The 142,765-nt window shown below is 45.3% G+C and overlaps 8 protein-coding genes, 1 long non-coding RNA gene and 1 other non-coding gene across 18 annotated transcripts; 7 read left to right on the top strand and 3 right to left on the bottom strand.

Moving 5' to 3' along the window:
• Positions 1-7,574: 7,574 nt before the first annotated feature.
• LOC127336380 (secretory carrier-associated membrane protein 6) lies at positions 7,575-11,973 on the top strand. Its single transcript, XM_051363186.2, has 12 exons — positions 7,575-7,767; positions 7,904-8,014; positions 8,098-8,154; positions 8,242-8,275; positions 8,378-8,500; positions 8,780-8,842; positions 8,929-9,022; positions 10,004-10,049; positions 10,157-10,224; positions 10,781-10,829; positions 10,996-11,061; positions 11,628-11,973. Exons 1-12 carry the CDS (start codon positions 7,708-7,710, stop codon positions 11,658-11,660), a joined length of 804 nt encoding a protein of 267 aa, XP_051219146.1. The 5' UTR covers positions 7,575-7,707; the 3' UTR covers positions 11,661-11,973.
• A 19,994-nt stretch (positions 11,974-31,967) lies between these two features.
• On the bottom strand, positions 31,968-37,069 carry LOC127336382 (uncharacterized). Of its 2 annotated transcripts, none has more exons than XM_051363188.2 (11): positions 36,914-37,069; positions 36,464-36,597; positions 35,613-35,762; positions 35,378-35,521; positions 34,439-34,770; positions 34,206-34,316; positions 33,612-34,111; positions 33,224-33,392; positions 32,679-32,918; positions 32,468-32,599; positions 31,968-32,332 (listed from the first exon to the last, which is right to left on the bottom strand). In XM_051363188.2, exons 2-11 carry the CDS (start codon positions 36,591-36,593, stop codon positions 32,198-32,200), a joined length of 2,043 nt encoding a protein of 680 aa, XP_051219148.1. In that variant the 5' UTR covers positions 36,594-36,597; positions 36,914-37,069; the 3' UTR covers positions 31,968-32,197. The 2 variants fall into 2 exon arrangements, with proteins under 2 accessions (XP_051219148.1, XP_051219149.1); XM_051363189.2 differs by having other exon boundaries at positions 35,378-35,518.
• Positions 37,070-41,079: 4,010 nt separating this feature from the next.
• Positions 41,080-44,542, top strand: LOC127336383 (uncharacterized). 6 transcript variants are annotated; one of them, XR_007873271.2, is made up of 4 exons: positions 41,080-41,785; positions 41,941-43,260; positions 43,693-43,845; positions 44,196-44,542. It is a non-coding gene; the product is annotated as an uncharacterized lncRNA (long non-coding RNA). The 6 variants fall into 6 exon arrangements; XR_011752733.1 differs by having other exon boundaries at positions 41,907-43,260; XR_011752734.1 differs by having other exon boundaries at positions 41,080-42,084; positions 42,802-43,260.
• Positions 44,543-46,999: 2,457 nt separating this feature from the next.
• LOC127336389 (uncharacterized) lies at positions 47,000-47,717 on the top strand. The gene has a single exon (XM_051363199.2). The coding sequence runs from the start codon at positions 47,111-47,113 to the stop codon at positions 47,552-47,554; it is 444 nt and encodes a 147-aa protein (XP_051219159.1). The 5' UTR covers positions 47,000-47,110; the 3' UTR covers positions 47,555-47,717.
• A 5-nt stretch (positions 47,718-47,722) lies between these two features.
• On the bottom strand, positions 47,723-123,740 carry LOC127336385 (26S proteasome non-ATPase regulatory subunit 13 homolog B). Of its 3 annotated transcripts, none has more exons than XM_051363194.2 (6): positions 123,479-123,739; positions 49,701-50,147; positions 49,540-49,620; positions 48,459-48,655; positions 48,255-48,354; positions 47,723-48,158 (listed from the first exon to the last, which is right to left on the bottom strand). In XM_051363194.2, exons 1-6 carry the CDS (start codon positions 123,629-123,631, stop codon positions 47,973-47,975), a joined length of 1,164 nt encoding a protein of 387 aa, XP_051219154.1. In that variant the 5' UTR covers positions 123,632-123,739; the 3' UTR covers positions 47,723-47,972. The 3 variants fall into 3 exon arrangements, with proteins under 3 accessions (XP_051219154.1, XP_051219151.1, XP_051219152.1); XM_051363192.2 differs by lacking the exons at positions 47,723-48,158; positions 48,255-48,354; positions 48,459-48,655; positions 49,540-49,620; positions 49,701-50,147 and adding exons at positions 119,275-119,679; positions 119,776-119,875; positions 119,977-120,173; positions 120,928-121,008; positions 121,089-121,535 and having other exon boundaries at positions 123,479-123,707; XM_051363191.1 differs by having other exon boundaries at positions 47,723-48,354; positions 123,479-123,740.
• On the top strand, positions 51,346-61,920 carry LOC127336384 (autophagy-related protein 2). Its single transcript, XM_051363190.2, has 14 exons — positions 51,346-51,636; positions 52,432-53,438; positions 54,099-54,247; positions 54,446-54,699; positions 54,794-57,871; positions 57,955-58,067; positions 58,715-58,907; positions 59,127-59,240; positions 59,338-59,445; positions 59,675-59,807; positions 59,969-60,171; positions 60,412-60,608; positions 61,383-61,564; positions 61,645-61,920. The coding sequence occupies exons 1-13, from the start codon at positions 51,451-51,453 to the stop codon at positions 61,441-61,443; spliced, it is 5,796 nt and encodes a 1,931-aa protein (XP_051219150.1). The 5' UTR covers positions 51,346-51,450; the 3' UTR covers positions 61,444-61,564; positions 61,645-61,920.
• A 162-nt stretch (positions 123,741-123,902) lies between the features above and the next one.
• Positions 123,903-127,288, top strand: LOC127336387 (protein AE7). Its single transcript, XM_071826713.1, has 6 exons — positions 123,903-124,046; positions 125,582-125,750; positions 125,863-125,966; positions 126,061-126,160; positions 126,719-126,764; positions 126,860-127,288. Exons 2-6 carry the CDS (start codon positions 125,625-125,627, stop codon positions 126,958-126,960), a joined length of 477 nt encoding a protein of 158 aa, XP_071682814.1. The 5' UTR covers positions 123,903-124,046; positions 125,582-125,624; the 3' UTR covers positions 126,961-127,288.
• A 1,352-nt stretch (positions 127,289-128,640) lies between these two features.
• Positions 128,641-131,190, top strand: LOC127336390 (UV-B-induced protein At3g17800, chloroplastic). Its single transcript, XM_051363200.2, has 3 exons — positions 128,641-128,849; positions 129,719-129,996; positions 130,179-131,190. Exons 1-3 carry the CDS (start codon positions 128,751-128,753, stop codon positions 130,981-130,983), a joined length of 1,182 nt encoding a protein of 393 aa, XP_051219160.1. The 5' UTR covers positions 128,641-128,750; the 3' UTR covers positions 130,984-131,190.
• Positions 131,191-131,721: 531 nt separating this feature from the next.
• On the top strand, positions 131,722-131,881 carry LOC127337799 (U1 spliceosomal RNA). Its single transcript, XR_007874111.1, has one exon. It is a non-coding gene; the product is annotated as a U1 spliceosomal RNA (small nuclear RNA).
• Positions 131,882-132,550: 669 nt separating this feature from the next.
• LOC127336391 (oligopeptide transporter 4) lies at positions 132,551-135,664 on the bottom strand. The gene is made up of 7 exons (XM_051363201.2): positions 135,321-135,664; positions 134,998-135,255; positions 134,783-134,880; positions 134,134-134,697; positions 133,778-134,030; positions 133,516-133,698; positions 132,551-133,410 (listed from the first exon to the last, which is right to left on the bottom strand). Exons 1-7 carry the CDS (start codon positions 135,540-135,542, stop codon positions 132,793-132,795), a joined length of 2,196 nt encoding a protein of 731 aa, XP_051219161.1. The 5' UTR covers positions 135,543-135,664; the 3' UTR covers positions 132,551-132,792.
• Between the last annotated feature and the right edge of the window lie 7,101 nt (positions 135,665-142,765).

Raw genomic sequence — 142,765 nt, 5'->3', positions numbered from 1 at the left:
CTATGTTTGAATTTGGTTGAATAGTGTTGAATAATTTCGTTTTGCTGAATAGTTGTTTGGTTAATATGGTTTTATTGTGATACTACAATATTTGATATTTTTTTATAGCAAAGAGCAAATATGGCTGTATTGGGAGCGCCTATGTGGAGGAGACATCACCGTGGGTGGGCAGACAACTCCAAAAGAGTAGCCACATCTATCGGCGCCCTAAAAAATGGCATGTCCAGTGTTGACGTAGATGCATGTAGTTTAGGGGACGTCGGTGAAAATACTCCTACTCTACTTACCATGCAACTGACACCCAGGAAGTGTAGCCCTTGATCAAAATGTGGACGTGGGTACTTGGTGTCTAACTGAACCCTCCTACAGTATGCCATTGGTAATCGATCGACATCTGCCCTCTGTACTCCGGATGTGCACCGGCAACAGTCACCGGACCGCGACGCCGGCCGGCCGGCACACATGCACCGGCCGGCCGCCCGGATGCATGCATGCTAGCTGCGCCCACTTTAAATGCCGCGTGTTTAATTAACGCGCACGTAGGCGTAGGCGTGTACGGGGACCCGTGTGTGGAGGCAGCGAGTATCGTGTCGATTTGATTTGCTGCCTCGCAGCAGCGCTTTCTGTGCCGGCCGGCCTAGATGGGCGATTTGCACAAAAATAACCCTTTTGTCAAACTATAGCACAGACTGACCCTCCAGCGAAACTATTTCACGGATCTAACCCTTTTGTGTGGCGCCCTCCTCACGGGCGCCACACATGCCCATGTGGCGCCCCTGGCCCTGGCGCCACACACCCATCCGACGTGGCCCGTCGACGCTGAGCTGGTTACCCCGATCCGACGTGGCAGCAGGAGTGGCGCCGCTCTCGCCGGCGCCACACTTTGAAAGTGTGGCGCCCGTGGCAAGGGCGCCACACATTCACTTAAGTTTTGGCCGCGCGCGCCCGCCCAGCCCGACCATCTTCTTTCTCCTCTCTTCTTCCCGTGAAGAACAGAAGGTGGCCGGCGGTTCCTCTCTCTCCCCCCCTTTCCCCCCACAAAATCCACGACCAAATCACCAGATCTGTCCGTGGAGATCGTTCCCCATCCATTTGTCAAGGTAATCTCCTTCAAATCTTCTCCATTCATCCACTAATTTCATAGATCGGGCTAGATTTGGACATGAACCCTACACATGTTTTTTTTTCTTTTGTGCACTCTATATTGTATTGTTTGTGTTGGAGATGGTAGCCTCATGTATGCATGTGTTTGAACCATAGATTTGTAGAAATCTACATATGAAATTTCACATGTATGTGTATGAACTCTATGTATGTATGTGTATGTATGTGTATGAACCCACATGTATGCCTAGTATTTGTGATGGAGTAACTCATATTTGTTAGTGGAATGGATCGTAATATGGTTCAAAAATGTAAACATGTAGGATGGCCGGTCCCGGTGGACGGGGAAGGGGCCGCCGCGGTCCGGGGCGCCCCCCGGGCCGGGGAAGGGGCCGCCGCGGTGGAGCAGCAAGGGCCCCACGGTCACCGTCACCTGCATCCTCCTCGTCTTCGCATGAGGAACGCTGCTTCGAGTTCCTCCTCCGCATCGACAACGACCCACTCGGCATCAAGCGGCTACCGGACAAGTTCGCCGAGTTCGTCGACGGCCACGAGCCGGCGCACTTGCGCCTACGGGAGGCTAGCTGCAACTTCCGCCGCTGGTCCGTGGAGGTCCTGTTCGACGGGCAGGGCCAAGATGTACCTGCACACGGGGTGGGACAAGTTCGCCCGTGACCTCCACCTCGAGCCCGGCTGCCAGCTCACCTTCCTGTACGAGGGGGACGGCGAGATGATCGTCAAGGTGTTCGACGACACCGCCTGCCGTGTGCACTACCCCCACACCGGCGAATCCGGCTCCGACACCGATAGTTAGATCGTCGAGTGTTGTCAACTCTATGTTCGTTGCTTCGTGTTGTTTGAATGCTATCTTAAATTGTATGAAACTATGTGCTACGATGTTAGGTATGATGATGTTATGTCCATGATGTGTGTACAAAATGGCTGTTGATATGATGTGTGTATGACATAGCTTTTGACATGATGGCAGTTTTGTTGGAATATGGTAGGATTTTTCATGGTTTTAACACAAGTCAATGTGTGGCGCCCTTCCACCGGCGCCACACATGCTCTTGTGGCGCACAGGCATCGGCGCCACACATCCATGTCTAACTGCCCACAACATACTATAAGACAAATATTCTGGGACTTAGCCATTTTGGCGAGGCTCTTAGTGTGGCGCCGATGCCACGGGCGCCACACTAGCATGTGTGGCGCCAGTGGGAAGGGCGCCACCCAAAGAGCCTCGCCAAAACGGCTAAGGACTTATCGTCCGGAGCCCCTGGATGTTTTCGACCCAGTAGTTCATATAAGTTGGGATGTGTGGCGCCGACGCCACGGACGCCACGGGCGCCTGAAATTCCATGAACTCTTCAACCTTCATAGGGAACTCGCAATTCCTAGCTATTTCCTTCTCTGTTTCATCGGTGTAGTTCTGGAAGTAGACATTCAACTTCTCGAATGTGTATTGAATGATTGCCGTCACGGGCAATGCACGGACACCCTTCAACACATTGTTGAAGCACTCGGCCATGTTGCTTGTCATTTGGCCATATCTCCTCCCATCCTCATCATAAGCTCTTGCCCACTTTGAGTTAAATATGAGGTGTCTATGAAGAAACTCTTGACCACCCGCGTTGAGGTCTTTGTGCTTCAGCAAGCCGTTGTATAGGTTTGCGAAGCGGCGCTCAGAGTAAGCGAGGCAACAATCTTGAAGGAGGTCAGACAACTCTTTGCTCTTGCATGCCCGGTAGAAGTTTGCACAAAAATGCCTCATGCACCATCGGTGATGCAAGGGAGCATGCCCGGGAATTGCAACCTCCACCGCATTGAGAATTCCTTGATGACGATCGGAGATGACACACACTTCCTTTGAGGGTGGTATGACCCTCGTCCTCAATATATGGAAAAACCATTGCCAGTTATCATTGTTCTCAATCTCTACCAATGCAAAAGCCAATGGTACTAAACGGTTGCTCGCATCACTTGCTATTGCCACCAATAGTGTGCCCTTGTACTGACCGGTCAAGAAGGTACCATCCACGGCTATGACAGGCCTACAATGTTCGAATGCCCTCGTGCATTGCTCGAATGACCAAAATGCACGGTGAAATACCCTCACTCTTTTACCATCATGCAAAGTCATTTTGGTTGCGGAAGGCTCCACCACATGCACCATGCCCGGGTTAGTTGCGGCCATCGCTAACAACAACCTAGGGATACGGTTGTATGCTTCCTCCCAATCACCGTACAACATCTTGAATGCGGCTTGTTTGGCCTTCCATGCCTTCCCGTACTTGACGTCGTATGCAAAGGTGGATTTGACCGTATCTTGCACGGACCTAATGCTCATGATAGGAAGTGATGAGATCTCCGCCGAGAGCTTGTATGCAATGAACTCGGATGTGAGTTGACGGTGGTCCGGCTGTGCATCCTTGCCATCAAGCCTCGGGCCCCGGCACATGTGAGTGGCTACACAACTTGTTATGTGCCAAGAGGGCCCTCTGTTGAAAGGTCGTGCACGGACAACCCATGGGCACCTTTTATCCACACATTTTAGCGTGTACCGCTTCTTCAAGTCCGAGTGAACAACGATGTAAGGGCGATGATGCTTAATGGAGAACTCCTTCAACCATATCTTCAATTCCAAGAATGTATCAAACGTTAGCCCTTTAGAGATCATAGCCGTCCTACCATCCACATCTCTCTTGGATTGTGGCCTAGCTCCAAGAAGAAAACTTTTGCCACCATCAACCACGGCTCCATCCGCAAGACTAACATCACGGAACAATGGTACCCGGATATCCCGTCCGGTTACCTTCTTGAAGATCTCGGCTCTTTCGGCTTCCTTAGCCGTGAAGCCATCCTCGTCAACCTCCTCTTCGGGTCCATCATCATCCGAGTCCGACGCATAGCATCGGGAATAAGGAATGGAGTGGTCCATCTCCTCTTGCGTCCAATATTTATCCAAATCACCGATATTGTTGCAATTCATCTCGAAACCATCATCACCATCGTCATGCTCATCATACTCATTATCCAACGGAGGTTGTTGGGCAATGGGAGATTGGACAATGGGAGATTGGGTGGCCTCTTCTTGGCTCATGGGTGGAGGAGTCCTCTCTCGAACGGGGGAGGAGGGCCGGTTAAGGTCAAGCTCGATACGAGCCTCAACCGTCTTGGTTGCAAACAACTCCAAAGCCTTATCTTGTGACCCGGCCACCGTCTCCTTGTAAATGGACCAACGTTGCTCGGAGTTGATACGCATTATCTTCCAACGGGTGTGCATTCCAAACCCCACATTATGCCTTCCCTCTAGCTCAACACCATCATTTGGCTCATTCCAATTCAACTCAACCCTAACTTGTGCTACCACCTCCGCAAAGCTAGGGCTAAGGTCAAACACCAAGTCAACCTCTTCCGGGTCCGGCTCTATGTTTCCCTTCAAGAAAGCATCCTTCTCCACATGATGAACATGAACAATTCTTTCCATCCCCCTAGCATAATGGGAACACATACACACATGTGTTCATTAGTTACCATAATCAACATAATCTACCCATACAAACTAGCACACTACCATTTCTTCTACTTCAACAACCCTAACATCCAACCAAATCCATCTCCACCCTCAAATCAACCAAATCCACATCTAGGGTTTCACATATACATTGGAGCAAATACACAAAATCAATGGATGAAAAGAGGGGAAACGGAGGAGATTACCTCAAGCAACGAGTTGGGAACGATCTCCACGGACAGATCTGACGATTTGGTGGTGGATTTGGTGGGGAGGAGAGAGGGGGAGAGAGAAAACCGGGCGCCTCCCTGTGAGAGAAGAAGAAGAGAGGGAGAAAGAAAGAACTGGTCGGGCTGGGCGGGCGCGCGCGGCCAAAACTTAAGTGAATGTGTGGCGCCCTTGCCACGGGCGCCACACTGTCAAAGTGTGGCGCCGGCGAGAGCGGCGCCACTCCTCTGCCACGTCGGATCGGGGTCACCCATTTCAGCGTCGACGGGCCACGTCGGATGGATGTGTGGCGCCAGGGCCAGGGGCGCCACATGGGCATGTGTGGCGCCCGTGGGGGGGGCGCCACACAAAAGGGTTAGATCCGTGAAATAGTTTCGCCGGAGGGTCAGTCTGTGCTATAGTTTGACAAAAGGGTTATTTTTGTGCAAATCGCCGCCTAGATGCACGCACGCGTGCGCGTATCGAGAATTACGGGCGCCAGTGATTACTCATCGCTGAGTTTGAGAAGTTTGGTGGCGCTGGCGCTGGCGCATGCCCCCACGCTCGCTACCACACAGCAGGGCCTTGCTGGGGCTGAATTTGGTCTTGTTCATTTCAAGACAAACTTCTTTTTCCGGTTCTCCTTTCCCGGTTTAATACATCTCTGTTCCAACAATTTGCGGGATAATTAATACTACCAATATTGGAGAGCAGATTCGATGAGCAACAGTGCTCCTGTTTTTTTCAAAATATTAGCAAATTGTATTTATAAAATATTTATGAAATTTATTACATGAATGCATATACATGTCTTGAATCCTCCTGTGAAATTTCGGTAGAAACTGCGCTGTATTTCGCGTTACAGAAAAAACCAAATTTAGGGCTGTACGTATAGGTTTAAAAACTCATATTTTTGTCAAAAATCTTTCTTTTTCGCATGGCTCAAAATACTCCATATTTACCTGAAATTTCTACCGTACCTTAGAAATGGGTATATGCATGTGTGTATTTTATTTCAGATTTTTTTGAGTCCTAGAAATATGTTTTTGATTTTTTTTATAAATCAGGAGCACTGGTGCTCACGTGCCAAAGGCACTTTCCACCAATATTGTTCCCACTTCGAACATATTTTCTGAGTCTTCTAATGTAAAACACATGCTCCCGTCCCATCTTTTTTTAGCCATCGTCTCGAAGCTCGGCTTCAAGGGTTGCTACGTAGGTTGGGCCAAACATCAGCATTTTATGTGTACGTGGTCGCAACGCAGGGGTCACAATCAAACGATTTTACTCTTGTTACGGTGTGTTGATGTCTTCACAATCGACACTATAGTTGATATGGCCGACTGTCGCCCAATACATACAACTAGGCTTGACAATGGCGGTGACAAAGCCACAAAGGCAGTGTCTAGTATATGGTCATTGGTTCTTCCATTTCAATTTTCACGTGAACAATCTTCCTCTAGTCAATATGTCAATGTGTTATGTGTTTAACTAATACCTTAGATTCTGAACTATCCAGGGTTACCGGCTCATTCACTTTTCCGGATCCACTTGGTTTGTCCAACTTGTGGATGTAATTGTGATTTTCTCCATTTTTTCACCGGAGCCATGGAGAAACCTTGCAATGCAAAAAAAAGAAGGTAGATCAATGTATGACTACTTAGAAGGGGGTTGAACACAACTTCTTCTTTCACTAGAAATATTTGTTGTTCACGTTTTCTTGAGTAAATTTACTTATCATGATGCAAATTGTTTAGTTAACCAATATTTTCCAGTTAGAAATATAGTTTTTCCAACTTTACGAAATGTATGTAAAATCATCTAGCTATGTAACAAGACCAGACTGGTATACATAATTAGTGAACGTCGGGAGTATCTGAATTCTAGAGGTAATGGAGCAATGATATCAGTAGGTAACAGGCAAAGTTGTACAAAGAGTGTGTCGATATTAAAATGAGGTGTATGCCTACAAACCAATTGGAGTATGCACCACATAAAGTTTGGATCTAATGCTAGTTCTTTCTCCGGGTCTACAGGAAAACCGCGTTGATTTTGTTGAGTCGACCACTTTAGTGCCCCAAAGGAGTATCACGTGAGTAACTCACTAGCTTTGGATCCCCACCAAGAGGCAGAAAAGCATGTGTCTTCGCACTGACCATACACACAAAACCGATCAACAAGAACACATGGGTCGATCATGCTCTAACACTCCAAACCATAGACGCTACCACAACATGTCGTGTGTGTGTCAGTGTGCGGAACTCCTTAATCTCTCTGTCCACCTCCACTACCACAACAACGTAAACAACACAAAACACGCTTCTCCCACACTTAATTAAGATCCAAGATCGAGCTTAATTAATTTGGGGAGGCGCGAAGAGGCATGTGGAGCTCGCACATGGTTCGTTCAAAAGATGAAATTTTAAACTAGGCTGTGGACTTTTCCGGTTTAAGCAAGCCTTTGCTTCCGTTGAGAGGCAGTTAGATGGAGGAAATGGACGGTTCCGTTCGTCCCTGATTTCTGGTCCTCGGAGTGAGGCCCTACGCGTCACCTCGGAAACTTCCCCGGCCCATGATAGGCCCAGATAACGGGACGAATCAACTGGCGTTTATTGGCCCAATCTCTAACCAGATCAATACGGGCCTCTTAATGGGCTACAGCAGTAAAAAAGGGCCGTGGGCTGGTGCGCACTGAGACGACGACGCGTGTTGAGGTGGACCGAACCCACTTCCAGTCGCGTCGCCTTCCACCAGCGTCACGTCACACCACCAAGGCAACTGCTTGGACTGGAAGCGACCTCCCAAACCCCGCCGCTTTCCCCATCTCCTCCACCTCATCCCGGCGCGGCGAGGCCGAGCAACCCGGCGGCGCGCCCGGCATGCATCACGACCCCAACCCCTTCGACGAGGGCGGCGGCGCCGACGACAACCCCTTCTCCGTGAGAACCCCAACCCCCCTCTCCCCTCTACCCCTCCCTCGTTTCGTTCCAAAAACCCTTGCTATCCACGCGCGGCGCAGTGGTTCCGTAGATCTGGGCCTCCGCGTGAGGTTTCTGACGGCGCGGTTCGTTGCAGAATGGGGGAGGCCGAGGCGGGAAGCAGCAGCACGGGTTCCGCCCCACCGAGCCCGTCGGCTTCGGCAGCGGCGGCGGCGCCACCGTCGACGTGCCCCTCGACAGCATGGGCGTAAGTTGCTCCGTTCCCTAGTACCCCTCGTTTCGGTGCTCCGGCCGTGCGAATCTGATGGGTTTTTTTGGTGCCCGGCGCAGGACTCCAAGGCCAGGGAGCTCTCCTCGTGGGAGTCAGATCTCAAGCGGCGTGAGGGGGTGGGGTTTACGCTCCTCTTTCGCCATGTAAAGTAGCTATCGTAGTTGATTCGATTCTGTCTCACTGGGTTTGTTTTGCGGCTGCAGGATATCAAAAGGAGGGAGGAATCGCTGAAGAATGGTGAGCCACTCTTCAGTTTATGTTTGTCTGTGGTATTCATGTTATATAAGTCGTGTTAACAGCAGTGTGGTAATTTCTGTTTGCCTTGTTTTATTCATTCAGCTGGAGTGCCAATGGAGGACAAGAACTGGCCGCCGTTCTTCCCCATCATCCACCATGACATTGCCAATGAGATACCCGCCAACGTGCAGAAGTTGCAATACCTGGCGTTCGCAAGCTGGCTTGGTACGTACTGCTTGGCTGTTGGTACTCTGTTTTCTTCTGTCAGCATTGCAGTATGCGCCTTTGTTTGTGTTTAGAGGTAGAATTCGGCAATTGCAACATTACAGTAGGTTGTAAACATGTTCATTTCAAAGGAGGATTTCACATTCATGGTAGAATTGTGTTCTGTATGCCGGTTCAGTTGGATTGTCTCTATCAGTGATTGCAGCCTTGTAGGTTGTAAACATGTTCAGTTCAAAGGAGGATTGCATTCATGCTGGTGTCTGTTTTGTGTTAATGCAGGAATCGTGCTCTGTCTCTCCTGGAACTTCATCGCTGTCATCGTCTGCTGGATCAAGGAGGGAGGTGGGTTTCATGAGTATCTCTATCAATGGCTGTGTGTTCTGTACGTCGCTTCATGCTGATTCAGTTGGAGTATCTTACGCTTGCAGATTCAAAGCTGTTCTTCCTTGCTACAATCTATGCTCTGCTTGGAATTCCTCTTTCTTACTTGATGTGGTATAGACCCCTCTACCGCGCAATGAGGTATACTATTATTGCGTTACCCTTTTTAACACTTCCACCTATCAATGCAGAAAACACATCTGCGTGTGAATTTGCTACTCCCTCTGTCCCATAGGAAGTGGTGCCTTAGTTTCCGTGCCCGAACTCTGACCACTAATTTGATCTACAATATATCTGTTACATGTTATAAAAATCATACCATTGAAATGTTCATTCAAATATGAACTCAGTGGTATAATTTTTGTGACGTAAAATTTATATGTCATTGGTTAAATTTATAGTCAATTGGAAATCTCGAAAAACTTATGCGCCACCTAAATAGGGACAGAGCTAGTGTTTGTTATATTGCCTTCCTCCTGTACATTTCTTTTGTCTAAAATTTCTGCGCAGACCTGGGTTAGTTACTACACACGCACCATCAACCAAAACACTTAGGCCTTGTTTGGTACAAGTGTTTTAGTGGGGATTAGTGGGGATAATACTCTAGAGTATTGGGTGAATCTCTGCTGTCACCCAATCCCCACAAAACCCCATCCCCAATCCACTAGGTAGGGGTAGAGTATTGAAGATTGAAAAAATTACACTAAAATTTGGGGAGAAGTGGGGATTAAACTCTCTCATACTCTAGCACCAAACATGTATTGGGGATAAGTGGGGATTTGAAGTTTGGAGCGGATTATCCCCACTAAAACTCTAGTACCAAACAAGCCCTTAAAAGGACAATTTACTTGAGGGTAGAACTTCTGCATAATTTGCATTTGGAAACTTCTTATGTACAAAATGGATGATGCATATGATCAGCTACAGTGGTTGGCTGGTTGCAAAATATTCAGGGGGACCTGCACTAGTTACTACTTGTTTTGTCTATTTGATGTATCAGTGATCAGTTGTTGGGTATATTTCCATGCTTGTTGAAGTGAGTGCAGTTTCAGTTTAATTGAAACTGAAATGTGGATTGTGATGTGTGGAAGCATCTAATGCTTTGTTCACTTCTTTAAACAGGACTAACAGTGCATTCAGTTTTGGATGGTTTTTCCTGTGTTACCTGGTAAGATTGGCTTGCAAAGCTTATTATCTTATTCTTGGCATTTCAACTCATGTAACAACTATAACATATCACATGGGCCACATTTTTCTCCTTGCTGTTTGATGCAGATCCACATTGGTTTCTGCATAATTGCTGCCATTGCTCCGCCAATCGTATTTCAAGGAAAATCATTAACGTAAGTTTCCACTTCTTTTATACAATATGCAATATGCAATGAGCATCGTAAGTAGTGCGGAATTTCCATTGCACCAGTTTTACTGTTAATAACTAGTGGCCACCATGAACACTGGCAGAGCAGTTTTGTTGAAGCTAGCAGGACGTAAAAAACTTTAGTAAAAATTAATCTCATACAAATTACTAGCTATGGTTTCTCTATTTTGTGACTTCTCTTTCTGAGTATTGTCATGGCTGAAATTTTGAATTACTTGCTTTTTACAAGATCTGAAATAAATTGTTTGATTATGCTCTTCTAGCATGATCTAGTGCCAGTGTTCTGGACTGACTGACAGTTGAATATCTCAAGTGTCTGGTAGAATCCATTATAACTCTACATTTTATGCAACCAGTATGTATGTAGCTGACTAGTATCTAGAGTATTGACTATTGAGCAAATGTTTGTTGATTTTTTGTAACTTAAGACCTATACTTTAATCTCTTCATAAGTAACCACTATTGGAAGTACGAAATGTTCTGTCCAATTATAATGCTAAGCTTTCTCCTTTTCTCTTCAGGGGCATATTGGCTGCGATTGACACTTTCTCTGAGCATCTAATTATTGGGGTGAGAACAATGTTCACTAGTACCTTGTCCCCTTTACACCTCCTTCCTGTGAGAAAGCTGTGCCTGTTTTGTCTGCAATCTCTTGAACGTGTCAAGATCTTTGAAGTAACTTCATTTCGAAGTTTCAATTTATTGAGCCTTAAGTATTGAGTATTTGCTCTTGCAGATCTTTTACTTCGTGGGGTTTGCACTATTTTGCTTGGAGACGCTGTTGAGCATTGGAGTTCTTCAGGTCAGAAATAATTCTCAATTAACATCCTCCGACCCTATGTCAGTTGCCATTTTTTCGTGTCTTATGAATTTTGTTAGTATGACTGGTCGTATCTTAAGGCATGAAATGTAGGTCAGTGTTACATGTAATTGTTTCTTATATATTGCATAGCTATATGTTCTAAAGTAATCTACAACTCTTCTAGTTTTAGATCCTGTAAACTTCACCAAGATACACTTATACTTTTAGCTGTGTCTCTGCATAGTTGGGAAATAATTGCCACAAAATTGGCATGGAAACATTATTATACATGTTCAGTTTTGTTGCTGAACTTGCCAAACAAATGATGTTGCTACCTCTTTTTTTGGTCATCATTCTGCATGACCATGAAATAAAAATCATGAATGGCTCAATTGGTAAGTAATAAGTGAAGCTAAAATCAATGTATTTATTTCATAAGAAGCAATTCAATTGGGAACACCTGCCTTTTCACTTCTGGTCTATGTTATCATGATACTCGATCTGATGCATTTTTCAAGAATGTAGTACTAATATCATTTGCTATTCTTTGTTATTCATGGACACAGAAAGTATACATGTACTTCAGAGGGCGTAAGTGAAGCTAGTCATGTCAGAACTTTTTGAGAATTCTACAAGTAGTACCTGCAGCAATTCTACCAAGTGTTACAGAAGAATGCTTTTGAGCTTGAATGGAGTATGGGAGGTAGCACTGCTATATATAGGGTGTTCTGTGAGATGGGGTATTCTGATTCTTTATATGAGGCGCTCAGTGTGTCGATGGTAGTTTAGTTGCCGTTTGGCATGTCAGTTAGTAGTAGTTGTCAGTACTATTCTCTAAACGAAAATGAGCAGCTGTTCAGAAATCATATTTGTTCTCTTGAGAATGAAATGGCGACAGATCATATCCTTCCACTATTGTGCTTGAACGACTTAGGTGTATGCTGAATTGTCCAGTGATAGCGAGTCACTATGTGCCCGCGTTGGTTTCTGATGTTACGTTGGGCTGAAATATTTCCTGTTGAAAACCGTTGCTCTGGTTTCTTTGTAGTTGGAGTTAGGTCACGAGTATTACCTTTATTTTGGGTAGTTCATACCGACAAAGGGGGAGAAACAAACAATGGTCTGCACGGTTGAGAAGTTTAAACAGGTGAAAAAACAATGGTCGACAAGAAAGTCTTATGTGAGACACTGAATACTAAGCTGCTGCTCTTCATGAATCCCAGCGTTCCCTAGGATGAGAACTGTAGGCCCACTGCTTCTCTTTTTTCACTTTCATTTAGTGGGGGTAACTTCGCATGGATCCTCATCTTTCGGTGAAAGAAACTATGTGACCAGAAGAAAAAAGGTAACGATGTCCTGTAGCAATTTTTTCCTAAAAAAAACGATGTACGAAGAGAATGCCTACATTGTCACGGCGGATTTACAAAGTAACTCGACTCACCTGATGTTACACAAGTAACTTGACTCACCTGATGATCACGCGGTGAAGTTCTGCCATTCGGCTTAGCTACGCGTGGGCGTTCGGTCACCGAAAATTTAGTCTTTGTATTTTGATCTATTTTGAATTCGGTCCTCGAGAAATCAAGATCGAAAATTACTACCTCCATCCTAAGACTTAAGGCCTATTTTTTTTTCAAAAAATCAAACGAAGTAAAGTTTGATCAAACTTTTAGAAGAATTTTTGAACAAATATGATATTTTATAGGTACTAAATGAAAATATATTTCATTATCTATCTAATGATATTGATTTTGTATTTTTCATGTAAATGATTTTTAATAAAAACTTAGTCAAACTTAACATAGTTTGACTTTCTGAAAAAAAAAGGCCTTAAGCCTTGGGATGGAAGTAGTACTTGTCAATTTTTCTACCCGATAAATTCGTGTACCCGATAATTTGGGTTCGGTTTCGGTCATGACCGAACTCTGTGATAGTTGTTGTCAATACAAAACTTGGAGAGTATTCGGTAAAAATTCCGGAAACATTTCAGTAGTAACTTGAATATTTTTTCGATGCATGTATTCGTATCAATTTGGAAGAATAAACATTAACAGTGGCACAATATAGCAGTTTGATCAACATATTTGTGAAATTTCAACCAGCATCAAAAGAATATAGCCCTGCACGTCAATAGTCACAAGCTCATAGCCACAAACTAACAAATGGCAACATAAAGTATATTTTTCGACAACAAACGGTTAAGGCTGAACTGCCAAGAATTCGGCCTCTCAAACATAAAATTCGGTCAGTTCGTCTATTCGATTACCGCGAACAAGTGACTGAATTTTCTTGATTCAGCTGGAGTGCCAATGGAGGACAAGAACTGGCCACCATTCTTCCCAATCATCCACCAACGTGCAGAAGTTGCAATATCTGGCGGTCGCGAGCTGGCTTTGGTATGTACTGGTTGGCTGCTGGTACTTGTGTTTTGTTCTGTCAGAAGTGCAGTATGCACGTTTTAGTTACGTTTAGAGGTAGAATTCGGCAATTGCAGCCTTATAGGTTGTAAAAACATGTTCATTTCAAAGGAGGACTGCATTCATGATGGTTTCTGTTTTGTGTTAATGCAGGAATTGTGCTCTGTCTCTCCTGGAACTTCATCGCTGTCATCGTCTGCTGGATCAAGGAGGGAGGTGGGTTTCATGAGTACCTCTATCAATGATTGTGTGATCTGTATGTCGGTTCATGCTGATTCAGTTGGATTATCTCATGCTTGCAGATTCAAAGCTATTCTTCCTTGCTACAATCTATGCTCTGCGTGGAATTCCTCTTTCTTACTTGATGCGGTTTAGACCCCTATAACGCGCAATTATATATGGCGTTACCCTTTCAACACTTCCACCTATCAATGCAGAAAACACATCCTTGCAGCACCGCGGCAGCCAATTCTCCGTCGCGTGGGTGCAGCCCTGGCCCGAGCCGGGTGGTTGCCTCGGGGCGCCGATCTAGAGTAGGGTTGCCTCGGTGTTGCCTTCGGCGGTCTATGTGTCTCTCGTCAGTCAGAGAGAAAGGGGCAGATGGAATCGTTGAGCCGCCTCTCAATGGAGGAAGGGGCGAACAGGAGCGTTGAGGGCTGAATATAATATGAAGGGTGCGTAGAGCTATCCCGAAGGACCGACAGCTTCCAAACTCAGCGCGAAACGACCAGTGGCGAATCCAACAAATTATGGACGTCCGATATGACACATCAACGGTCTAAAGTGGTACTTCGTTGCCTGTCGGGATTCAAGACTGCAATGAAAATTCAAATTCAAAATTACTGCATTATAGTAGTAGAGATTACGCGTTTGTTACACAAGAAAGTTGGGTGGGATGGCGAAGAAAACCAAAAAATTATTTTATAAGGTTTTAAATTAACGAATTAGGACATGAAAGAGTAAATATTTGCCCGCGAGCGAAATCCTTAACGAATTAGAATACTTTACCGTTATTCAATATTCGATAAGTGTAAAAAAACCTAACTTTTTATTATTATCTATTAGTGTGTATCTATCTTTCTCATTTCATTCACGAGGGGGGAGAAGAGGGCACTAGTTTCCAAGAAAATTAAAACATGATTCAATACATTAGATCTTGCTGTTATCTCTATCGCTTATTGTTTCTGATGTTGTGACATGACTTAAAATAAACTAGAAAAGTGTGACTAAGATAAATCATTTGGTACAGTGAAAATGAACATATTATCTTCTTACCAAGAGAACATCTCTTAGCTAAGAGAAAACAAACTTTTTTTTTTCATTTTCTTTCCTCAATTTAATAATCATCTTATTAGTGGATAACCGTTTTGGGTCTCGGGCGTAGACAAACCCTATATCTAGACCGATGAATTGTTCCGAGATTCGAGCATGTGAAATAATCATATCTTACTATGTAAGTCAAATCTATTACACTTTTATGTTTTGATGGTGATTACTATATTCAACATCAAGTACAATCATCACTTTTGGTCAACTTATTACTGTACCTAATACAACTTGCAAGACACAACTGAACACTAAAAAGCCTGTAAATAATGGTGTCAACTATTCTATTTATACTCTTAACAATTTCTATAAATATGCTCACGTAATCATACACTAGTGATGCGTGTAGTTGACACGTCCGTTGGGAACCCCAAGAGGAAGGTGTGATGCGCACAGCGGCAAGTTTCCCTCAGTAAGAAACCAAGGTTTAATCGAACCAGTAGGAGTCAAGAAGCACGTTGAAGGTTGATAGCGGCGGGATGTAGTGCGGCGCAACACCAGAGATTCCGGCGCCAACGTGGAACCTGCACAACACAACCAAAGTACTTTGCCCCAACGAAACAGTGAGGTTGTCAATCTCACCGGCTTGCTGTAACAAAGGATTAACCGTATTGTGTGGAAGATGATTGTTTGCAAGAAAACAGTAAAACAAGTATTGCAGTAAATTGTATGCGATGTAAAGAATAGGACCGGGGTCCACAGTTCACTAGAGGTGTCTCTCCCATAAGATAAAAGCATGTTGGGTGAACAAATTACAGTCGGGCAATTGACAAATAGAGAGGGCATAACAATGCACATACATGACATGATAAATATAGTGAGATTTAATTGGGCATTACGACAAATTACATAGACCGCTATCCAGCATGCATCTATGCCTAAAAAGTCCACCTTCAGGTTATCATCCGAACCCCTTCCAGTATTAAGTTGCAAAACAACAGACAATTGCATTAAGTATGGTGCGTAATGTAATCAATAACTACATCCTTAGACATAGCATCAATGTTTTATCCCTAGTGGCAACAGCACATCCACAACCTTAGAACTTTCTGTCACTGACCCAGATTCAATGGAGGCATGAACCCACTATCGAGCATAAATACTCCCTCTTGGAGTTAAGAGCAAAAACTTGGCCAGAGCCTCTACTAATAACGGAGAGCATGCAAGATCATAAACAACACATAGGTAATAACTTGATAATTAACATGACATAGTATTCTCTATCCATCGGATCCCGATAAACACAACATATAGTATTACAGATAGATGATCTTGATCATGTTAGGCAGCTCACAAGATCCGACAATGAAGCACAATGAGGAGAAGACAACCATCTAGCTACTGCTATGGACCCATAGTCCAGGGGTGAACTACTCACTCATCACTCCGGAGGCGACCATGGCGGTGAAGAGTCCTCCGGGAGATGAATCCCCTCTCCGGCAGGGTGCCGGAGGAGATCTCCGTAATCCCCGAGATGGGATTGGCGGCGGCGGCGTCTCGGTAAGGTTTTCCGTATCGTGGCTCTCGATGCTGGGGGTTTCGCGACGGAGGCTATTTGTAGGCGGAAGGGCAGGTAAAGAGGCGGCACGAGGCCCACACCATAGGTCGGCGCGGCCGGGGCACGGGCCGCGCCGCCCTGTGTCTGGCCACCTCGTGGCACCACTTCGACTCTCCTTCGGTCTTCTGGAAGCTTCGTGGCAAAATAGGACCACAGGCGTTGATTTCGTCCAATTCCGAGAATATTTCTTTACTAGGATTTCTGAAACCAAAAACAGCAGAAAACAGCAACTGGCTCTTCGGCATCTTGTTAATAGGTTAGTTCCAGAAAATGCACGAATATGACATAAAGTGTGCATAAAACATGTAGATATCATCAATAATGTGGCATGGAACATAAGAAATTATCGATACGTCGGAGACGTATCAGCATCCCCAAGCTTAGTTCTGCTCGTCCCGAGCAGGTAAAACGATAACAAAGATAATTTCTGAAGTGACATGCCATCATAACCTTGATCATACTATTTGTAAACATATGTAATGAATGCAGCGATCAAAACAATGGTAATGACATGAGTAAACAAGTGAATCATAAAGCAAAGACTTTTCATGAATAGTACTTCAAGACAAGCATCAAATAGTCTTGCATAAGAGTTAACTCATAAAGCAATAAATCAAAGTAAAGGTATTGAAGCAACACAAAGGAAGATTAAGTTTTAGCGGTTGCTTTCAACTTGTAACATGTATATCTCATGGATAATTGTCAACATAGAGTAATATAACAAATGCAATATGCAAGTATGTAGGAATCAATGCACAGTTCACACAAGTGTTTGCTTCTTGAGGTGGAGAGAAATAGGTGAACTGACTCAACATAAAAGTAAAAAGAATGGTCCTTCAAAGAGGAAAGCATCGATTGCTATATTTGTGCTAGAGCTTTTATTTTGAAAACATGAAACAATTTTGTCAACGGTAGTAATAAAGCATATGAGTTATGTAAATTATATCTTACAAGTTGCAAGCCTCATGCATAGTATACTAATAGTGCCCGCACCTTGTCCTAATTAGCTTGGACTACCGGATCATCACCATACACATGTTTTAACCAAGTGTCACAATGGGGTACCTCCATGCCGCCTGTACAAAGGTCTAAGGAGAAAGCTCGCATTTTGGATTTCTCGCTTTTGATTATTCTCAACTTAGACATCCATACCGGGACAACATGGACAACAGATAATGGACTCCTCTTTAATGCATAAGCATGTGGCAACAATTAGTGTTCTCATATGAGATTGAGGATATATGTCCAAAACTGAAACTTCCACCATGAATCATGGCTTTAGTTAGCGGCCCAATGTTCTTCTCTAACAATATGTATGCTCCAACCATTAAGGTGGTAGATCTCTCTTACTTCAGACAAGACGGACATGCATAGCAACTCACATGATATTCAACAAAGAATAGTTGATGGCGTCCCCAGAAACATGGTTATCGCACAACAAGCAACTTAATAAGAGATAAAGTGCATAAGTACATATTCAATACCACAATAGTTTTTAAGCTATTTGTCCCATGAGCTATATATTGTAAAGGCGAATGATGGAAATTTAAAGGTAGCACTCAAGCAATTTACTTTGGAATGGCGGAGAAATACCATGTAGTAGGTAGGTATGGTGGACACAAATGGCATAGTGGTTGGCTCAAGGATTTTGGATGCATGAGAAGTATTCCCTCTCGATACAAGGTTTAGGATAGCAAGGTTATTTGAAACAAACACAAGGATGAACGGTGCAACAAAACTCACATAAAAGACATATTGTAAACATTATAAGAATCTACACCGTCTTCCTTATTGTTCAAAACTCAATACTAGAAATTATCTAGACTTTAGAGAGACCAAATATGCAAACCAAATTAGCAAGCTCTAGGTGTTTCTTCATTAATGGGTGCAAAGTATATGATGCAAGAGCTTAAACATGAGCACAACAATTGCCAAGTATCAAATTATTCAAGACATTTTAGAATTACTACATGTAGCATTTTCCAATTCCAACCATATAACAATTTAACGAAGAAGATTCAACCTTCGCCATGAATACTATGAGTAAAGCCTAAGGACATATTTGTCCATATGCAACAGCGGAGCGTGTCTCTCTCCCATACAGTGAATGCTAGGATCCATTTATTCAAACAAAAACAAAAAAAAAAACAAACCGACGCTCCAAGCAAAGCACATAAGATGTGACGGAATAAAAATATAGTTTCAGGGGAGGAACCTGATAATGTTGTCGATGAAGAAGGGGATGCCTTGGGCATCCCTAAGCTTAGACGCTTGAGTCTTCTTAGAATATGCAGGGGTGAACCACCGGGGCATCCCCAAGCTTAGAGCTTTCACTCTCCTTGATCATATTGCATCATACTCCTCTCTTGATCCTTGAAAACTTCCTCCACACCAAACTCGAAACAACTCATAGAGGGTTAGCGGACAATAAAAATTAACATGTTCAGAGGTGACACAATCATTCTTAACACTTCTGGACATTGCATAAAACTACTGGACATTAATGGATCAAAGAAATTCATCCAACATAGCAAAAGAGGCAATGCGAAATAAAAGGCAGAATCTGTCAAAACAGAACAGTCCGTAAAGATGGATTTTATTGAGGCACCAGACTTGCTCAAATGAAAATGCCCAAATTGAATGAAAGTTGCGTACATATCTGATGATCACTCACGTAAATTGGCATAATTTTCTGAGTTACCTACAGAGAATTAGGCCCAGATTCGTGACAGCAAAGAAATCTGTTTCTGCGCAGTAATCCAAATCTAGTATGAACCTTACTATCAACGACTTTACTTGGCACAACAAAACATAAAACTAAGATAAGGAGAGGTTGCTACAGTAGTAAACAACTTCCAAGACTCAAATATAAAACAAAAATACTGTAGTAAAAACATGGGTTGTCTCCCATAAGCGCTTTTCTTTAACGCCTTTCAGCTAGGCGCAGAAAGTGTGTATCAAGTATTATCAAGAGACGGTGAATCTTCAGCGGGGTTTGGAGTTTTCTCAACCATGCATAGTATATTGGATACATAAGTTTCAGCGGCTCCCTTTTCATTAGTCTTGGGCTTGCTACTCTCATCAAACAAATTTCCAGGAACAAGCCAAGCATAGTTATTTTCTAGCGCTTCATTCATTGCTAGGAGCTTACATGGTATTGGTGCTTTGATCTCCCCACCATCATTAATGTTATTAATGTACCTTACTCTCTCCATGTCCATCTTTTCAAGGATACTAGCAAAATTGGTATAAGAACCAATCATCTTATATTTACTAAAGACCTTTCTAGCTTCTCTTGCTATACCACCAAATTCTCTAAGAAGGGTTTCTAAAATAAAATCTTTCTTTTCCCCTTCTTCCATATCACCGAGTGTAAGAAACATGTGTTGGATTATAGGATTGAGATTAACAAATTTAGTTTCCAACATGCGAACTAAAGCAGCAGCAGCAATTTCATAATTAGGAGCAAGTTCTACCAAGTGTCTATCTTCAAAATCTTCAACGGTACTAACATGATTGAAAAATTCTTCTATATTGTTTCTCCCAACTATAGACCCACGTCCTACCGGCATGTCTTTTACGGTAAAATTAAAAGGAAACATGTTGAAATAAGTAAAGTAAATGCAAGTAACTAATTTTTTTGTGTTTTTGATATAGAGTGCAAGACAGTAAATAAAGTAAAGCTAGCAACTAATTTTTTTTTGTGTTTTGATATAATGCAGCAAACAAAGTAGTAAATAAAATAAAGCAAGACAAAAACAAAGTAAAGAGATTGGGAAGTGGAGACTCCCCTTGCAGCGTGTCTTGATCTCCCCGGCAACGGCGCCAGAAATTTGCTTGATGCGTGTAGTTGACACGTCCGTTGGGAACCCCAAGAGGAAGGTGTGATGCGCACAGCGGCAAGTTTCCCTCAGTAGGAAACCAAGGTTTAATCGAACCAGTAGGAGTCAAGAAGCACGTTGAAGGTTGATGGCGGCGGGATGTAGTGCGGCGCAACACCAGAGATTCCGGCGCCAACGTGGAACCTGCACAACACAACCAAAGTACTTTGCCCCAACGAAACAGTGAGGTTGTCAATCTCACCGGCTTGCTGTAACAAAGGATTAACCGTATTGTGTGGAAGATGATTGTTTGCAAGAAAACAGTAAAACAAGTATTGCAGTAAATTGTATGCGATGTAAAGAATAGGACCGGGGTCCACAGTTCACTAGAGGTGTCTCTCCCATAAGATAAAAGCATGTTGGGTGAACAAATTACAGTCGGGCAATTGACAAATAGAGAGGGCATAACAATGCACATACATGACATGATAAATATAGTGAGATTTAATTGGGCATTACGACAAAGTACATAGACCGCTATCCAGCATGCATCTATGCCTAAAAAGTCCACCTTCAGGTTATCATCCGAACCCCTTCCAGCATTAAGTTGCAAAACAACAGACAATTGCATTAAGTATGGTGCGTAATGTAATCAATAACTACATCCTTAGACATAGCATCAATGTTTTATCCCTAGTGGCAACAGCACATCCACAACCTTAGAACTTTCTGTCACTATCCCAGATTCAATGGAGGCATGAACCCACTATCGAGCATAAATACTCCCTCTTGGAGTTAAGAGCAAAAACTTGGCCAGAGCCTCTACTAATAACGGAGAGCATGCAAGATCATAAACAACACATAGGTAATAACTTGATAATTAACATGACATAGTATTCTCTATCCATCGGATCCCGACAAACACAACATATAGTATTACAGATAGATGATCTTGATCATGTTAGGCAGCTCACAAGATCCGATAATGAAGCACAATGAGGAGAAGACAACCATCTAGCTACTGCTATGGACCCACAGTCCAGGGGTGAACTACTCACTCATCACTCCGGAGGCGACCATGGCGGTGAAGAGTCCTCCGGGAGATGAATCCCCTCTCCGGCAGGGTGCCGGAGGAGATCTGCAGAATCCCCCGAGATGGGATTGGCGGCGGCGGCGTCTCAGTAAGGTTTTCCGTATCGTGGCTCTCGGTACTGGGGGTTTCGCGACGGAGGCTATTTGTAGGCGGAAGGGCAGGTAAAGAGGCGGCACGAGGGGCCCACACCATAGGTCGGCGTGGCCAGGGCCTGGGCCGCGCCGCCCTGGTGTCTGGCCACCTCGTGGCCCCACTTCGACTCTCCTTCGGTCTTCTGGAAGCTTCGTGGCAAAATAGGACCCTGGGCGTTGATTTCGTCCAATTCCGAGAATATTTCTTTACTAGGATTTCTGAAACCAAAAACAATGAAAACAAGAAGCGGCTCTTCGGCATCTTGTTAATAGGTTAGTTCCAAAAAATGCACGAATATGACATAAAATGTGCATAAAACATGTAGATATCATCAATAATGTGGCATGGAACATAAGAAATTATCGATACGTCGGAGACGTATCAACTAGATACCGTTTAAGATATTTGATATGTATAGTTTAGAGATCTCTACTATGATATTTAAGGGTATAAAAATACACACAAATTCATACGTAGACACGCACAATTCGTTTACATGACATAGTTTACATCTAGCAATATGCAATGGTATATATATTGTTGCTTAATATAACAAAGATCATTTATAGTACTTCCTCTGTTTACTAATATAAGACCTGTAATGTCCTAAATGAACTAGATACGAACTAAAATAAGTGAATCTACACACTAAAAAGCGTCTAGATACATGCATTTACTAAAAAGCTAAAAAAGTCTTACATTAGTAAAAAGGAGTATGTCCAGAAAAAAATAGTATCATCATTTCTATAGGGTTAACTATGCCAACTAAGTAAATAGAAAATTATACCGTTAAACCATAACATGGTAACATTAATATACAATTAAGTACATAAGTTGAGTATAAATAAATGTTTATTTTAGTTCAATGGTACAAATTTTCTTGGATTTATTGGATTATGGAGCAACTAGTAATTGCGGTTACAATGGCAACAAATGACAAAATCCAATAAGGCCTACCATAAAAACATCCAATAACGCAGTCACCAATGCAAAGTTACACAAGGTAGATGGCATGTATGCTTTGGGGAACTTCTCCTCATCGTGGTGGTACCAATTAGCGTCAGTTATATCTTCTCATTGTCAATATTTAGAAGGTTTGTCTAGTAAACCATATTAAGATTGTTATCACCAGAATTTGACCGGATCAGAGGTGGGCCGCGATTAAAGATGGGCTTGAAGGATATACATGGAAGAAATACATGAATCGGCCTTATATGCAAAGTTTGGGCTAGTTTGCCCGTGTATCTGTAATATAGTAGGATACGTGTCGGTTAGATAGAGTTTGGCTCGTGCCCGGTTGGGATTATTCCCACGTTAGAAAGTCTACGGACTATAAATATGTATCTAGGGTTTATGAAATAAACAACAATCACGTTCACCACAAACCAATCTAGGCGCATCGCCAACTCCCTTGTCTCGAGGGTTTCTTCCGGGTAAGCATCATCTTGCGATCTAGGCAGTACACGTTTATTCGCTGTTCATGCGTTGCTCGTGCTGAAGCCTTGTTGATGGCGAGCAACGTAGTTATCTTAGATGTGTTAGGGTTAGCATTGTTCATCGTATCATATGCTGTCGTCGTGCAACCCTTAGACGTCTAGCCGCCTTTACACCTATCTTAGGTGTAAGGGCGGCACCCCGCTTGATCATTATTTAGTAGATCCGATCCGTTATGATTGCTCCTTGTTCTTCAAGGATTAGTTTAATATCTGCATAGTTAGGCCTTACAAACGGGTTGAAGGATCCAGTGGCGCGTAGGGTGTAGTTTGCTAGCCCTAGACAGGATGTTCCGGGGATCAACTTCGTGTTGGTTTTTAGGCCTTGTCTAGGGTCGGTTTACGATCACCGTGCGTGGCCGCCAGGCTCAATCACGAGTAGGATGTTCCGATTATGTGGTGAAAACCCTAAATCGTAGTAGGTCGTTTTAGCTTTATATTGATCAAGCAGGACCACCATATATTCGTACACCTCGTACGGATCATGGGTGGATTCACAGGACAACCTGAGAGCCGATCGAGGCTCGTATTTAATGTTTACGTGTATGCCATGCAGGAAACTAAGCGAGGCACATCCATCACCTTCCTGACCAGGTATAGGTCAGGTGGCACGCCCTTGCACCAGCATCGGACATGCGTGCCGAGTCTTTGCGGGCCGTCGCTCGGAGGGACCGGGGGCCAGCCGCGATCTGGGAGCCTCCCGGCTCTCTTGTGTTGCCCGTCGCTGCTCGCCGGTGGGTTTCTGACCGCAACACATTCTGGCACGCCCGGTGGGACAGTCTTCGACATCAACCGCATCGCCATCTACATCTGAGATGGCGGAAGGCACCCCAGTCACGTACGAGGATCTGACCGAGGAGCTCAAGAAGAAGTATGACGAGGTCAAAGCAATCCTCGAAGCCGACCTCATCGGCTCTTTTCACAGAACCCGCTCACATGGCATCAGGTGGAAAGGGTTCTCACCTGAAGGCGCGCTCGATGGAGTGGACCTGTCCTCCCCGTCAGAAGAACGCACCAGGTCTCTGCGTCAGGAGATTAACTTCATGGTAGCTCATTCGCTGCACCGCCATTCTAAGAGCCAGGTGAACACTTTGGAGCGTGTCGCTCTTCGGGTGATCCAGGAAATCATGAGGCATCAGTACTCTCCGTCAGGACCAGCTCTAGGGACTTACCAGGGAGAGATGCCACTCCAGTCCCGTCCACCGCTGCCATTCGCGTTGGCAGCACCAGAAGTGCCGAATTCACCGGCATACGTCGTCTACAAGATCGGTGGTGACCCTAGTGACTACCAGTTCTTGCATGAGGCGCCTAAGGAGATCCCTCACGGATACACGTGCACATACGTGCCCGGCTGCGCATCGGGCACTCACAAACCAGACTGCAACAGCAGGGACTTCTGGAACAGCAGGAGGAACTTCGGGAACAGATCTTGAGAAGCAGACGTGGCTAGCTAAGTATGCCACTCCGACAAACCTCCAGAGCTCAGCTCCTGCAGTTGGCTCAGAGCTGGAAAAGCAAGCATGGCTGGCTAAGTATGCCACTTCGGCGAATCTTCAGAGTTCGATTCCTGCAGCCAGCACCGCGGATCAGATCAGTACAATCCTGAGAGACCAGTTCGGCATGGTGCCGAAAAGGAGGACAATCGGCTATTCCAAGCCGTACCCCAACGAGTACGAGTTGATCCCGCTACCACCCAAATATCGGCTCCCTGATTTCTCCAAGTTTAACGGATCAGATGGTTCCAGCTCCATCGAGCATGTGAGCCGATATTTGGCACAGCTGGGCACGATCTCAGCATCAGATGAGCTGCGTGTGAGGTTCTTCGCACAGTCCCTCACAGGATCGGCTTTCGGGTGGTACACATCGCTGCCACCAGACTCAATCCGGACTTGGAAGCAGTTGGAAGAAGCGATTCCACATGCGGTATCACTCGGAAGGCTTCCGAGGCTGGCATTGCCGATTTAGCACAAGTACGACAGAAGCGCGGAGAAACAGTGTCAGAATACGTCCAGCGCTTCAGGACCGTTAGGAACCGATGCTATTCGGCTCGTGTGACTGAAAAAAGAAGCAGTCGAGTTGGCGGTGGTGGGTCTCGCATCACCGATCAAGGACGTGGCCTCCCAAGCAGACTACCCTTCACTGGAGCACATGGTGCAGAAGCTGTCAGTATATGAACAGCGCCACCCGGATGTATACCGGGATAAATTCAAGCGTGCGGTGGTCCTGGTTGAGGCGGATGAAGACGAAGGCTGCGGGAGATCAAGAGGTAGCAGTGGCTGAATGGACTCGGGGGGCAAGCCCCGTGTCCTGCAAGTGGGTTAAGCCACAAGGTCCTCCAAGAGGGTTTGACTTCGACGTTACCAAAGCTGAGCAGATTTTCGACCTCTTACTTAAGGAGAAGCATCTAAAGGTACCCGAAGGCCACAAGATCCCCACGGCGCAGGAGCTGAACGGAAAGCCATACTGCAAGTGGCATAACACGTTCACCCATGCCACCAACGACTGCAGGGTGTGGCGGCAGCAGGTCCAAATGGCGATAGAACAAGGGCGTCTAATTTTTAGCCAGTACGCCATGAAAGTCGACACACACCCCTTCCCCGCCGTTAACATGGTGGAGTGCACTTACCCTGGAGGGTGCCAGCCAGGATTCTCGTTCAACATCAACATGGTAGGACCTGGACACCACTCTGGTAAGGACGGAGACGAGGGCAGCTGCTCTCATAGCAAGGACACAGAGGAAGCCGTTCCACGCGATCGGCTCCGTCACGATGGCAAGCGCTACATCACGAGAGGAGAAGTGAGGAATGTGAGATATCAGCGACCTCTCTCGATCTCCTCCTCAACAAGTATGTGAGTCAATATGACCAACGCCGACGACCCAACGACGATGATGAAAGAGATCGTCTGGCTAGGGACGCCAGGAGACATCGTCGGCATGATCGCGACGAGGAGAGATATGAGCGCCACGCCAAGGAAAAGTCAAGAGAGCAAGACGACGAGGATAGGCACTGGGACTGTCCCTTCTTCAGACACTGCTAGGATTCAGGAATGAGCCGATTGCCTACAATCGGCAACTGCCCAGAATGTAGACAGAAGAAGAAGGATGCAACTAACGTGTCCGTGTTCAAACGACTAGGGCCTCTCCCGCCTCGGAACAAGCACGCTGAGTCCTCTCGGGTGGAAGATCTCGAGGAATTGGAAGACGATGATGAAGAAGAAGAAGATAAGTACCACCGGCCAAGGTGGTGCCCTAATGGACTCAGCCGTTCCCAAAAGCGTAGGGTTCAGCGACTACGTGGTTTGGAGGAAGCCGAAAGGTTATACCTGCACACGTTGAGGAAGGCGCGGCCTGATCTGGCCGCTAAAATTCAGCGAACCCTGGACGAAGAAGGTCGGCCACAAAGGAAAGAGTGGCGCCCCAGACAAAAGAAAGCCGATGATGAAACATCGGCTGGCACAAACATGGTGTTCATCCTTCCGACGGAGTTTAGTACTCCAGGATTAGACGAAGCACCTGTGGCACAACTTGACTGCGGCCCACGGCCAGTTATCTTTGAGAAGCCACGAGAAAGAAGCTATAGACATCTGAAGGCCCTGTACTTGCGAGGTTATATCAATGGGCAGCCTGTCAACAAGATGCTGGTGGACACCGGAGCGGCAGTCAACATTATGCCATACTCCATGCTACGTCGGTTGGGACGCTCTAGCTCGGATCTGATCAAGACCAACGTGACACTGAGCGATTTCAACGGCCAAGCATCTGACGCACAAGGTGTTCTGAACGTGGATCTGACCGTAGGGAGGAAAACCATCCCTACGACGTTCTTTATTGTCGATAGCAAGAGCACCTATGCTGTCCTGCTAGGAAGAGATTGGATCCACGCCAACTGTTGCATTCCATCCACGATGCACCAATGTTTAATACAGTGGGATGGAGATGAAGTCGAGGTCGTCCATGCAGATGATTCGGTCGAGATTTCAACGGCTGGCATGAACGTTTGGGAGACAACAGGCCAAGAGCCACTCTCAGGCATCAATTTGGACGACTGCGAGCGCATCGACGTGACGAAGGACGGGGTTAGGCTGGTCTTATCCACCGGCCTGATCGTATAGCAAGAACAAACCTATGGACAAACGTGGCGAGGCTGATCCTTGGGATCGGCCCCAAAGATCTATGGAGGAACATTGCAAAACCTTCATTGAGCGATTCAATCAACATGGAGGCCGATTCCAGCAATCGGCCAAAATTATCCTCACCATACGTTCTGCCTGTGTTCAACGTCGATCTAATGGGCAGCGGTTTTACGTCGGCTGATGAGCTGAAAAAAGTCAACATTGGTCCTAACGGAGCCGACATTCAAATACAGTGCCTTGGCTAACTACATAGCCGATATCCGCAGTTACCTGGCAGATTCGGCTCGGGGGGGCACCTAATCAGATGAACATGTGCGTGCGATACATGTGCAGTGAAATATTGGGGGGCCGATAGAAAAATCGGCCAGTAAAAAAAAATTCTCATGGTATACAGCCGATGCACGGACATCGACCTTAGAGCTAAGAAACAAAGCCGATGCACAGCCATCGACTCTAGTACAATTACACAGGATCTACCCGCTGCGTGTTCAAGACGCGGATTTTCACCAAGTCGGTCTTCAGTTCAGCTTCGAGGCCTTCTGCTTCCTTGAGGGAGTGAACAATGAGAGCTTCCTCAGCTGCAATGAGCCGATTTTGGTGCCCGAACCTTCTCTTCGAGGACTTCCAACCCTTTGCGCCAGTTCAGCGATGCGTCGTAAGCGTCGGTTTGGCATGCAAGGCAGCCTTTTGCTCATTAAGCCGTTGGTGTTTCGTCTATAATATCGGCTTTCAACGGAAGAAAAGGTGATCGATGGGGGCAAGTTTGGCTGGCTCTGCATGGTGGCTGTCTCAGAATTACCTGAGTTCAAAGCCCTTTGTCTGATCTGTGCATCCTCACCGCTATTCTCGCCTTGACTGAGGCTCGGGGGGCAGCTGGCCTGGTAGATGCTCTGTTTTTAGAAGCCGATTGGGGTGTCATCGGCTGGTCCTGCGTCGCAACCTTCTTAAAAAAATGGTGAGTTCTTGCAGAAGAGGATCACTGGAGCTGGTGGGAGGAATTTAAGGGCTCTCTTGAAGGCAAGGGTCTTCCACATTATCCACCAGATCTCAAAGTCATCAGTCGAAGAGTTGAAGGATAGATTGTGAAGGACCGATGCGTTGCCATCGGCTCATTGAGCATTGGCTAAGTGAACAATCGGCAAAGTCAGTATGAGGGGAAATCGGCTAAATTAGCTTAAAGGAAATCGGCAGAATCAAATTGGGGGAAATTCTTCATTGATAAACAGGATTTCTTACATAAAGAGCTGATTGCTCTCAAAAGGAAGTACTAGGGGATACATTGCCCCATCTACTACTACTGATCCTATGCTAAGGGTCCTATCTACGGGCCGTCGCTGCCCTCATCGTCGCCGTCGTCGCCGCTGTCGGCGCTACTCCCGGCGGGCTCGTCGTCACTGCTGCAGCGGCGGCCGCCGGCAGGGCCTTGTTGTCCTCATCCTCCTCGTCGGCGTCGTCGTCGTCGGCTGTCGAAGTCGCTGAGGTTCCCCGGCCGGGCGGGCGCTTGGCCGGCGGTTCGTCGGAGTAGGTGTAGTCCTCCTCCTCCTCTTCCTCCTCTTCCTCCTCGGAGGAGGTGAAGTCATCCCAGGAGAAGCGATCGTCATCGCTCTCCTCCTCCGTTTCCCCGTCGGCAAGGAAGCGGAGGTCACTTTCCCCGTCGGTCGAGGACTTGTCGTCCTCAGACCGGACGGAGAAATCGTGACTGGACTCCTCCCCGGCTTCGATGGCGCGGCGGATGTTGGCCGCATGGGCCTCCTCCGGGTCCCACTCCGGCGTCGGCTCGCGGGAGGAGGAGGATTGGGTGGAAAGACCCGATGAGGCAGAGGAGGAAGAAGACATGGTGGCGCAGGAGGGCTTTTGGAGTGCTAATGCGAAGGGGATGAATAAGCAAACTGTTTGGAGCGGTTAAATAAAAGGGGATATAGTGGAGATTCAATGCCACATCAGTTTCCGAGGAAGTGGTGCCCAACAAAAAAAAAATTGCCAGGTCACGCGGAGAAGTGGAAGAGGCAAGGCATCATGATGAAGGATACTGCGACGGTTCTGCTCTGCCACGACATGACCCGACGAAGAAAAAGCAGAGTGATTTTGGAATTGTCATTTCCAAAACCAGGGGGGCATGTGTTATCACCAGAATTTGACCGGATCAGAGGTGGGCCGCGATTAAAGATGGGCTTGAAGGATATACATGGAAGAAATACATGAATCGGCCTTATATGCAAAGTTTGGGCTAGTTTGCCCGTGTATCTGTAATATAGTAGGATACGTGTCGGTTAGATAGAGTTTGGCTCGTGCCCGGTTGGGATTATTCCCACGTTAGAAAGTCTACGGACTATAAATATGTATCTAGGGTTTATGAAATAAACAACAATCACGTTCACCACAAACCAATCTAGGCGCATCGCCAACTCCCTTGTCTCGAGGGTTTCTTCCGGGTAAGCATCATCTTGCGATCTAGGCAGTACACGTTTATTCGCTGTTCATGCGTTGCTCGTGCTGAAGCCTTGTTGATGGCGAGCAACGTAGTTATCTTAGATGTGTTAGGGTTAGCATTGTTCATCGTATCATATGCTATCGTCGTGCAACCCTTAGACGTCTAGCCGCCTTTACACCTATCTTAGGTGTAAGGGCGGCACCCCGCTTGATCATTATTTAGTAGATCCGATCCGTTATGATTGCTCCTTGTTCTTCAAGGATTAGTTTAATATCTGCATAGTTAGGCCTTACAAACGGGTTGAAGGATCCAGTGGCGCGTAGGGTGTAGTTTGCTAGCCCTAGACAGGATGTTCCGGGGATCAACTTCGTGTTGGTTTTTAGGCCTTGTCTAGGGTCGGTTTACGATCACCGTGCGTGGCCGCCAGGCTCAATCACGAGTAGGATGTTCCGATTATGTGGTGAAAACCCTAAATCGTAGTAGGTCGTTTTAGCTTTATATTGATCAAGCAGGACCACCATATATTCGTACACCTCGTACGGATCATGGGTGGATTCACAGGACAACCTGAGAGCCGATCGAGGCTCGTATTTAATGTTTACGTGTATGCCATGCAGGAAACTAAGCGAGGCACATCCATCACCTTCCTGACCAGGTATAGGTCAGGTGGCACGCCCTTGCACCAGCATCGGACGTGCGTGCCGAGTCTTTGCGGGCCGTCGCTCGGAGGGACCAGGGCCAGCCGCAGTCCTGGGAGCCTCCCGGCTCTACTGTGTTGCCCGTCGCTGCTCGCCGGTGGGTTTCTGACCGCAACAAAGATATAATTCATTGTATAGTGACAATGTTAATCAATAGAATGATGAGATGGTCTTGACAGACATGTTGTGAAAATATTATTTCCGCTAAAGGTTTGTCGATATTTTAGCTAGAGGTTACCGGAGGTATACAAATTGAAGCCTTTTTGTAGTATAATACTCCCTCCATTCTTTGATATAAGTTGTATAGTTTTTGGCACGGAAATTAAGAAAACACATATGGAAAGAAAATTACACAAGGTTTTGGCAGGATTGATCATGGATAACTGACATGACAAAATGAAGGATTTTTTCAAAAAATAAGAGAACACAAGAAAATCCCAAAAACATATACACACAAGTTGTCCAACGGTATATACTTTATATTTTGGAGACTTTTCTCAAAAAAACTATACACCTTGTATCTAGAAACGGATGGAGTAATAATTTTTGGCAAGAGGCAAATAAACAACTATTAATTGTAGTTAATTTGCCTATTTAGTGAAATCAAATATATAAATTATTTTACATGTAAGTACGAGTGGTTCAATCCCATTTGGCAAGGAATAACACTAAGCATAAGTAACAAAGAGCATAGAATAACCAAATAGTAAAGAAAATAACGACAGAAATGATTATGCGTGACGTTCAAATCCTTCGAGGTTTTAATATTCTTGGAGCGTTCTTGTACATCTTTGTTTTTTTTGCAAAAAAAGCCGGTCAATCTATTGAAAATCATCCATACTAGTACGAAGAAAGAAAAAATAAAAAATAGAAATAGATTCTTAGATCACCTAGTGACAACTACATATACTAGGCGAGCCAAAGGCGTGTGGTCGTCGTCGCCCCTTCATCACCAGAGCCGGCAAAAAATTTGTAGTATTAGAGCTTGTTGTACGAGACTCACAAATCGGAAGAGCCACACCCGAAATCACACCAACATGAAAACCGATAGGATACCAGGAGATTCGTGGGACGCACAACTTCACGCCCTCTCCTTCAACTGATGGTAAAGTTTGAATAAATAGCCACGCTTTTCCCCTCAAAAAACAAAAAGTTAGGCATCTGTCTATATAAATAAGCATCAATGCTTAGAAAAATAAGCACTTCTCACTTCTCTATGTTATACATGCCTAAAACACGTTATTTGTGTACTTTTGTACAAACTAGCGAATGAGTTGAAATCTGAATCCTACCTTTTCCTCCCCATCTGCCTGTTCTCCCCAACCTCAACTCTACCCATCGACTTGTGATGCATGCTCACCGAGGTTATCACATTCACATACCCATCCCATAGTAATTTTTCATTAGCACCAAAACTCACATGGGGCAAGGATGCCATTTGCAATTCTTTCTCCAATTGAACATGTAGGTCTGCATGATCACTATCACCTTTGTTTCCTAACTACCGCGCAGCAGTTCACTCACGCAGTCCACCATTTGCGTTGTTTTGTTCAAACTTTGTTTGTATTTGTTGGAGTAGCATTTGCCGATGCTTCAAACTTTTTAATCACTGCATGTCTGCCCCTACAAAATTGCAAATTCCCTGTTCAAAACGACTACTGCTGAACCGCCAAGTCCCAGTTATCAGTATATTTATTCCATAATTTGGTTGATCCTCTTTGTTTTTGTGTAAACATTACAGCTAAGTGTTGCAGTATTCATCTAAATTAATGTCACACTGTTCACGATCAACAGACTGCTATCTGCCAGAACATAAGTTCTTGCATTCACCAGCTTTAATTAAAATGAACTCAGCATTCAAGGCAAGTCATTCACAGGGACGACTATTGTACAAGGCATAACTCAGCACTAATTCACAACCGCAATGGCGACGAGCAAACAGAAAACAAAACTTGACAGCGCCAGGCTTTTTGATCAGCCAGAATTACAGTAGGCAGCTGCTTGGTCCAGGTTTTGGACGAAAGAGATCTCTTCTAGTACTGATCCTGCCCCATTATCTTAGTTACTATACCAACAGCAATCGTGCTTCCAGACGCCCTTAAGAATGCCCTTCCAAGAGCTCGGCATTTGGAGAATTCCTCAACACAGATCGCTCCATCTAGTGTAACCTGAAAAATAGCAAGAAGATTACAAGAATGCCAGTGATGCACTATAATATACAGTTGCAGCCACAATGATGCGATCTCAAGGTATATAACTTAATAAAAGCTAGCTGTTCACAAGAACCAGAGCTCGATGATTACCTGCACAACAGCACTCTGCTTTGATTTAAGAAACCGTGGTGGTGCTTTACTTGGCTTCCCTGTCTTGTCAAGCAATGCCAAGATTTTTGTTATTCTTGCAGCTTCCTTCACATGATGTATGTGAAACTCCACCTAGGTCAATAACATTGCTGTGATTACACCGGCAAAGAATACAATCAAACAGGGTATTGGTTATATGAAATATCTTTACCTGATGACCAAGAAGAATAGGAAGGGTGATGTCCAATACACGAATCTTTAGCTCCAAGTAGTTAGCTACAGGTACCGGGAAACCAGGGTGGCAAAGAATCCCACCAGGTATTATTCGATTCCCATCAACACCCTGTAGACAAATCGCTACATTGTCACCAGCCCTTGCTATGCTGCATGACCTAGAGTCCCGTTCAATGGTTTTCACTGTCGCCACTTCCCCACAAGGTAAAACTAAGACCTGCACAAGGGGAAAATCCAAGCAGTCAGGACAAAAATAAATGTCAAAAGCTTGTCTCCAAAATATTGCCAGTATCCTTGTAGCACATAACCATTCAATTGAGCTATCAAGCAAGAAGCATAGAAATGATAAATTTGCCATGAAAAATTCTCACATCATACAATGGCTGAAAAATTGAAATGTCACAAGCAAGATCATGCTCTACATAAAATATAGAATTAATATATCCTGGCTGTTAGAACCTGCCCAGTGCAATACAGAAACAATGGTAGCTTCTGAAGAGAAAATTTTTGTGAGGAATCTACCTTTGAACCATTTCGAATAGCTCCAGTTTCCAATTTTCCAAAAGCTGCCAGCTGTCCTGTCGACTGAGACTTGATAACATCACATATAGGAAGAATGAGGGCCTTTGAAACATCGCGAGAAGGAAGCTGCAGGGAATCTATAGCATCCAGGAGACACAACCCTTGATACCTGAAAAGATATACATATATACATACAATCAAGATGCAAATTGTGGAGATAAATGGCAAAAATTTACTAAGATTATACAAGTTGACATATCAACATTCTCACATTTGGCACCTGAAACCAAACAGTTAACTAGAGGCTACAACATCTACAGCACTGGAGAAACTCACATTATAATGCGGTAGTTGAAGAGAAACAAAATCCACCAGAAATAAAGCTTACCAGGAGGTAAAACGAGCATCTGAAGGAGGTTTAGCCAAATTCTGATTTTCTACAGCACTAAGAGGAATCCAGGTAATAGCTGAATCTCTGAAGTTGCATGCCCGCAGAAAGCTACCAAGTTGTACCTTGATGAACTCCAACCTTTCTTTTGAGTACCCGATAACATCCATCTTGTTGACAGCAACAATAAGCTGTTCAACACCAAAGCTTCTAATAAGCTGAGCATGCTCCTTTGTCTGCCCAACATTTTTTCCTCCTTCACCATCCATGCCAGCTTCAAAAGAACCAGTTGAAGCATCAACCACAAGAATAGCTGCATCAGCTTGTGTTGCACCAGATATCATATTTGGCACAAAATCTTTGTGGCCAGGAGAGTCAAGCAAAACTACACGGTATTTCTTGGTTTCCAAATAAGCAACAGCCACTGTCATTGTGACACCTCTTTCTCTTTCTTCACTGCTCTCATCCATGGCCCATGCATAAGCAAATGAACCCTTTCCCTGGATAAACGAACGACAGCACACAAACAGTTAGATATGAGTGGGGCATCAAAATGAAGAGTAGAGAAGCTGACACGAAGCCATAGCAACTTACTTTTTCCTTAGCCTCCTTCTCATTTTTGTGCATATCTCTTTTCGATATCTTTCCTAGTAGGTGTAGTAATCTCCCAGAGAGTGTTGACTTACCAGAATCAACATGACCCACCTACAAAATTGATTAGAGACAAATACATCTTTAGACAAATCAAAAGCACTTTTAGAAGAACAAATGTGAAAAGATTAGATGCCATATTTACAAGTCAGAGGAAGAGATGAGTAGTAACCGACTATTGCAAGATTTAGTTGGCTTAGCGCCCCGGACTCCTGATCAGCTAGCATCCACTCCTCCGGCTTATACTCTTCAGGCAAATAAGGTTGCGCAACATTTACATTATTCCTTTCTGTAGTTAGCTGGCCTATGTCAGAAGAAAGTGTCTGCATATAATCCTTATTCTGCGCAGAACTGCTAGCCCTACTACTCTGGTCCTCCTTTAACTGAAAATGATCAGGAATCAGTCGAGTTGTCCTCTCGACAGGCACATCTTCAGGAAGTTTAATAGGTTGCTTCTTTTTTCCAGTGCCTGATGAGCTACCAACAGATGCCAATGGTGCGGAATTGACTGTTGAAATACACAAATAATTAAAATTGAGGAATTCAAAATAAAGCTATGAACTTTTGTTTTCATTCGGTAACATAACTAACCAACATATAGGAAACTGTAATAGTATGCACACACACTACTTGATTCAGAAGGCAATGTAATAGTATGCAATTTTCCCTTAACACTAGAACTAACTTGATTCAGAAGGCATGTCAACAATATTACCGACGACTAACGGTAAGGCATCCAACCATTGAACCGCTTCTAACATGCATGTGTCGACAATGTTTCACATCCAAACTTTATTTATAGTTGTTCCAATGTGCTAAATAAATTACCAAAGAAACTATTGGAATGAACTATACTCATACTGAATTGCAAAGAAAGTAAAATGTTTACAAATTGCATACAGAAGAAAAAAGATCAAAACCATGTTCCCAACAGATAGCACAAAGCAGATATGATTGGTTATATCATGAAATGTTGAATCACTAGTTTGCATTTCTTTCCTCTTCCATATTTACTGGGGTCATAATGAAGCATAAGCTTAAAGGTACCAAAGCTGCTCTTAGTTGGACATTAAATATAAAATCATGAAACCAATTCCAACGTTCACCAAAAATACCTTTATCACGTGATGTGCTAGCATACTTTCCCTCGGAATCACCGTCAAACTTTGTAGTAAGCGTCTTCACTGGCGTCTTAGTAGAATCAGAGTTCGACAATGCAGATGTCCCATAATTGTTTGATATTCCATTGACGGATTCTACTAGTTGCAGCAATAGCATATAAGATTAGATTACAACCTTATATGTAAGCCAATAATCAGAGTTGTTCAAACATGTGTGAGACTCAAATACCTTTTATCGGAGCATCCTTGGCAGATTTGACAAAAGATTCCCGGAAAACCCCACACATCTCACAGTACATCATAGTTTCATGATTATCAAATGTGCACATGGAGCACTTCCAAAGCACAGGCACTGCGTTTGAGGACTTCTTCAGTGACTCTATACAAGAGAATGGTGACACAATATGAGAACGAGGACACAAAGTACAGGAGGCAGTTAAGCAAATCAACAGATATTCCAATAAGAGCACCCACCTTGGTACTTTAGGATGCATATATGCGGCAACATTTAACCAGTAAACAATACGAAAACAATTCTAAGTTAAGAATTTTAAATAATTTGAGCCATTTTAATTTCGTAGAATATTATGGGCGAAATTTGACTTTCAGTAAAAAAGCATATACACAAAATGTGATTACGAATCTATAGCATTCCAGAAGAAGATGGACGCCTCAGAGGTAACAAGACATTAAGTCACATACGCATCCACGGTGCAAACTGACACATGTACATGCAATCAACACGCCCAATAAGTTGAAATTTTCAGCAATATATATGCGCTAAATAGGCAATCGAAATTAATGCGAGAGCAGGGAACCGTCAACGATAATTTTTGGCCATCGCAATTTGTTTGCACAGGAAAAAACAGAGTTGGGAAGCTTTATATAGAGCATGTAGTACTTGTATTATTATGTCTAATAGCAACATAATGGAAACCACTGTGTAAGATGAACATTACAAAGGTGCAACGGTAAAATGCGAAGTTCGCCAAACAACCTAGAATGCTGCAACTACCTACTTGACCAGATTTGATAATGGCAACTAACAAGAAAGTAAAAACGCTCCCCACTTAGATGTACCTTTCTCCTTCACCAGGGGCTTAACATCGACTTGCTCAACCTCTTCGTAATCATCATAGTCATCCTCGTAATCCTCATAGTCGTACTCGTCGTCGTCGTAGTCGGGACCAGAGACAACCTTGCGAGGCATTGCGCTGGCAAGCACGAAAGATAATGTCAGCGTATGGTACACGACTAGAAAAAGCAGCAATTAAGCAAAGCTGAACCTCAGACATTGACACTCAATTCAGGAAACCCTAAATCACATCTCGCTAAAATTAGCGCTAGCCAGTCAGTAGGACAGCCCAGTACACGCGAGCTGCCCGCGGCGCACCAAAACGACCGGGGAAGCACGGACAGATTAGGCGCAAGCTTAGCTCCAGGAATCACATGCCCAGCCAGGCAAACCCTAAATACACTGAAAATACAGCCGAAAAAATAGGGGTGCAATGGGGAACGGACGATTTGTACCTAGACGTGAGCTAGACGTGGCGGTGTTCGAAGTCGGAGCCTCTCGAGCTTCTCTGGTCTCTCTCCCCCTTCCTTGTCTGGATTTCTCTCGAGCGGGCTCCGGGGATCGACCGGAGAGTCGAGCAGGCGCCGCGTTGAGTAAGCTGCTGAACGGAGAGGAGAGGAGGGCGGCGAGGGTTAAAAAAAATTAGGGTCGGGAGCCCGGCCCAACTCGGATCCGTCTTCTGGGTCTCGGGCCGCGTGGCGACCGACCGGGTAAGATACAGAAACGACCTGGACAAGTTTGGGGATTCTTTTTAGGAAAACACTTGTAATCGGGCGACCGATCGCGCCCTATAATCGGTTGCTCCGATTCGCTCGCGCAGGTTGCCCCGTACCGTCGCTGTCACCCGTCCACCCTGTGCAGTCTGCTCTGTCAGCTATATCTTCATTCTTTTCATGCAAGTGGCCGAAAGACAACACGACCGTGCCAGGATGTCCCCTTTTTGCTGCAACTTTTTGACTTATTGGGTTCGTGTGTGAGGCAAACGTCCATGTATATAGCTTAGGGCATCTCCAACCGGGCGACCCAAATGGACGCGCTGGGCCGTCCGTTTTAGGCCGTTTGCGTACCCGAGCGGACGCGCGGACGGAGCCCCGCGTCCGCGCGTCCGTTTGGGTCACGCGCTGCGCCCAACGCGCCAGATTTGGGTCGCGGCGCCCCATGGTATATTTTTCTTGTAAATTCACTAGAAAAACGCAAAATAAATTATAGAAAAAATATATAAAGTAGTTCAAATGCTCAAAATGTATTACACATTACATAGTCCATGTAATCAAGGATAAAGTATTATTCAAATAAAATGAAAAAAGATACAAAATGCTCTAGGCTTAATCATTGTTGTTTGCAGCATTGTTGCCTACATGCTGCCACATGTGCTCGACCAAATCAGCCTGAAGCTGGTTGTGCACAGCTAGATCTCGAATTTCATGGTGCGCATGAAGAATGTCCTGGAATGATGCCGGAGCACGTTGAGGAGTAACCAACTCTCCTTGGCCTTCCCAGTCCTGGAATGCAAGGACCCCCGGAACACGGGGATTTGCGAGACAGTGTGCTCGTGGATGAGCAGCGCAGCATCCGTGAAAAAATCGTCGTCGGACTCCTCTTCTGACGACGTGTCGATGAAGTTCTTGAAGTAGTATTCGTCGTCGCTGTCCACCATGATCTGAAAAGGACACATTTTAGTTCGAGCATTTGAACGAACACCTCGCAGGCGGAGGCGATCCAAATGCTTCTCTAGGGACCTGCAGCCATGGCCGTCTCAGCCGACTTGCGGTCTGGAAAGACGGTGCAGGAGAGCTCACCTCCGGCGGAAACGGCGCAGCTGCGAACGGCGGGAGGTGTCGCGACGGTGAGAGGACAACAGCGCCGGCGGCGGCGTCCTCCGACTCTGCTACGAGTCGGCGATAGCAGCGCGGGACCTCGACCTATGCTTCCGCCCCGCTTGCCGGCGTCTCGACGACGATGGCCGGTGGCGACGCGCTCCCAAATCGCCGGTCCGTGGGTGGCGGCGGAGCGGTGGGGAGATGTGTGCGACGGCCTTGTGTTTTGGGTGGCAGACAGGCGGGCCAGGGCGGACAAGGGGAGGACGCGAGCGACCAGCCTTTCGCGTCCCCGGCCACGCAAACCCGTCCAAGATTTGGGCCGGGTTTGGGTCGTCCCGGACGCGCTGGACCATCCGTTTTAGGGATGGGTCCGCGCGCTGGGACGCGGTTTTGTCCGTTTCGACCCATCCGGACGCGCGGGCGCGGGATGGGTCGCTCGGTTGGAGATGCCCTTATTTCGTTGTTGTAATTACTGGTGTTTTTTTGTTGGCATCGGTGATGATTATTGTTGTAAACGAGTATGTTGTAAATTACTTTCGCACAATGAACTCTCAATGCTAAATTGCTATTTATTTTTGTTTTAATTACTCACGTTTTTTGTTAGAATCGGTGATGATTATTGTTGTAAACGAATATGTTGTAAAATTATTTCCACACGATGAACTCTTAATGCTAAAATTGCTATTTTATTTGTTGTAATTATTTGTGATTTTTGTTGGAATCGGTGAAGATTATTGTTGTGAACGAATATGTTTAAAATGATTTTAGATGATAAACTCTTAATGCTAAAATTGTTATTTTTTGTTGTAATTACTCATGATTTTTATTGGAATCGGTGAGGATTATTGTTGTAAACTAATATGTTTAAAATGATTTCAAACAATGAACTCTTAGTGCAAAAATTGTTATTTTTTTTGTTGTAGTTGAGACCATGAACTCTAAATGCTAAAATTGTTGTCTATTTTTATTGTAATCAATGGTGATTTTTGTAACTGATGGTTAATCTTGGTTGAATCGGTGAAGATTATTATTGTAAATGAATATACTATGCATTAATTTCAGACCATGAACTCTAAATGCTAAAGTTGTTATCTATTTTTATTGTAAACAATGGTGATTTTTGTTGTAAACAACTTTACAAAGAGTTTTGCCCTCTTGTAAATGAAAATATTGTGTTGCATCGATGATTTAATTTTTTTTGTAACATGCATTAACATATAAACCGTAGTCTCTTAAAATAGCTAGTACTCTTTACAACAAGCATGCAGTACAGCAGTACAAACGAATAAGTCTCTTAAAATAGCTAGTACTCTGTATGTACCAGTAGCATGTCATGGTTCATTAATGGCATCATGCGCACAACAGCATGCAGTACTGCAGTGCATGGCCATATGTGAGAGAGCACATCGTGCAGTGCACGGCCACCACTCGCAGAATGACAAGACCTGACGCTGTGTGGTGGGCTCCAGTCACATGTGCCATTGCAAAAGCTAGAAATGCATGCGGTGCTTGCTGGACGTAGGATTCTCATCGACCGGTTACTGTACGACCGATTTGCGCCCGCGAATCGGCCGACCGACGGCCAGCGCGCGCCTTCTTTTTACCGTTTCATAGTCCGATGCGAGCCCGTTCTGAAGAGTAAAAAGGAAGAGAGACGCGACTCTTTTTCTCCATATGACACCAGACTAAGAAAAACGAAAATTACAACGAGATTTTTTCAGAAGCCCTTCGTCTTCAACCTCCAGATCGTGTCGACGGCGCGCTGCCGCTTCTCTCTAAGTCGGCTTAACGTTGTTGGTTGTGGACGGGAAGTCACCGAACGGGTCGAAAAGACCACATCCATCCCGGAGACGAAGAAGTAGGATGAATTGCCGATGAAGCTCCTTGACGATTCGAAGGCCCCCACAGCCAGACGAAATCCTCGAAGACCACACCACATCCACAAGCTTCTCGACGTTGATGTCGAGATAGGGTTGAAGCTGAGGAAACATTATTGTACGAGACGCAGCCACCACCACCTGAACACCGCCCCTAAAAAGCAAAAACCCTAAAGACGGGGAATCAAGCCCCCAAAACCTGGAAACGGAGCCCTCCCGTCGACGAGAGTCGCGATCCGCCGCACCTCCATGTCCCAAAGGCCAGAGAGGTGGCCTGATCGAAAGCGGCCGCCGAAGGGAGGCAGAGGAAACCTAAACGCATGTGGAACCCCTCACGAGCAAAGGGGTATCACACGTAACCTAAAAGAAGAGAGACTCAACTCAAACTTGACGAGCCTGCAGTCCTCGTGCCTAGATTGAAACTACCATGGCCGTCTTCGTGCATCGCCCCTGTCTCTGCAATACCATGGACATTATTACCTATATCAAAGTTGAACCTCTTTGCTGAAATCTCAGCGTTTGAGGTACTATTGATGGTACATTTTATCCAATCAAATCTTGACACATCCTTAATTTTTACTGTAGATAGATGCTAGAAACTGTCAATCCTCACGGCTGAGTTTTCATCGTTCTTTTCCTTCTGGTGTGAAACCCGTAGTAACCGGCACCTTCCCGGTAACCTTGTGTTATCCGATCCGGTTACCACTGCCTCCCTATTTAATTTATTTTAGTCGGTCCCGGTTTCCCAGTTTATTCATACAATTGGTTCACATTCAATCGTCGGCGTTTGGCCCATCTTAAGTTACATATAGTGTCTAACGTGGCAGTTTGTAGCTATGCTAGACTGCCAGGCAACTGTCCCAGAGAATTTTCTAGGTGTTTCTAATTCTGTCTTGCTCTTTACGTGCACATATGGCCTCTTCCTCTTCACCTGCTGTGGCACAGGCACATCGAAGTGTTCGATTGAGGGAAGAGAAAGGGCCAAGACCCAGGCTCAATCAAATAATCTTCGGATTCAGCAAGCTACACACCTCATGACCGCCACCGGCACCCCGTCGCTCCCCCGTATCTCCGGCGACTGGCCTCCGTTCCGTCGGTGTGCGACCTGGCGAGTCACGGGCGCTCGCCCCTGCCGGCGCCGCCACGCTTGGTAGCACGCGGATGGTAGGCTGAGGTCCTCTAGGCAGCAGTGCCACTCCTGGGCAACAAAGCGAGCTGGAATGGCCGACCGCCGCCGTCGCGCTCCACTGCTGGCTTTGCCCGACTGAGTCGATCCCGGCCACCAGCCTACAGCGGCATGTCTCGATGCTTCATGAATGTTTGGAAGGCTCCCTCTTTCTCCTGATCTCCCGAATCCCTCTCCCACCTGATTCAATCCCCTTTCTATCCGGCCAATAAGAGGGGCACCCTCCATAGCCGGGGTGGACAAGATCGATGAGCAAGCTCCTTCCCATCCTCCAGTTCCTCTCTCTCTCTCTCTTTCTGGTTGAAACCGAGCACGCTCCAACGAGGTGGTCCACCGTATTTCGCGCCTCGTCGTGCTGCAGAAAATTCGATCTCTTGTGCTGGATGCTACTTCGGCGGTGCACCACGACGTGTGCTTGCAGGTGGGAAACATGAGACCCCCCAGGTAATTTTCCTCTCACGAATCGCCACCCCATCCTGGCATCTTCTGCTTTGTCACCTTCGCCATGGTCTGCCAGACTGGCACCAACATGATGGGTGCTTCAGTCAGCCTCTATTGTGCTTAGATGAAGCGACCTTAAGCGCTTCACATCCCCACAGGAGGGGACATGCGCAGGCTCGGAATCGTCGCTGCTGCCTGTGGACTGGCTATGGAGAAGACAGGGAGTACGCCTTGCATCTGTTTGACAAAATGGGTAGTTCACTGACATGGTTGCTGGCCAGTATTGTGCTGTTTTCTCACAGGTATGTGGTGCATGCTATGGTCTAAAATTTCCCCCAAACCGCTGGATTATGTTTTAGAGGAATTCCAACACATCTGATTCCATTGCCACATTTGCAGTGACATGAATGATTATTTTATGTGTTGTTCCCTTTCTTGATCCATACATATAACAAGTACGGTTGTTGCATCATGCAGGAATTTTTTGGAGTGGTTTGTAAATGAAATTTGGTGCAGAAGCTTTCATTTGTATCTGTTTATACAGAGCAATGAAGAGCCTTTTTATGCTGAATATTCTTTGAGGTAGAAATATCACAGAGCATAACTAGGATAGTATATTTAGCAACCGTAATTTGAAATAAAAAAAAAATTAGGTAGAAATATGTCGGAGCATCATCTTGAAAAGATTGTCGACACACCTCCTTCGGCTTCCACTCGGTTGACTTTGGCAAATATACACTGCTTAGAAAATCTATAATACTTAAATTATAGTTATACTTAAATTATACTTCGAATCGTTCTTCCTCATTATGGTGATAATAGGTTGTATGGCCATCAAGGGCTGTTCCCTGCAGAATTCGTGTTGAATTTGGGAAAGGACAATTGATTATTTTTATCGAAGTATCATATTCATTTTAGGTGGTAATTTTAATAATTTGGCAATCACCGTTGTGTCCGTTGCAAGTCATTTGCATATTGATACGGTGTGGGTTCGAATTTAATCTTGGTTTTCCATGTAGATATGATTCATATGCCTTAAACCTTGGAAAGGAGCTTATGTGAACAGGTGCTATTGGAAGTTTCTGTGCATTTCATCCTCCCGACCTTCCAAGTCCATTGTTCCATGAAAAGGTATAGATTCTGTAGAGTGGTGAATGTTCAGGTAATGGTCTATACAAATGCAAGTGAGCCTGTTGGGTATACATATTTTGTAGTAGTCCAACTATACAAAGAGCAACCTAGCTTGCACTTCAGAAGGTGGCTGAATTCGTAGTTACTTCGAGGTTGCTATTCTTCAGTCACTTTGATAGTCATAACATTGAAATGATAATACTACATGATTCTGCATATAGATATTTAATGGGGTTTATTTCAGCAGTGATTCTGCTGCAATATTCATGACTGTCAAGAACAGGAGGCTACCTTCTGAGTTCTGACTGCTCCGCGGGACGCTATCAATGGTTACAGCCTACAACAAGGTATCCAAGACCCAGTTAGTTCTTACATTCACGTAGGTTTTCCCTTTCGATTATAATAAATACTCCCTCCGTTCTTTTTTAATTGACTCGAATTTAGTACAAGTTTGTATTAAATCCGAGTCAATTAAAAAGGAACGGAGGGAGTACTTGATAATAGATGGGGTTGTAAAATAGTGTTACCTGCCACTTTGTGCAAAAATGTAGGAACATACAACGGTAACGAAACTTGAATTGGTTAATCGAATGATTCCCTACACCTATTTTCATAAAACGTTTATGTGTGCCATACTGTAGTTCAGACCAGTGTTTCAATTACTTTTCCATAACATTGTTTTCAGTGCCGAAACATATGGAGTTATAGACAATACTTCTTCAGGTACTCATCTCATGCCACCTTGATTGTCAGCCACCTGAGCTTTTGGTCAACTACAGGTATACATAGACTGGAGAGGGAAGAGGGGTATGATAGTAGAGCTGAACCGGCAACTGGTAGGCTCTTGAGCGCCCCACCTGGGCGATGCACGGCCATGTGCGCTAGCGAGGATACCTTCTGAAAGAGTATTGCTTCTTAATCCTAAGAATGAGGTATAACTTACTATGTCTCAAAATGCATAATTTTGTTTGAGTTTCTGCACTCAGTCTGAACATAAAACATCTTTGTTGTTTCGATGACATAGTATGTGCACCTTGCTGTGTTAGTTTCGTGATATTCTATTTAACGAAGTGCTGAATTGTCAGTCGCTTGAAATATAAGACATCTCTGTTGTTTCGATGACATAGTATGTGCACCTTGCTGTGTTAGTTTCGTGATATTCTATTTAACGAAGTGCTGAATTGTCAGTCGCTTGAAATATAAGAGCAGTACATGCCACCTACTGTTTGTTTTCTTTTTCGTTTGATCTCTCAACTCTTGTGTGCTGTGGTTTTTCTTGCAGGCCAACCGATTCCCAGATCTCAGTTCTTTCCAAAAACAAAGCAGAGCTCGCTTCAGTTCTCGGCCTCCCCGTGTCAACCAAGAGCTCACCATTATGTTCTTAGCAATTAGCATCCAAAGAACTCGCCATTTTCTACTCCGAAGAAGAAAGTGCCTTGCACGGACATCCACAGGACAAGGCAACAAGAAGACCATCCATTCTAACTTGCTACTTTATGTTCTCTGTTAAAATTTAGTCATGGGAAGTACGCCCTCTTATGGACAAAGTAGGATCGACACTCTAAATGCACTCTCTAAGTAGGATAATCCTATGAACTATGTTAGCGAGACTAAATATAAATTAGCACAATCAGTTAATCTTCATTTGATACATGGATTTTCCTTCAGCGTTAACAATAAGAACTTCCTCCCGCACCATAGATAGCACGGGCGCGGCGTGCGCCGCGCCGCACACTTCCTAGTGATCTAGTTAAAGGAGCTACACTTTTCCCAATTCGGCCAGCTACTGATGTAACATGCACAAAATGTGGGATCCTAAATTGGGCAAAAGTGGAATCGAACTTAAATCAATCTAAAACCGTGCGAAGCTACAATGGATCTAGTATGTATCAGTCTAAAGAAGCAATTTAATGGTCGTATGGATGGAGGTCAGGCAAAAATTATCCGCCTATAGCCTCCCTAAAAAATCCTAACAACGCATCAAATCCTACTGTAGAAGATGGAGGACTTACAATAGACAAATTAGGCATCGTTGCCACCAATGATGACCCAGATTGATTCGCTGAAGCTCCGGGAGTCGTTGACGGACCGCGACATGGAAGGGGGCGGCGTTGCCGGCGAAAAAATCCCCTCGAGGTCGGCAAGGGTTGGGCCGAAGAAAACCGGTGGCTTCCCTGCAGCCGCACTAGAGGTCCCGGCCTTCGATGGGACCGTCGTCGGTGTAGCCCTTGGCACGCCGACCCCACCAACTCACCGGCGACGGAGGTCTAAGAGCTTTGGTCATATCGAAGTCGCTGGCTGTCCATCATTTGGATGTAGTTCGCTGGCCAACGTTCCTGCGCGGATTGAGCCGCGCGGCGAAAGGCTTCCATGTCAGAGGTGGGGGTGGAGAAACGCCGGCCATGGCGGAGGTGCAGAGAAGGTGAGAGAGGGGTTTTTAGGCGGTGAGGGGAGTAGAGTGGAAATTTAGCAATGCGCATCATATCTCCCGGCTTCCCAACACGTGTAGATAAGAGGGCATGTTGTGCTCGCCAGCGCCTGCACACGTGACAACACTCGAATCGAGTGTGCCTTGCGGGCCAACATTTGGGATGCTCTAAAACTCGTGCGGTGCAAGAAAACGGTGTGAACGGGCCAAATTCTTCTCCACGCGTGCCTTCGCGAGCAACCAAACAGCCTAAAATATCTTCTACTATGTGCAAATTTATTTTGAATGTGTTTTCACATAAAACTTGCATACAACCATAAGAGCATCTCCAACAAGCGCACTATATTTCAGCGCACTAAACCTCGCTTCCGTCGCGCTGTAAACGTATAGCGCGCGTTGGGCGGAAATTTGCCCCGTCGGATGCTCTATTTTGCAGCGCGTGCTCGGGCGGTAAAAGTGCTCATCCGCCGGGCGCGTCATTATGCAGCGCGCAGCGCGGCGCAAACGAGTATTTCGAACGTTTTTTTTTCTAAATAGATAAAACAAAACACGAAAAATTAACTGAAAATACGAAATATATTAAAAGTTCGACGGGACAGCGACATTTTATTTGAAACTAGCCTAAAATCTACTCCGAGTCCGAGTCGAAGTCCGACGAGTGGGTGGTGTCGGACACCGGAGTGGATGTCCACTCGAAGGAGGAGGAGGAGAAGGGGGAGGAGGAGGAGGAGGAGGAGAGGACGATCGTCGACGGCCCGGCGCCGTTTTTCTTCTCCTCCGCCTTCCTTGCTACCTTCTCCGCCCTCGTCGCCTTCCTCGCCGCCGATGCCGCCCGGCGCTTCTCGCGGTTCGCCTTCTTCTTCTTCTTCGCCGCCGCCGCCTTCTGCTCCTCCTTCTGCGCGTAGAACGCCTCCATCGCGGCGACGTCCTCCGGGAACTTCCGCGCCCACTCAAGGTGGAGGCGCTCGTCGCGCTCCGCGATGAGGAGCCGCTGCTCGAGCTCGCGCTGGCGCCGCTGCTGCTCGCGCGTGACGGCCGGCGACGGCGGCGCGAGCGCCTCCGCCTGTTCTCGCATCCACACATCGTCGAAGTTCATTGCGCGGCGGGAGCGGCCAAGGCGCCAGGCGACAACGTCGTAGGCGCGCCGCCTCGTGCGCCGTGTCGAAGGTGCCGAGGCAAATGCACTCCTCGCCGGAGAGAATCTCGGCGTCGAAGCGGCCGCTTGGCCACTCGCGAACGCCGCGGTAGCCGGAGACGGAGCGATGGCGGGGAGGCATCTTGTCGTCGGAGACGGAGCGGCGGCGCGACGTGGGAGGTAGAGGCGGAGCGACACACGAGGCGGCTGAAGTTTCCAGACGGTTGGCGTGCGCGCGTGTGGCGTTTATAGCGCGCGGCAGCCGAAGCGGCAAGTTTCCCGCGCGGGATAGCGCAAAAGCACGGGCGTAGTAAAGTTTTTAGCGCGCGCCTCTTTTTCGCGCGTCCGCTGGGGTTCGCGCGGGTCCCACGCGCGCCGAACTGGCGGTTTTTTTTAGCGGACGCGTCTTTTGCCGCGCCTATTGGAGATGCTCTATGATGTCTATTATGTGCAATTTTATTTTGAATATAACATGATAATAAGTTCATATGATCCGAATTGGATTTACCGATCTTTTATCGTTTCCTTCCTAGTCCGATGCGAACCCGTTCCGCGAAGTAAAAACAGAGAAGAGAACGGGGACCCGGCTCGAGCTTGACGAGCCTGCACGCACCGCGCCCAGATTGAAACTACCATGGCCGCCTCCGTGCGCCGCCCCTGCCTGCTCGCCCTCGCCGCCACCCTCATCCTCCTCTGCTTTCCACTGGCAACGGCCCAACCCCAACGCACATACGACCCTCCGTGGTCCGACGAGTACTGGGCCAACGAGATCGTCGTGGGCGAGGCGGCGGAGGAGGTGGTCAGCGTCGCCGCCAGGCGCGCGGAGGCGGGCGGCTACGCGTACGGCTGCGCCAGGCTGTGGCTCGCCATGGGCTGCCCTCCCGCTCCCGGCAAGGGCGTCAACGGGAGCCTGGTCGACGGGAGGCGCTCCTATGATCGGGAGCTAGATCGCTTCGAGGAGGGGCTGCGGCAGTGCAGCTACCCTGAGCTTGATCCCTACTTTCGCCGCACCGCCCCGACGTCTACTTTCGATCCTCGGTGTTGTCCCTGCTGCTATCCATGTGATCGCTACTACTGACACAGGCTTTGTACTCGAACAACAGACACTAGTACTGTAGTACACTTGTTTTTTTCTTTTGTACTGCAATAGATTATTAGTTTAGTGCACAATGTCTGTTACGTTTTTCGACAGTCGTATAGCATAATTGTCGATGCAGAGAAGGGAAAAAAAATACGAGTATATCAATTGACGTTGAACCCTGACAACTGTTTTCCAATCCACTTCAGTCTTCGAGGATCAGAAGCAAATTTTAGTAAGACCGATCGTACAGCTGAGATACACGTCCAACAAAATGACACTGATCAATGTTTACAAATCTTTCTAGGTTTCGCGAGCCTGCGGCCTAAGAATCAATACAACTTTCGAGTTCCTCGTTCTTTCTTCCGCTCTGCGTAAGGTCACAGCGATCGTTGTTCAACAGGGCACCCCAGGAACATCACGAAGAGACCAAGTCGGGCGTCTCGGCTTCGACAGATAGCAAAGTCGTGTGCACCTTCCCGACCCAGGTGTCCAGCCGGTCACGCAGGGATTTCACTTGGTCGATGCCAAGGACCCTCGGTTGCACCCACGAAACGTGGACGGTTCCGTCGACCTCATCGATTATGCCTTCGATTAGATGAGCCTGCAACATGTAAGAAAGCAGCCGTTTCATCATTTCACTTCTGACTGTCACTGGAACTATACTATACATACAGCCACAAGGGAGTGCGGGACTTACAGAGAGGCTCTTCATTAGCAGATACTCGACATCTTCAACTGATAGCCTGGTTTGCTCAGCAATAGTGCTCAAAGGAATTGTACGGTCTTGAGATGCTCGACTGCAATGGATAAAAACATTTAGGGAACAAAGCTATGCTCTGAATAGTACCAAACGTGTAACATCAATCAGCCTCTCGGTTTGCACTGTACCCACGGGAATTACCTGAAAATGATTTCCATCAAGCAGAGGATATTGATCTTCTCAAGTAGCCCGCTCTCATTTTGTGCCAAAGCAGGCTGTGCAGCCAAGGCGGCGCCGTGAACTTTGCAGAGTTCCTGATAGGCGGCTAGATTGCCAGAGTTGAAGGCTTGCAACATATGATAAATCCACTCCACCGCTGTTCCCACAAGGCTATGGATCTACATGATAGCCACGAGAGGAATTAGATGTGCATGCTGATACAGCAAAATTATGCAGATTGTGGTGGTAATAAATCAGAACAAAATACACTACATCTGAAAAATAGCCTGAGGCAAGTTCAGCCACATATAGCTAAGAACACTAATTGTAATGTTACTACCAGCTTCAAAATTTTACTGAAGAACTGAACCACACAAGGTAAATATGAACACTACTTTGTTTCAACGCTGGGCTCCAGATATTTCAACAGAACACATTTTAATCCCAGCTTTTAAAATAAAGACTTGTATGATAATGGTAACAATTGCTCCTAGTCAATGGCAAGAAATAGCAAAGATGAAGAGACAATTATTATGAATGGCCAGATCAGTTGGATATAAGCTTACACAAGGCAGACACTCCATATACATATATAAATATGGAGCAAAAACAGACCTTCAGATAACCAAAAGGCAAAAATACAATGCTCATGCGTTTTGAGTCGTTGTATATTCGCCGTGTCGTTTTCCAAAATCACGGCGACGACTATACAGCGACTTTCGCCGACTATACACTGAGTCGCAGCATTGGCTACTCACTTTTTTGTCGCAACTCAAAAACCATGCACATGCTCTCATTGCAAGAAACTAAACATAAATACTCGTTTATGATCTAGTAGGACGACTGGGAGCTAAATGTAAATGTCTTATTTAAATATAAATTAATTCATATATTGTAAGCAGAAAGGGGCAATAATAATATTCATACAAGCATGTGTCACTCAACAGTTCAAGGATTATTAAACCTACAGTTAGCTCTTTAAAAGGGTAGGCATGGGTGTCACAAGTAAATAGACTGCAAGCGGATAGTAAAGATTAAATACTCATATAAAGTAAGGGCATACAATTGGATGGGCAAGCAACTCCCCGAAGTTGTATATGTTGTCACCCAATAAAGCAGCAAGTGAGAGGTCAAATGCCAAGTTCTGCAGGTAGTTATTGAAAATCAGAAACAGCAACTATGAATCCAATTTTTGATCTCAAAAGACCAGGTAAGCAATGATACCTGTTTGAATGGTTCTGAAAGTGACTCCACTGTTGTGTATGCAAGATAGAGAAGAGCATTTTTGTAAAATTCAGAATAGTCCTGACAGACTTTGTAGTACTGAGAACATATCCAATAGTAGGTCGAATGCACTGATGGGTCAACATCGACCATGCTATCCAAAGTGGTTTTCCCCTCGTCTAGCAATTTCTTACACTCCTTTTGACTCCCTTTCTCAAGAAGATAATTTGCAATCTGCATCTTCACATACAGAATGGGCTCTTCGACCCGTGATTCCTTGGTATCATGCAGCTTTGAAATAACACCTTCTAGGTAGTTTATAGCAGCATCTTTATCTGAATACTGGCGTGAAACTACTACCGTGAAGTGGGCAAATTTAAGAAGGTTGATCTTGGTTTCGAAATCAGAGATGAAATGATTATACAGCTGAATCAGAGCATCGCCCGCCTGTACAAAAGGAGAAGACAAGAGTGGTGATAAGCCTTGTGACATGGAAAGCAATATCTCGAGAAAGGAACCAAACAGTTGATCAAAATAATGGAAGTATCGCAGGAATCAGGATAAATCCACATATGAGTAACTTTGGGTTTTCACAACAGAAAATATGATAAACGTGCTGCGATGTTACATGCATTACTATACTACACAACAAAAATACAATGATTATACTCCTTCAGATTTGGTGCGTATAGCTAACAAAATGAACAAAGAAACATGCAGGCATTTGGATAAAAGTATATGACTTGTCTTGCAATTCCAGTAAAAATACCAAAGAATGATGCTCAATATCATCATCAGCCGATCAGTGGATCACAGGTCATGGTACATAACGAAATGTAGGTCGGAACATACAGAATTAACAAATCAACATGGTGAATTACCATGCTGCTCAGAAGCAGGCCAACTAGTTTTGTGCATGAAACTCTGGAAGGACAGTGCTGAATGGCAGCTTGGGATCAGTGTACAGCTAGTTGTAGTCAAAGGGGACTAACCTCACTGGTTTCAACTTTCAAAAACTAGGTGTACTTAAAATCAGAGGGGCGACGTCACATCCATTACTATACAGTAAAATTACTATGATTACACTTTTCAGATTTTTGTGTATATATATAGTCAATGAAATGAACAAAGAAAAACATGCTGGTATTCTGATATGTCTACAGTATATGATTCGTCTAGCAGTTTATAGCAAAACTACCTTTTTTTTTTGAGGGAATATAGCAAAACTACCTGAGAACTGAGACTCGCACTTACTCAGAAAGAGGCCTCGAAAAGTGTCCATCGCAACCCGTCACGGCCCAGCCCGGCCCAACTGGGACCAAAAGAGATCCCGGTTGGACTTGAGGACCAGTCATTGAAGGAAAGCCGGCTTAGGCAGTTTGGCTGGCTGGTCTTCCCCGACGCGAGCAATCGAGACGAGCACCGCCGCCCGCCGCCCGCCGCCCGCCGCCCGCCGCCGCATCGCTGCTCCCCGGCCACGCACGCCCGTTCCTCCCCCCCGCCCGCGCGCAGGCGAGAGACACGCCCTCCTTCGACCGGCGGACGGCAAACAAGGACGGACGTAAGTATAGGTATCCGAGGGAGACACGAACCCTGGCGGCGGCGTATAAAATCGTAATTACCCAACCTTCCCGGGCAAGTTTTTATTCGGAAAAACTTGCCCCACCACCGAAGCAACCCATCCTCCTTCTCTCGCGCCGCCGTCCTCCGGCGACTTCTTCCCCGCCGCCCCGCCGCCGGGCGCGGATCGATGGGGCTGCTGCGGGGGTTCTCGGTGGGGGCGGTGATGAAGCGGATGTGCAAGGCGGTGCTGAAGAAGGGGCTGGGCGACTTCTTCCTGGGCGAGCTCGATCTAGACCAGCTCGACCTCCAGCTCACCAGCGGCACGCTCGAGCTCACCGACCTCGCCCTCAACGCCGAATTCATCAACGCCCAGGTCCGTCCCGATTCCCCCCTCTCTCTCTCTCTCCCGCGTGGGTTTACTTAGGGCGTTCGATCGATTAGACGCGGCGGGATGGGATTCCGGTCGCATCCCGTCGCGATTAGTCAGTCCCCCCGTGCTGACTGCTGAGGAGAATCGAATTATTATGCTGGTGAAATAGACAGGTTGACTGTAGTAGTAGTAGGGTGGTGGGGAGTTGGACCAACTAATTCAGTTTCATCTGGTTCTGGTTGCAATTGGGTGCTACACACCCAATTTTGGTAGAATTTCCAACTCTTTTAGGTCAATTTGTTAGAATTTTGCCGCAGGAAGGTACTTGTTGATTTCGCTAATCAGGATGGCGAGTTTTTCCTGTCCTAGTTGTTGTCTCGTTGTAGTTTAGTATAGGATTCTTGGAGTGCAGTTTGTTTGTATCTACAGGTGTACGATCAGGCTGGTGAGGTCTTGGTGCCTACTTGCAGTTCCTTCATTTGAATCGGACCAACTTAAAGTACGTTTAGACTGGAGAATTTGTGGGCTCATGCTGAGCACTAGTTGTGGATAACATACCTGTTAATTAGGGCATGAAGCTGCTTCTGTAGTTAACAGTGTTCAGTCCCTTTCTATCAACCTGACACCTGATTTGTTCTGGTACTTACTGCCTTAGAAAACTGCAGTGCTATCTTGTGCGCATGCTCCCCGCCAAACTGATGTATCCAAACTTGTAGTTTGTTAGATTTCAAACTGTTCATTTGCCTCTTATATATGTTACAATAATTTTTTTTAGTTATATTTCCTTTTCTGTTTCAGCTATCAAGATCTCCCTTCATGGTGAAAGAAGGATCGATAAAATCCCTGCTGGTTAAATTTCCTCTACAGTTGAAGAGTTGCGAGATTGTAGTGGAAGACTTGGAGCTTGTCCTTGCTCCATCTGTTCCTAGTGAAGTTCCACCTGTAGATGCTGAGTGCTCTGTTTCTGGTAATAGTAGTGGCACGCAGACATCCGTCAACACCAACAGAAATGAATCCGATAAACACTGTTCTACATCTGCATCTCGAGATGTGGATGAAGGCGTTAAGAGAATAGCCAATGCTGTCAAGTGGTTCCTGACAAACTTCAAAATCAAGTTTAAGAATACATATATTGTATTTGATCCTCACACAAGTTTGGATAACAAGGTCTCAGAATACAACCGATCACTAGTTTTCCGGGTTAAAGAGATAGAATTTGGAACCAATCTTTCAACAGATGGGCTTGTCAAGCTGAATAATTTTGTAACGTTCCATGAGGCGGTGATTGAGTTCTTGAAGATGGATCATGTCGATGTATTGCTTCAGAATAATTCGGATAGAGCAGCAGCTGACATCTCATCAGGTCATAGTACTACCTCGGTCTTGACAGGCCCTATTGGTGGATTCTCGGGGACATTGAACTTAAGCATCCCATGGAGTAATGGATGCTTGAACCTTAAGAAAATTGATGCAGATGTATCTGTTGATTCATTAGAATTGTTGTTACAAATCAGCAGTATCCAGTGGTTCATCTACGTGTTGGATTCTCTGCATAGGAACCAAGGTGAACATAATTCTGCCCATAATACAGCAGATATGTCCTTGAACACCTCCAGATCTGCCTTAAACGCTTCGAAATCAGTGATGGCCAACAAGGAAGATTTGGATCAGATCGCACTTTCACAAAATAGGCAAGACAAATACCAGGATTCTTTCCTAACTAAGGCACATGTGATTCAGGATTGGATTCCGGAGCTAGTTGTTCACGAAGATCAAGGCGAACCTGATTCAGATTGTGATGAAAGGTCTGTTTCTTTGTTAAATCCCTTGAAATTCCTAATGATGTACGTTGTACCTATGTGTCTATCATCTTCCAGTTTACTTCAGCTCACATGATTAACCCCTTAAACAAGTATACTTTTGAGATAGCTGTTATCAGATCATTGTAGTAAAAATTAAAAGATGCTGTTGCTATGCCACATTGCATCCATGGTTTACGAATGTTTAACCAGATATACGATTTACAGAAATTTCGCTCCTCAATTTCACACTATTGTAATACATGTTTTGGGGGTTACAGCGAATTCTTCCTCTCGTTCCTTTTCTTCTTCTTGTCTTGTACTTTATCATCTGTCTTCTAGATGTCCTACCGTCATTAAAATTGTAACTTACCAAATCACTGCCTGCTCGCATCAGTTCCTAGAATAGTTCTCTGCAGCTTTGGTATGTTTCATGGGGTTTTAGTGATCAAATGTGCCAGATCTCTTTTTTGACATCAGCATAGTTTTCCTTTCTTCTTTCCAACTGTCTTTCCAACTGTCTTCAAATGTGCAAGAGGCTATCTCTTGCTACGTGTGTTTGTTTTTACCATTATTAAGAGAAGCATCCAATTTTTAGGCAAAAAGAAAGAAAAGGAGATTTGGACTAGCCTAATTGGATTACTGATTTGTTGTTATCTTTGACAGCATTGATCAGTTCTTTGAATGTTTTGAAGAACTGAGGAACTCCCAGACAAATTTAGGAAATAGTGGCATATGGGACTGGACGTGTTCAGTGTTCAACGCTATTACTTTTGCATCCACTTTAGCTTCTGGATCAGATCAAGTTCCTAAAGGTATGTAATGTTTATTTGTTATGGCTTTATGCTTCATATTCTATTTGGTTGTCTGGTATGAACAGCGCAGTAGCAATAAATGCAATAATTTTGACTTCCGGTATTGAATCGTGCAAGTGGTTTAGTATTTTACCTTTTCTTATTAAATTATCTGAACTTCTATATATCAGGACTTACTTCTCTTTTCCTTCCTAACAGAACCGCCAATTGAGAAAACCGTACGGGCTTCCATCGCTGAGATATCTGTTATTCTTTTGTTAAATGATGAAATGGATGCGGGCGATTCGAGTGCTTCTACCAGTCTATTCCATGATATGAGAAGTTCCGAAATGTTTTCGAGCTGCCTCTCCTCTGGGCAGATAGAACAATCAATGATGTCTCCTGCTACCGCTTCCAGCTTAAATATGCACCATCTTGAAGCCAAGTGTCAGAACATACATCTTGAACTTCAGGTACTTTTTCCCTCCTCCAGTACTTGTTCTCAGTTCATGTATCATTGAAGTGTTATGAAGCTTGATGCTGAATCTTTTTTTCTGATGTCCGCAGACATATCCCAGAAACTTAGGTTTCAAGGCATCGATTGCCCACATGAAGCTTGATGAATACTACAGTACTGAAAATACTAATTCAACCCACTCACACCTTGGGACTGCTTTCTTAAATAATAACTTCTGTAGAGAAGTTCAAGCTGCTCTCCCTCAATTCCCATTTGCTTCTCAAGATTACTGGGTGGAAACAGCTGGACGCGGTTCTCACAATTCAGATAAATTCATTAAGGTTGAGCTACTAAAAACATTTGGTGAGTGCACATTCCATTATGATGTCAGTAACACGGATCAAGATGGCAACTCAGGAAGCTCAACTTCACTGTCAATTCATTTGGCTCCTTTGATTTTGTGGGTGCACTTCCATACAGTATACATGGTACTGAAATTTATCAGTAAAGTTAAGTCTGATCTTCACGGAGAGCATAAACTTCACAGGGATGGTGATGAAAAAAACAGCAAATTGGCTAATACTTCGTCCAGCGAGAGCCTGAAGGTTCAGATAGCCCCATCGCATGCAAGAATCATTCTTTGCTTTCCTTATGAGCCCTCTTGGGATTTAAGTCGTCCGTCCATCTTGGATAAGTTCCTTGTCCTCGACCACACGTTATCTCAGAAAGCCCCTTCCCCACTTCGAAATGAAAGATCTAATGATGGTCATCCGAGCACACCATCTACTTCACTCCATTTGGCTACTGGGAACTTTGACATCTACTTCATTAAACCTGTTGGTGTATTGGATGGTAGAATCGGCTCTTTGAGCAGGCAAACTTTCTCTGCTTTGAAGATTTTATCGGTGACTAGATCCGAATATCATGACTCCAGCATTAGAATGATCCGGAAAAGTCATCCTGTAACTTGCCCTGAGATGGTGAACAAAGTATGGAGTTTGCCAAACCTACACGACCAGAAGATTACTCAGAAAGAAAATAACAAATGGGTCGGCGTTGCCTCTTCTACAACTTCACAAGATCTTGTAGAGTCAAGTTTTACTATACGCCAGGAGCTCATTCAGAGCACTGAATTCTTGCTGCATGTTCAACTTCCTTGTGTTTCAGTTCATCTCAATAAGAAGGATTGTGGACAACTAAATCAGCTGCTAGATCTCATAGTTGATGGGCTGTCAGATGTAGCAACAGGCAGTTCTGAAAATGGCAAGGACAAAAACAGCGAAGTTGCCATTCAAACATCTGTCATTTTTGAATGCAGCATGTTGGATATTTGCACTGAGTTGGATGAAACTGTGGAAGTTAGTCCTTCATTGCAGGCAGAACTAGAAGGCTCCTGGAATCGCCTCAAGTTGTCCGTTTCAAAATTGTCTCTGTGCTCATTTTCTAATGTTGGTGGGGTCAATAATTCCAGTTTTCTTTGGGTGAATCATGGTGAAGGTGAGCTTTGGGGTTCTGTTAGTGGTACAGATGATCAAACTTGTGAAGAAAGCAAAGATTTTCAACTAGTTATTTGCAAGGACTCCGCTAGTCAGCGGGGTGACGGTGAAGGGAACAATGTATTGTCTTTCGGAACTGCTGGCTGTTCTGTGACCCACATCAGGAACCCAAAACTACAAGAGAATTATACTTCTGTCAATGTTAGTTCTGGGACACTTGTGGCACCTGGTGGACGAATGGATTGGATCAGTGCAATATCTTTGCTGTTCAGTTCAGGTTCAAGTGGATCTGAACAATCCAGTAATAGTAGTAGCAGAAATAGTTCACAGGCTGGTGAACCTTTTTGGTCATCTTTTTTCCTTGAGTTGGCTGATGTTGCTCTGAGCTATGAACCTCACCGGAAAAATTCTACACTCGGTGCTGAAGCTCCAGATTGCAAGTCTTTTTCATGCCTTTTAGCTGCCTCTTCATTTAAACTTCATAGCAAATCTGCATCAGACTCCGCAGCTACTGATTTTGACATCCAACTACGAGATCTCGGGCTTCTCATCTGTGGATCATCTGGTTCGAAAAATGTTACTTGCGGTTATGATGTGGATTACCTCCGTCAAATGGGCTATGCTAAGATTGGCCATAATACATTCGTTGAAGCTGCTCTACGAATTGATACTTCCTTTTGGAAGCTTGAAATATCCGAGTCACAATTTGATATTGGTACCTGCCGTGATTCAACATATGGTCTTGTCCATTTGGTTTCTCAATTACAGAAGCTATATGCTCCAGATATGCGGGATGCCTTAGTTCATCTCCAATCTAGGTGGAATATTGTCCAACAGGCAAACACGCAAAATATGGCCAGTGATGCATCAGATATGTCAGAGAACAGCACTGACAGCTTCGCAGATTCAGCAGAGTCCAAGTCTGACGGTTTGCTTGATGACATAATTGATAATGCTTTTTACAGTGACCAGGCCAATACAACCTACAATTTCTGGGACAGAAATTGTCATAACTCATTTAGTAACAGTGAAGTGAATGTTGAGTATGAGATGAGTATGATTAACCCTGAGGCAACTGATGCCTGTGTTTCACACATTTCGCTTGGATCATCATTAGTCACTCCAGCAGACAGTACTGCTCAAATACCACAAAAGCAGAACTCCTGTCCTGACCACATCATTGACTCTTATTATATGCCTGATCTTCTGAATTCATCATCATCATCTCGTAAAGTAAACCATCAGTGCACATCTGGTGATGATGCTTGTAAAGCTGTGGACTGCGATGATGGTGGATGGTACAGCAATACTCCCTTGACGATAGTTGAAAACCATGTCTCAAAAAGGAACAACCTGCATGGAGAGCATGTGTTCCAACAAGAAGGTGATCATGCTGTTCGCAACTTGAATTCTGATGAATCTTGCAATCTGAAAGGCCAGATTCTTATTCATGATATAGATGTTAAGTGGCGAATGTATGCTGGAGATGACTGGTCATTAGCTGAGAACGATTTAACTAGCCGTACGTGCTCAAATGGAAGAGATAGGAGCTCTTCTTTGGAATTTATCGTGTCAGGGCTCAGTATGCAATTTGATATGTATCCAGATGGGGATGTTTCTGTTTCTAAGTTAGCCATCTCTGCCCAGGACCTAAATCTTTGTGACCAAAATGCGCATGCTCCATGGAAAATGGTACACATATTTTTTTGGCTAAATTTCATTGATAAATTGTTTTTATCACCGATTAATGCTAAACTTCTGTCTTTTTTTAAAAGGTTCTTGGATGCTATGACTCGAAGGACTACCCAAGAGAATCTTGCTCCCCTGCATTCAAGTTAGAACTGGAGTCTGTAAGGCCTGAACCAGAGGCTCCTTTGGAAGACTACAGGTATGTGCAGCACTAGATTGCATACACAACGAATTAATCTACTGGAAAAGATATTTCCTTGTTTCTGTGCTCTGTACTGTGTTCGTCCTTCGTTCGATACTTAGACATATTCAAATGGTTAAAGGTAAATATTACTGTAAGGGTATCCCATATACATCATACATATACATATTACATGCAAGACACCCTTTAATCTGGTGGATTGTTGTATAGTAACCTATGTGTTGGTTGCAGAACATTGTGAGATTAAGTTGTATACTTGGCTAATGTAAGGGATATATGGAACATGTCATTTTAACAGTTCAATAGCAGACATAATTTATACGTAGTAATTGGATCTAATCTGATGTAGTGTTTTGACCCAATTCCACTATTATAGTTGCTTATGCATATTGTTAACGCTTTGGAAGTTCTGAGAAAAGTTCCAGATAGCAGATCCATATTCTTCATGCATATTTGGTTGGTTGTTTATGAAGCATTGTTGCTCTTTAGACCTTTGACCTTATAACTAATTTGTGTCTCTGCCATACTTTAGTGTTAAATTGTAGTTCCAAGGAATTATGCTGGCTATTTTTCAACTCCTATCTGACACCTTTTATGCTCCCTCAGTGTGTCGATTAACCCCCTTCTCTTGCATCTTTCTTCAGGTTATGCCTTGAGATTTTGCCTCTTCAATTACATCTTGATCAGGGGCAACTGAACTTCCTCATCAGTTTCTTCCAGAATGAATCTAGCAACAGCAACCCTCATCTGTCTTACGAAAATGAGATTGTTGGTATGGACAGCACAACATATGGAAGCGCTGCAATTGTGGATGAGGCATTACTTCCTTTCTTTCAGGTATTTGAACTTACAATGACTGTTTCCCTCTTAATCACGGGACTTCATAGGGATCACATGAGAACTTTCTGCACCCGGTAACCTGGCATACTAAAAAAAAATACTAACGCCAACAGTCGTCGACTTCTTCCGTTTTCTCATTTTTTGCACTAGTAAGCAATAGCCAGCTGGGCTCTGCTTGTCTTCAGTGAACAATCTAATATTTTTCTATGGTGCCAGAAATTTGACGTGAAGCCTCTGGTTCTGCATATTAATTATATTCCTCGCCAGTTTGATCCTATTGCACTTGGCAAAGGAAATTATGCAGAACTTCTCAACATCCTTCCATGGAAGGTAATTCGTTTTTGCATAAGAAATACTTTAGAGCAGTTAGTTCACTGATGATTATCTGTGTACCAACAGACAACCCTGAAATATTTTTTGTGTGCAGGGAATTGATTTGAAGCTTAAGAATGTTTCTGCAATGGGTGTTTACGGGTGGAACAGTATATGTGAAACAGTAGCTGCGGAGTGGCTGGAGGACATTTCCAAAAATCAGGTCCTGATTTTCCCCCATGCACAACTGTACATTTAGACATGCTTATTGTTGTATACATGGACATGTACATACTTAATACACTCGATATCATAAAGAAACACAGATTAAATATGCAGTGCTTCATGTCAAAGCATATGTACTTTGCAAAATAAAGAGAACTGTAAATCTGCTTTGTCTTGCAAAAAGAAATCCTGCCCTCACCTGAATTGACAATATGCTGCTTGTGTAGGTCCATAAATTGTTAAAAGGGCTCCCACCTATAAAATCATTAGTTGCTGTCGGTTCAGGCACTAAGAAATTGGTTTCACTACCATTCAAAAGCTACAAGAAGGACCGCAAGTTGCTCAAGGGAATGCAAAGAGGTAAGCTAGATCTACACTATTCTACGACACTGATATGAACAATTATCTTACATTTCTGTTGAAGTGTTAATAATATGTGATGTTATTATATTAATAAATCAATTAGTTAATGATGACATGTGTTGCAAGAAATATTGACAGTCTTACCTGCCGTTTGACAGGTGCGGTTGCTTTCATCAGAAGTGTGTCCATCGAAGCTGTAGGGCTTGGTGTCCATTTAGCAGGGGGAGCTCATGATTTGCTTTTGAAGACAGAACGTGCACTTACAGCTGTTCCACCTCCTTCAACCTCACGCGAAGCAAGAAAACCCAAAGACAATATAAGAGCCAACCAGCCTGAAGGTGCACATCAAGGGTTGAAGCAGGTATTGTCTGAATTGCGTGATAAAAACATCTCCTGTTCTGCCAATAAAAGACAATTAAATCTTCAGGAGGCACCTGCATTGCTAATGTGTTGTTTCGATCTATTTTGTTTTGTTAGAAATGGACCTTAAAATTGGTTCCTGTTAATATCTCTGAACTCTATCTAGTTCTGAAGCCTAACATAATATAAGATGGTTCATTTCTTGCCTAATGTTATTAATATTCACTTCAAATTTGTCCAGGCCTATGAAAGTTTAACTGATGGGCTTGGAAGGACAGCTTCTGCTTTGATTGGCAATCCTATCAAGGTTTATAATCGTGGGGGTGGCCCTGGTTCAGTGTTGGCTACTGCAATATGTGGAGCTCCAGCTGCTGCAGTAGCTCCAGTATCAGCTTCTGCTCGTGCTGTACATTATGCACTTCTTGGGCTAAGAAACAGGTGAGTTTTTGCCCGTTCTCAAATACTGCTGGAAACAGTCTATAGATACAGGCATACATCATTTAGTTACAACCATCATAATGGACTATTGACTTCGCTTTTCCTGTCTTCCTGATTTCTTAAATTCGTTCATTTCTGTCCTCAACAGGCTGTCGATATGTATCAATTTATTCTATGTATGTAGTAGGTCAAGTGGTTAAATATTATGGGAGGGCGGGCGTAGAATTTGCTCTTTATTCACATGTATTGTCAGTGCTTATCAGCTTACAGTTGGCAGTGGGCACTTCACATTTTATATTATGGGACAGAGGGAGTAGAATTTGCTCTGTAGTCACATGTATTGTCAGTGCTTATCAGCTTGCAGTTGGCAGTAGGCACTTCACATTTTAGACACTGCATGCACATTTATGTTACCAACAATGATCTATGGTGAAGCTAAACCGTGCAAGAACTATGCAATTGAATTCTACTCCCTCTGTCCCATAATATAAGATGTAACACGGAGGGAGTATAAACCAAGCTTGTAATATATTGGACAATCCATCTGTAATGTTATTCTTTTAAAAGAATTGCCTGTCGACAGTAACAAAGATAATATTAAGGAATACCTTCGATGTTTTGTGGAGGTCCTAACGATATATTTCGGGCCAAAGAAAAATAATGCAGCTGATTTGTTCCTTCGCAGTAACCTGGTTTTGCACTGACCGAGCTAAGTGTTGCTGAACATTTACTGTTATTGGTACATTATTCTTACTTCATGTATATTTCTCACAGCCTGGATCCTGCACACAAGAAAGAATCTGCATACAAATATTCCGGGCCTTCTCAATCATAGGCTTCATTCATGAGGAGGCTGGTTAAGCTATGGTCATATCGCCATCGTCTCTATGGAAGAGGAGCGGTTGAAGAGCACCCGTTTTGATTCCATAAAGTGGTGGCGGGCTAACTTGTACAGTGTAAGTGAGAGCTCCGTGTTGCTGTATTGCTAGAGACCATCTGTTTTGTTCTTAATGGAGTTTCTGATACATCCATGCAGGTGTACAGCTTTTAGCGTAGGTTATATGTGGCATCAGTGCCCTTCTATAGTATGCAAGTTAATACACACCATGGGTTGTAGTCACCACACGTTCTCCACCTCGGGTGGAAGTTTTGTAAGCTCCTGGCAGGCATTTGACCTAAGGTAGAGGGAGGGGCAATGGCCCCAGATTTGTACATAAGTTTGTTGCTTTCTGAGCTGTGCAGATGTAAATAGTAACTCCTCTTCTGTTTCGGTTGCTAGTATGTTTATGGGCTTGCTAAACCGCCAATGATACATCCTCACGCTTTGCAAGTGTACATATTAGTATTACCAGGTTATCTGCACTCTGTAAAGTTGTTGCTTTCTCAGCTACTATTATACTCCCTCCGTGCAGAAATATAAGACGTCGAGGATTTTCATGTCAAATTAAATTTTGGCACGCTACGACATTTTCCGACTTTCCCCTCCGTCCCTCATTCGTTCACTCTCGCTCACATCGCTCGTTCCCCACTCTCTCCCTCACCGGCTCCACCTTGGCGCCGCCTTGCTCCAACCACGCCGCTGCCTGGCTCCCCGCGCCGCCCCTGGTTCGCCCACACGCCGATCTCTACGCCGCCTCGCTCGTCTCCAGAAGTGCCCCAAGATCTGTGAGCGGTGGTGCTCCAAGATCAGATATTTCTGGCGGTGCCCCATGATCGTGATCAGCGGTGCTCGATCCGTCAACAGCGAATGCCAACGCGGGTCCGGCGGTGGAGGGTGGTCTCCCCTTCCTGGCCCTCTTCGACAGGGCGTCCCATCTCCACTCGCTCGCTTCCAATTCCTCCCTCGACCAGGTCCCCTTCGGCCCTTCCGTCCCTCCTCGCTAATCACCATCCCTAGATTTGTGAGATTGCTCCTCGCATGCTCGGTTCTGCTTGGTTTGGGGACAGGAAGGGATCCGAGGGAGGCAAGAACCCTGGCGGCGGCGTATAAAACCGTAATTACCCAACCTTCCCGGGGTTCCGGACGCAACACCTCGCAAGGTTTTATTCGGAAAAAGAATTAATTGGATGCTGGAACGATGCTACACGCCCAATTTTGGTAGAATTTCCAACTCTTTTAGGTCAATTTGTTAGAATTTTGCCGCAGGAAGGTACTTGTTGATTTCGCTAATCAGGATGGCGAGTTTTTCCTGTCCTAGTTGTTGTCTCGTTGTAGTTTAGTATAGGATTCTTGGAGTGCAGTTTGTATCTACAGGTGTACGATCAGGCTGGTGAGGTCTTGGTGCCTACTTGCAGTTCCTTCATTTGAATCGGACCAACTTAAAGTACGTTTAGACTGGAGAATTTGTGGGCTCATGCTGAGCACTAGTTGTGGATAACATACCTGTTAATTAGGGCATGAAGCTGGATGATGTTCTTCTAGCTTCTGTAGTTATGTTCAGTCCCTATCTATCAACCTGACACCTGATTTGTTCTGGTACTTACTGCCTTAGAAAACTGCAGTGCTATCTTGTGCGCATGCTCCCCGCCAAACTGATGTATCCAAACTTGTAGTTTGTTAGATTTCAAACTGTTCATTTGCCTCTTATATATGTTACAATAAATTTTTTAGTTATATTTCCTTTTCTGTTTCAGCTATCAAGATCTCCCTTCATGGTGAACGAAGGATCGATAAAATCCCTGCTGGTTAAATTTCCTCTACAGTTGAAGAGTTGCGAGATTGTAGTGGAAGACTTGGAGCTTGTCCTTGCTCCATCTGTTCCTAGTGAAGTTCCACCCGATGGGCCACATGCCACATCACTATCTGTGGGCCACCCGGGCTTGCCGGATCTAGGCCATGCCATTGATATACACATAAAGTATAACCACAACACACACACACACCCTCTCACGGTCGTGACACTTGTGCAATGCTTCGCAACACTCGGAAAGCCACTCTTAATAGGATAGGTACGCAAAGAAAGAAAGGTTTGGCTACAAGGGGAGGCAAGTTATACCTATTGATGTTAGGCGGTGTCAAGCACACGGACTTGCGATGATCGAAGTGGTGTCGATGATGGTGTCGAAGTTGCGCCGGAATCCGGGGTGCCAAAGGTCTCGTCGCGGTGTTGGTGTAGGCACGGAAGCGGAATAGACAACCAATGCACTCCACGATGAAATCCGAACACAAAAGTCAATGCTTGAAAAGTTGGGTCAAAACGAGCGATCGAAGTTGTCAAAATTTTGGAGTCAAATGGGTGGGATTATGGTTAAAATTTGAAATCAAAAGGGGCTCCGAAAAGTTGTCAAAACTTGGATCAAAATTGGGTGTCAAAAGTTGCTGAAATTGGGATCAAAAATTGCGCCGGGCGGAAGTTCCGGTCAACTTCCGGAAATGCGCGAAACAGAAATCAGCGGCTGTTGTATGTCAAACTGTGCGTTTTCGGAACAAGACCAGAACTAGACCTGAGGTTCCACACACTTTGGCCGGAAGTTCCGGTCAGGCAATTTTTCTGCGCGAATTTGTTGTTTGGAAACTGGGGAATCAAGCTGGGGTGAGATCAAGGCTTGGCTGTTGCGTGTCGTGCTGCGCGCGTGTTGCAGGTTGGAGCAGCGCGTGCGTGGTGGCGGTTGGATCGAGCAGATGTAGCTAGGTTGCGGTGTGCATGTGGGCGAAGTGAGGTGGAGGCGAGCAGCTGTGCTGGTGGCGTGATGCGTGACCGGTGGTGCGGAAGCTGCTGGTGGCGGCAGTTGGGCCAGGGGCGCGTGAGGGCGGTTGGCCAGGGCGATGCAGCCGTGGGTTGAGGGCGAGGCGCGGTGGTGGTTGGCGCCCGTGTGCTGGCGAGCAGGGCGGGAGGAGCGGATCGGTGGGCCGGCGGAGCGGAGCGGATCCGTGGCAACCTTTGATCTGATACCATATGATACGGGTTGAGTCCGTGTGGGTTGCCCGATCTCACGAATTGACCCGGGGGAGTGTGATTGCGGTGGGGGATTCGCAGGGAGGTGGATGAACGCGAAGAACACGATACAAACACACACACACACAAATCGGTTATCCTCGTTGGCCCGAACCACCAACTCGATAGAATTGCAAGACAAAGACCAAAAGATAGAATCTCTTGCAAAAGATCGACAAATCCAAATAGAAGTCCAAAGAGTAAAAGATCAAATAAGAATAGAGTTGCAAAGCAAGATATTCTCAATTGATAGAATTACTAGAATGGAAAAGATCCGGATAAGGAGGGATACAATAGATGGGTAATCTAAGGTGGGGGTTTCCCAAATCCACTAAGGGATAATAGAGGCATAAGCCAATTCATCTAAACATCATCTCTCCCTCATGAAGGTGTGGGTAGATGCCTATTTATAGGTAGGGGGACGAAAGGGGTAAGTTACAAGCTGAAAACAGACAATTTCGTGATGTAAAGCGTACATGAGGAAGTTCCGGTCTCTGGGGGCGGAAGTTCCGGTCCTAAGGGGCGGAAGTCCCGGCTGGATTCCTTCAGCGTGATCATCTTCATTCTTGGACAATATCTGGGCGGAAGTTCCAGCCTGGAGCGTCCAGCTCCTCTTTCTCCTTCTCTTCCATGCTTCTGTGACATCGGCCTTGCGTTCTCGGGTCTCCATGTCATCCTCTCTTCCCTCTGTACTTGTACAAATATTTTTTAAATTTTTTAAATGGTGAGAGCACCGAAACTTGGAGCCAAAAGCTCTTTCTGATTTTTTTTTAGATTCACAGGGAGACATCTCCTCGGTTCCATTTCATATGATAAAATGAAACCACAATGTTTTTCAACACACCCCGCACCCACTGCTTATCTCCAACCAAAAACCAGGGCTAAAACCTACATCCCAGACGCCAACCAAAAGCAACGCAAAACAACCAGTTCTAAGGCAAAGTCCAACAGCTAAACCCCTTCACGACACAGTAGCATAGGAACACAGCTAAGCTGAGAAATCTAAAGCTATTACACACCACTTTTCGAGCTGGAGACCTTTTTTCACAGCACAGCATGCACTGAAGCGTCTTCCTCTGAATGTTCCTTCAGAAACTCCAGCGACGCTCGTCCTCCATGAGAAGCTTTGGAAGCAGGAGCCCAGGAAGAAATCCAGTCGAAGGAGGAACACTTCAGGGTGGTTCCAGCTCCAGTGGTGCTCTGATCTTGTTTGATAGATGCTTCATGAAGAGGTCCACTTCCTCCCATGTTTGATCCTTGAAAGGAACCTTCCAATTTCTCAGATAAGAAAGAATAACCCTCCACACCTGCTTCAAATCCAACCAAGTAAGTCTATTAAACACTAGGCTATTCCAAGAATTCCAAATCCCCCACAGAATAGCAGAGGAAATGAAATTAAACTGTAAAAACCTTTTGTTGCACAACCATCTACCAGCTATATCTATATATTTCTCTACTTTGTACTTGCAAATTTCTTTAATCAGCCCCCACACCTGTTTAGCAACAATACAGTCAAAAAACAGATGATGCACACTTTCAAATTCTCTACAGAAGGAGCACTCCATAGGTTTTGGAATACCCCTCCTTCTCAAATTGTCTCAAGTCATAATTTTGTTTTGAGACAACAGCCAAAGAAAAATCTGAATTCTAGGTGGGATTTTTAAGTCCCAAACAGCAGGTAAATAGATTGGAGTCACTCCTCTAAAATTTACTAGAGCATACATAGATTTTGAAGAGTACACACCATTCGTTTCATAAGCCCAGATAAGTTGATCCTCATCAGAATTAAAAACTATAGTTTCAGCAATAGCAACTAATTCCTGCCATTGCACCATCATATCATCAGTGAAATTTCTCCTAAAATCACACCTCAAATTTGTTCCATCCCAGATCTCCCTAACAGTTTTAGTTTGTTGGTTAGATACAAAATATATGTCCCAAAACTGAGTTGCCAAATTAGTATTACCAAACCAAATATCTTCCCAAAATCTAACACTCCTACCATTTCCTATTTTCCATTTATATCCAAACTTCACAGCCTCTGCAGCACCCATCACACCTTTCCAAAAGGTGGATGGGTCTGCATCATGTCAACACAGAATATTAGGATCCTTAGTATTATACTTACAATTTATGACTTTCCTCCACGGGGTCCCTTCCCCCTCTATATATCTCTTAACCCAAGACCCTAAGAGACATAAATTTAAATCTTGCAGGTTAGGAACCCCCATGCCACCAAACTCTTTTCTCATACACACAGAAGACTAATTGGATAAATGTATTTTATTGTTCCCTTCCTCATCATTCCATAGGCAATTGGCTAGCTGTGTATTAATAAGTTTCAAAGCCCATTTGGGGAACTTAAAGAAAGAGAGCAAATAAACTGGGATACTAGATAAGACTGATCTCACTAATTCCCTCTTGGCTGCAGATGATAATAACTTCCCTCTCCAGCCAGCTAATCTACTTAATAGGGAATCAATCAAAGGTTGTAGATCCTCTCTCTTCAATTTATCATAATGAAGAGGGATCCCTAGATATTTAATTGGAAAAGACCCTAGCACACTGATGCTGTCCAGGACTGGCGCGTGGTTGACGAGGGAGGAAATCTCTGTTGTGTAGCTTTTCGTTCCCCGGCAACGGCGCCAGAAAATACTTGACTGCCTAGGACTGGCGCGTGGTTGACGAGGGAGGAAATCTCTGTTGTGTAGCTTTTCGTTCCTCGGCAACGGCGCCAGAAAATAGCTTGATGTCTACTCACGCTTCTTTTCCTGTAGACAGTGTTGGGCCTCCAAGAGCAGAGGTTTGTAGAACAGCAGCAAGTTTTCCCTTAAGTGGATCACCCAAGGTTTATCGAACTCAGGGAGGAAGAGGTCAAAGATATCCCTCTCAAGCAACCGTGCAATCACGATACAAGAAGTCTCTTGTGTCCCCAACACACCTAATACACTTGTCAGATGTATAGGTGCACTAGTTCGGCGAAGAGATAGTGAAATACATGTGGTATGAATGAATATGAGCAGTAGCAACGGCACCAGAAAATAGCTTGCTGCTACAACTGGCGTGCAGTTGATGGTGGGAATATTGCAGGAAGTACAGATGCAGTAGAACAGTAAACAAGCGATGACTGCAGTATTTGGGAACAAGGCCTAGGGATCATACTTTCACTAGTGGACACTCTCAACATTGATCACATAAATGAATAGATAAATGCTATACTCTACACTCTCTTGTTGGATGAAGAACACCACTAATTGCGTAGGGCTACAAGAGCACCTCAATGCCGGAGTTAACAAGCTCCACAACATTTGATATTCATATTTAAATAACCTTAGAGTGCATGATAGATCAACACAACTATACCAAGTACTAACATAGCATGCACACTGTTACCATCACACTATGAAAGGAGGAATAGATCACATCAATACCATCATAGTAATAGTTAACTTCATAATCTACAAGAGATCACAATCATAGCATATACCAAGTACTTCATGATGCACACACTGTCAACATTACATCATGGAGGAGGAATAGACTACTTTAATAACATCACTAGAGTAGCACATAGATGAATAGTGATACAAAACTCATATGAATCTCAATCATGTAAGGCAGCTCATGAGATCATTGTATTGAAGTACATGGGAGAGAGATTAACCACATAGCTACCGGTACAGCCCTTAGCCTCGATGGAGAACTACTCCCTCCTCATGGGAGACAGCAGCGGTGATGAAGATGGCGGTGGTGTCGATGGAGATGCCTTCCGGGGGCACTTCCCCATCCCGGCGGCATGCCGGAACAGAGACTCCTGTCCCCCAGATCTTGGCTTCACGATGGCGGCGGCTCTGGAAGGTTTCTCGTACCGTGGCTTATTCGTCTCGACGTTTTAGGTCAGGGGGCTTCTTATAGGCGAAGAGGCGGAGTCGGCAAGGTTACGGAGCCACCACACAATAGGGGGGCGCGCCCCCCTCTGGCCGTGCCGGCCTGGCGTGTGGGGCCCCTGTGGCTCTCCTCTGGTCCCTCTCGGATGTTCTGGAAGCTTCGTGGAATTATAAGATGCTGGGCGTTGATTTCGTCCAATTCCGAGAATATTTCCTTACTAGGATTTCTGAAACCAAAAACAGCAGAAAACAGGAACTGGCACTTCGGCATCTCGTCAATAGGTTAGTTCCGGAAAACGCATAAAATCATCATAAAGTGTGAACAAAACATGTAGGTATTGTCATAAAACAAGCATGGAACATAAGAAATTATAGATACGTTGGAGACGTATCAGCATCCCCAAGCTTAGTTCCTACTCGTCCTCGAGTAGGTAAACGATAAAAGATAATTTCTGAAGTGACATGCTACCAACATAATCTTGATCATACTATTGTAAAGCATATGAGATGAATGAAGTGATTCAAAGCAATGGTAAAGACAATGATTAAACAATTGAATCATATAGCAAAGACTTTTCATGAATAGTACTTTCGAGACAAGCATAAATAAGTCTTGCATAGGAGTTAACTCATAAAGCAATAGATTCATAGTAGAAGCATTGAAGCAACACAAAGGAAGATTAAGTTTCAGCGGTTGCTTTCAACTTGTAACATGTATATCTCATGGATATTGTCAACATAAAGTAATATAACAAGTGCAATATGCAAGTATGTAGGAATCAATGCACAGTTAACACAAGTGTTTGCTTCTAAGACAGAAGGAAATAGGTAAACTGACTCAACATAAAAGTAGAAGAATGGCCCTTCGCAGAGGGAAGCATTGATTGCTATATTTGTGCTAGAGCTTTTATTTTGAAAATATAAAGAGAGCATAAAAGTAAAGTTTTGAGAGGTGTTTGTTGTTGTCAACGAATGGTAGTGGGCACTCTAACCCCCTTGCCAGACAGACTTTCAAAGAGCGGCTCCCATGAAAGATTTTATTTTTGGGTGGCACTCCTTCCAACCTTGCTTTCACAAACCATGGCTAACCAAATCCTCGGGTGCCTGCCAACAATCTCATACCATGAAGGAGTGCCTTTTTATTTTAGTTTTATTTAGATGACACTCCTCCCCACCTTTGCTTTCTCAATCCATGGCTAACCGAATCCTCGGGTGCCGTCCAACAATCACATACCATGGAGGAGTGTCTATTAAGGTTAATTAATTTGGGACTGGGAACCCCATTGCCAGCTCTTTTTGCAAAATTATTGGATAAGCGGATGAAGCCACTAGTCCATTGGTGAAAGTTGCCCAACAAGATTGAAAGATAAACACCACATACTTCCTCATGAGCTATAAAACATTGACACAAATAAGAGGTAATAACTTTTGAAGTGTTTAAAGATAGCACTCAAGCAATTTACTTTGGAATGGCAGAGAAATACCATGTAGTAGGTAGGTATGGTGGACACAAATGGTATAGTTTTTGGCTCAAGGATTTGGATGCACGAGAAGTAATCCCTCTCAATACAAGGCTTAGGCTAGCAAGGTTGTTTGAAGCAAACACAAGTATGAACTAGTACACCAAAACTTACATAAGAACATATTGTAAGCATTATAAGACTCTACATTATCTTCCTTGTTGTTCAAACACCTTTACCAGAAAATATCTAGACCTTAGAGAGACCAATCATGCAAACCAAATTTTAGCAAGCTCTATGTATTTCTTCACTAATAGGTGCAAAGTATATGATGCAAGAGCTTAAACATGAGCACAACAATTGCCAAGTGTCAAGTTATTCAAGACATCATACCAATTACCACATGTAGCATTTTCTGTTTCCAACCATATAACAGTTAACGAAGCAGTTTCAACCTTCGCCATGAACATTAAAAGCTAAGAACACATGTGTTCATATGAATCAGCGGAGCGTGTCTCTCTCCCACACAAGCATTTATTCAGAGAATGAAAATAACAAAACAAAAACAAAAGCACACAGACGCTCCAAGTAAAGTACATAAGATCTGACCGAATAAAAATATAGTTTCAAGAGAAGTGACCTGATATTTTGTCGATGAAGAAGGGGATGACTTGGGCATCCCCAAGCTTAGATGCTTGAGTCTTCTTGAAATATGCAGGGATGAACCATGGGGGCATCCCCAAGCTTAGATCTTTCACTCTCCTTGATCATATTGTATCATCCTCCTCTCTTGACCCTTGAAAACTTCCTCCACACCAAACTCAAAACAAACTCATTAGAGGGTTAGTGCATAATCAAAAATTCACATGTTCAGAGGTGACATAATCATTCTTAACACTTCTGTACATTGCCTAAAGCTACTGGAAGTCAATGGAACAAAGAAATCCATCCAACACAGCAAAAGAGGCAATGCGAAATAAAAGGCAGAATCTGTCAAAACAGAACAGTTCGTAAAGACGAATTTTTAAGAGGCTCCAGACTTGCTCAGATGAAAATTCTCAAATTGAATGAAAGTTGCGTACATATCTGAGGATCACTCACGTAAATTGGCAGATTTTTCTGAGTTACCTACAGAGAACACTGCCCAAATTTGTGACAGACATAAATCTGTTTCTGCGCAGTAATCCAAATCTAGTATGAACCTTACTATCAAAGACTTTTCTTGGCACAACAATGCAATAAAATAAAGATAAGGAGAGGTTGCTACAGTAGTAACAACTTCCAAGACTCAAATATAAAACAAAATTACTGTAGTAAAATAAACACATGGGTTATCTCCCAAGAAGTGCTTTCTTTATAGCCATTAAGATGGGCTCAGTGATTTCAATGATGCACTCGCAAGAAATAGTATTTGAAGCAAAAGAGAGCATCAAGAGGCAAATTCAAAACACATTTAAGCCTAACATGCTTCCTATGAAAAGGAATCTTGTAAATAAACAAGTCATGTAGGCATAATGCAATAAGCATAGGAAAACTAGACGAGCTCAACTTCAAGATTTTTAGCATATATAGAGGTGTTTTAGTAACATGAAAATTTCTACAACCATATTTTCCTCTCTCATAAAGATTTTCAGTAACATCATGATCAAACTCAACAATATAACTATCACATAAAGCATTCTTATCATGAGTCTCATGCATAAAATTATTACTCTCCACGTAAGCATAGTCATTCTTATTAATTGTAGTGGGAGCAATTCAACAAAGTAGCTATCATCAAATATAGGAGGCATATTGTAATCATAATTAGATTTATCCTCCATAGTAGGTGGCACCAAAAGACTACTATCATTATAATTATCATAAATGGGAGGCAAAGTATCATCAAAGAAAATTTTCTCCTCAATGCTTGGGGGACTAAAAATATCATGCTCATCAAAGCCAGCTTCCCCAAGCTTAGAATTTTCCATATCATTAGCAACAGTGGTGTTCAAAGCATTCATACTAATAACATTGCCTTTAGCATGCAAATAAGGTTCCATAGATTTTTCAATTTTTGCAACACACCATTTATGTCTTAACTCAGGAAATAGATTAAAAAGCTCATAGTTGCTTTCCATTATGCCAAACTAGTGTTTAACAAGAAACAAAAAGATGCAATTGCAGGATCTAAAGGAAATAACTTCGAGCACTCACCCAAAAAAAATAGCTTAGTTGCCGAGATCCGGAGTGTGAGTACCTTTTACCTTTCCTCCCCAGCAACGGCGCCAGAAAATACTTGATGCTGTCCAGGACTGGCGCGTGGTTGACGAGGGAGGAAATCTCTGTTGTGTAGCTTTTCGTTCCCCGGCAACGGCGCCAGAAAATACTTGACTGCCCAGGACTGGCGCGTGGTTGACGAGGGAGGAAATCTCCGTTGTGTAGCTTTTCGTTCCCCGGCAACGGCGCCAGAAAATAGCTTGATGTCTACTCAGGCTTCTTTTCCTGTAGACAGTGTTGGGCCTCCAAGAGCAGAAGTTTGTAGAACAGCAGCAAGTTTTCCCTTAAGTGGATCACCCAAGGTTTATCGAACTCAGGGAGGAAGAGGTCAAAGATATCCCTCTCAAGCAACCCTGCAATCACGATACAAGAAGTCTCTTGTGTCCCCAACACACCTAATACACTTGTCAGATGTATAGGTGCACCAGTTCGGTGAAGAGATAGTGAAATACATGTGGTATGAATGAATATGAGCAGTAGCAACGGCACCAGAAAATAGCTTGCTGCTACAACTGGCGTGCAATTGATGGTGGGAATATTGCAGGAAGTACAGATGCAGTAGAACAATAAACAAGTGATGACTGCAGTATTTGGGAACAAGGCCTAGGGATCATACTTTCACTAGTAGACACTCTCAACATTGATCACATAAATGAATAGATAAATGCTATACTCTACACTCTCTTCTTGGATGATGAACACCACTAATTGCGTAGGGCTACAAGAGCACCTCAATGCCGGAGTTAACAAGCTCCACAACATTCGATATTCATATTTAAATAACCTTAGAGTGCATGATAGATCAACACAACTATACCAAGTACTAACATAGCATGCACACTGTTACCATCACACTGTGAAAGGAGGAATAGATCACATCAATACCATCATAGTAATAGTTAACTTCATAATCTACAAGAGATCACAATCATAGCATATACCAAGTACTTCATGATGCACACACTGTCAACATTACATCATGGAGGAGAAATAGACTACTTTAATAACATCACTAGAGTAGCACATAGATGAATAGTGATACAAAACTCATATGAATCTCAATCATGTAAGGAAGCTCATGAGATCATTGTATTGAAGTACATGGGAGAGAGATTAACCACATAGCTACCGGTACAGCCCTTAGCCTCGATGGAGAACTACTCCCTCCTCATGGGAGACAACAGCGGTGATGAAGATGGCGGTGGTGTCGATGGAGATGCCTTCCGGGGGCACTTCCCCATCCCGGTGGCGTGCCGGAACAGAGACTCCTGTCCCCCAGATCTCGGCTTCGCGATGGCGGCGGCTCTGGAAGGTTTCTCATACCGTGGCTTATTCGTCTCGACGTTTTAGGTCAGGGGGCTTCTTATAGGCGAAGAGGCGGAGTCGGAAGGGTTACGGAGCCGCCACACAATAGGGGGGCGCGCCCCCCCCTCTGGCCGCGCCAACCTGGCGTGTGGGGCCCCTGTGGCTCTCCTCTGGTCCCTCTCGGATGTTCTGGAAGCTTCGTGGAATTATAAGATGCTGGGCGTTGATTTCGTCCAATTCCGAGAATATTTCCTTACTAGGATTTCTGAAACCAAAAACAGCAGAAAACAGGAACTGGCACTTCGGCATCTCGTCAATAGGTTAGTTCCGGAAAACGCATAAAATCATCATAAAGTGTGAACAAAACATGTAGGTGTTGTCATAAAACAAGCATGGAACATAAGAAATTATAGATACGTTGGAGACGTATCACACACATCCAAAAGTTTCCAGGAAAGTAGTACACTCCCCTATTTCTACGTTAATAGGAATTAACTCACTCTTATGGTAATTAATTGTCATGCCAGATATCTGTTCAAAACAAGTTAAAATCCATTTCATATTAGTGGCTATCTCATTGCTTTCTCAAGGAAAAGTAAGGTATCATCAGCATACTGAAGACAGATAACACCCCCTGGGACAAAGTCAGGGCACAGACCCCTAATCAGCCCCACATCTCCTCCTTTGAGCAACATTTTACAGAAAACATCCACTACAAAATTAAACAGACCAGGTGACAGAGGGCCCCCCTGTCTTAAGCCCTTACCAGTGATAAAGAAATCACTTTCTACTTCGTTTATTTTCACACCCACTGAACCACCAGTGGTCAACTGTTTTACAAGCCTAATCCAGAAGGGACTAAATCCTCTAGGGATTTCTATTTTCGTGCCCTCGGTTCCTTAGTTGTGCTCAGTTTTCCCCAGCTCCTTAGTTTTTCCTCAGTTTTCCCCAAGTCCTTGTTTGAAACCCGCAGAAGCAGCTCAGACGGCAGGATTCCCGTTAAGTTGACCGTTCCGTGCTGACGTGTGGGGCTGCGTCGTGTGGGCCCTCATCGCGTGGAGCTGGTAGAAAGGGACCGCGTGGGACAGGACGAGATAGCGTTTGGTTGCACGTGAGCAGGAGCTCAGTTTTGTCTCTCTCGGCCCAAATTGGCATTTTCCCTTTTAAGAGCACCTTTTCCCCTCTTTCTCTCTCTGTCTTTTTCACCAAATTAGTATCAAATCTAGAGAAGCTTCTATTTCTGCCTTTTGACCCTCGTTTTTTGCCCAATATGGCAGCAAATCTAGAAGCTAGTATATGATAAATTCACAGCAGCATAATCAGAAAACTAAGTATAATACATAAACTGCATACAGCAGCCAAAAGCAGCCAATAACATTGTTAATGTTCACGACAAACTAAGATGAAAAAAATACAAGATGCACGCAATGTATGGCCAGCTAGAAGATTTCTCATTGCTCATATATTTCTTCGTCGCCCCATTCGTGCATTATCCCAAGGAAATATTCATTGAACTCCTTCCGTCTGCAGTGTGCGGCCAATACATCCTCCAGACGGTATGACCTGTGTTCATTTCTCAGACCGTAGTTTCCCATTCTATCCACATATCGTGGCCACTCATCCCAGGCCTTTGTATCATGAATGTACTCTCTGATATAACCGAAATCGGCGTAGTAGATGCAGCCAGGTAGAAGTGTCGGGTGCACTCTGGTGTCGATGGAGATACACCAGATATAATGCACGAAGAAGGCATGACTGCCAATGTTACTGACCGGATGGAGAGAGCGGCTCTGAGTGTCCACACGGTACACCAATGGTTGGTCCTCCAAAAGCATGTTGTCCAACAACACAAGCAGCAGATCACCATCTGACTTCACAAGATAGAACTTGTCATTTCCAAGTTGTGGAAATGAAATTAGTGTCTCCATCTTGACAGTGCTCGTGCGCTGCTGCAACTGTACATTGGTGCACACTATTCTTCCGAACACAAAATTATCCATAGCTATTGCATACAGTTCACCATTGAACGGGGTAATGCAACGCAAACTATGGTTCTCCATCGAAAAACTACCATCTCCCCAATCTTCATATATATCCTTAGTTGGAGTGCTCTCATCGACCCAACTAATTTCGCTCGGGTAAATGTGAGCAAACGAAGACCATAGTCGGGGATTTGATTAAAGCGACTGAATTCAGAAAAACAGATGGCATCTGCGCCTCAAACATAGTGTTCGATGCCTTTGTGAGTGGGTTCAGAAGCCATATCTTGTGCGGCGGGCTCTTCTGGGCAAGCACGATGACACCACGGCAAAAGCCGACGAAGTAGAATCTCAAATATATTGATGAAGATAACATTCAGCACTAAGATTGAAAATAAGAATAGATTAACCCTATAGATATGGAGGAATTTGGAGGAATTTGAACCTTGCACGAACTTCCGATAGATCTATGGTGACGTAGCGGGATGTGCCGAGTTGGAGGAAGGTGAACTCAGCGGCGCGTGGAAGGGCGTGGTCTACCATGATCCATTCGTGCAGGTGCACGTCGGGCTCAGGTAAACCTGAACGCCAATTTCTACAGACTTGCCTCATAGCAGAGTAGGCGTCCACGTACTCCTCATTCGCCAGTAAGCATTCGCCGATCTTGTGAAGTGGTCCGTCACCCATGAGAGAGGCCCAGCTCACGGAGGCGCCGCGCTTGGATGCGCCGCCCTCGGAGGCGACGGGCACGGCGGCGACGGGCTTGGAGGCGATGGGCTCGGAGGCGACGGGCTCGGAGGCGACGGGCTTGGAGGCGACGGGCTCGGCGGCGACGGGCTCGGAGGCGACGGGCTCAGATGCGACGGGCTCGGCAGCGACGGGCGCGGATACGACGGGCTCGGAGGCGACGGGCTCGGGGGCGATGGCCGCCGGCGCATTCTTCTTCTCCATCGCCGGCAGGGCTCGTACGGCGGTTGGGGTTTTTCCTTCGATTTGGAGAAGTTGATGGGACGTGAGAGGCGTGGTTTCGTGCGTGAGCGAGAATGAGACGTACTGTATGCAGAGGGAGGGAGAGAGGGGCTTACGCGTCCTAAATGCGACCCGCGTCCACTAGTGCACGTTTGCACCGCGACACGCGTCAACAATGGCACGTCTTCCACTTCTGCACCGCAACACGCGTCCTCGAGTCTAACCTTGGAAATTTAGATATACTCAGGTATACCGTCGAGTCATATACTAGCATTTTTTGTGTGCTCAGTTTTCCCCTTGGGTGCTAATACTGGCTAGTGCAATATACTCAGTTTTACCCTCAAGTGGCTGGTCAACAGAGAGTCAACAAATGGGATTAACCAGTTAAATGAGTTATTTAATGTGCCAAAAATTCCGAAAAAGAGTGGCACTTACTCATGGAGTCTTTACCACAAGTTGCCACTTCTCAAATCATAGATAAATCATAGATAAATCAAGTTTTACCACAAATTGCCACTTCTCAAATCACCTAGTAGCTATGAAGGTGCATGGTTTTCCACAATAAGCCCTACCCAAAACAGCTTTCCCCAAAACATACTTTGTCTGAATGAGGCCATAATTTTCACACTCATGTATATTTGTATTGCAAATAGTTTGAGGTAGGTCAAGATGGGTTTCATTGTACAAAACACACATTTTTCATTTTTTAGATCTCATATTTGAATCCCTTAGTCTGTTTACTACTCACTTGCCCTTGGTTTCTTGATACTACTCAGTTTTGGCCTCTCCCTTCACAAATTCTCACAGACGCCCAACATTGCCCTAATTGGTCTAGCCCATGTCAGGCGGATCGTGCCCGCCGACCGTTGATCGTATGATTTAACGGGCAGGATAACCCCTATCTCTCTCTGGTCGGGGCCACCATCCTCTCTCTCTCTCTGTCGGCGGTTAGCTTCCACCCTCTATGTATGCTAAAGGGCGGTTACCCAGTACGCCAAAGTTTAGTTTTCTGTATTATTTTTCACGAGATAATTTATAAACTCTTTTAGGTATTATTTTTCACGCAAAAAATGATAAACCATCACCGATTTGTACTTTTCACGCAAAAAATGATACACCATCACCCATTTGTTGTAGCCATTACTTTTCACGCAAAAAATGATACACCATCACCAATTTATTGTAGCCATTACTTTCCACGCAAAAAATGATACACCATCACCCATTTCTTGTAGCCATTACTTTCCACACAAAAAATGATGAACAATCACCGATTTCTTGTAGCCATTACGGTAAAATGATAAACTATCATGAATTACCATTTCTTTTAGGCATTAGTTTTCACGGTAAAATGATAAACTATATCACGATGTTCCATTTCCGTCAAGATAGTCCGCATTACTTTTTTGTTGAGATATACTCCCTCCGTCCACAAATAAGTGTACTTTTAGCTTTTGTACTAAGTCAAATATATGATGAGATTTTGGTATAATTTGAAACTACATTTCAAAACGAATCTCGGGATACTAAATTAGTGTCATAAATGCTACTACTTTTTCCTATATATGTGGTCAAAGTTTAAAGGGAAGTTTGACTAAACACAAAACCTAGATGACTACCCCCACAACGATCATGTCCTCCTTAATTTATTGTGTAAACCCCCACAACGGTCACCTCCTCCTTAATTTATTGTGTAAACCCCTACAACGGTCATCTCTCCCTTATAAACACCCACAACGGCCATCCCTTGTGTCAATAGGTTCTGCCTCTCTCTTCTTCGTTCACATACACTTGATCCATTGCCATGGCTTCCACCATTTTCATTCCATTTGTACCCCTGGCAAACTCTCTCGGACGCGGACCGGAAGGGGAAGGGGAAGGGGCGGCCGGGGTGGTGGATCATCATCATTGCCACCACCACCGTCAACACTGCCATTAATCATAGAGGAGTTCTTCATCGTCGTCTATGAAGACCCTTTGGTCAAGAAGGTACGTCCGCGTTCCCACATATATGATGCATGTGATTAATTATGGGCATGTTCTAAAAAACCTTTAATTTCAGACGGATCGGCGCTCGATCTCTTTGCAGGCACTCCCAAAAAAATTTGCGGACTATCTTGACGGCCAGGAGCCAGCTAAGGTGTATCTGCGAGCAGCTGACTGTGGTCCTCGTCTCTGGACCGTGGAGGTCCTATTTGACGGTCAAGGCCGGATGTACCTCGACAAGGGCTGGGAGAATTTCGCCATCGCACACGGTGTGGATTTCGTCTGCTTCGTACACTTCAAATATGAAGGCGATGATGTGCTCACAGTGAAGGTGTTTGACAGAACAATGTGCAGGAAGTACAACTACTCGGACGACGAAGATACTGACGATGAAAGCGACGACGACGTGAAGCCATGCATCCATCCCCTTTAGATAAGGGAACTATGACCAAGAATATATATGTAGCTTCATATGCATCGATTTAGAGATCTAGCTATTTTCCTATATATTATGCATTTAAAAAATTATATCGCAATTTCCATCATGATTCGAGCACCACAGCCTCCAAACGATGCTGATATCGGCATGGTCAGAACGGCTATTCTCGCCGACACTGCTAGGTCACCGTCGGGAAGCACCATGTTTAGCATAAGATTCACTTTAGATTAAGCTGCGAAAATAGTCACCTGCCATTGGCTGAGGCGGCCCCACAGAGCGGCTCTATATGATATTCTCTAAATAAATAGACGACCCCAGCGGTCATTGGCTGCGGAGGCCCCACAGAGCGGGAATATATAATTTTCTCTAAATAAATAGAAGACCCCACTGGTCATTGGCTGCGGCAGCCCCACAGAGCGGTAATATATGTCTTTTCCTGAAAAATAGACGACCCCACTGGTGATTGGCTGCGGCAGCCACACAGAGCGGTTATATATGTATTTTCTTGAAAAATAGACGACCCCACTGGTCATTGGCTGCGGCAGCCCTATAGAGCGGCCCCATTTGTCATTGGCAGCACCGCGTATACAATCAGGAAATAAAACGGCCCACGCGTCAGCGACAAATGGATGGCTACCCGTCAGCGCGAGACGGTCAGAGAGGAACTGCCCTCTGTGCAGCCCCAACTCGATCTGTGCAGCCCCACCCGTCAGATTAACGGTAACGGTAAGGCCTCTGACCTGACGGCAACCCTCCCGTCCGAGGGGTTTCAAACTAGAGGGAGGAGAAAACTGAGGAAAAGTTAAGAGGCTGGGGAAAACTGAGCACAACTAAGGAACCAGGGGCACGAAAATAGAAATCCCAATCCTCTAAGATGCAATACCTCATACAGAAAATCTAGATTAACTCTATCATATGCTTTTTCATAATCAATTTTAAAAACAAAACCTTCCATTTTCCTCCTATGCACCTCATGTACAATTTCATGTGCAGTAACAACACTCTCCAAAATATATCTACCTTTAATAAAAGCAGATTGATTTGGAGAAATTAATCTCCCTATGATTTTGGCCAACCTATTTGTCAGCACTTTGCAGAAAATCTTAAAGCTATAGTTAAGTAAACTTATAGGTCTGAATTTCTTCATAGTTCTAGCATCATTCTCTTTTGGGATCAAGGTAATCATAGCAAAATTCAGTCTAAAAATGTCTAGCTTACCATCAAACCAAGCATCGAAGAGGTGCAGTAAATCTATAGCAATAATATCCCAATATTTCTGATAAAAGAAAAAAGACAGGCCATCTGGCCCAGGTGCTCCATCCGCATAGGAACCAAACATAGCCTCTTTTATCTCCTCCAAAGTAAATCTCCCTTCTAACATCTCATTCTCTTCTACAGTTACTTTTTCCTCAGGTAAGAAAAAGTTATCTAGCAGCCTAATCTCAGGTCTCTCTTCAGCACCAAACAAATCTTTATAAAAGGCTTTAGCTATCTCTAGCATCTTTTTGGTTTCAGTTAGCTAAAGCATGAAAATAAGCAGTATTTCTATCCCCCTCACAGACATCTCTATCTCTAGATCTTTGCTTGGCTTTGATTTCCTCAATTATCCAAAAGGAACTCAATTCAGCAAGAATTTGATTAAATCTACCAGCTTCACCCTCAGATAGCTCATGGGTTTCAGCTTTAACATCTAAAGCATCATACTCCTCCATAAGGGATTTTTTTTCTTTTTTCTAATTTCAGCATCTATATTAGCACTCCAGCCTTTAGCAGAGCTCCTAAAATTCCTTACCTTAGCCTGCCATATATCTAGAGGATTATTACTTTTAACTAGGATAGACCAAGCTTTAACTACCACATCTAGAAAATCTACCCTAGTACTCCACCATTTTCAAATTTAAAACTACTTTTCTTAGGAACATTTACCTCCCCAGAATCCCAAACTATTGGAGTGTGATCACTCCCTAGCCTGGGTAAAGCTCTTGCATTCCCCAGAGGAAACATAGCCTCAAAACTAGTATTGCAAAAGATTCTATCAATCCTACTCATAATCCTATTGTTTTGATTATTACTCCAAGTAAAAGATCTACCTGCCAAACCTATTTCTAGTAAGGCCCACATATCAATCCAAGCATTGAACTTGTCAGCCCATTTAAAATCTATAACACCATTACTTTTATCACTCTGAAACCTAACCAAATTAAAGTCCCCTCCAATCATGGCAGGACCATTCCAATTTAAGAACAACTCATGTAATTTTGAAATAAACAACTCCTTACCCTCCTCATAAGGAGAGCCATACACTGTAGTTAACCTAATCACTACACCTGAACTTTTCAGCCTAGCAGTTGTGCTAACAGAGAAAGACTTAATGTCTCAAGAAATAACCTCAAAAATATCATTGTTCAGGCCAACTAGGATACCACCAGCAGTCCCAACTGCAGGCATAAAGTTCCACTCAAAATTCCTATTCCCTAGAATAGATTTCAAGAAAGACTTAGAGAATTTCTCTTTTTTTTGTCTCTTGAAAACCAATATAATCAACTTTCAAAGGGATAACAGTGTCCTCTAGCCATTTCTTTCTACCAGGAGCAGTGATCCCTCTAATATTGAAAAAAGAAACTAACATTGTAACCTCTTCCTGGGGTGCTTGCCCCGAGATTTCCTAATGACTTCTATCCATTTATCCCCTTCATCCTCATAATTCTCATCACCTTCCCTATCATTTTTTCCAGGAGTAGCAGCTAGAGCATCACTATCAGAAAGTAAAACTATTTTTTGAGATTCAAGAGGTAAGTTCTCACTAGGAATCTCATTATCTACTAAATCACTCCTAGGTGATTTGCAACTATGATGATTATTATCTACCCTACCATTGGCACTAATAGCAGAAATATCAACACCAACCTTTCTAGCTAAAGATTCAAGATAATCAACATCAAGAGACTTAAAAGCATTAGACTACATTATACCTTTCATCTTCTTGTTAGGCTCCTCCAGATTACTCCTTTTCTTGTACTCAATAGCTTTCTTCATGACATTAATGGAGGTGTCCACCCTAGAGCTCTGTCTGGTAGCTTGCACAAGTCCCCAAGCCTTCTTCTTCCTTCCTTTATCCTTGTCAACTTTGTCCATTATCACCTCCTTGCCAGGTTTCTCCAGAGTGGGAAGAAATTCATCTGGTAGAGCAGCTTCAAGGTCATCCACCTTCATCTCCAAAGTCTCCATATCACCCTCCTGTTGACCAGCAAGGACCCCTTGGTTCTCCAAGAGGAAAGTCTGTACTTCATCTCCCATTTCATCTTGAGAGCAACAACCACCACTTTTCCAAATAAACCTACCATCATCACCAACACAACCATTCTTGAGCAGCAAGTCATACACCTCCGCACCACTGACATACTCCTTGACCTCTTCACCATTAGCCACAAGTCTTCTCACCACAGACCCGGAACTAGAAGCACTAGGAGTCATCACAGTAGAATTAGCATTAGCACTCCCTGCTGCATTACTTCTATCAGTCTCCATACCATCCTGTCTTTCACCAGCTTGCCCTTCATTTCCATGTTCATCATTTCCATCTGAAGGAGGGGGAGGTGGAGGAGGAGGGTCCTCAGCCACCCCCATAGCAGGCTCTCCTTCTGCTTCAAACAGCAACTGATGAAATTTTCCTTGAAAATGGAACAACCTGCCAGCAGGAATTCTAGTGGCATCTCTGCACTTTATCCTGACTCTAACCACCTCAGCACAATCCTTGAACACACTCATCCAATCTATTTCCTCCAAAATGCCACACACAGAAACAGCTTGAGCAATGCAGTTCCATTCACACCATGGAGGTTGCAGGCCATGGATTTTCATCCAAGTCTCTTGCATGACAGCTACAGGATCTAGATCATCATCCCAAGCCTCCACTTTCACCCAGACACCGGGTTTTGTGAGACCAAACCTGGGGTAGCCAATCACCTGGTCCACTGGGAGGTGTGGTGGAAATTTGACCAGATAAGACCATTGAGTGAGCTCTCTGATCTGCCAAGGCCAATTTGTTCTGTAAATTCCAGCAAACTCCTTAGCTAGCTCTGCTTTGGTTATGTTGCCCTCCTCTATCAACACCGAACCACAGTTCTTGGTAGTAGCCACAGGATTCACCACCACATCAGGGATCTCAATATGAAAGAAACCCAGGCCATTAGCTGCACTACCAATATACTTAGCTACCTGAGGAGGCCTCTTGATAAGAGGACAACCTTCAACAGCATGATTGGTTGCCTTGCAAATGAAACAGAAAGCCTTCTTATCACATGACTGCTTGAAATGCCCAGGTTCTCCAGAGCCAAGACAGATAGTATCCACATAGGACATCTGATTTGGGATCACTTGAGCAGTTTCCCCACTCCCTCCACTTTTCTTCTTCTGCATCTGCTTGGGTTCTCCACCTTTTCCTTTAGCAGCATTCACACCCTCTAAATTCTGGTTGTTCTGATAGAAATCCTCAGAATTTGGAGCTATCCACTGGTTGGATGGATATCCAAACTGCTGTGGAGGGAATTGAGGATATGCTCCCTGGAAGGCCCAAGGAGGGGGCATCCCTCCAGGCACAAAGCCATAAGGTTGAGGAGGGAAAGGGAAGCTACCTTGATTTTGCTGGAAATCTTGGAATGGCTATTGCTGTTGCTGCTGGGAGTTCTGGTTGAACTGATTGTTGTGTTGCTGACGATTCCAGTTATCCCCTCTTCCCCCACCAGATCCTCTTCCCCTGTTTCTTCCACCACGGCCACGGTCAGCCATGATCAGCTCCTCCACCTCTAGATCTATAAACTCACACTCTTCAGCCCCCAAGTAGCATAGGGCTGGTCTCTCTGGTGGCAATGGCGGCGGAGAGGGAGAACTGCGAACCCTAGGAAGGAGAGGGGGGTTTATATATGCCGCTCCCCTCGTGGGTGGCTTGGCCAGATGCTGCGGGATATTCCAGAGCTGCTCAAAAAGTAGCTCGATCTCCTTATCCTCCATGTCCACCGCGGGTACAGGGCACCTGCTTTTTGACTCGGTCCACTGCGCCATGGACAAGCTCCTGGAACCCACCACCACATCTCCTCTCTCCCCTTTCCCACCAATATTCAGAGCAGCAGTCCCTATCAAGCTTCGGACTCCTCGAACTCTTCTACAGGCATCTCCAACAGCTGCGCATGGTGATTGAGAATCAGCAGCGCTAGTGCTGCCTTCAGTTCTGAGACCGCCAGCCCCAGCGGCCGAGGTCTCTTGTTCCAATGCGAAGGAAGCTGCACCTGAGCTCTCTGAACTGCCAAGTCGAATGGAAACAGTTGCCTCGCCGGACAAAAACCTCTCTCCACCGGGCTCCGCTTGCTCACCGGCAAGCTGTGCGCCGTGTCCTGGAGCTCCAGATCTCTCTGCACCGCCTCCTGTAACCGCACCATTCTCGGACCAGGCTTCCGCCCCTGTAACGGCGCCTGCAGCGCCAAAACCACATATGCGGCGACTTTTGATGCTGGCGCCGCCTGAGACTTCAATCCCCGCCGCAAGCATGCCTTTCTGATTTTTTTTTCCGTTTCATAGTCGGGAAAATGGGTTATTTACCCTGGAAGTTCACCAACCTTTGATCATCTACCCAAAGTTCAGTTTGTCTTGGTTAAATACCTAACAAGGACTTAAAAGTAAAAAAATAATTACAGCAGGACCCTAATTAGAGTTGGTCATGGACAGGTCGGTGGATCAGATGCGAAACCCGTTCGGCGAAGTAAAAAAGAAGGAAGATAACCAGATTGAAACTGAACTTGACGAGCCTGCACTGTACGCACCGTGCCCAGATTGAAACCACCATGGCCGCCTCCGTGCACCGCCCCTGCCCGCTCGCCCTCGCCCTCGTCGCCACCCTCATCCTCCTCTGCGCCCCACCCGCAACGGCTGAACGTACCTACGACCCTCCGTGGTCCGACGAGTACTGGGCCAACGAGATCGTCGTGGGGAGCCGGCGGAGGAGGTGGTCAGCGTCGCTGCCAGGCGCGCGGAGGCGGGCGGCTACGCGTACGGCTGCGCCAGGCTGTGGCTCGCCATGGGCTGCCCTCCCGCTCCCGGCAAGGGCGTCAACGGGAGCCTGGTCGACGGGAGGCGCTCCTACGATCGGGAGCTAGATCGCTTCGAGGATGTCCTGCGGCACTGCAGCTACCCTGAGCTTGATCCCTACTTTCGCCGCACCGCCCCGACGTCTACTTACGATCCTCGGTGTTGTCCCTGCTGCTATCCATGTGATTGCTACTACTGACACAAGCTTTGTACTCGAACAACAGACACTAGTAGTACACTTATTTTTTGTACTGAGTGCACAATGTGCATAGGAACTTCATGCATAAAGCGAGATACTTACCGATTCTTCCATGTACCGTTTAGCATGTCTTTTATGTTTTTCGACAATCGTTCGCATAATTGTCGATGCAGAGAAGGGAAAAATATATCAACTGGCGTCGAACCCTGACAACTGTTTTCCAATCCACTTCGGGGATCAAAAGCAAATTTAGTAAGACTGGCCATACAGTTGAGTTACATGTCCAAAACAAAATGACACTGATCAGTGTTTACAAATCTTTCTAGGTTTCGCGAGCCTGCGCATAAGAATCAATACAAATTTCAAGTTCCTCGTTCTTTCTTTCGCTCTGTAAGAGCATCTCCAAAGCGTCCCCCAAAGCGTCCCCCAAACCGCGCCGGATTGAGCGTTTGGGGGACGTGTTTTGTTCGTGCCGTGTTTGGGGGATGTCACTCCCCAGCCGCGTCCCCCAAACGCCTCCCCCAAACATTTAAAATACTTTTTTTGAGCATTTTTATTTCAATTTCCACAAACTAATACATAATTGGGAACGTGGTTTCCACAAACTAATACATAGTTTGAACCATGGTGGACACAAATATAAAATATTACAAAAAAATTAAACCTAACTAGGCCGTGCATCGAAGGTTTCCTGTGTTCGCTGCTAAGAAAGAACACTCGAGGGCACACCCAGTCACCCAAACTAGAAAATCCAGCGGGAGGATGGTGTCCTTGTTGGTTCTACCGATGAGACGAACATCCAGAAACCTCCGTGCACGTATTCGCTGTGAAGAAACAACACTCAGTCGTCCTCCTCGTCGGTGTTGTCGCCGTGGTAGTCCCGGCGGCAGCGCGTCTCGTCGAAGACATTGACGCTCATGTCCCTGTCGCCGAAGTAGGAGAACAGGAGGATGAAGCCGGCTTCGAGGTTGTGGTGGCGCGCGAACTTCTCCCATTCGATGTTAAGGTACATCTTGCCGCGCGCGTCGTAGATCGCATCGACGATCCACCGGTAGTAGCCGCACGAAGCCTCCCGCAGATGCAGCGTGCCCGGGCGGTCGTCGCCGGCGACGTACTCGGCGAAGGAGTCCGGCAGCTCTGGATGCCGCGTGGGTCGCCCTTGAGGACGAGGACGAACTCGAACAGCACGTCCGGCTCCACGTCCATCCCCGACAATGAAGACGACGGCGTGGGAGGCTTCAGCGAGCGTTCAACTCTGCAGCGGCCACGACCACGACCACGACCACGGCCGCGAGGTCAGCCTCCGCCTCTACCAGACATAGCGTCGAGTCTTGTTGAGATGGTGGTGGCTAGGGTTTGGGAGAGAGGCGCTAGGGTTTGTGTGTGAGAGGGACGATGAGAGGCGGCCCTTTTATAGGCCGGAGGGAGGCGGAGGAGCGGTGGCGCTCATTAACGCCTGCACGCAGAGCTAGGCACGACGGGACGCGTCGCTGCGCCTCTGCGGGAACTGCACCGTCGCTGCGGGAACTGCACCGTCGCTGCAAAGCCAATAACTTCCGTCGCGAGGTAGGCGACGGTTAGGTTAAATTTATTGTGCCGCTGACGGGTTGGCCCCGCCACTCCCCGCCTCGCTTTTCGGTGTGTCCGGCGTCCCCGGAGCGTCCCCTGTGGGACGGGGACGGGCTCGAGGCGCCGGACACCGTATCGGGCCGCGCCGGACAAAAATGGACTTTGGGGGACGCGGCTGGAACGGTTTTTTGGTCCGGTGCGCCCCAAATTGCTTTGGGGGATGCGGCTGGAGATGCTCTAAGAGCATCTCCAATGCTGGCCCCAAATCCTCCTCATCAGTCCCTTTTTTTTGTCTAAACACCAAAAACTGACCCAACGCTGCTTCAAACCTGTGTCCGCCCCCCTCCCCACCCCAGGCAGCCTATTTCTCCCCAAACTGGCCCCAAATTTGGGGAGCATTTGGGGCCAAAGAGGACACGGACAACGTCCTCCCCCGTCCCCCCGCCTGCCTGGCAGTCGAAAGAAGTCCACATGACCCCCCTATGTATTGAGTTTGGGACACTAACCCCCCTTAACTATTAACTAGGACACATAACCCCACTAACTATTGAATACCGGGAAAATCACCCCCTAAATCTAGATTTGGCTGTTTTGTGATGGGATTGGCTGTTTACATAGCTGTTTTATCTACGTGGACATTGGTGGTTAGCCAAGCCACACATGGTCCGGTCGTACCAAACAGAACCTCTGTTCTGGTCCTATCTCCTGACTGTGGGCTCTGCTCCTCTCTCCCGCACCGCGCCGCTCCTCTCTCTGCCGCTCTCCGCTTCTATCTCTCGTCGACGTAGACGTCAAATCCAATGATCGGTGGTTACAATTGAAGATTCGTGGGGCCTGACCGAGTTCAGCTCTGCTCATCTCTTCGCCGTCGTGCTCCTCTCTCCCGGCGACGTAGCTGAGGTCCAATCCGATGATCAGTGGATCTAATTGAAGATTTGAGGGCGGTTCTCGAATTAGATGATTGCAGCCAAATCAAGTGTGTAGATGCCCCAGTTCATGGTGTCGTTCTTGTAGAAGTGCACCATGACGAACCTAACGTGGGGCTGCCTCTGCCGCGTGCCATGGGAGAAGCACTGATGGTCACCCGGATGCACCAGTCCCCGACATGGCAGCTTCTGGCGCCAAAAAGTATAGCCTTGTCGTGCCTTCAAGATGCGGCACATCGACACCGTCCGTCCGAGCTGCCGCAGGTGACGTCCAGGAGGCTGTCAGCGAAGTTGCATAGTCCCTTGATCTCCAGGTTGGAGGGGATCAAGTGCTCGCACTCCCGTAGCAGAAAGCCCTTGCCGGAGAGGATGATGTGCTTCTCGCGGCCTGCGCCATGTTCCGTCCATGCTCGATGAGGGACGAGTCGGGAGCTCCAATCTCTGTGAATCGGATACTAATCGGGGATGGCGGCGGCGGATGCCTCTCTGAATCGCACAGTGATGGCAGCGTGCTACAGGAAAGTGGTGCAGCGGCGGCGTAGCGGTGGGCGAGAGAATGGATGTTAGCGGCGGCGAAACGGTGGGGAATGAAAGCGTCGGAGGTGGGAGAGAGACGAGCGGAAGGAAGTCGGTGCGGTGCGAGAGGGTTGGACGGGACTCGGTGGCGTAAAACCACTGTCCACGTGGACAGAAACCATTATCAAAACTGCCAGATCCGGTTTAGGGTTAATTTGCCCGGTATTCCATAGTTAGGGGGGCTATGTGTCCTAGTTAATAGTTAGGGGGGTTAGTACCCCAAACTCAATACATAGGGGGTTATGTGGACTTCTTTCCCTGGCAGTCACACCGCTCCCCTTCTACCCCTTTCCCCTCTCCACGCTGTACGCCGCTGATGTCGCCGCTCTGCAGCCATGGACGCCACCCCTCCCAGGCTCCCACCCCCTCGTTGCCGTACAAGGTTGTCGAGATCCCTGCCATGCCAGCGAGGAAGTCCCCGTTGCTGCAGAGCAAGAAGACGCAAAAGAAGAGGTTGAAGCAGAGCGAGGAGCGAGCCGCCGCCGCCAATGTCGTCACCACGTAGGCCGTCCTTGCTGCGTAGAAGGCGGCGCTTTAAAAATACAAGCTAGAGCAGGAGGCGCAGAGGCAAGTCGCCGCGCAGCAGGCCTTGCTGATGATGAATCAGAGGGCAATGGATTTCACCTTGTTGGCGCAGCATGTGGCGCAAAGTGCCGACAGCCAGAGCTCGGGCGCGTTTCGGCCTCCCCGGAGCTAGTCGCTGCCGCATTACGAGTTTCTCCCAAGCAATGGACTGGGTGTGGGCGCGATCCGCTTCTCACCAAGCCCTCAAAGCGACTCGCCGGAGGTGGCTGAGTTATTTCCTCCGGCCGGCCAGGCTGCGGCCATTGACCTCAACACCCCGCTCAATCGAGGACTCTCCGTCGATGCGCAGGGCGCATGTCCTGTGTTGCATGCCGGAAGGCAAGATGCTCTTCGGTGGCGCTGCCACCGATGCCAACACGTCGAGCGTGCCGAACATGTTCGACGAAACGACCGTACCTCCATTTCAATATCCGGTATGATTATCGGCTCATAAATTCTCTACTTTTATTTGTTTTTGTGTCTGATTGCAAGTTGCAAATGGTGATGAACTTGTAGGCGTATGTCGATGATTCTACGATGCACTATTTGATCAATGAGAATGACTTCTTGGGTGTCCAAAATGATGAACCGGAAGACTACGATGAAAGCGGTGAGGGGTTTGAAGATAAGTTTGAACATCAAAATTCTCAATTGGCCGAGAGGAGCAAAAGGACCAGGTCATACACCGAGGGCGAAGACAATAAAAATGGTGAGGCATGGTTAAAGATTTCGGAAGATCCAATTTATGGTGCAGAGCAAAAGGGCAAGGCATTTTGGGCACGAGTCAATGCCTACATCGAAGAATACAAGAACAAGCCCCCTACACCATAACAAGTGTTCGCAACAACAACTCTAGGGTTCATAGGTGGTCGCATATCTCTCAATAATGTAGCAAGTTCACCGCCGCCTACAACTTGGCAGCAAGTTTTAACAACAAAATGTAGGATTTAAACGATTTGCCTGTGCACGACATGGTTGACAAATCAGGATCATAGTATGCGCTTGTACGAATTAATAAGAACAATTGGTGATGTTCTGCAAGGGGATAAGATTCCAACAGTGGTACAACAAGTTGTCAAGAGGAGCCGAAATCTTGCACATTTGACACTTGAGAAATCTTCATTGTAAGGTGCTAAAGTTAGAGATACCAAGACTGAAATGAGACATGTTGTTGACACTGACATGCATGAATGTACTTACGTGACAACACAGAACTAGTTTTAGTGGCCTGAAGTGGAAATTTAATTTTCCATGTGTCCTCCTCCTATGCATCATCGGTGGTGCGGTAGGCCTTGTCGCGTGCCGCCTCCTCCGCTGCCTTCATCGCTGTGACAGCGTGTAATATCCCAGGTTTAGAGACGATCGAGGGGTAGATTTTAGAAAGGGATGTGCATTGCATTGTAAATTACGGGGAAATTTCGCGCTTTTAAAACAAAACTGCATCGAAGGGGGACAGGTTTCTCTCTCGACATCCTACAGGGTTAGGGTTTCGAGAGTGCGATGAACTTGTTCCTACTTATCTAAATTAGGGTTTTGAGAAGAGAGAAGTGATATTGCATTGAAATCTTAAGTTGCATGATTGAATTACAAGTTAAGTTGTTTGATTGAATTCAAACCAAATTTGAATTTGAATTTCAAATTCAAACATTAAATGATCATCACATAATTCAAATTTAAGATAATTTCACAAACAATTATCATTAAGCAAGAATATGAGTAATACAACAATTACATTAAGCTCAATAAGAAAAACTTGAGCTTTATTGATCATCACACACATAATACATTGTCTTTACAATATTCAGATTTGAATTATGGAATTACAACACATTACAAGAATTGATGAAATAGAAACTGAAAAAGGAAAATTACAAGTTATCTAAATGACCTAAACTACATTGTGATCTTCATGAATTCTTTGATCCAGATGATCTTGAGTTCATCCTGATCAACATTTGATACCTGCACACACACACAACAAAGAGATCATTAAGCCAAGTGGCAAAGCCACTTGGCAGGTTAGCAAATATTGCAAAGGGTGGACATGATCAAGCTGCCGAGCTGATCCATTCCACCAGCCCAAGTTCCAAGTCACACACACACACAGGCAGCACACAAGGCCTGCTGCATGTGTAACACACACAGTGAGTCACCATGGCAAGATGTGGTGCTGTCGACCAAAGAAGCCATGGCTGGCCATATAAAAGCTTTTCACAGCCAAACCCTAGTCACTTGATTCATCCATCAACAGAACTGTACTGGTAAGTCACAAAGAACATCAAGAACACCAAGAACACCAAGAACAGCTAGAACAGATAGAACAGCTTCACTGTTCAATCTGCTCCATAACACCACAGAATCCAACCAAGCTTCAGGAGCTCACCAGGTGGAGCAGGGCAAGCAAATTAACCAACAGATCAATACAGAAGCAACACCTCTACACCAACATCAAATTCTAGGAGCTGGAGTGAGGTATACCAAGCATCATGAACAAACCAGATGGTTTTGTTCATATATAAGCATATGCATCTATCACACTTAATCAAAAGGGTGTGATACCCAAGTTGTGTCATCATCTGGCTACTAAGCCATATGGTGCAAGCAAGAGAAGTATGGCCACTGGTAAATCATCTAAAGGGAACAACAGCTATGACAATTAATGCATAACTGAAGAAATCCAGCAAGAGATGAGAGCACAAGCTAGCCTAGCTACACACTTAGCACCTACAGCTATTCAGGCCATCAGACATAGACAAATCCTTGTCTATTTGATTTCAACATCAAGGGCTACTGGCAATCCAATAAATGGATTACCCAGAAAGCATTTGGTGAGCCACAGTAAGCCAACACTAGTAGGAGCCACCATAACAGCATGAATTTACTGTTAGGTTACCTCAACCACACAATCAATCCAAACAATTAATCCTTACACATGCATCATCACCCAAGTGGGTTCAGAGTGGGCTAGGGTCCCCAACAATTGTTGGCATCCCTCTAGCCCAAGCAAATCAATTGATATGATCATCACTGTATCCCAGTTCACATCATTTATCCATCAAACAAAGCAAGGTAATACAGATAAATGAATCATACAAGTAACCAAGTCACCAGAACCTTGCACATGATCCAGAGGATCACTGCAAGCAATAGATAAAGCTTGAGTAAGCCATAAACCTCACTAGCACAAGTGTATGTGACACACAGATACCAAAATGAGCACCAGATAGACACTGCCAGAAGCATAACAACTAATCATCAAGCAAATGATGATCAGAGGCTCACCAGAGCTTGCTAACACTTGATACAAATGGCTATAAGCAAGCCTAGCAACAGAAATGAGCTAGCCACTGAAGAATTACACACAAACTTTAACTGAATAAACAGATACCATAGTAATAATCATATGATTGTATCCAGAAGCACATCAAAGGCTTGATGAACCACTGGATCTTGCTAAACCAATAAAGCACATACCCATAATCACTGAATCATACAGTTAAGCCCACTGCAATGCTCAATTGAGCATGCTCTTGAATTTGAGCACAAGGAACAACACACTAATGCTCTGGAACTTGCCAAATTGCAAGTAATACACACAGAACCCAAGCTAGAGCAGCATACATGAACACACTTGATATCTAGCAAGCTTGGTAACAAGAACAGAGCCACAAAGAGAGAATTAAGCAAGAAAGGAGAGCATGGCAACCTATTAGACTAGAAATTCTTGCACAGAGATATGGCAAAGCATCACACAGAAATAGCACATGCCTTAGGCAGGCAAGCACAGCACAGTAGTGAAGCTAGCAGGAGCATGAGCATCAGTACAAGCACATGAACCCAAGCTAGGCCATGGCGGCAGCAGTAGCACAGCAGCATGTCTAGCTCGATTGAAGCAGCAGGGCATCAGCATGGCAACCACCTCCATGAGGTGGAGCAGCCACGACCAAAGCTAGAGGATGAAGATGAAGAGCAGGCAAGAAAGAGAGAGGGGAGGAGAGCAATAGGACATGTACTTGGAGCAGAGCACCGACGTGCCATGGCGGCACGGCGGCACAGGCCACCAGGGCAGCGCCAAGCCGCACCTGGCCTGGCGTCGCCGAGCAGGGGGGCGCTCCAGCACCGCCACGGCGCCTGGATCGACGGAGGGCGACGAAGCGCCAGGAATCGCCACGGCCAGGATCGCAGGCGAGATGAGGACGTCCGATGACGAGGACGAAGACCGAATCGGCGCGGACCACTGTGTTCGCCGTCGAGCGGCGGATCAGATCCACCTGATCTCGCCGGCGGCGACGGCCGGAGCTGGCCGGAACAAATCGGAGAAGACGGCGGCGACGAGAATCGCCAGAGCTCGTTAGGGTTAGGGTTAGGTCGAGCGGCGCGAGAGAGTGAGCGAGTAAGCGACCGCTCGGGTCGGTCGGACCCGAGCCGGTCTAACCCAACCCACTGGGCTCCACTGACAGGTGGGCCCAGGGGCAATTGTGACTTTTCACAATTCATTTAAAAACCAGTAACTTTAAAATTCAATAGAAATTGATAAGAGCACTAAAAAAAATAATTAAAAATATGAAAATCAATCAGCATAAAATTCTCTATCCAAATAAAATATCAAAGAGAATTTTTGGAGATAATTAAGAATAAGTCTTAATTTGATGAATTAAATAATAATTTAAATCTCACATATTATTTTCATTAATGAAAATTAAGTCCATTAATGCAACTGGACTTTAAAAACACCTTGACAATATTTCAAGGTTGTATTTACTCTAAATCAAGTATCTACAAGATGTTCTTAGTATTAACCTCTCTCATAAAATAACAACGACATCGGAAGGGGGGAACAAACCCTAAAACTGGAATCATGCATAATTGCTTCTTTAACCATTGCCCTTATCGGACAATGATGCTATTTTTCAGAGACAGAGGACAAGGGTCAGTCCACACCTTCCAACTGCAAAACTTTGCAGTGTTCAGGCAAGTTCATCACTTGCTCATGTCAAGTCTGTAATTCTATCAAATTACTTGCAAAGTACTATGGTTATCACTATTGCATAAAAACCAAAATCACTACTTTCATAACTATGAATATGACTATGTGGTGGGCAATGGAACCATGGATTGTGTTGATATGGCGGAGGTTCCATTGCAAGGGTTTATATCCATCTAGTATTAAACAACAAATGTCGCCAGTGATTCTTGTGCCGTAATACCCGTGTTAACCATAAGATCCGGAGTGGGACGGAGTAGTCAAAAGTGTTTCCACCTCTCGTTCATCAACGGATGCGCTTTACCGTAGTACACTTGTAATCCAAGGGGGCAAGCTGGTGAGGCTGGGGAGTCCTAAGTCCCCACGGCATTGTCCGTAGTACACTTGTCGCCGGAAGGAGCAAGATGGTGAGGCTGGGGAGTCCTAAGTCCCCACGATATTATGGTCTATGACGGGTTGCAGCTACCGGCGAAGGAGTTTGGTTCGATCCCAGACTGTCGTTGTGGTCGGGGTCCACCCTGAAATATATGGGAATAATGGGACCGGCGTGGACCCAGGGTCGGGGCATGCAACAAAGGGTGGGTGTTCGAGGTAGCGGAGGAACATGATTGGCTAGACCTTATACCGGGCCTCACACCGAAGGAAGAGTGGACGGGAAAGCTGCCCGGTTGGCACCAAGGCTAAGATCTCTTATGGGTAAAGCAACACACCTCTGCAGAGTGTAAAGAACTGTGACCTGTCACTCCCTGTTCCGGGATAAGGAACTGCGAACGCGGCCGGAAAGGAGCTCCATGAAGTTCTAGTAAACCGGTGAAGGCCGACGGACATAGCTCTTTGGAATAAAAGCAATCTCTTGAAGAAATGTTTATCAAAACTTGCATTGGTATTAGACTTTCTGGTCTATTATCGTAGCTAGAGCATTAAACACCTCTTATCTACAATGAACTTATTGAGTACGCTCGTACTCATACCACTCTTAAATCCCATGCTTAGATTGTCTGAATCGTCTGGAGGAGGACTACGACAACAATGAAGGAGCCGAAATCATCGGCTATGAAGAACCAGACCTCTCTGGAGGTATCGAAGGCGTAGACTACCTCATCGTCTACGGCACCGGGGAGGCTTCCGGAGGAGATCAAGCCTAAACATCTCGAGTAGTAGTAGTAGCCGAGTAGTCCGAACTCTTAGTATTTAGCTGCTCGGAAGAATAAATGTATAACTTAGTGAGACTTTTATATTGTAAGCTAAGTTGGGTTCGCCTCAAACCCAGGAGTATTCCTCTTCGGACCCAAGAGGAGCTCCGAGACAATATGTGTATCATGTTTGTAATATTAATGGAATGAGTTATGGACCTGCTATGTTCTATTGTACTACTCTGAGGGGTGTAATATTTGCGGAATGGTACTTCGTGAATGTTATATCAACGACTGGCATACTACAACATGCAGTGGTATGCAGGGTCACCACAGTTGGTATCAGAGCAAAAGCTTTGACCTTAGGTTGGAACCTAGTAAATGGGACCAAACGTTAGGAGTCAAATATGATTAGTAAAGAATTCTCTAAAAATATGGTGTATATTCAATTGAGAATACAACAATCATATCTTTTAGTGCGATAATTCTTTATTATCTCTATTATGATGCATTATTACTAATCTTATAATCTTTCTATTTCTACAGCCAACATGGCAAGTTCACGTCCCGGACGAAACGTGAAAGTGATGGATTCCACACTGAGTGAATATGAAGGAGGACTTGCAGATATTCTACGAGCCATGTTACTTGAATTTGGGTGTGATCCCCAGATCCAAGTAAAGAAATACATGTACTATGATGGTACTGTATTGGCCAAGTGTAGGGTAGGACTGCGACTTCCCGAATCTTTGGGAATGAGCGTAGTAATGCCAGCAGGTGAAGCCAGAACTATCAACACAGCCTACCATATAGCCGTTATGAGAGCCATCACAGATATTCGGGAGCATAAGACGAAAGAGCTTATGGGTTCCGAATTCACCCACATTCCTCATAATCAGGAGGAAGAGGATCCCATGCTTAACCACTATAAATATGCAAAACGCAAACCAATAGCAGCTGCAAAATACATGGATAATAGCCGCAACTTCATATCATTACTCTTTCAGTTGAACCATCATCTGACGGGAGCAATTGATACGATGCTAGAGGAGTTTACTGAACCCAAGGAGGAGATTAGGGGGAAAGAACCTATGGAGAATGTGGTGCACACACCAGTTTACTCAGCTGGTGACTACATTAGTATTGATCCTCTTGAGCGTGAACCTACACTGTTACACACAGGAACCACAGGTAGTTCCTATGGGGGATATGAGGGCGGAGAGGAATCCGGAAACAATCAGCGTTTCGAGACTCCTATAGAAAATTCCACGGGTTGGCGTTGGGGATCTGATACGGGAACTCATAGTACTTCAGTGTATTATGACGGAGAGATGAATGATGATGCCACAACCCAGAACCAGAGTCATCCCAGTAATGGAGGAGTTGATGGAGGGTATCCGACACAGGTTGAGTCGGATACAAATGTTGGAAATACCTATGGTGGAGCTACAGGGGAGTACACCCGATGGGTGGACTATGATGCACTTAACGATCACTTTGTGAACACTGATTTCTCCCTAGGATCATCATCTGATTCTGACTACCAGCCGACGGGGAGACCTTATGTTCCAGGGTCTATCAGGAGGACGACACGTTCGACCGGATGGAAGCCTGGGATGTATCGGGAGTGAAGATCAACTAGAGTCCACCAAGGGAGGCGAGGCTATAATACACAAGTACCACGTGTATTATAGTATGTAATAATTGTAGAAATTTGTACATATACTTTAATAAGTGAGTTTGCATACTCACATCAACTTGAGTATTGTAATAAGACCACTTAAGTATGTATATACATGGTATATGTTTTGTATGATTTGGATTTGCTTCTTGATTTCCATTGCGTGACTAGTTCTGTGCACAAAGTTGAGCTTAGAAAACTTGCGCATGGAGTAATTATGAGTATCATCTTGTGTTGCAGAACTAGGGGGTTATGTCGGGAGCGATAGGTGAGGAGACCGAGGCGCAGCACATGGAGCGCGAAGCAAAGCAAAAGGAAGAGGCTGAGGAAGCAGCCAGGAATCAGTTTCCACCACCACCACCCATGATGCAGCAGAATTTCGTCCAGTACATGCAGCTGGTGGAGGAGAGACAACGTGTAACGTTGGAGCAGCAGAACAAATTCATTCAGGAGCTACTGCAACAGAACAGGGTAGAGAGACCCGAGAATCCGGGAGTCACCTTAGCAGACTTCCAGAACACCAAGCCTATATCTTTCGCATACGCGCCCGAGCCAATGGACGCGGAGGATTGGCTTATGGATACCGAGCGAAAGCTCAATACCGTTGGTTGTAACGACCAGGAGAAGGTCCGTTATGCTACACACCTGCTGTGTGGACCCGCCGCATCATGGTGGGACAACATTGTAGCCGTTTATCCGGCTGGAAAAGTGTTTACCTGGGAAGAGTTTGCAAGGAAGTTCAGGGAATCCAATGTCCCTGAAAGTATTGTGGAATTGAAGCGTCGAGAATTTGAAAGTCTCGAGCAGAAGGACAAGGCCATCCTGACTTATGTCAGGGAATTCTCAAAGCTGTCCCGGTACGCTGTTGATGAAGTCAACACCGAGGACAAGAAAAAGAAGAGGTTTTTGAGGGGGTTAAGTCCCCAGTTCAAGGTACAGCTCCGGATGATGAGAGCGACGGAGTTTCAAGAGTTGGTGGATGCCGCCATCACTCTGGAAGATGATTTCAAACAACTGCAGGAGGAAAAGAGGAAGAAGGCCAAGTTTGAGCCTAAGAGGTTTTCCAATAACAAGCCCAATACCAGCTTGAATTTCAAGCCAAGATACAACAACAACAACAACAACTACTACGGTAGTAGGAAGAATAAAGCATTTCAGACTGCAAACCAAATAGTTTGCCGTATTTGTGGAATTAAAGGACATACTTCGAAGGACTGTCGCAAACCCAGAATCATTTGCTTCGGGTGTCGTCAGGAGGGGCACATGATGAAGGATTGCCCCAATAAGAAGAATGGAGGAGGTCAGTCTGGAGGAGGAGGAATCCGAGGAGGAAACACCGGAGGGAACTGGAAGAATAAGAAGCCCTTCGGCAAGCTGAACTGCACTAGTCTGGAGGAGGTGGTCAACTCCGATCAGGCGGTGATAGGTACGCTCCAGATACTCACTCATCCTGGCAAAGTACTTTTTGATACTGGTGCAACTACATCATTCATTTCTCAGCAATTCATCATCAAACATGGGATTAGTTGCACTAAGTTAGATACACCCATAACTATACTTTCCGCGGGGGGAACGAAAGTAGTAACACACACCAAACAAAAACAAGTCATCATGATCAATAAGTGCGCGTTTGACGCGGACCTGTTCATTTTACCGATGAAGGACATTGATGTCATTCTTGGTATGAACTGGTTGGAAGCTAATGGAGGATTGATCGACTGTGTGAACAAGACGGTATCCTTGAAAAGCCCCGATGGAAGTAGAATGATCTACCAAGGCGACAAACATACACAGATTGAAGTTGAGCTACAGTTGAACAGCATGAAGGAGGTGAAGTTAGAGGATATACCTGTAGTGAATGAATTCCAGGATGTGTTTCCTGCGGAATTACCAGGTATGCCACCAGATAGGGAGATAGAATTCACTATCGACCTAATTCCAGGAACAGCTCCGATTGCTAAGGCACCATATAAGATGGGGCCCAAGGAGTTGAAAGAACTTAAGGAGCAACTGGATGACTTGGAACAGAAAGGATTCATACAAGAAAGTGTTTCACCATGGGGATCACCTGTGATCTTCGTGGATAAAAGAGATGGAGGAAGAAGGATGTGTGGAGACTACAGGAATCTGAACAACGTCACAATCAAAAACAAGTATCCACTTCCAAGAATACAAGATCTATTCGATCAAGTTAGAGGCGCGGGAGTCTTTTCCAAAATTTATCTAAGATCCGGTTATCACCAGATAAAGATCAAGAAGGAAGACGTTCCGAAAACTGCCTTTGTCTCAAGGTATGGACATCATGAATACCTTGTAGTGCCTTTTGGATTAACTAATGCCCCAGCAATATTCATGAATCTCATGAATAAGATTTTCATGCCATATCTAGACAAGTTCGTCATCGTATTCATTGATGATATCTTGATCTATTCCAAGAACAAGGCCGAACATGCTGAACATTTGAGATTAGTGTTGCAAACACTAAGAGAACATCAACTCTATGCCAAGTTTAGCAAGTGTGAATTTTGGCTAGATCAAGTGGAATTTCTTGGTCATGTCATTAGTAAAGATGGAATAGCTGTGAATCCGAGCAAAGTAGCAGCAGTTCTGGAATGGGAAGCACCCAAGACTGTCAAGGAAATCCGAGGATTCCTAGGAATGGCAGGATATTATCGGAGATTCATTGAAGGATTCTCCAAGATCGCAGGACCAATGACAAAGCTGTTAAGAAAGAACACACCATTCGTGTGGTCAGAGGAGTGTGAAAAGAGTTTTCAAACTCTAAAGGAGAAACTCACCACGGCACCGGTGTTAGCAGTTCCGGAAGTTGGCAAGGACTACACCATGTACTGTGACGCATCCAAGCACGGATTGGGTTGCGTACTCATGCAGGATCGGAAGGTAATATCCTATGGATCAAGGCAACTCAGATCTCATGAAGTAAACTATCCAACACATGACTTGGAGTTAGCAGCAGTTGTATTTGCACTCAAAACTTGGAGACATTTTCTCTATGGAGCCAAGTGTGAGCTCTATACAGATCATAAGAGTCTCAAATACTTCTTCACTCAGAAGGAGCTCAATATGAGGCAGAAAAGATGGCTTGAACTGATCAAGGATTATGATTTGACAATCAATTACACTCCAGGAAAGGCCAATGTTGTAGCAGATGCCTTGAGTAGGAAGAGTACCAGAGGAGTGGAACAAGAGATATCACCGGAGTTGAGGAAGGAAATAAGTCAAGCCCAAATACAACTTTGGGAGAAGGAAGCTCATGAAGGACTATCGGCTTTGCAAGTAGCCGATGAGCTAAATGTTAACCTGAAGAATGAGATAATGATGGGTCAGCTGGACGATCCATTCATCGTGGAGGAGATGAGAAGAATAGATGAGGAAAAACCATCAGAATTTCACCGTGGAGAATCTGGATCATTATGGTTCCAGAAGAGAATTTGTGTTCCGGATATTGCTGAAATCAAGGAAGTAATACTCCGGGAAGCCCATCAAACACCATACTCCATACATCCGGGAAGTACAAAGATGTACATGGACCTAAAGGAGCTATTCTGGTGGAATAACATGAAGAGAGAGATAGCACAATATGTGGCGGAATGCCATACCTGCCAAAGAGTGAAGGCTGAACACCAGAGTCCGGCAGGAAAGTTACAACCTTTACCCATTCCAGAATGGAAATGGGAGGAGATAGGAATGGATTTCATCACCGGACTACCCATGACCAATAAAAAGAAGGACATGATATGGGTAATTGTGGACCGGTTGACGAAAAGTGCACACTTCTTAGCAGTAAACCAGCAGGATAAAGGAGAGAAACTCATCAATCTTTACATCAAAGAGATCGTGAGTAAACATGGAGTGCCCAAGAAGATCGTGTCGGATCGAGGATCCGTGTTCACGTCAGCATTTTGGAAGCAACTACACGAAACTTTAGGATCCAAGTTGGACTATAGTACCGCCTATCATCCCCAGACAGGTGGACAAATAGAGAGAACTAACCAGATCCTAGAGGATATGCTCAGGGCTTGTGCCCTAGACTTCGGAGGATCATGGGAGGAGCACTTACCACTAGCAGAGTTTTCATACAATAACGGCTATCAAAGCAGCATCAAGATGGCACCGTTTGAAGCTCTGTATGGAAGAAAGTGTAGATCACCGATATGTTGGTATGAAGCCGGAGCAAGCAAAGAGTTCAACCCTGATTATGTCAAGGAAAAGCAACAAATCATTGACATTATCAGGGATAGGCTCAAGATAGCCCAAAGCCGACAGAAGAGTTATGCCGATCAAAAGAGGAGAACTTGGGAGCCACGAGTTGGAGACATGGTATATCTTAAGGTGAGCCCGATGAAAGGACTTCAGAGGTTTGGAGTAAAAGGAAAGCTAAGCCCTAGGTACATCGGACCTTTCAAGATTTTGAGTCAAAACCGAGGGTTAGCCTTCGAATTGGAACTACCGGGAAGGTTATCTCAGGTTCACAACGTATTTCATGTGTCGCAACTCAGAAAATGCTTGAAGACCCAGATGAACCAGTATCACATGAAGAGCTCGAGTTACAACCAGATTTGACATACATCGAGAAGCCAGCGAAGATTCTCGAGGAAAACTGGAAACAACTCAGGAATCGAGCTATAAAGTATTGCAAGATACAATGGAAGCATCATCCTGAGAGGGAAGCCACCTGGGAAAAGGAGGAAGACCTGAGGAAAACATACCCCGAACTTTTCAGGTATTACAACCACAACTTCGGGACGAAGTTTTCTTTAAGGGGGAAAGGCTGTAATATCCCAGGTTTAGAGACGATCGAGGGGTAGATTTTAGAAAGGGATGTGCATTGCATTGTAAATTACGGGGAAATTTCGCGCTTTTAAAACAAAACTGCATCGAAGGGGGACAGGTTTCTCTCTCGACATCCTACAGGGTTAGGGTTTCGAGAGTGCGATGAACTTGTTCCTACTTATCTAAATTAGGGTTTTGAGAAGAGAGAAGTGATATTGCATTGAAATCTTAAGTTGCATGATTGAATTACAAGTTAAGTTGTTTGATTGAATTCAAACCAAATTTGAATTTGAATTTCAAATTCAAACATTAAATGATCATCACATAATTCAAATTTAAGATAATTTCACAAACAATTATCATTAAGCAAGAATATGAGTAATACAACAATTACATTAAGCTCAATAAGAAAAACTTGAGCTTTATTGATCATCACACACATAATACATTGTCTTTACAATATTCAGATTTGAATTATGGAATTACAACACATTACAAGAATTGATGAAATAGAAACTGAAAAAGGAAAATTACAAATTATCTAAATGACCTAAACTACATTGTGATCTTCATGAATTCTTTGATCCAGATGATCTTGAGTTCATCCTGATCAGCATTTGATACCTGCACACACACACAACAAAGAGATCATTAAGCCAAGTGGCAAAGCCACTTGGCAGGTTAGCAAATATTGCAAAGGGTGGATATGATCAAGCTGCCGAGCTGATCCATTCCACCAGCCCAAGTTCCAAGTCACACACACACAGGCAGCACACAAGGCCTGCTGCATGTGTAACACACACACAGTGAGTCACCATGGCAAGATGTGGTGCTGTCGACCAAAGAAGCCATGGCTGGCCATATAAAAGCTTTTCACAGCCAAACCCTAGTCACTTGATTCATCCATCGACAGAACTGTACTGGTAAGTCACCAAGAACATCAAGAACACCAAGAACACCAAGAACAACTAGAACAGATAGAACAGCTTCACTGTTCAATCTGCTCCATAACACCACAGAATCCAACCAAGCTTCAGGAGCTCACCAGGTGGAGCAGGGCAAGCAAATTAACCAATAGATCAATACAGAAGCAACACCTCTACACCAACATCAAATTCTAGGAGCTGGAGTGAGGTATACCAAGCATCATGAACAAACCAGATGGTTTTGTTCATATATAAGCATATGCATCTATCACACTTAATCAAAAGGGTGTGATACCCAAGTTGTGTCATCATCTGGCTACTAAGCCATATGGTGCAAGCAAGAGCAGTAAGGCCACTGGTAAATCATCTAAAGGGAACAACAGCTATGACAATTAATGCATAACTGAAGAAATCCAGCAAGAGATGAGAGCACAAGCTAGCCTAGCTACACACTTATCACCTACAGCTATTCAGGCCATCAGACATAGACAAATCCTTGTCTATTTGATTTCAACATCAAGGGCTACTGGCAATCCAATAAATGGATTACCCAGAAAGCATTTGGTGAGCCACAGTAAGCCAACACTGGTGGGAGCCACCATAACAAAGATGAATTTCATCGTGGTTACCTCAACCACACAATCAATCCAAACAATTAAGCCTTACACATGCATCATCACCCAAGTGGGTTCAGAGTGGGCTAGGGTCCCCAACAATTGTTGGCATCCCTCTAGCCCAAGCAAATCAATTGATATGATCATCACTGTATCCCAGTTCACATCATTTATCCATCAAACAAAGCAAGGTAATACAGATAAATGAATCATACAAGTAACCAAGTCACCAGAACCTTGCACATGATCCAGAGGATCACTGCAAGCAACAGATAAAGCTTGAGTAAGCCATAAACCTCACTAGCACAAGTGTATGTGACACACAGATACCAAAATGAGCACCAGATAGACACTGCCAGAAGCATAACAACTAATCATCAAGCAAATGATGATCAGAGGCTCACCAGAGCTTGCTAACACTTGATACAAATGGCTATAAGCAAGCCTAGCAACAGAAATGAGCTAGCCACTGAAGAATTACACACAAACTTTAACTGAATAAACAGATACCATAGTAATAATCATATGATTGTATCCAGAAGCACATCAAAGGCTTGATGAACCACTGGATCTTGCTAAACCAATAAAGCACATACCCATAATCACTGAATCATACAGTTAAGCCCACTGCAATGCTCAATTGAGCATGCTCTTGAATTTGAGCACAAGGAACAGCACACTAATGCTCTGGAACTTGCCAAATTGCAAGTAATACACACAGAACCCAAGCTAGAGCAGCATACATGAACACACTTGATATCTAGCAAGCTTAGTAACAAGAACAGAGCCACAGAGAGAGAATTAAGCAAGAAAGGAGAGCATGGCAACCTATTAGACTAGGAATTCTTGCACAGAGATATGGCAAAGCATCACACAGAAATAGCACATGCCTTAGGCAGGCAAGCACAAAGACACGAGTGAAGCTAGCAGGAGCATGAGCATCAGTACAAGCACATGAACCCAAGCTAGGCCATGGCGGCAGCAGTAGCACAGCAGCATGTCTAGCTCGATTGAAGCAGCAGAGCATCAGCATGGCAACCACCTCCATGAGGTGGAGCAGCCACGGCCAAAGCTAGAGGATGAAGATGAAGAGCAGGCAAGACAGAGAGAGGGGAGGAGAGCAATAGGACATGTACCTGGAGCAGAGCACCGGCGTGCCATGGCGACACGGCGGCACAGGCCACCAGGGCAGCGCCAAGCCGCGCCTGGCCTGGCGTCGCCGAGCAGGGGGGCGCTCGGCACCGCCACGGCGCCTGGATCGACGGCGGGCGACGAAGCGCCAGGAATCGCCACGGCCAGGATCGCAGGCGAGATGAGGACGCCCGATGACGAGGACGAAGACCGAATCGGCGCGGACCACTGTGTTCGCCGTCGAGCGGCGGATCAGATCCACCTGATCTCGCCGGCGGCGACGGCCGGAGCTGGCCGGAACAAATCGGAGAAGACGGCGTCGACGAGAATCGCCAGAGCTCGTTAGGGTTAGGGTTAGGTCGAGCGGCGCGAGAGAGTGAGCGAGTGAGCGACCGCTCGGGTCGGTCGGACCCGAGCCGGTCTAACCCAACCCACTGGGCTCCACTGACAGGTGGGCCCAGGGGCAATTGTGACTTTTCACAATTCATTTAAAAACCAGTAACTTTAAAATTCAATAGAAATTTATAAGAGCACTAAAAAAAATAATTAAAAATATGAAAATCAATCAGCATAAAATTCTCTATCCAAATAAAATATCAAAGAGAATTTTTGGAGATAATCAAGAATAAGTCTTAATTTGATGAATTAAATAATAATTTAAATGTCACATATTATTTTCATTAATGAAAATTAAGTCCATTAATGCAACTGGACTTTAAAAACACCTTGACAATATTTCAAGGTTGTATTTACTCTAAATCAAGTATCTACAAGATGTTCTTAGTATTAACCTCTCTCATAAAATAACAACGACATCGGAAGGGGGGAACAAACCCTAAAACTGGAATCATGCATAATTGCTTCTTTAACCATTGCCCTTATCGGACAATGATGCTATTTTTCAGAGACAGAGGACAAGGGTCAGTCCACACCTTCCAACTGCAAAACTTTGCAGTGTTCAGGCAAGTTCATCACTTGCTCATGTCAAGTCTGTATTTCTATCAAATTACTTGCAAAGTACTATGGTTATCACTATTGCATAAAAACCAAAATCACTACTTTCATAACTATGAATATGACTATGTGGTAGGCAATGGAACCATGGATTGTGTTGATATGGCGGAGGTTCCATTGCAAGGGTTTATATCCATCTAGGATTAAACAACAAATGTCTTGATGATTCTTGTCTTTGTAATACCCGTGTTAACCATAAGATCTGGAGTGGGACGGAGTAGTCAAAAGTGTTTCCACCTCTCGTTCATCAACGGATGCGCTTTACCGTAGTACACTTGTAATCCAAGGGGGCAAGCTGGTGAGGCTGGGGAGTCCTAAGTCCCCACGGCATTGTCCGTAGTACACTTGTCGCCCGAAGGAGCAAGATGGTGAGGCTGGGGAGTCCTAAGTCCCCACGGTATTGCGGTCTATGATGGGTTGCAGCTACCGGCGAAGGAGTTTGGTTCGATCCCAGACTATCATCATGGTCGGGGTCCACCCTGAAATATATGGGAATAATGGGACCGGCGTGGACCCAGGGTCGGGGCATGCAACAAAGGGTGGGTGTTCGAGGTAGCGGAGAAACATGATTGGCTAGACCTTATACCGGGCCTCACACCGAAGGAAGTGTGGACGGGAAAGCTGCCCGGTTGGCACCAAGGCTAAGATCTCTTATGGGTAAAGCAACACACCTCTGCAGAGTGTAAAGAACTGTGACCTGTCACTCCCTGTTCCGGGATAAGGAACTGCGAACGCGGCCGGAAAGGAGCTCCATGAAGTTCTAGTAAACCGGTGAAGGCTGACGGACATAGCTCTTTGGAATAAAAGCAATCTCTTGAAGAAATGTTTATCAAAACTTGCATTGGTATTAGACTTTCTGGTCTATTATCGTAGCTAGAGCATTAAACACCTCTTATCTACAATGAACTTGTTGAGTACGCTCGTACTCATAGCACTCTTAAATCCCATGCTTAGATTGTATGAATCGTCTGGAGGAGGACTACGACAACAATGAAGGAGCCGAAATCATCGGCTATGAAGAACCAGACCTCTCTGGAGGTATCGAAGGCGTAGACTACCTCATCGTCTACGGCACCGGGGAGGCTTCCGGAGGAGATCAAGCCTAAACATCTCGAGTAGTAGTAGTAGCCGAGTAGTCCGAACTCTTAGTATTTAGCTGCTCGGAAGAATAAATGTATAACTTAGTGAGACTTTTATATTGTAAGCTAAGTTGGGTTCACCTCGAACCCAGGAGTATTCCTCTTCGGACCCAAGAGGAGCTCCGAGACAATATGTGTATCATGTTTGTAATATTAATGGAATGAGTTATGGACCTGCTATGTTCTGTTGTACTACTCTGAGGGATGTAATATTTGCGGAATGGTACTTCGTGAATGTTATATCAACGACTGGCATACTACAACATGCAGTGGTATGCAGGGTCACCACACAGCGTCAACTGTTGCTGCCTCCATCGCTGTCGCCATTGCCGCCTCCCTGGTCGCCGCCGCTCTTGCAGGATGATGTTGGTGGCATTACGCGCCGCCGACCCCAAGAGTACCATGGCCGCCTCGTATGGCTGCCGCAGGAGCCTCCGAACTGTTTGGATCGTCGATTTGGATGAATCCGCTGGAGATGCTCTGAACAACCCAAAGAAGTTTTGGAAGATTTTGCCGTTTCCTCACTAGTCCCACGCGAACCTGTTTGAGAACGGGACTCGACTCAAACCTACGGAGCATGCAAACACCGTGTCCAGATTTAGTATGGCCACCTCTGTGTGCCGCCCCTGCCTGCTCTAAGTCAAAAAAATGTCTTAGGCCATCCACTATGTGGTGTTGATTCAAAGGAAAAAGTGGTCGGAGTTGAATCGAGGACTCCAGGTCTACATCCTGTCCCTGAGTTGGTTGTACTCGGACTCCTTAGACACTCTAGTCCTGTCCCTGATTTCAGTTAGCAAGACAGTACACTGCTTCTAAGTCAAACAATGTCTTGAGCGATCCACTATGTGATGTTGATTCAAAGAAAAAAGCGGTCGGAGTTGAGTCGAGGACTCTAGGTCTACGTCATCCCTGAGTTGCTTGTACTCAGACTCCTTAGACACTCCTAGTCCTGGCAAATATTACTGCAGCGCAACAAATAACCACTGCTAGGACGCTAGCTGCACACGGAACGCCAATGGCGAACCTTTCCAGTGACCAATACTGGTATTGCTCTCTGGTGGAGGCGGAGAAGCCAAAGTACCCTTTGTTGCCGGAGATTATCCCCAAGAGGTCCATGGAAGATTGGATCATGGGATGAATCCTCTTGTGGTGGCCCACAGAACCCGAAACATGTGTTCCGTTGTAGTCAATTCATACCATGCTGCAAGAATAATTTTTGGGCGCGTTTGATATTTTGAGTTTCCCGAGGGGGGAGGGGGGCACCGGCCCTCTAGTGCACGAATGTCCACCATTGGAAAGATGTTCCATAACTATTTTGACTTTCCATTTTCTCAGGTTTCGACAAACAATTCATCAATGAAAATTATATGGTGTTGAATGTTTATGGTATGTACTGGTGTAAGCTGCCACCAGGCATTAGCTCGTATACAAGCAGTAACTCAACCTGGTGGTGACACCAACCTTGATGCAACAAAGACATATGAATACACCGATCATGTGATGACCCACAAGTATAAGGAGTGTATCGTAATACTTTTGATAAATAAGAGTGTCGAATCCAACGAGAAGCAGAAGGTACTAACAAACAGTTTTGATCAAGAATTCACTGTAAACACTAGCAAACATGTTTCCATGGGTATTTGATATTGCAAATAAATAAAATATGAGTAAATAAAAGACAGTAATAATAATTTCAGCGAGTGGCCCATTCTTTTCTAGAGCAAAGGACAAGCCAATTGTTTTACTTATGATATCTAAATGTTTCTGAGGATACACGGGAATTCTATCAAGTGCTTTCGCTTCACGCAGTTGAATAATCTTTATTGGTTTGGTAGGTGTTGTGTGGGTAAACCTATGCTAATGCACTACCCTCAACTTGGACTAAAGCACACTTGTGATTATACCTCTTGCAAGCATCCGCAACTACAAGAAAGTAATTAAGATAAATCTAACCACAACCTTAAACTTTGAGATCCTACACTCCCTCATGCACTGGTTTCCCAACAGGGGTTTAGGTTTCTGTCACTCCCGCAACCTCACAATTAGTAGTCAAATACACGATGCATTTCACTAGGCCCATAAAGGTGAAATATCATGTAGTCGACGTTCACATGACACCACTAGAAGAATAACACCACAACTTAAATATCAAACCATTAAATATTACTCAACATAGTTCCACTACTAACATCTTAACTTCTCACATGTCCTCAAGAACTAAACGAACTACGCACAAGACATCATATGAATCATAATCAGAGGTGATATAATGATGAATAACAATCTGAATAAAAATCTTAATTCAATGGGTTGACTCAATAACATTAACTACAAGGAGTAATTAACACCGGAGAGGCATGTGTTTCGGCGTTAATTGGGTGTGGTGGTCGGCGCCGCGCCAGTGGGCATTCTTATAGCCCTCGTCTTGGGCGGGAAATGGCCGCCGGACGCTTGATACGTCTCCGACGTATCGATAATTTCTTATGTTCCATGCCACATTATTGATGATATCTACATGTTTTATGCACACTTTATGTCATATTCGTGCATTTTCTGGAACTAACCTATTAACAAGATGCCGAAGTGCCGATTCTTTGTTTTCTGCTGTTTTTGGTTTCAGAAATCCTAGTAAGGAAATATTCTCGGAATTGGACGAAATCAACGCCCAGGGTCCTACTTTGCCACGAAGCTTCCAGAAGACCGAAGAGTCAATGAAGTGGGGCCACGAGGTGGCCAGGAGGGCAGGCGGCGCGGCCCCACCCTTGGCCGCGCCGACCTGTCTCCTGGGCCCCTCGCGTCGCCCCCTGACCTACCCTTCCGCCTACTTAAAGCCTTCGTCGCGAAACCCCCAGTACGGAGAGCCACGATACGGAAAACCTTCCAGAGACGCCGCCGCCGCCAATCCCATCTCGGAGGATTCAGGAGATCGCCTCCGGCACCCTGCCGGAGAGGGGATTCATCTCCCGGAGGACTCTATGCCGCCATGGTCGCCTCCGGAGTGATGTGTGAGTAGTTCACCCCTGGACTATGGGTCCATAGCAGTAGCTAGATGGTTGTCTTCTCCTCATTGTGCTTAATTGTCGGATCTTGTGAGCTGCCGAACATGATCAAGATCATCTATCTGTAATTCTATATGTTGTGTTTGTTGGGATCCGATGAATAGAGAATACCATGTTATGTTGATTATCAATTTATATCTATGTGTTGTTTATGATCTTGCATGCTCTCCGTTATTAGTAGAGGCTCTGGCCAAGTTTTTACTCTTAACTCCAAGAGGGGGTATTTATGCTCGATAGTGGGTTCATGTCTCCGTGAATCTGGGGAAGTGACAGAAATCTCTAAGATTATGGATGTGCTGTTGCCACTAGGGATAAAACATTGATGCTATGTCCGAGGATGTAGTTATTGATTACATTACGCGCAATACTTAATGCAATTGTCTGTTGTTAGCAACTTAATACTGGAGGGGGTTCGGATGATAACCTGAAGGTGGACTTTTTAGGCATAGATGCATGCTGGATAGCGGTCTATGTACTTTGTCGTAATGCCCAATTAAATCTCACTATACTCATCATAATATGTATGTGCATGGTCATGCCCTCTTTATTTGTCAATTGCCCAACTGTAATTTGTTCACCCAACATGCTGTTTATCTTATGGGAGAGACACCTCTAGTGAACTGTGGACCCCGGTCCAATTCTCTATACTGAAATACAATCTACTGCAATACTTGTTCTACTGTTTTCTGCAAACAATCATCTTCCACACTATACATCTAATCCTTTGTTACAGCAAGCCGGTGAGATTGACAACCTCACTGTTTCGTTGGGGCAAAGTACTTGGTTTGTGTTGTGCAGGTTCCACGTTGGCGCCGGAATCCCTGGTGTTGCGCCGCACTACATCTCGTCGCCATCAACCTTCAACGTGCTTCTTGGCTCCTACTGGTTCGATTAAACCTTGGTTTCATACTGAGGGAAAACTTGCCGCTGTACGCATCACACCTTCCTCTTGGGGTTCCCAACGGTCGCGTGTTGTACGCGTATCAAGACTGTTTTCTGGCGGCGTTGCCGGGGAGATCAAGACACGCTGCAAGGGGAGTCTCCGCATCCCAATCTCTTTACTTTGTTTTTGTCTTGCTTAGTTTTATTTACTACTTTGTTTGCTGCACTAAATCAAAATACAAAAAAAATTAGTTGCTAGTTTTACTTTATTTACTATCTTGTTTGCTATATCAAAAACACAAAAAAATTAGTTACTCGCATTTACTTTATCTAGTTTGCTTTATTTATTGTTGCTAAAATGGGTACTCCTGAAAATACTAAGTTGTGTGACTTCACAACCACAAATAATAATGATTTCTTATGCACACCTATTGCTCCACCTGCTACTACAGCAGAATTCTTTGAAATTAAACCTGCTTTACTAAATCTTGTTATGCGAGAGCAATTTTCTGGTGTTAGTTCTGATGATGCTGCTGCCCATCTCAATAATTTTGTTGAACTTTGTGAAATGCAAAAGTATAAAGATGTAGATGGTGACATTATAAAATTAAAATTGTTCCCTTTCTCATTAAGAGGAAGAGCTAAAGATTGGTTGCTATCTCTGCCTAAGAATAGTATTGATTCATGGACTAAATGCAAGGATGCTTTTATTGGTAGATATTATCCCCCTGCTAAAATTATATCTTTAAGGAGTAGCATAATGAATTTTAAACAATTGGATACTGAGCATGTTGCACAAGCATGGGAAAGAATGAAATCTTTGGTTAAAAATTGCCCAACCCATGGACTGACTACTTGGATGATCATCCAAACCTTTTATGCAGGACTGAATTTTTCTTCGCGGAACCTATTGGATTCAGCTGCTGGAGGTACCTTTATGTCCATCACTCTTGGTGAAGCAACAAAGCTTCTTGATAATATGATGATCAACTACTCTGAATGGCACACGGAAAGAGGTCCATAAGGTAAGAAGGTAAATTCTGTCGAAGAAACCTCTTCCTTGAGTGATAAGATTGATGCTATTATGTCTATGCTTGTGAATGATAGGACAAATGTTGATCCTAATAATATTCCGTTAGCTTCATTGGTTGCACAAGAAGAACATGTTGATGTAAACTTCATTAAAAATAATAATTTCAACAACAATGCTTACCGGAACAATTCTAGTAACAACTATAGGTCATATCCTTATAATAATGGCAACGGCTATGGTAATTCTTATGGGAATTCTTACAACAATAATAGGAATTCACCCCCTGGACTTGAAGCCATGCTTAAAGAATTTATTAGTACACAAACTGCTTTTAACAAATCTGTTGAAGAAAAGCTTGGGAAAATTGATATACTTGCTTCTAAAGTCGATAGTCTTGTTGCTGATGTTGATCTTTTGAAATCGAAAGTTATGCCTAATGAAAATCATCATAATAAAATTGTTACTACAGCAAATGCCATCCAAGTTAGAATTAATGAGAATATAAGATTGATGGCCGAATTGCGTGCTAGGTGGGAAAGAGAAGAAAATGAAAAAGAAGATAATATAGCTAAAGTTTGGACTACTACCACCACTAGTAATGCTAATGCTTCACATGTTGCTGCACCTCCTACTATTAATGGTAAAATAATTGGTGTTGGCAATGTTTCCACTTCTAATGCAAAGCGCGAAAAACTGCCTGAAATCGCTAAAATCATTAAAGCTACTGTGATAAAACTGCTGAAATTTTTTCCAACATTGGAGATGATGATCCCATTGCTTTAGATTATAATGGTTTGAATTTTGATGATTGCCACATCTCTGAAGTTATAAAGTTCTTACAAAAACTTGCTAAAAGTCCTAATGCTAGTGCTATAAACTTGGCTTTCACAAAACATATTACAAATGCTCTCATAAAAGTTAGAGAAGAGAAATTAGAACGCGGAGCTTCTATTCCTAGAAAGCTAGAGGATGGTTGGGAGCCCATCATTAAGATGAAGGTCAATGATTTTGATTGTAATGCTTTATGTGATCTTGGTGCAAGTATTTCTGTTATGCCTAAGAAAATTTGTAATATGCTTAACTTGCCACCATTGAAAAATTGTTATTTGGATGTTAATCTTGCTGATCATTCTACAAAGAAACCTTTGGGGAAAGTTGATAATATTCGCATTACCGTTAACAATAACCTTGTCCCCGTTGATTTTGTTGTCTTGGATATTGAATGCAATGCATCTTGTCCCATTATATTGGGAAGACCTTTTCTTCGAACTGTTGGTGCTATCATTGATATGAAGGAAGGTAATATTAAATATCAATTTCCTCTCAAGAAAGGTATGGAATACTTCCCTAGAAAGAGAATGAAGTTACCTTTTGATTCTATTATTAGAACAAATTATGATGTTGACACTTCGTCTCTTGATAATACTTGATACACACTTTCTGCGCCTAGCTGAAAGGCGTTAAAGAAAAGCGCTTATGGGAGACAACCCATGTTTTTACTACAGTACTTTGTTTTTATTTTGTGTCTTGGAAGTTGTTTACTACTGTAGCAACCTCTCCTTATCTTAGTTTAGTGTTTTGTTGTGCCAAGTAAAGTCGTTGATAGTAAGGTTCATACTAGATTTGGATTACTGCGCAGAAACAGATTTCTTTGCTGTCACGAATCTGGAAAAAATTCTCTGTAGGTAACTCAGAAAATTATGCCAATTTACGTGAGTGATCCTCAGATATGTACACAACTTTCATTCAATTTGAGCATTTTCATTTGAGCAAGTCTGGTGCCTCAATAAAATTCGTCATTACGAACTGTTCTGTTTTGACAGATTCTGCCTTTTATTTCGCATTGCCTGTTTTGTTATGCTCGATGGATATTTCGATTCCATTGACTTTCAGTAGCTTTGTGCAATGTCCAGAAGTGTTAAGAATGATTATGTCACCTCTGAACATGTATATTTTGATTGTGCACTAACTCTCTAATGAGTTGTTTTGAGTTTGGTGTGGAGGAAGTTTTCAAGGATCAAGAGAGGGAGATGATACAACATGATCAAGGAGAGTGAAAGCTCTAAGCTTGGGGATGCCCCGGTGGTTCACCCCTGCATATATCAAGAAGACTCAAGCGTCTAAGCTTGGGGATGCCCAAGGCATCCCCTTCTTCATCGACAACATTATCAGGTTCCTCCCCTGAAACTATATTTTTATTCCATCACATCTTATGTGCTTTGCTTGGAGCGTCGGTTTGTTTTTGTTTTTTGTTTTGTTTGAATAAAATGGATCCTAGCATTCTTTGTGTGGGAGAGAGACACGCTCCGCTGTAGCATATGGACAAATATGTCCTTAGGCTTTACTCATAATATTCATGGTAAAGTTTCTTCTTCGTTAAATTGTTATATGGTTGGAATTGGAAAATGATACATGTAGTAATTGCTAAAATGTCTTGGATAATTTGATACTTGGCAATTGTTGTGCTCATGTTTAAGCTCTTGCATCATATACTTTGCACCCATTAATGAAGAAATACATAGAGCATGCTAAAATTTGGTTTGCATATTTGGTCTCTCTAAGGTCTAGATAATTTCTAGTATTGAGTTTGAACAACAAGGAAGACGGTGTAGAGTCTTATAATGTTTACAATATGTCTTTTATGTGAGTTTTGCTGCACCGCTTCATCCTTGTGTTTGTTTCAAATAGCCTTGCTAAGCCTAAACCTTGTATCAAGAGGGAATACTTCTCATGCATCCAAAATACTTGAGCCAACCACTATGCCATTTGTGTCCACCATACCTACCTACTACATGGTATTTCTCCGCCATTCCAAAGTAAATTGCTTGAGTGCTACCTTTAAAATTTCTATTCCTCTACCTTTACAATATATAGCTCATGGGACAAATAGCCTAAAAACTATTGTGGTATTGAATATGTACTTATGCACTTTATCTCTTATTAAGTTGCTTGTTGTGCGATAACCATGTTCCTGGGGACGCCATCAACTACTCTTTGTTGAATATCATGTGAGTTGCTATGCATGTTCGTCTTGTCTGAAGTAAGGGAGATTTACCACCTTTATGGTTAGAGCGTGCATATTGTTAGAGAAGAACATTGGGCCGCTAACTAAAGCCATGATCCATGGTGGAAGTTTCAGTTTTGGACATATATCCTCAATCTCATATGAGAAAATTAATTGTTGCTACATGCTTATGCATAAAAGAGGAGTCCATTATCTGTTGTCTATGTTGTCCCGGTATGGATGTCTAAGTTGAGAATAATCAATAGCGAGAAATCCGATGCGAGCTTTCTCCTTAGACCTTTGTACAGGCGGCATAGAGGTACCCCTTTGTGACACTTGGTTAAAACATGTGCATTGCGATAATCCCGATAATCCAAGCTAATTAGGACAAGGTGCGGGCACTATTAGTATACTATGCATGAGGCTTGCAACTTGTAAGATATAATTTACATGACACATATGCTTTATTACTACCGTTGACAAAATTGTTTCTTGTTTTCAAAATCAAAGCTCTAGCACAAATATAGCAATCGATGCTTTCCTCTTTGAAGGACCTTTCTTTTACTTTTATTGTTGAGTCAGTTCACCTATTTCTCTCCACCTCAAGAAGCAAACACTTGTGTGAACTGTGCATTGATTCCTACATATTTGCATATTGCACTTTTTATATTACTTTACATTGACAATATCCATGAGATATACATGTTACAAGTTGAAAGCAACCGCTGAAACTTCATCTTCCTTTGTGTTGCTTCAATACCTCTACTATGAATTATTGCTTTATGAGTTAACTCTTATGCAAGACTTATTGATGCTTGTCTTGAAGTACTATTCATGAAAAGTCTTTGCTATATGATTCATTTGTTTACTCATGTCATTTACATTGTTTTGATCGCTGCATTCATTACATATGCTTACAATAGTATGATCAAGGTTATGATGGCATGTCACTCCAGAAATTATCTTTGTTTATCGTTTACCTACTCGGGACGAGCAGAAACTAAGCTTGGGGATGCTGATACGTCTCCGACGTATCGATAATTTCTTATGTTCCATGCCACATTATTGATGATATCTACATGTTTTATGCACACTTTATGTCATATTCGTGCATTTTCTGGAACTAACCTATTAACAAGATGCCGAAGTGCCGATTCTTTGTTTTCTGCTGTTTTTGGTTTCAGAAATCCTAGTAAGGAAATATTCTCGTAATTGGACGAAATCAACGCCCAGGGTCCTATTTTGCTACGAAGCTTCCAGAAGACCGAAGAGTCAACGAAGTGGGGCCACGAGGTGGCCAGGAGGGCAGGCGGCGCGGCCCCACCCTTGGCCACACCGACCTGTCTCCTGGGCCCCTCGCGTCGCCCCCTGACCTACCCTTCCGCCTACTTAAAGCCTTCGTCGCGAAACCCCCAGTACGGAGAGCCACGATACGGAAAACCTTCCAGAGACGCCGCCGCCGCCAATCCCATCTCGGGGGATTCAGGAGATCGCCTCCGGCACCCTGCCGGAGAGGGGATTCATCTCCCGGAGGACTCTACGCCGCCATGGTCGCCTCCGGAGTGATGTGTGAGTAGTTCACCCCTGGACTATGGGTCCATAGCAGTAGCTAGATGGTTGTCTTCTCCTCATTGTGCTTAATTGTCGGATCTTGTGAGCTGCCGAACATGATCAAGATCATCTATCTGTAATTCTATATGTTGTGTTTGTTGGGATCCGATGAATAGAGAATACCATGTTATGTTGATTATCAATTTATATCTATGTGTTGTTTATGATATTGCATGCTCTCCGTTATTAGTAGAGGCTCTGGCCAAGTTTTTACTCTTAACTCCAAGAGGGGGTATTTATGCTCGATAGTGGGTTCATGTCTCCGTGAATGCAGGGAAGTGGACAAATCTCTAAGATTATGGATGTGCTGTTGCCACTAGGGATAAAACATTGATGGTATGTCCGAGGATGTAGTTATTGATTACATTACGCGCAATACTTAATGCAATTGTCTGTTGTTAGCAACTTAATACTGGAGGGGGTTCGGATGATAACCTGAAGGTGGACTTTTTAGGCATAGATGCATGCTGGATAGTGGTCTATGTACTTTGTCATAATGCCCAATTAAATCTCACTATACTCATCATAATATGTATGTGCATGGTCATGCCCTCTTTATTTGTCAATTGCCCAACTGTAATTTGTTCACCCAACATGCTGTTTATCTTATGGGAGAGACACCTCTAGTGAACTGTGGACCCCGGTCCAATTCTCTATACTGAAATACAATCTACTGCAATACTTGTTCTACTGTTTTCTGCAAACAATCATCTTCCACACTATACATCTAATCCTTTGTTACAGCAAGCCGGTGAGATTGACAACCTCACTATTTCGTTGGGGCAAAGTACTTGGTTTGTGTTGTGCAGGTTCCACGTTGGCGCCGGAATCCCTGGTGTTGCGCCGCACTACATCTCGTCGCCATCAACCTTCAACGTGCTTCTTGGCTCCTACTGGTTCGATTAAACCTTGGTTTCATACTGAGAGAAAACTTGCCGCTGTACGCATCACACCTTCCTCTTGGGGTTCCCAACGGTCGCGTGATGTACGCGTATCAACGCTCAAAGTATTTCGACCGTGGCAGGAAACATGAAGTGATCACGAGCGGGAAACCGGAGCCGCCGTGGGCGGGAACCAAACGAAAGCGTGGTAATCATCTACGGAGCGTGCGAAGCCGGTGATGACCATTAGCGTTCTATCGCTATTAGAGGCAGAGCGTCATCCCTGACAGCGGGCAGGGAAAGGTACTTTGGGTCGGGCCGCTAAACGTACCACCCAATTAAAATGGACAGACTCCCCAAACTGTCCACGGGCCGGCCGAACCAAACGGACAGAAACGAACCATTTAGAGCATCTCTAGCAGAGCCCGTAAAAATCCGAACTGTAAAACGTGAGTTCAGGCCACTGAACTCGTGTTTAAGGGTCGAAAAAATGCCGACGCAGATCAGAACCCTTAAAGAAAAACTGTAAAAAAACATATTCCTAATTATGCCAATAGACCCACATGTCAGAGCTTTTTTCTTTTCTTTTCTCCTCCTTCCTCTTCTTCTTCCTTGCTCCATCCACCATCCTCCGGCCAAATTCCAGACCTGCTGCCCCGCTCCGGCTCCGCCCGCCCCTACCCGGCCCCGCCCGCGCCTCGCCGCCCCCGGTCCCGCCCTCGCCGCGCCGCCCCACCCCGGTTCCGTCTGCTCCGCCCCCGCCCGGCTCCGCCCGCACCGCCCAGGCGTCGCCCGCCCCAGCGCCGCCAGCCCCATCCCCAGCCCCGCCCGCGGTGCGCCGCCCCGGCCACGGCCCCGGCCCCGCCCGCCCCAGCCCTGCCCGCGCCGCTGTCGCCCCGTCCCGGCCTCGGCCCGACCTCGCCCGCGCTGCGCCGCGCCGCCCTGCCCAGCTCCGCCCGGCCGGGCCCGCCCGCGCCGCCTAGCCTCGGCCCCGCCCTCGCCGGCCACGCCCGCGCCGCTCCTCCCCGCTCACGCCTGCTCCGCCCCGCAGCAAGCTCACCCTGCCCCACGCGAGCTCAAGCTGCCCACGAGCTTGCCCGCCCCGTGCCGCTCCACGCCGCAGCGAGCTCGCCTCGCCCCGCCCCGTGCCGCCCCATGCCGTCGCAAGCTCGCCGAAATTTGGTTGACATTCGGCCGGATTTTATCGAATTTTGTCCTACTCCAGTAGTCTTCCGGCGGAAGTGCACTGTTTGGAGCTGAAGTTTCAGCCCGCCAAAACACCACTAGAAGTACAGTTTCAGCGTTCAGTTCGACCTTTCGACCCCTACAAATACAGGTCGACGGAGCGAACCGAACGCAACCCGAAAAAATATTTTCAGTTTTGGCTCGTTTACGGTCACTGATCGGCGCCATTTTTCAGACCGAACCCGTAAACTGTAGTTATTTTTCGGTTTTGGGCCTTTTACGGGCTCTGTTAGAGATGCTCTTAGATATTTTGATGGATCCGCTATGCTCTGAACGAAAGATTTTGCCGTTTTCTCACTAGTCCCACGCGAACCCGTTTCGAGAAGAGAAAATAAAGAGAACGGACCCGACTCAAACTTACGAAGCCTGCAAACACCGTATCCAGATTTAAAAGTTCAAAAAAAAAAGGGAAAATTTGCTATAGGACACCGTTATTTTTTGGCATTTGCTCAAACACACCGCCCGATTGTGTCTTTGCCAGGTACCATTACAATTTTGTGACACATTTGCCAGAACACACCACCTAACTAAAAACGGAAAGTTTTACACTTTTGTGTGGGATGACTGGTTTTGAAGACAAAGGGTAAAACTTTCCGTTTTCAGTCAGGTGGTGTGTTCTAGCAAATGTGCCACAAAATTATAATGGTACCTGGCAAAGACATAATCGAGCAGTGTGTTTCAGCAAATGCCAGAAAATAACAGTGTCCTGTAGCAAATTTTCCCAAAAAAAAAAAACCGTATCCAGATTTAGTATGGCCACCTCCGTGCGCCGCCCCTGCCTGCTCCCCCTCGCTGCCACCCTCATCCTCCTCTGCTTTCCACCGGCAACGGCCCAACCCCAACGCACGTACGATCCTTTGTGGTCCGACGAATACTGGGCCAAGGAGATCGTCGTCGGCGAGGCGGCGGAGGAGGTGGTCAGCGTCGCCGCCAGGCGCGCGGAGGCGGGCGGCTACTCCTACGGCTGCGCCAGGCTGTGGCTCGCCATGGGCTGCCCTCCCGCTCCCGGCAAGGGCGTCAACGGGAGCCTGGTCGACGGGAGGCGCTCATACGATCGGGAGCTAGATCGCTTCGAGGACGGCCTGCGGCAGTGCATTCACGATGTGATTCCGGATGATCCCTACTTGCGCCGCACCGCCCCGACGTCTACTTTCGATCGTCGATGTTGTCCCTGCTGCTATTCATGTGCTCGCTACTACTGAAAGGGGCTTTTTTTTTTTTTTTTGTACTGCAATAGATTCTTGGTTTAGTGCACAATGTGCATAGGAACTTCATGCATAAAAGCAAGATACTTACCGATTCTTCCATGTACCGTTTAGCATAATTGTTCTGTTTTTCGACAGTCCTATAGTCGATGCAGATAAGGGAAACAATTTAATTGGCGTTGAAACCTGCCAACTGTTCTGCAATCCACTTCGGGGATCAAAATCAAATTTTAGTAAGACTGATCGTACAGTGAGTTACACGTCCAAAACAAAATGACACTGATCAATGTTTACAAATCTTTCTAGGTTTCGCAAGCCTGCAGCCTAAGAATCAATACAAATTTCAAGTTACTCATTCTTTCATTCACTCCATAAGGTCACAACCATCGTCGTTCACCAGGGCACCCCAGGAACATCACGAAGACACCAAGTCGGGCGTCTCGGCTTCCACAGATAGCAAAGTCGTGTGCACCTTCCCGACCCAGGTGTCCAGCCGGTCACGCAGGGATTTCACTTGGTCGATGCCAAGGACCCTCGGTTGCACCCACGAAACGTGGACGGTTCCGTCGACCTCATCGATTATGCCTTCAATAAGATGAGCCTGCAACAGTTAAGAAAGCAGCCGTTTCGTCATTTCACTTCTGACTGTCACTGGAACTATAATATCCATACAGCCACAAGGGAGTGCGGGACTTACAGAGAGGCTCTTCATTAGCAGATACTCCACATCTTCAACTGATAGCCTGGTTTGCTCAGCTATTGTGCTCAACGGAATTGTGCGGTCTTGAGACGCTCGACTGCAATGGATAAGAACATTTAGGGAACAAAGCTTTGCTCTGAATAGTAACAAACAAACATTAATCAGCCTCTCAGTTTGAACTGTACCCACAGGAATTACCTGAAAATGATTTCCATCAAGCAGAGGATATTGATCTTCTCAAGTAGCCCGCTCTCATTTTGTGCCAAAGCAGGCTGTGCGGCCAAGGCGGTGCCGTGAACTTTGCAGAGTTCCTGATAGGCTGCTAGATTGCCAGAGTTGAAGGCTTGCAACATATGATAAATCCACTCCACCGCTGTTCCCACAAGGCTATGGATCTACAAGATATCCATGAGAGGAATTAGATGTGCATGCTGAATTGCTGATATCCCAAAATTATGCAGATTGTGGTGATAAGAATTAAGAACAAAAGACTCTACATCTGAAAAAAATAGCACGAGGCAAGTTCAGCCACATATAGCTAATAACACTAACTGTAATGTCACTATCAGCTTCAAACTTTTAATGAAGAAATTGACACAAAAGGTAAATATGAGCACTACTATGTTTGAACACTGAGCTCCAGATATTTCAACAGAACACATTTTAATTCCCAGCTTTTAAAATCAATACTTGTATGTATGCTAACGGTAACAATTGCTCCTAGTCAATGGCAAGAAATAGCAAAGATAAAGAGACAAATATTATGAATGACCAGATCAGTTGGATATAAGCTTACACAAGGCAACATATGGAAATTTGGAGCAAAAACACCCTTCAGATAACCAAAAGGCAATACACATGATTTCATTACAAGAAACTAAATATAAATACTCGTTTATGATCTACTAGGATGACTGGGAGCTAAATGTAACGGTTCATCCCCCTTTCGTACGAATATCAATACATTTCATATCTTGTACTATGAAGGAAGGGGCATCAACAATGTACATACAAGCATGTGTCACACAAGAATTCAAGGATTACTAAATCTACAGTTAGCTCTTTACAAGGGTAAGTCATGGGTGTCACAAGTAAGTAGACTGTAAGTGAACAATAAAGAATAAATGCTCATATAAAGTAAGGACATACGATTGGATGGGCAAGCAACTCCCCGAAGTTGTATATGTTGTCACCCAATAAAGCAGCAAGTGATAGGTCAAATGCCAGGTTCTGCAGGTAGTTATTGAAAATCAGAAATAGCAACTATGAATCCAATTTGTCATCTCAAAAGTCCAGGTAAGCAATGATACCTGTTTGAATGGTTCTGAAAGTGACTCCACTGTTGTGTATGCCAGATAGAGAAGAGCATTTTTATAAAATTCAGAATAGTCTTGACAGACTTTGTAGTACTGAGAACATATCCAATAATAGGTCGAATGTACCGAAGGGTCAACATCGACCATTCCATCCAAAGTGGTTTTCCCCTCATCTAGCAATTTCTTACACTCCTTTTGACTCCCTTTCTCAAGAAGATAATTTGCAATCTGCATCTTCACATACAGAATGGGCTCTTCGACCCGTGATTCCTTGGTATCATGCAGCTTTGAAATTACACCTTCTAGGTACTTGATAGCAGCATCTTTATCCGAATACTGGCGTGAAACTACTACCGTGAAGTGAGCAAATTTAAGAAGGTTGATCTTGGTTTCGAAATCAGAGATGAAATGATTATACAGCTGAATCAGAGCATCGCCTGCCTGTACAAAAGGAGAAGACAAGAGTGGTGATAAGCCTTGTGACATGGAAAGGAATATCTCGAGAAAGGAACCAAACAGTTGATCAAAATAATGGAAGTATCGCAGGAATCAGGATAAATCCACATATGAGTAACTTTGGGTTTTCACAACAGAAAATATGATAAACGTGCTGCAATGTTACATGCATTACTATACTACACAACGAAAATACAACAATTATACTTCCTTCAGGTTTTGTGTGTATAGCTAACAAAATGAACAAAGAAACATGCAGGCATTTGGACAACTCTAGAGTATATGAGTCGCCTCACAATTCCAGTAAAAATACCAAAGAATGATGCTCAATATCATCATCAGCCGATCAGTTGATCACAGGTTACGGTACACAAGAATCACAGGTCGGAACAACATACAGAATTAACAAATCAACACTGTGCATTACGATGATGCTCAGAAGCAGGCCAACTAGTTTTGTGCAGGAAACTCTGGAAGGACAGTGCTGAATGGCAACTTGGGATCAGTGTACAGCTAGCTCTGGTCAAAGGGAACTAACCTCACTGGTTTCAACTTGCAACAACTAGTTACTTACAATCAGACGGGCAACGTCACATCCACTACTATATATACAACAAAATTACTATGATTACACTTGTTCAGATTTTTGTGTATATAGCCAATGAAATGAAATGAACAAAGAAAAACATGCTGGTATTCTGATATCTCTACAGTATATGATTCGTCTAGCAATTTATAGCAAAACTACCTGAGAATTGAGAAGGACACACAATATATTCATCAGCAGATCAGTGGTTTACATGTCACAGTACAGAACAAATAAACAGGCCGGAACATACAGAATTAACAAAATACAGTGAACTATGATGCTGCTCAGAAGCAGGCCAACTAGTTTTGTGCAGGAAACTCTGGAAGGACAGTGCTGAATGGCAGCTTGGGATCAGTGTATAGCGGGCTTCGGTCAAAGCGAGCTAACCTCACTGGATTCAACTTTCAACAACTAGGTACTTACAATCAGAGGGGTGACATCGCATCCATTACTATACAACAAAATTACTACGATTACACTTTTCAGATTTTTGTGTATATAGAAAATGAAATGAACAAAGAAAAACACGCTGGTACTTGGATATATCTACAGTATATGACTCGTCTGATTTTTGTGTGTATAGCCAATGAAATGGGCAAAGGAAACATGCTGGTGTTTGGATATCTCTATAGTATATGATTCGTATTCATCACCAGATCAGTGGTTTAAATGTCACAGTACAGAACAAATAACAGGCCGGAACATACAGAATTAACAAAATACAGTGAACTACGATGCTGATCAGAAGCAGGCCAACTAGTTTTGTGCAGGAAACTCTTAAGGGACAGGGTTGAATGGAAAACTTGGGATCAGTGTATCAGCTGAAATTCGGGCAAAGGGAACTACCACTCACTGGTTCCAGCTCTCAACAGGTAGGTAGATACTTCTAATCAGGGAGGTTACTAATATTTTCTGGGGGAGGGGGGGGGGATGAAGGGTGGTATTTGGATAAGTGAAACACAGGTCGCAGCACATAACGAATTGCAGGTCGGAACATACAGAATTAACAAATCAAACGAAGTGAATTATGCTACTGCTCTGAAGCAGGCCAACCAGTTTTGTGCAAGGATCTCTAAATGGACAGTGTTGAGTGCATGAGCTAGCTTCGGGCAAAAAAATAACTAAAACCGTACCGGTTTAAATTCCAACAACCAGGTTTCCATTTAGGGCGAATAATATATTCCAGGGAGATCAAGGGCGTCTCGCCCATGGCCGCCCTCAGCCCAACAGCCGGCCAAAAGGGCGGCTCCTTGAGCGTCTAAGAGCAGATCACGCCGCGCTACAGGACACTAGGTACCGGGAGGAGGAAGAGGGAGGGGCGGATCGAGCGAAAGCGGACCTGGACGACGGCGAGGGCGAGGAACTGGTCGAGCTTGAGGGTGAGCTGGTGCCAGAGCTTCCGCTGGTAGAGGTCGGCGAGGGCGGCGTACCACTCGGCCAGCTCGGGCCGCGTCGCGCCCTGCGTCTCCAGGAACTCCAGCGGCGCCGCCATCGCCTGGTCTCCGCCGCTTCCTCCCTTCCTTTCCTTTCTTCCCGGCCAAGAAGACGAGACGAGGAGCGGAGCAGGAGCCAGGAGATCTGTTTCGGTCGCGGTGCGATGCGGTCGGACTCGCACTTACTCAGAAAAAAGAGGCCTCGAAAAGTGTCCATCGCAACCCGTCACAGCCCAGCCCATGCCGGCCCGTGCTGGCCCGGCCCAACTAGGACAAAAAGGAAAGTTGGACTTGAAGACCCCATCGGAAGTAAACTAACTGGCGAAGTTACCGGCTACCGCAACCGCAAAACGCCTCCCGCCGCCGCGCCGCTGCTCGCCGGCTACTCCCGTACGCCGCCCCCCCCCCCCCCCCTTCTCCCGTACGCCCTCCTGCGACCGGCGGCAGCGCAAAGAAGCACGTCCGGAAGGATAGGTATTCCTCATCTGCCCTCTCTCTTCCCCGCTTCTCTCCCCCTCCTATACTTACCCCAGAATTCTAACGATTGTGTCAAGGAAATTGAAAACCCTAGGTTTGTGAGGTGTCTTTTATTTGAAATTGAGAGGGATTGTGGATTACGAGAGTGAAGATGGAATCAATTTTGTAATAGGGAGCGAGAGCCCCCTGCCAGCGTTGCTATTTTGCTGGATGAGGAGTTAGCAGCCCAAGAAAGGCAGATTTGTCTCTCTCAAGAGCTATTTGTTCTGTATTTTTGGAAACTTCATTCAAGATATATCATCAAATCAAACAACCAACTTAGGATACTTAATCATAGGGTCACCAACTTGGTTACAAGTGTTCAAATTCCTTGCGGCAGTGCCTGTGCGCCATATGGGGAACGATGGTACCCCATGTGCGTGTGTGCGCGTGATTGGAGCAGAGTGTCTGGGAACAATATACTAGTACTAATGGAGCATGAATAGGAGAAACAGGGTGTTCTGGTGCTGCTCGTTTTCTCTAACGTCACTAGTTTGATTTTGATGTGGTGTGGCCATTTTTGCAATTGTATGCATGCACATAACTGTTTAAATAGGATGGCCATTAGTTCATTAGCACCTCTATGAATTGGTCTACATAAATAACATGGGCAGTTTATTGTAACCATTGTTACCGTGTTCACTAGACAATTTTAGTTACATACGTTATTGTCCAATTTAGATAGAAAGCAATGTAAACGTGTACAAGTTATGGCCCCTTTCTCATGGTCTGGAATTTCTATATATACCCGAGTAACGATAAACATAAGAGATAAGCCTTTTTACTGTATTAGCGTAGATGTTGACAAGTTGGCATTGACTAAAGAAGAGCACAACTCAATCTCAACATGATGCAGATATTCCGCTTGTGAGTACGCTCTTTCGGGTTCATCACTACTATGCTTGACAATGAGTAGTATGCGTCTCACCTGGTATTTACGAATATAGGCTTGTGTGGTTTGTATTGATCGATTTTTTTTTCAAGTTTCATGAATCGAACATGGTTTTTAATGATGAAAGGGGAGTAAGTAGTTTTATTCCTAAACTAAACATATTTGACCAGATATCTGCAGATGATCTAGTTCATTGTTAAGTAGTTTGAAATATAAGCATTCCGCATTTACTGCATTTTGATACTACCTTGTGATTCTACTTAACAAGTCAATTTGCTATCCGGTGTTGTGGGATTAAATTTGCATGCATAGTTTGAAAGATGGAGCTTTTGATAAACTCCACTCTTTTCTGCAACATGAACTAGTGTTGAAACTTCAACCAAATCTGACACCTACCTGTTGGTGCCAGACCAAGGGTCAGATTTGTTATTTGATGTTTTGCTCTACTTCAATCGTGGTTGTAATGTGTAAACATTTTAGAAGAATAGTACCAGTTGTAGATCTAGATTGAAAAGAAGGGTGCTCCATTAGATGTTAAATACTTGAAGAAGAGAAGGGATTAATACCATTGTTGACATAATTCCATTCTTTTAACTTGCAGGAGTTTTCTGTCTAAGCCAAATTAGTGCACTGCAGAGGAAAAAATGGTCATGGGGTTGATAAATGCTAACCCTGTGATACATGAGAAAAAAGAGAGGCGCACCAGAGAAGCACCCGAAAACAAAGATGAAAATGCAGTGGAGCCAATAGACCAGCTAGAAATATTTGATATCCTCTATTGATTTTCCTGCGTGTATTTAGTGTAGCTTACTTTCCTGCTATACTCTTTTGATCTAGGACCTGCTATCATAATTATTTTTGCACTCCTTAATATTCTCACATCATATTAGAGATATAAAGGACCCGGAGCATCCATACTCATTGGAAGAGCTTAAGGTGGTAACTGAAGACTCGGTTGAAATCAATGATGAGCTTAGTCATGTCCGGTAAGTTGACCGTCTATATTTGAACTTTTGATTCTACTATCGAGGATTCTGAATGGAATTGAATGGTGAGGATTCCTTATTTCTTTGGTTTCAGGGTTACATTCACCCCAACAGTGGAGCATTGCAGTATGGCGACTATTATTGGTCTTTGCTTACGTGTGAAGCTCATGCGGAGCCTTCCTCCTCGTTACAAGGTATGCGGCGGGTGTGGAGTACAAACAAGCTACCCTAGATTCACACAGAACTGCCTAAAAGAGGAAAAGGGAAAACTCATGAGCTGCCTGGATATGTTACTGAATCCATTGAGATTTTAATTAACGTATACTACAATTTAGGAAGTCCTAGAATTCTGGGCTAGGTATTTGGTCTCTGTTGACCACCTGCTGATATCATCATGGAACAAGTTTTTTCTGGAAGGCAACTGATTGAACAATCTTTTCTGGAATTCAAATACTACAAACACACTACGGAGGCAACTGATTGAACCTGAAATTTATATCTTGAAGAATTATGTGTAATAAATGCAGTTTTCTATTTCAGATATGTGGCGCAAATGAAACGTCATTAATTGTTAGAAACAATGCTAGCTCATGAACATATATGGTAGTCCATAAGCAAATTGAAGACGAACTGTGAAGAGTAGATTTTTTTTTCTTCAGCAACAGGGTGGGGAACTCTTATCTTTAAGCTGCTTGCAGCTCATAGTTTCTTGTAATAAAAAAGACAGCATTAATCATTTCTGATGTGTGTAGGTGGACATAAGGGTGGCGCCTGGATCGCATGCAACTGAACTTGCCGGTATTTGTTCTGCAAGCTACTGCTGTATACCTTAGAGCCACCACATTGTTTTCCCTGGAACAGCATCTCAGTGTTTTCCTTGCCTTGTTTTGCAGTGAACAAGCAACTGAACGACAAAGAACGTGTCGCGGCTGCATTGGAGAACTCAAACCTGCTGGACATAGTCGAGGAATGCTTGTCACCGACGCTTGGTTGAGACCTGAGCTACAAATGGAAATCAATGTGGTGATGTATTTCCAGACTAGCGCAGGTTACTCTGCGCCATGTAGCGTAGCAATTCATCTGAGATAATACTTTGGGCGGCACTGGATGTGTGCATGAATTCCGGTGCTCTGCGCCTCTCTGTAAAGCATATTGCTGCCGTTTGTGCTATTGTGTTGTAATATGTAGGTCATCTAGTATGGTTTCCTTTTTTGTTGGAGAAACTGATTGATGTATTATTCTTTTTTTGTACTTTTGGACTGTATGTCAAGAGTACGTGAGATGATCCGTGCCATCTCTGAAAAGATGTCTTGCTACTCTTATCCTGGGTTGTTGATCGCGTGCCTTATTTATAAGATAGCTCATGTTTACAGGGAAGTATTTTTGTGATAGTTTCTGGTCCTTTCCAATTCCATTTTTTTCTGGAGATCTTTATGTCAAATTGGTCATGCTTCAGGTAGCTTTTAAGAAAAAGTTTTCCCTATGAGATACCTCATGTTTACTAGGAAGGATTTTGTGTTGGTTTCTAATCCTTTTCTATGTCAATTTCTCTGAGAGATTTCTATGTCATTTTTTCAAGAAACTTCTTTGTCATATTTGCTATGCTTCTGTGCTGATTTTTTTTTTGCCATGCTTCAGTTGCTGAAGTAGAACGTAATGGACGGACAGCCCATGAGTCCACGAATATATACATTGCCGTGGACTGTATTTTTTTTTACAATCAATACCACATATTTTTCATAATAACAAATAGTACATGGTAGAGATGCATGAACCGACTCCAATGATTACAAAATGAAGTCTAAAAGATAGTAACAAATCTTCGAGCTCTTTAAATTCTTTCTTCTTCCAGAACACAATATTATACTTTTATGAATACAACCAAAGATAGATAATGAACCATAGACTTGTAAATACCGACGTAAGTTCTCCCATAATTTTTTGAGCCGCGATGTCAAGGCTACGCACGCAACCATTAAAACAGTCATTCAACATCGACAAGAGTACCAACACCAGTATGTCAGGAAATAACAACCGACTGGCTTTGTTGTCGTCGATGGAGAGCCGAGAGTACGAATCACCATTGTCGAGGATGTAGCAGCCGGAGCAAAAACTACGAGGATAATCCTTTTCGCGGCAACAACAACAACAAAAGATCCAAATCGATCTGGTGAAGTAAGATCTCAAGGTCCACATCTAGAAAATTGTAATCGTGCAACACCACCATTGACACCGGAAAGAAGATCTCGTCGCCGAACGAAAGGCCGAAGATCACTTATTGCAGACGATGTCATCTCCATTGAGGGGAAATCAACAAAAATATAGCTACCAAAATCCTAACATAATCTAATGAAAATAATAATTTTATTAAAATCTCCACACATAGATCGGATTTCCACTCCTCCTGACGCTCGTTCGGTAGCGAGCACTTCGCCGTGGACTGTACCTAACTAGCTGCTTTGTGTGGCACACAAAGTTAGGAACAGTCCCGCACGCTCACGGCACGGCGCCTAGTGCTGCAGGTGCACCGCAGCCAGACCAGACCAGACGGAGCTTCGCTTGGCGGGGACGGAAAGGAATATCGCTCGTGCTCGCGTCGCGCAACCAGGCCAGCCACGCTCCGAAAGTCCAGATAAAAAAGATCAGCTCCGCAGGCTGCCAATATCTCTCCACTGCTCCGTCGACTCGCGGGTCTCACTCCGCAAGCTGTCCACATTCGCCAACAAAATCTTCGGAGCCCAAACAGCGCACGGAATCCCTCTTCCCTCGCTCGGCGGCGCGACCATGTCGGCGTGGGCAGACGCGGCGCTGCTCCTCGCCTCGCCCTCCCCGGCCTCCTCCTGCTCCCTCGCCAGGCCGCGCTCCAGACGCCTCCTCTGCAAGGTACGTACAGCCCATCGCTTCCATTTCCTAGTTCCTTCCAAGCACTCTAGTGGGATCCGGCTTCGTGATTCGCCAACGGCCCGCGGCTCGATAGATTTGTTCCCATAGCTTATGTGTGCTTGCTCTGTTTCTGCGGACTGTAATTGCTGATCTGACCAGTGCTGCGCCAAGGTTTTGTGTGGTGCTGGAACTTCCGGTGTGCGATGGCGCATAACGACTTTGGCTAACGTGCTTGCTCAACCACAATAGTTCCACAACACATCACGTTTGTAGTTTAGTTATTTTTCGTGTAGAGTTGGACTGGTCTAATCTTAGCTCAAAAGATACCCCTATACCCGGTGGAAGCCTGAAGAACAACCATGCCTTGCACACAGCTGTTGCGCAATTTGCCGAAGCGCCATCGCATTCAGTATGCTATGCTGTCAATGTTTTAGTTGTTTGTAACGCCTACAAGCGCAACGCCAACTCGTTTCATGTGCCTATCTACAAGGATTTCAGCCAGATTTCATGGCGTCCATATCTGTGTCATCTGGTCTGGTGCAGTCGGTTCCGGAAAAAGAATCTTGCTCACTTTGGATGTGTTTGCTGATGGTTGATTGTGCCCGGTGTTTATTTTGTAATACATGTGTACGTTTTCCTTCACATTGGTTGGTGACAGGCGATAACTGAATTTTGTCACTCTCGAACTTTCTGCTCAACTCGTGTATTCGTTAGTCAGTATCTTTATGCACCGGTGCGGCACTGCGATGCTTATGTCATGATTTCTGAGCTGAGTTGGAAATAGTGCCATATTTGTAAATATGAGTTTCATATCTCCCATTGGAAGAAATTTATTTTGGTCAGCCGGATGATGTTTCGCTGCTCTACAGGGCTTTCCTTGTGCCAGCCGTTCTAAAGCTGGATTCCAAGTTAATAGTTACAGAACAAGGAGCTTTAAAGTTAAAGCAAGAATGGAGTCTGGTGATGGCGAGACACAACTAGCTCCGCTTAGATTCGAAACCCCAAGCGGTCAACTTCTGGTGCACATACTGCAAGCAGAACCTCACCTAATACCTGTAACAGTTGATCAGCAACTTGAGAACCTGCAATCGGAGAAAGATGCCCAAAAGGAAGAGGCCGCAAAAGTTCCTCAGGATCTCCTTTACAAGTAAGTCTCATACTTTATAGGAATTATTTTCCTGAAGTCAGCAACAAGTAGTCATGTCCCATATTTACTACTCCTGAAGTAAAAAAATATGCTGCTACTTTGTAAATGGTATAGAAAGGACAAGACATTAGATCTTCTACCGAAATATGTATGTTTGATGAATTATGCTTATTGAACTGCAGGAGAATTGCAGAAATCAAAGAGAAGGAGAGGCAGAATACCCTAGAAGAGATCATCTACTGTTGGATTTTGTTCAAGTTCATGGAAAATGACATATCAATGACACCTGCATTATCACCATCAGGTGGCCCTGTACGTGATATAACCACGTTGCCTAACCAAGAGCATAAGCTGCAGAGCGTACACTCTCAAGATGCTCTGGAGATGATACAGAGCCATCTCAGTCTTATAATGGGAGAACAGGCGGCGGCACCACTAGACACTGTTGTTGAAATCAGCAACTTAAATCTTGGAAAGCTTTACGCAGCATCCATCATGTACGGTTACTTCCTCAAGAGGGTTGATGAGCGATTCCAGCTCGAGAAGAACATGAAGACACTCCCACCAACCATCAAGGAGCAGGTAGTATCTGAAAGAGATCTGCAGCCCAATCCGTTCTGGGATATGGAGTCCTTGGTACAGATATCGCCTGACGGGGAGGTTGTTGATTTGGACGATGATGAGGAAACAAATCCAAACAAGTTGAGGTCTTACGTTAAGCGCCTGGATGCCGACACATTGCAAAGATACGCCACCATCAGATCCAAGGAATCTGTTTCGCTGATAGAGAAGCAAACGCAGGCCCTGTTTGGACGGCCGGATATTAAGGTGCTGGACGATGGCTCCGTTAATGCTCAAGACGGTAAAACGGTGACGCTTACGTTTACGGAGCTCACTAACCTTGTTCTGGAGGCTGCTGGATTTGGAGCCTTTTTGTGGGAAGCCGAGAGTCATGTAGAATCTAAATACCATTTTGTTAACAGTTGATTGTGTATTTGTTAATCTGGAAATGGTCTTATGTGCATTTGTTAGCTTAGGGTCCAGTCCACCTCCGACATGTTTTTCAGTATAGTTGATGCTCTCGCTCTGTATCAGCAACAGCCATGGTGCAGAATAGCTCAATGAGCCCTAGATCCAGACTGTAATTTAACAGAGCGGAAAGTAAATTTTGTCAATGATGTAATATTCTCTTTACAGTTTTGCTCTTTGTAGTAATCTTGTAGATCTAGCACATAACCTCATGGTTCTTGAGTAATGAATATAGCTTGTAGTTTTAACTTTTCTGCCGCAAAAATTTGAGGCTTCTTTCTCCAGTTTTCTCTGTACTTGCGTTTCAAACTTGGACCTGGCGAGCTGGCTATCATTTTCCATGGAACTGGCCACGCTACAGCACTCTGCATACAGCTACGCCGTGCGCGTGGCAGGGCTCATCGCGCCGTATGCAGGCGTAGTGTATCCGACTGATCGGCGTCTGAACCCGTGTCTGATGTTTTTTTTTGGGTGTAAACCCATGTCTGATGTTTGCCTAACGAGGCGTGCACATCACAGGGTTGCTTTTGCTGAGCTGGGCCTTTGTGGTGGGCTTGAATCGGCAGCGAAGCCATAGCCGAAGAGAAAATAACCTCGCTCAACGTCAATTACCGATAAATAGTACCACATCGCCTGGCGAGATCAGAGGGCCGGGAGCTTCAGGGTTTAAATTGACACCCAGGAGCACCGTAATAATCACTTACCTGGACGGGGTCTATGGGTGATCAAGAAGACCTATGGCCTAAGTTGGTGCCCTCCATTGCACTTGGGAGGAGCATTGGCTTACCATCTCCCCAAGTGGGAGAATGGACGTTGTAATTTGTGGTAGAGGGGGTACGCGTTCGCGCGGCCCCTACCAGAAAAAACTTAAAATTTTGTTGAAAACTGCAATCTTGTTGAATTTTGAAATTTCCTTTACTTTCTCAATTGTGATCATCAATACTAGGAATACACACCCAATTGTGGCACACATACATCGGTGGCAACCGAACCCTAGCTAGCCAACACATTCGACCTAGAGAGTGGCAATCATATATCAGTTTCCAACGTAACCCTAGCAAGCCTGGGCCTCCACCCTAGAGAGTGGTGCGTGTATGCTCTTCCTCCTTGGACGGGTGGCGACCGATACTTGCCATGGTGTGTGAGCTATTTCCTCGGCGGCCATGAATAATCAGATGTGTCTTCCTGTTCGGAGAGAACATACAACACGTCAAAATAGCATCTCTTGTTTTACCTAACATCGATTTAACACTGAGTCATCATGCCGAACGATCAAAAATCATCTCTTCTAAATTATACCCAACATTGTTTTTACAACGAGCAATCAAGTTTAGTGTTGCTTTCTCACTAGTGGCAACCCCCAAACATATGTGGTTATCTTTATATCCTTCATAGAAGAGCGTCGCCAAACAGCTTTACCCTTCCATCGAAGTTGAGGGCCACTCACACTGCTTTAATTATTTCCGCAAACTCGATTCAGTTAAAACCATAATAACAAGAATTATTGAAGGGAGGGAGTGCTAAATAAGACTAAACAAGAAAATGGCTCAATGATAGAAAGTGAGTTACGTCTTCTAAACAGAATGCTATTTTTGAATATTTACACAATACTAAAGAAGAAGGACATACTTCCATTAAACAACCGTGGATTTGCTAACCTATGCGAACTCAGACAGTCTGAACGATCTAATATCTAAATCTCCAATTGACAAAGAAGAAGCACACTAGGCTGATAGCTATGTGCTTCTTGTTCCGAGAGAGTTCAATTCAGAGGACCGGGCAGCCGTCCACGAGCACGCCCTTGGCGGTGGGGCAGGTGGCGAGATCGCAGTACTCTCCCCTGGAACCCCACCAGTCGAGCTGGTTGCCCTCGCTGCTGAGCGCGAAGTAGATGAGCACCCCCATGATGGCCACGCCGCCGTCCATGGCCGCCGACAGCACGTAGTTGTACCGCTTCCACCACCCCTTGCGGTAGCGGAACACGAAGAAGTTGAACACCGTGCCGACGAAGCACCACGCTGTGTAGTTGAGCGCCGACGCCGGCGGCATCATAGCCGTGGCCCCCAGGATGACGGGCATGTTGATGAGGCTGATCCAGCCGGCGTGCCGCGGCAGCGCCCTGGCGAAGAGCCAGACCATGACCGGCCCGCAAAGCCCGACGAGGAAGAACCAGTTGAGCGCGTTGTAGTAGCCGAGTGGCCCGAAGATGCGGCGCGGGCCAACCAGGCCCCAGATGACGGACGCGTCGAAGAAGACGTGGTCGCCCGGGCAAGTCCAGGGGCTGCTCTCGGGCAGCTGGTCCTTCTCGCAAATGTGCGGCACCGTCGTCAGCAGCCACCATGCCACCACTGTGTTCACCGACGACGCCACAATTGTCCCAACGAACTGGAAATTCATGCATTAGTTGTTTCTCAAGCATGCATCAATATATACGTTTGCTAGGAAATAATCTGTCAGGCTTGATCCTTTGTGCTTGATGTGAACTAGTACCTGCACTAGGAACATGGACCTTGGGGGAATCTTCATGTAGTGGCCAAGCTTGAAGTCGGTAAGGAAGGAGACGGCCTGGTTCATGCTCATGTAGCCGTACACCTTGAAGCACACGTTGGCAATCGGCTTCCCGGGCATGATCAGCCCCAAGCAATACTCCGTGATGATGTTCAACCCTGGCGTCTGCAATGCAACACAAGAATTAACTAACAGTCGTGCATGCTGATCGATTCGATACACAGTTACTATTATTTGCATGTACCGTGTTTGTGGTTGCGGTGATGACACTGATGGGGAGCGTGAAGATGAATGCCATGACGCAGGCCAAGAGGAGCCCCCACCACGGCAGCTGAATCTCCTCCTTGAACACGGTGCAGAGCACCAAGGACACGGCCATGGACGCCGCGAGCAAGAGGTAGAACCACCAGTTGGGTATGTCTTCGTACCTCCTCATCAGCCTCGTGTGCACGTCCGGCTTTCCCTTGAATGACTCCTTGTACCTCTGGCACATTTCCCTTCAAGCAGAAGCAAAATCAAGCATTGGACAAATACATGTATATATAGCTACAACACAAAAACAGGTGAGATCAATCAGTGGTATACGACGACGAGACATACTTTCCATAGAATAGGATGACATGGGACAGCGTGGCGGCGATGGTGGCGAAGCCGAGGCCATAGCTGACGGCGAAGAAGAGGCTGAGGTGGATCTTGCCCTGCTGCGCGTAGGCGTCCATGTCGATCTCGAACTTGTCGTTGACGATGGCGGAGATGTTGTAGAGCTGGCCGGAGCCGGTGTAGAGGTCGTTGGAGAAGAGGGGGAAGGTGCTGGCGTTGTAGAGGTTGAGCACCCAGTAGGAGATGGGCAGCATACCGTAGACGAACACTATGTAGCCGACGAAGACGTTGGCGGTAGCGAAGAAGGGCGAGACGAGGGGGCTCCCCAGGAAGGAGGCGACCACGGACCAGTCGAGGGTCAGGGCGCCGACGCCGAGGCCGTTGAGGCCGGAGCCGATCTGCTGCATGGTGATGGATTTCGGGTACACCCAGCACACCCACGAGATGGCCGTCAGAGTCGGGAAGAGGTACCCCGGGACAATGTACCACGCGAAGCTGCAGATGAGCGCGATCAGGAAGAACTTGCCGCGCGTCATCCGCCGCCTCTCTTTCTCGTGCATCGCCCTGTCAAATTCTAGTTGTCAGTGTATGTACGTACGTAGACAAAATAAGTGCTAGCTAGATCAATCGATCCGGCGTATGGACATACCTCATGAGAGAAACCTGCACGAGACTCGTCGGCCACCACATGTGTGCCGGTTCCACCACGTATTTTCTCATCAGCCCTGCCCATCCGTAACCCAATACCTGCAAGTGAACATCGATCGGGTTCAGAAACTGACAGCTGATAGATCGAGTTAACTACCAGGTAACGCATGAAACAATGCGAACTAGCTTAAACGACAAACTGAATAGATCTATCACCTGAGTAGTGATGATGAGGAGCAGGCTGGTCACGAAGGAGATGTTGCGCTTGTAGAACGCCTTGATGATGGTGATGATGCCGATCGCGTAGGCGTTGCCGCCGCCGAAGGCGGCGCCGGCGTTGGCGAAGATGGAGATCAGCACGTGCTCCTTCACGTTGAAGGGCCCCGGGTTCAGTGAGCACTCACGGCCGAACAACCTGAACTTCTTCTCCGGCAGCACCCGCGCCATCAAGTGCCCTATGGGCAGCGCCGCCACCTGCATGCATGCGCGATCCGTGAATTCCTCCTACATGGTTGCGTGCTTGCTATTGCAGTACTGACCTGGATGGTGATCTGGCTGATGACGATGGGCTCGCTGCGGTATGCGAAGAACTGGTTGACGAAGGAGAGAAGCGCGCAGGAGATGAAGCCCATCGTCCACATCCGGAACGTCCATACCGGCAGCGTCGGGTCATCGGTCGTCGGCACCGTCAGCCGGACCTGCTCGACCGGCGAAACATCGTCCTCATCGGCGGCGCGGCCGGCTGGATGTTCGATCTCCATATTACTGGTTTTGTTCGGGACGAGAGGAGGCGTCGGCCACAACTATTATACTGCAAAGGAGATCTCAGAAAGCTGTTATGGACCAATATTGGGAATCTCAACTCCGGAGTAACTTTTTTTTTTTTGAGGGAATCTCAACTAACTTACTTCCTCGGAGTAGCCCTGGCTTATTTATCTCAACTAATTTGTAGATTCCCCGGCTCGTTCCCGGAGAATGACATCCGTGTCACACCTAGCTAGTGGCTGGTCTATCTTCCATTTATACCGCAAGCTGCGTACTCACTACAGGAATCACTACCAGAAACCAGTATTTTCCTTTCGGCTGTCAATTTTCCTGTGAGGCCCGAAGTAGTTCACAGGAAAACACGGTATTTTTCTGTGGGTTTTGACTTGCCCGTCAGGAAAATACGTTTTTCTGTGTGCGGCTCAACTCACAGGAAAATGTTTACAAGTTAGCCGCCACCGTATTCGCGCGAGAGGCAAATTAGAGCATCTCCAGTCGCGTCCCCCAAAGCGTCCCCAAACCGCGCCGGATTGAGCGTTTGGGGGACGTGTTTCGTTCGTGCCGCGTTTGGGGGACGTCGCTCCCCAGTCGCGTCCCCCAAACAAAATTTCGCAAATTTTAAACTTAACTAGATTCGATTAGATTCGTCCAAATTTACATAGATTCGAACGAAATTTGACTAACTTTAAAACTAAACCTTATCTAGAACCGCTTGCGGCGGCCGGAGGCGTCGTAGTACTGCTGGAAGTTGTACATCTCGTCGGTGACGACCTCATGCTTGACGCGCTCGTCGACGGGCTCGTCCACGGGCTCATCCTTCACCAAGCCGCTTGGTCCTGCCTCGCCGTCGTCGGTGAGGTCCACCAGCGGCTTGCCGGAGTCGCGGATGGACATGGCGATCGCCGCGTCCAGGTCGCCCCTCCAGGCGTCCTTGTCGTCCATGGACGCCATGAACGCCGCCCGCAGCCCTGGGCAGTCCTCGGGGTCATCGCTGCTGGCGATGAGCCGCTGCTGCCGCTCGTACTCCGCCAGCAGCGCCGCCTGCGACGCTTCCTCCGGCTCCTCCTTCACCTCCGGCTTCGGGATGAGGAGGGCGCCGCCGCGCCTCCCTTGCTGCCGCCCGCTGCCGCTACCGCCATGCCTCGTGTTGACGGGCGTCCCCGGCTCCTCCTTGACCTCCCGTTTGGGGACGGTGTAGGGCGCCGACCGGTACGACGAGGACGGCGTCGATCGCGCCGGTCCCGAGGAAGAAGAGTGCGAGGAGGACGAGTACGTCGTCCTCCTCGGCTGCCATTGAGGAGACGGCGGCGGCGACGACGGCATCTCCAGCCTTGGAGCGCCGTTGCGGAGGCCGCGGATGACGTTCTCGAGGGTGCGCCCCGGAACGCCCCAGAACAGGGCGCGGCCTTCCCTGTTCCAGCTATTGGGGCCGCCGACGAGCCCGTCGGTGCTGTGCATCTCGACGTCGTACTTCGCCTGGAAGTACGATGTCCACCAGGCGTCGTTGTTGTCGACCACCCACGTCGGATCCAACCGCTCCTGGCGGGTGAGTTGAGCCCGACGGGCCTTGACGGCGTCCCACCATTGGTCCGTGCGCGGCTTTGGCGGCGGCGGAACGCCAATGCCGTTCACGGCCATCTTCCAGCCGCCGCTGCTTGGCAGCCGCATGTCCGGCGGGACTGGATACCGGGCGTGGTACAGCGCCCACGCCTCCGCCACGGTGAGGCTGCCGCGTCCGAAGCCGTTCGCCGCGGCGATCTTGCGGGAGGACGAGCTCGACATTTTTTGAGCGGCGAGGAGAGGATCTGGGAGGGGGGAGGCGGCGGCGACGAGAAGATGAGCGGCGATAACTGCAGGGCGTCTTAAAACAGCGGCGGCAGCGGGTGGTTGCGCGCAATAACTCCGGCGCGGACGGCCACGCGGCCATGCACGACGAGACGCGTCCCTGCGTCGCCTGGGAAAACAGGGACGCCATTAACGTCGCTTGACCAAAGGTAGGCGACGGGGTTTTAGCCTTCCGTGCCGCTGACGCGTCGGCCCCGCGCCTCCTCGCCTCGCTTTTCGTTGTGTCCGGCGTCCCCGGAGCGTCCCCTGTGGGACGGGGACGGGCTCGGGGCGCCGGACACCGTATCGGGCCGCGCCGGACAAAAATGGGCTTTGGGGGACGCGGCTGGAACGCTTTTTTTGTCCGGCGCGCCCCAAATCCCTTTGGGGGACGCTTTGGGGGACGCGACTGGAGATGCTCTTACACGCCAATATTTTCGCGCCAACTCTAGAATGTTCCCGCCACGTCGCGCGAGTGGAAAAAAATAAGAAATGAGCAGATAAGGCAAGCCGTAGAAAATTTCCCCATTCTTTGTCTTCTCCACATCCTCATCGCCGCCGCCCTCAGCCCAGCTCCTCGCCATTGTTGGCCGCCGCCGCCGGCATCCTCTGCAGCCTCCTCGTTCCAGCGCCGCCGGTCTCCCATCTGCTTCGTCCTCCACCGCATACTGCTACCATATCCCTGCGCGGACAGATCCCATCTCGCCACTCATGTATCCCTGACCTCCACCACCGCCTGCTCCTAGGTCTGTCCGCGAGCCCCGCGACCACCGTCCCCACCTCCATCCGCGAGCGCCGCCCCCCTGCCTTCTCTTCCCACCTCCATTCGCGGCCGGAAGGCTGTCCGAATCCTATCCGTCTGCAGCCGTCGCCCAACTCCACTCGGTCGACCTTGACAGCAACCGGCAATCCCTCTTCCGTTTTTCAGCAGATTCGTTTTTGGTGTGGTAAGTACTGCATTGATTATTATACATACTTGATGTGCTGCACGGTGAAGTACCTAGCTAATTCATGCATGTATTTATTTGCTTAGAAGAAAAGGAAAGAGCAGGATGGGTGGCCGGGTGGCTGCATTCCAAACGATTTGAGGATAGCCTGGTTTGCATTATCTGTGATAGAAATTGGCTAGCTAGCTCAGATTCATTTTAGCTGAAAATATAAGCCATACTTGTCAAAACTAGGGCCATTTGTTTGACCGTATTGATTATTTTGTTTTCATGACGCAAGAGATAGCTTTGTTCTATTTTGTATGTTAAAGATTTAGGAGCCCGATTAAGTGTTGTGATTAGGTGTTGAGTGTCGCCTAAGCGTGCGGAACCGGGCAGAAGCGAAGAAAAGTGCAGTGCTGAGCATCTATGGTCGCCGGCGGCAAAACGAAAAATTGAGGGTAGGTGGGAGGGAAAAGTAGAAGATAGGGTTTCCGCCCCAGATTGAGGTCGACCTTGTCGCCGCCATCCGTCCGCTGCGCCTCAGCACTCAGGTATTCCTTAATCCCTTTATTCTCCTTCACGTGCATGTGCTACTGGTGTGCTGTTGTGTGTATGTGAGTTGGTGTGGTGCTAAGATTTGCTTGCAATTTTGTAGGTACTGTCAAGAAACGGACATTGATCCGGGTGCGGGTGGGTCGGTGCCTGAGGTGCCAATGGTATAGACCGGCAACTCAAGCGATGTTGGTTTGAAGTATGGCAAATATTGTGATCCAATCAACAAGAGTAAGGTGCTTGTGAACATGATACCCTTTCTTTTCTAATTGTTAGTTAAGTAAATTTTGTCAGATTATATCAAGTGAATGGCATTGGATATGTGACATATTGATTCTTTTTTTTCAAGCTTGATGTGCTGCATGGTGGTAGGATCTAGCTTTGAATCCTTCATACTGTCCTGAGCTATTATGGAAGGTGCAGCCTGTTGATACAACTTCTGCCTTTTGCCACCCTTGACAAAATTAAACGGTAAGCATTTAGGTTTAGAAGCAAGTTAGTTATCTCTTTACGTGGAAATATAAGTATTGCGTTTGAATAATTGTGATATCCTCTTGTAGCTGCTGTTTTGCATCTTCAGAAATGTTCGTGCAAAACAGAAGGAATTGTGTTGTGTAATTGCAGTCAAGTGCAACGCAGAATTAATAAGGTACCTCTCATACTTTGGAGATTACGAGTAAGATCCAAGGTTCAGTACCGATCGATAAGAGAGGTGTAATATCCTCTGCTCTTATCAAAGTATGCTTTATACTTTTATTTTCTACCTGTCTCGAGATATATACCATGAATAATGTTTCATAGTTATGTACACTTCCTATTTAAACTCATCGTATTCTTGCTTTTCCTGTAACTTTCTATTTTATTTTCCTTATGTTAGGATTAGGGAAGAATTGCACAGTTCTAGGGCAAGGGCAGGGAATATCATCAGTACAAGAACTCTGGTTATCCCTCAACAGGAAGAGGTACTGTTTCCTACTGTCACCCAACTAGTCAATCCCCAGCCTCAGTGATATCTTAATCATTTTGAGAAGCTAAAATGCAGATACTTAACTCTGTTATTAACTGGTTTAGCTAGGTGCTCATTTCTAGGTTCACCTATGTTCTCGTGTCATACTTGGTTAAAACTGATATTGCTACTATTTCTCACAGAACCAACATTGTTAAAACTGATCTTGCTACATTGTATTTTTTTTTTTTTTGCTGAAACTGGTCTATTTCAACTTGAAGTTTCTGCTACTATTTCTCGCAGAACCATCTTGGTTAAAACTGATATCGCTAGATCGTAATTTTGCTGAAACTGGTCTATTTCAACTTGAAGTTTCTGCCGCTATTTCTCACAGAATCATCTTGGTTAAAACTGATATTGCTACATCGTAATTTTGCTGAAATAAGTTAGGTGTATATGCTAAAGTTGATGTGAGGAACTGAGGTGCCAAGTAGATTCTGCTGATTATATCTTGTAGATATTATTTCTGCTTCCTGCTATCTTTTTGTAGCAACCTTTGCAACTTTGAACTGTTTAGTGTGACATTTGGCACACTTTTAAAAGTTCAATTATATCCATTGCAGGATCATCATAAAGAGAACCTTAAAACTCAAGTTGCAGAAAAAGCATCATGGAATATAGGATCTCCTCTACTGAATATTTACTTGATGCACCTGTGCGTTTTGAAATGGTTGAACTTGTGTTTATGTTGAGATTTGATGCATGTACGAAAATTCTATGGAATTGTATGACAATAGATGTGATTTCATAACTCTACTGTTCATGTAAGCGACTGGTTTGATGTGTATCTTTTGTATATGCCAAGTACTGGCATAGTTATATAGAAACATGATTCTGCTTTCCTATTTTTTTTTTGTTAATCCTTCCTTATTTTTCCTGACGGTTATGTCCTGACAGGATATATATGTTCGTGTTTTACCATGCCTGACATGAACATTTTGCTGTTAGCTACAGAACACCTTCAGGAAAACATGAAGAACCGACATGAAATAGTTTCCTGTCAGCCAACCGTCAGGCATTTAGAATTTCCCTGTCAATTTATCCCTGGCGTTATTTTCCTGTCGGTGAACTGACAGGAACAATTACCCTGACGGTATTTGGTAATTTCCTGTAGGTGCTTAGCCGTGGGGAAAAGACCAGTTTCTGGTAGTGAATGGAGCTAGACGCCGACGGCCACCACGTACGCCGACGGCTTTTTATCGGGGCCGTCGGCGTACGGCCTCGCCAGGGCACCTCCGGAGGACGACCGTCGGCGTACCGATGCCGTCGGCGTAGAGGTGGCTATGCCGAGGGCTGCTCTCGGCGTCTACCAGGCCCTCGGCGTAGAGGTCTCCATCACCTCCCGTCGCTCCCGCACCGTCACCGCCCTCTCACGGCGTCAGCCAGACGCCGAGGGCTACCCTCGGCATAGGGCATGGCCCTCCTATGCCGACGGCCACCCTCGGCATATAGGGTTTTTTTATTTTATTTTTATTTTCTCTCTCTCATATTACTTTATATTATGTTTCTATTATTTATTTACTAGTATGAATTATGTAAAAAATGGTTCTATTTTTTAAGAATTCGTAGATGGCATACATTGCTAACTTTAACCCTAACTCTAACCCTAACCCTAACCCTAACTCTAGCCCTAACCCTAACCCTAGGGTTTCCACATACATTGCTAACGCTAACTCTAACCCTAACTCTAACCCTAACCCTAGGGTTTCCACATACATTGCTAACCCTAACTATAACCCTAACCCTAACCCTAGGGGTAGATCTGCGGGGTCCCGCCCTAGGGTTTTCCAAGATACAGATCACCGGAGGGTCAGAATTGTTGGAAAACTTGCATCTGCCCCTAACATATATGTACACGTGTGATGTAAGGTTTGGCTAACCTTGGATGTACCCGGCGTTGACGATTTCCGCATAATGGGCTACCACTTGGTAAAATCCAGGGATCTGTATGTGGAAACCCCCGTCATGGCTCAAACAGAGCCTATTTTATGGTAAAGTATGCCCAACCTATGGTTTCAATGTACATATGTCCTAAACAAAGCAAAACAAATAAAAAAGTCCACTGGTAAACCCTCGCACGGAGATAGCTATAGGGGTAGATCTGTGGGGTCCCCGTCCCAGGGTTTTCCAAGTTACAGACCACCGGAGCGTCGGAATCGCTGGAAAACTTGTGTGTGCCCACATGGCATGCACAAAAGTGATTTGAGATGGTTTGATATCCAAAGATACCCCCCAAGGTGTGTCCGGCTTCTCGGACAGGGGGTTCCTACACTTAGGCAGATTCTGGATGTATAGGGGGAACTCCCTCGGAGGTGAACTGGAGAGAAAAGTGATACATTTAAGAACTTAAGACCCACACACGATACAAAACACTTAAATAACTAGACCCACACACATACCAAAGCGCTTAAAGTACTAGACCCACACACGAACCGAAACACTTAAAGAACTACACCCACACACAGGAACCAAAACACTTAAAGAAACTAAACCCACACAGGAACCAAAACACTTAAAGACACACGGACTCAACACATACACATATTAATCAGAGAAGTCGAAATCTTCATCCTCGCTGGGGGTGTCCTCTGAAGCGGTGGTTGTGAGGTTCCACGACCACCGTTCATCATTCTCCCCCATGTCGACGCCTCTCCTTTGGCGTACTCTGCTTCAACCTCGGCCTTCCTCTGCCGCTTTCCCACCCTCCTCTCTCTCCTGTACGCCTGCTTGTCCTTCCAGAATGCGCGCATTGCCTCGACGTCTCCGGGATGGTCTCTGCGCCACTGTGCCATGAACTGCTCGTCCGCCTCGGTGGTATCAATCCGCCGCTGGCCAGCCCTGTACCGCCGCGCTTCACCCTGTGAGCGAAGTAGCGGCTCAGTAGAGAGACTCTGAGCTTTCGTCAGAG

This window comes from Lolium perenne, chromosome 2 (assembly GCF_019359855.2).
Source record: "Lolium perenne isolate Kyuss_39 chromosome 2, Kyuss_2.0, whole genome shotgun sequence".
Classification (NCBI taxonomy): domain Eukaryota; kingdom Viridiplantae; phylum Streptophyta; class Magnoliopsida; order Poales; family Poaceae; genus Lolium; species Lolium perenne.
Note: the sequence above shows the minus strand (reverse complement) of the source record. Positions and strands in the feature narration are given on the sequence as shown.

Bases quoted from the DNA above. Each gene is read 5' to 3' on its own strand.
- LOC127336385 (XM_051363191.1), bottom strand. From the start codon at position 123,631: ATGGCGGCGCCGCTGGAGTTCCTGGAGACGCAGGGCGCGACGCGGCCC. The intron at 49,621-49,700 runs GTATCATTGCTT...AACTACCTGCAG, and splicing joins TTTCAGAACCATTCAAACAG to AACTTGGCATTTGACCTCTC. The intron at 48,355-48,458 runs GTAATTCCCGTG...TATCCATTGCAG, and splicing joins TTGATGGAAATCATTTTCAG to TCGAGCATCTCAAGACCGTA.
- LOC127336380 (XM_051363186.2), top strand. From the start codon at position 7,708: ATGCATCACGACCCCAACCCCTTCGACGAGGGCGGCGGCGCCGACGAC. The intron at 8,155-8,241 runs GTGGGGTTTACG...TTGCGGCTGCAG, and splicing joins ATCTCAAGCGGCGTGAGGGG to GATATCAAAAGGAGGGAGGA. The intron at 8,501-8,779 runs GTACGTACTGCT...GTGTTAATGCAG, and splicing joins GGCGTTCGCAAGCTGGCTTG to GAATCGTGCTCTGTCTCTCC.
- LOC127336384 (XM_051363190.2), top strand. From the start codon at position 51,451: ATGGGGCTGCTGCGGGGGTTCTCGGTGGGGGCGGTGATGAAGCGGATG. The intron at 59,808-59,968 runs GTAAGCTAGATC...GCCGTTTGACAG, and splicing joins GCTCAAGGGAATGCAAAGAG to GTGCGGTTGCTTTCATCAGA. The intron at 60,609-61,382 runs GTGAGTTTTTGC...TATTTCTCACAG, and splicing joins CTTCTTGGGCTAAGAAACAG to CCTGGATCCTGCACACAAGA.
- LOC127336387 (XM_071826713.1), top strand. From the start codon at position 125,625: ATGGTCATGGGGTTGATAAATGCTAACCCTGTGATACATGAGAAAAAA. The intron at 125,751-125,862 runs ATCCTCTATTGA...ATATTCTCACAT, and splicing joins ACCAGCTAGAAATATTTGAT to CATATTAGAGATATAAAGGA. The intron at 126,161-126,718 runs GTATGCGGCGGG...TGATGTGTGTAG, and splicing joins GCCTTCCTCCTCGTTACAAG to GTGGACATAAGGGTGGCGCC.
- LOC127336390 (XM_051363200.2), top strand. From the start codon at position 128,751: ATGTCGGCGTGGGCAGACGCGGCGCTGCTCCTCGCCTCGCCCTCCCCG. The intron at 128,850-129,718 runs GTACGTACAGCC...GCTGCTCTACAG, and splicing joins CCAGACGCCTCCTCTGCAAG to GGCTTTCCTTGTGCCAGCCG. The intron at 129,997-130,178 runs GTAAGTCTCATA...ATTGAACTGCAG, and splicing joins CCTCAGGATCTCCTTTACAA to GAGAATTGCAGAAATCAAAG.
- LOC127336391 (XM_051363201.2), bottom strand. From the start codon at position 135,542: ATGGAGATCGAACATCCAGCCGGCCGCGCCGCCGATGAGGACGATGTT. The intron at 135,256-135,320 runs GTCAGTACTGCA...GCATGCATGCAG, and splicing joins TCAGCCAGATCACCATCCAG to GTGGCGGCGCTGCCCATAGG. The intron at 134,698-134,782 runs GTATGTCCATAC...AGAATTTGACAG, and splicing joins GTGCAGGTTTCTCTCATGAG to GGCGATGCACGAGAAAGAGA.
- LOC127336389 (XM_051363199.2), top strand. From the start codon at position 47,111: ATGGCCGCCTCCGTGCGCCGCCCCTGCCTGCTCGCCCTCGCCGCCACC.
- LOC127336382 (XM_051363188.2), bottom strand. From the start codon at position 36,593: ATGCCTCGCAAGGTTGTCTCTGGTCCCGACTACGACGACGACGAGTAC. The intron at 35,763-36,463 runs GTACATCTAAGT...TCTCTTGTATAG, and splicing joins GCCCCTGGTGAAGGAGAAAG to AGTCACTGAAGAAGTCCTCA. The intron at 34,317-34,438 runs GTCGGTTACTAC...TCAATTTTGTAG, and splicing joins GCCAACTAAATCTTGCAATA to GTGGGTCATGTTGATTCTGG.